The sequence below is a fragment of the Trachemys scripta genome, chromosome 2, assembly GCF_013100865.1.
Source record: "Trachemys scripta elegans isolate TJP31775 chromosome 2, CAS_Tse_1.0, whole genome shotgun sequence".
Lineage (NCBI taxonomy): Eukaryota > Metazoa > Chordata > Testudines > Emydidae > Trachemys > Trachemys scripta.
In genome coordinates, this window is record NC_048299.1 from 53390778 (window position 1) to 53534956 (window position 144179).

Genomic DNA, 144179 nt, shown 5'->3' on the forward strand with positions numbered 1-144179 from the left:
ATCCCTCAGCACCCATGGCTTAGTTTTTGCTTAGGCCTGGTCATCCTGGCCAGCGTCTTGAGCAGCGGTATGTATTGTTTCAGCTCTCACTTCACAAAAGGGCATTAAATTGCTCCTTCATTTAGCCTGAGTGAAGTGTGCTGAGTATACCCATTGACTGCACCCAAGTCTGTAATTGATGGAAGACATTAACACCTTCCAACATCATAATAGTTGTGATTTAAATTCATTTCCCCACCCCTCGTTTCCACTTCTGCTTAACAATTATGTTATGAGTGACAAAGGCTACACTGGACTTTTGTCGGCAAAACTTTTGTCATTCAGGGGTGTGAAAAAAAACACACACACTCACCCCCTGAACAACAAAAAGTTTTGCCGATGAAAAGTGCCAGTGGGAACAGTGCTTTGTTGGAGAGCTACCTCCGCTCATTCGGGGTGGAAGTTTTTTGTCGGTGGGAGAGCTCTACCGGCTACACTGCACGTCTTTTAGTGGCACGACTGTAGCAGCACAGCTGTTGTTAAAAGTGCGTAGTATAGATGTAGCCTAACTTTACTCATAAGAATTGCTCTATTGAGCACTATCAGCTAATTCACATGTTCAAGTGATTGCAGGATTAGGGCCTTCAATAGGTATAAAACTTGGACGCAGAGTGATGTTCCTGGACTTTTTTTTTTTTTTTTGGTTTGTTTAATGTAACATCACTGAGGTATTTCGATAAATTTTACCTTGAGAAGTCTGGTTTGAATTCTAGTAGATCCTGGCTCCAGCCTCATCAAGGTTGTCTTAGTGCAGTTGTTGGGTCTTTAATTCTTCTTTTGCTAGTCTTTCAAGATTCCACAGTAACATTTAACAGGAGTTTGGCTCAGCCAGAAAGGAAACCTATAATAACGCAGCATATCAGTGTACATCTCATTATCGCAAGATGCGAAGAAAGTCAGAGGCTAAAGCATGATATTGAAAACACCAGGGGCAGTCCTTTATCAAAGTAAAACTGCTCTTCAGTGTTGAAGGTTGATAATTCAAAATCCTCCAGATGGATTAGGACTAGGCAAACACGGAACAGTACTGTTTGTACAGTAGTTCACCATCACTGCTTCTTTACCATTCCACTGTACCAGGCTATTGTAATTATCATGTTGAGTGTTCCATATGAGATTGCGCAGAAAGTTAATCAAATTATTGAAGGAAGACAAAACAACCTGAAATCTCACTACCAAACATCAGGGTAAACATTTGGTGAATGGTCCCAAAACTCCACCTAGCTTAATTATTTTAAAATGTATACCATCACCATTAACTGTAAGCTCTGAGACTTTGTGCTTATGCTGGTAAACATTTAACCCTTGATATAACACTCATCCTCAGGGGAGGAGCAAGTGCTGCAACATCTGAGTAATGAGGCCTCATCTCCTATAGGAAGGGCTGATGCTAAGCGAGAGAGTTGGAGGAACCGGACTAGCTGTTGTAATGTCAAAGGCAGCAAGTGTGGTTGTGCTGGGTGTTGGGGCTCTTGTAGATCAGCTGAGTGGGGAAACAGCGAGCTTCATCTCCTCCCTGAAGCTAGTATGGGGTGTGTGTTGATTGTGGCCCACCAAAAATCTTATTCATCCTCAAAAATGCTTTAAAGTGTGGGTGTTTGCAGGGTGAGCATTTGTGAGGCTGAATTTGCAGAGGTCATTCACACAACGCAGCCATCTTCTCTTCCTTCTTCAACAAACAGTTTTCCCAGGCCATTAAAGCTCAGACAGAAATTCTCCCCACACCCCCATCTTTTGCCCTGTCTGAAAAATGTGAGAACATCAGGAATTTTCTTAAGGTTACAGTGTATACTTGACAGAACTGCAATCAAGGATATCAGAGCCACGGAGGACATTTGTTTTGGGAAATTTACATGTGATTCAACTCACATACTTTAACCTTATTAAAGTTTTTGAATATGTCACCACAGTGTATACTGTCATCTGAATCCCGTGAAAGCTCTATGCTGACCTACATTTAAATTCCTTTCAGTTTCTGGTATGCTGTATTTTCCCAACAGAATATGGTAATTTTAGACAATTCCAAGGTTATACCATGCTTGACACCTCACTTCACTTTGGTACCACCTGCCCAGAATATAATTAGCTGTCCACTTTTAAAGGAAGGACCTTCATACACCACAGATGGCATTTTTCATACCAGACAGGCAACGATGTATGTTGGAAGCCAGCCAAACTGTCTGCAAAAACTGTGAGAAATTCAAGACAGACATCTGAGTGGAAGGAACGTTTTTTTTCCTACCCATATATGAACATCTGTTAAAACTGCCCCTATATAATGTGCTTTACTATTTCTTATCTAATGATACAATAGATTATTGCTGAAGGAAACTCCAAGCACCATAGCAAATTTATTTTATTTTGATTTTGAAATCAATATTTCAATAATAAAGGATGACTTGCCAGCTATAGGAACCCAATATTATAAAACTCTCATCATAACCAAGAGCAATAAAATAGCTTCTGAGCAGGTTTTTCAAACATGACTAGTGATATTGGGTGCCCATTTTAAGGTACCATAAAGGGGCCCTGATTTTTCAGAGAATGGGTGCTCAGAACATTCTGAAAACCAGGACCCTCAATTAAGGCACTCAAAGGCAGGAGGCACTTCTGAAACTCTTTGTCTGTATTCTTAATTCTGTACTATTCACTGAGTAGAAACTGGTGTATGTATTTAGGGCCAGATCCAAAGCCCAATGAAGTCAATGTAAATCTTTCCATTGACTTCAATGGGCTTTGGATCAGGCCCACTGTTTTCTTAAAAGAAATAGTTCTTACTTGCTTATTGCAAAAGCATTACTTATAAAAGGAGTCTTTAATACTATTGTCAATATTCAACCATCGGAAATCAAACATTTTAAGCAAATATACTATATGGAGGAGCAACTCTAAATTGCAGTTGGCATGCTTTATGAATTAAAAGAGTGTGCAAACATTTTCTCTCCACCATGTTTATGTGCAAGCATGTATAAGAATCACAGAAATACACATACACAATTATTCTTTATGGGTCATGGTTATATTTGGCATTTTTTCCCCTTGATGGATTATATATTTCTATGGCAGTGATATGCAATTTTTTGTAAGGGTACTATTCAAGATAAACTTTTACCTTGGCAAGTACACATTTAGGTGTTTTTTCAGCTGCACGTGTGACTTGCTTGGCAAATAACTTGGTAAATGTTCAAAACAGGCACACTTTTAAAAAACTGCTATCCATAAGCAAACAAAAATAGTGTATACTGTAATAAATTGTGTCTGTATGTTCAACTATATTTTCTGGCTACCAAAAAAATATCAATATTGGACATGGGTAGGTATAAAAATATCCAGAGAAATTAAATGTCTACAGATATTAAAAGTTACCTACGGTTAATGGATATTTGTCCTGCATATTACTCAAAACATTTTTGGATCTGATAGCTACCATGTGAATGAGTTTATACAGTGAACACAAAAAAGACACAGAAACCAGGCAGGCAGTCACGAGGCAGGCAAAACTCCCATAGAAATCAATCATAGACCTGCTAGAGGACTGGAGAATTGAATTCATAGCATTTGAAATCAATTAGACAACTCACTGACAATATATCACACTAAAGTGTAAAAATAGCACTTAAATATCTTCTATTGGATCTGCAAATTTTGCTCTTGAAAAAACTATTATAAAAATACTTAGGGCCAAAGTCTAGCATTGTGCCTGCTTATATCATGGCTAAGAATGCCTTTTTATTTTGTTAGCCATAATAGTGTATACTTTTATATTTTAAAAAAAGCAAACCTATAATATACAATACATTATATATGAAAATAATTATGTTGCACGCTGTGCTACCATAATTGAACAAGATAAGCAGGTCTGGTGCAATATTATATCAAAATAGTCTCAATAATCAGCCTTCTTTTTTTTAAAGAAATACCATTTTCTACTGTTTAGCAGCAAAGGATATTAAAATACCATTTTATAATTCACTGCTACAACACAACATTTATATTAGTGAAACTTCTGTGGCTAATACATTTCTATATTGTTAGTAAAGCAAATATCTTATTTTTAACATAAGATAATGTATTTGTTTAAGAATAAGGAATAACATTGCTGGGTTGCTTAATCTCTAATATGATGACAAGCAATGAGTGATCATAAAACACTTTCTGACATGCCAACAGGCCAGTAATTTTTTCACCAGGTGGGATTTCCTCTAAATTAAGAAGGGCCTCATCACCTTCCTCCATGGGCAAACCTGCTGGAATGAGTTCCTCCATGAGGTTCTCCTTGTGGAGTTTTATCACTAATATTTTCATTGGATATGTGGTGTTTGTCCACAAACGCAGTGGATGCATATGGACTTGTCTACACGGGTGACGTTTCCAGTTATACAGGTATAGTTAAACCACTATTGATATGTCATTATAACTTTCCTGTGAGGACACTCCTATTCTTGGATAAGAGTGGCTTTTTTTTGGTTTAGCTTAAACTGTTTCCAAAGCACTGTAATCTGAACTGGCAAAAGGCCTTCTTATCCCAGAACAAGACTGTCTCCACAGTGAGCTATACTCGTATAACTACCACACTTTAAATTGACTCCCAATCTTAGACTGGTATAGTTTTCCTAGGTAGACAAGCCCTAAGAGCCATATGAATATTGAGGAATCAGTGGCAGGGTCGGCCATCCATGCGCAGGCTCCGGGTCCCAGAACACTCCTTCTCTCCCCCTCCCCATTTCTCCCTCACAGCTTGCTTCCCATTTGAATCTTGCTGTAAGGGCTCTATAGCCTGTGGCTAACCTGGGGACCTATCTTTACAGGATGAACCCCACCACTCAAGTTATCTGGTGGAAAGATCACACAGCTCAGCATTACTATCTTGCACCCTGAATCTGCAGGGCGATAGCGAGTATGTGAGTGGGGGTGATGTGCATCCTCCCACGCACTCTACTCATTTCCCTCACTCTCCTCCTGCGTGAATCCCAAGTGCTCTCCAAGGGAAGGATGGATGCTGCCCAGAAAGGTGTGACCTAAGCAGGCTATCATCAAGGTCCAAGGGTGTTTATGGGGGTATGAGAATGTTTAGAACCACTATTGATGGTAGCCAGTAGGACACATATAGTAAGGAAGTAAGCATCTGTGTAAATTAAAAAAAAAGAGTCTTGCATTCACCCCAGCCATGGTGTGCTAGGTCTCAATAATCTCTGCAAATGGTACATCAAAACCAAGTCAGTGTGGGTCAGTTAATAGGGCACTAGACAGAGAGCCAGGAGAGTACTATCTCTGTTGCCAGGTACTACCTCTGTTGCCTTTGGCAAATTAATTTACCTCTCTGACCCTCAATTCCCCATCTGTAAAAGGAGGATAATGATACTTACCATTCTTTTTAAAAGTACTTTGGGATCTGTAGAAGAAAAACACTGTACAAAAGGTAATGATTATTATTTCCCTGTGCCACATAAGTTGTTTACTTGGGTCATTCAACTGGACTTCCCATACATGTAGCTATTAAACAAAACGTGCTCAATATCATTTGAAAAAAAGCAACTGTTTCATAAAATTTCCAAAGATGAAAATTATGTTATGGTATTTCAGATATCAGGGCAGGGATGTCTTCTTACCGGTGTAGACAGTGCATAATGCATTGTGGGTGCTACTGGAATAGAAATAATAATTAGTAATTTATTCTATGACATTAGGAAAAATGCTCTGTGTTTTTCTATCACATCGGGGGAAGCTTTATAAAATTGTACACCTCCTAAAAATCTCCCACTGAGAATCAGCAGAGCTGATAGGTGTGTTTGAAAATCTGGATCTAAACTTTTAGACAGTGTTTTGGACCCTTCTGAGGAAAAACTGAATATGGTGTGTGTGTGTGTGTGTGTGTGTGTGTGTGTGTGTGAGACAGCATAGCCCTGCCAGCACACTTACATTCTCACTTGCAATACCCTTGATTAATTTAATACTGGGTCTCTCGACACAGACAGACAATTGTGTCAAAGTGGGTTGCAGATTTCTGGAATAAATGTGACCAGAGTGGATTGATTTATATCAAAATAATTTAAATCACTGATTTTAATCATGATTTAAATCAGCCAGCAGGAAACTTGATTTAAATCTTCAATTTTAATTGTGTTTTGAAATGTGTACTTTTTAGCTATTTTCTTAAAGAAAAGTTGATTGATTAGTAGCCATTAAAATGTGTTGAATTGCAACTAAATATAGTCTTCACTGTAAATTTGGTACTTCTTTTTGCTTACCAGGGGGGTATACTATATTTATTTAAACACACATGTAGTTTAATTTGCATTCATATTCTTAATTTTAACATTTTTTTACTATGTTAGAAAACCGTGACTGATGCATTTCTTATTTACTAGATGATTAATTCTTTACTTGTCATTTGTGTGATGCTCTATTTGGACAGAAATCCACAGTCAATTAAAATGCATAAAACCAGTGTTTTAATTGTTTAAAATTATTTTAAATATAACTACCTTAAATGTGCTGGATGCATAAGAGAAAAAAAGTTTCCAAAATATGTTTTGCATTTAAAACTAACTGATTTATTAAACAAAGGAAATGTTATCTATAGTTTCTGTTCACCGTGTCCTTCACGATTTTAGAATTAGTAGATCTTGTCCTCTCATACCTAGTCTTAATTCATAGATTGGAAGAGGAATACCAGGCTTTCCTGTTTTTTCAAATCCCAATTGTTTTTTAAACTTTGAATGAACTATCCATTGAACAGAACTAGTTGAATAAACTAAAATGAAGAAAAATTCTCCCTGCAACTGCTGAAGAGGCTACTGCTCAAAAGCTGGTTTAGCATGTCAATAAACACCAGTTCCAGATGCTTAGCAAGTGACTTCCTCCAGTTCAGTGGTCTGATTTTGTTTAAAACTTGGCAGCAAACATGTACCACTTAATATATTTTGCATTTAATGTAAGTGATTTTAATAACTAATAAATGTACACCTTAACATAACCTGTACATTTCAAATTTAATTTAAATTAAAAAAACTGTTTATAATTTTTTTTTTTTTTTGCTTAGAATAATCAATTTTCATCCATCCTGAATGTAGCACAGATTATTTCCGAATATTTTTGGGCATTTACCAATATTCTGAGAAGGAATAGTGAGTTAGTAGTGTGGTATAAATTTGATGGGAGAAGATACCATTTTTTCCTTAATACATTGATGTGGGGTTTTTTTAATAATGTAATAGGAGACTAACATTCCTTGAATATTTTTGTTGTACAGGTGGCGCTGATAAGCTCTGATTGTGCTGTCCAATAGCCCTGATTAACAGCCAGAAGATTCAAATTAATATTATATCTACCCCTCACTGTGCAGCCTTCACCAGTAAATGCCCTCAAAGCATGAAAAAACCCTGTGTGCCCTAAATACAAAGTGAATTTAAATAAATATACCATAAAGCAAATGAATGCTAAGCAAGATATTGAACAATCTCTTATTTCTCTGAGATAATAATATGCATCATCACTAAAGCCCTACACAAGCTAGTACAGTATATCATATATAGATATATAATATCTATCTATCTGTATATATATATATATATATAATTATACACACACACACACACTAGCACATACACCAAATGTGTACAAAATTCTTCCTTTCAAGCCATATACAATGTAACTGGTTAAATATCACTCTTAAAAATTTCCTGAATCTTATATCTTAAACACTGCATGTACTCTATTTGTGCCAGCTTAAATACATGTTCACTCAAGAGACACAAGTTGCCTAAAGCCAGGAAATTTGAAAGGAGGCTCAAGCTGACATTTTGTCCTTAACTCAAACCATGGCATCTCCCACAAACTATAAGAGTGTAATGTCTTCAGATGCAGGAAAGCTAATTAGTTAGTGGGTAGAGCCAGGGACAGAAAGCCAGTTCTGCTGGGTTCCATTCCTGATTCTGCTATCAAATGGCTGTGTGATCTTGGAAAAGTCACAATTTGTATGTGCTTCATCTTGTCCATCTGTAAAATAAACACTTACCTCTCACATACATAGGAGGTGAAAGTAAACCGGTCCGGTCCGGCATATCGGCAAGAGCCAGTGCTAGACCGACCGGCTTCCCCAGGCTGGTGATTTAAAGGGCCCGGGGCTCCCCAAAGCAGCTGGAGCCCAAGGCCCTTTAAATCTCCTCCTGAGTCCCGCTGCCTGAGCCCCGGGGTAGCGGCGACAGGGCTCCGTCGGCGATTTAAAGGGCCCAGAGCTCCACTGTGGTAAAGGTGGCCAGAGCCCTGGGCCCTTTAAATCACCCCTGAGCCCTGGGGCTCCCAGCCACCTCTGCAGCCGGTAGCTCTGGGGGTGATTTAAAGGCCCTGGGGATCCCAGCCACAGCCGCCTCTTCCGGTTGAGGCCACGCCCCTGCTCAGGACTCCAGCATACTGGTAAGTCCTTTAACTTACTTTCACCCCTGTACAAACATAGTATGGTTAAAATGCTAAATGTACTTAATTCCCCTCTGTAACCCAGTGGGCAGATACACCAGCTAGGGAAGGTAAAATAAAACCTCAAATTAAGTTGAAACCAAAGCCCTGGTCTCATTGCTGGCTTAATTAACACAAAAGAGCTCCATTCCTGCTAAGATTTACATACATAGTTAACTTTACGTACTGTGCGTAACCCCACTCACTTCAATGACCACATCTTTGGAAAACCAGGGGATTCAAAGAAAGAGCAAAGCAACTCAGTACACTTGTTCACAGCCAGCAGAGGCCTTGCCAACTTTCAACAACCCCTTTCCTGGGGGTTGCTACAATCACAAGCCTTGTGTTTTTACAGCCTCACTCCAGATCAATGTGATAGGCAGGGAAGTACATTCTCCTTGTAACCCCTTCTATGCTGGGGCTCAAAGAATACCTTAAACCTTGAATTGAAAGTACTGAGTAATGGTAGTGCATCTGTTCAATTGTTTTTAAAACATACAATGCAGGTTCTTTTGTTTGTTGCTCCCTATGATCATGGGGAAGTGTGCCTTTTAGTCTTCTCTTTTCCTAACCCTTCTCCTTCTGTTATCATTATTGGATCCTTGGATGCTCTTGTGAATCATTCACAAGAATTAATGATAGCTGGGATGGCGCAGTTTTAAAATGGCGACTATGACATTATAGTAATCTAAGCTGTATTGACAAATGTAGCATGGCTAGAAGTACATTTCTGTGGGTTTTCCAGTTGTTGCCAGTGATGTGCTTAACAGTCATTGTGGTGAACTCTATGAATTGAGAAATAGATTATTACAGAGGTTTTAGCCAGAATGTGCCTGCACCTTGGGCAGGTGTGACTGGAGGAGGGTGCAAGGAACCTTTCCTATCTTTTTGTACTTTCTGTGCAAGGGCCAGACACAGTATCAAGCTCTGCATTTGGTGAGGCCGAAGGACTGCTCCCTCCAATACCCTGATTGGTGCAAATTACTCCTCAGGCCTGAGTTTCTCCTGTAGCAATGGACCTCCAAACTTCTCTGAACGCTGGTCATGGTATTATTTATGCAATCTGGATCTTTGTGTTTAAAGGGTTACAGATTATTTTAAAATGCATGGCCCTATCTTGCAAACTCTGTGGCACATGCTTTACTGTACACATTTGTCCTACTGACATCATACTTTCATCATACAGAGGGACAGCATATTTCATGTTGGCTTAAAAAAAAACCAATATCTGAGTATCATTTCTCTCTCACTAGAAGTAATATGTCGTTAGTAGCCATCATCTTTTAGAATTTGGAGTAATAGGATGAAATTAAGGAAGAGAAAATGAATCTCCTTAATGTCAAGACAGTCTTCCTGGCAGTGAGATCACTATGAGTCAGAGTCTGCCCCCCTTAATCACATTGGATGCTGCAAGCGTCCCCACCCAAATTAGTGGAGCGTATCACAAAGTAAGGTACTATTCAGTGTGAAAGGGGTGGCAGAAACTGTTCCTACATTGCTAATTATTATTTTTGCACTGCCTATAATGTGCGGGGTATTTTACAGAGCAAACACAAAAATTGAATGGAGATATCCTATCTCCTAGAACTGGAAGGGACCTTGAAGGTTATTGAGTCCAGCCCCCTGTCCTCACTAGCAGGACCAAGTACTGATTTTACCCCGTTCCCTAAGTGGCCCCCTCAGGGATTGAACTCACAACCCTGGGTTTAGCAGGCTAATGCTCAAACCACTGAGCTATCCCTGTGTCTCAATCCTGAAAAATGTACAGTTTAATTTTAGACATATATGAATGACAGCAATGGAGAGTTGTGGGGAGATTATGCTTTTATTCTGGTTCATTATTTGCATGTAATAATGGAACTGATGTGTATTTTTTTTATTATTTCTTCCTTATCCAACTCCATCTAAACCATTTTGTGTGGCGAGGGCATTTGATAGATATAGGGTAATTTTATGATCTGTTAGGCTCCATAGGGTGATGCTAAAATGTGAAATAGTCTGCCAAAGTTGTGGATGCCCCATCACTTGGACATTTAAATTAGACTGATCACAAGACTAGTTAGTGTGTAATAGGGAACAAATCTGAGTTTGAAAAGAATTGGACTAGAAAAGTTCTTGATCATGTCTAACATTTAGGATGCTTTTGATTCACGTGACTGTTAATCATCAGTAAATGCTCATTGGTACTTAGTTTGAAGACTTCTCTTTGGATGCTCTGGCTTATTTTATTATTTTCATTCCAATTAATCTCCTACCTTTCTGGTGAATAGGAATGTTGGCCAATAACTTTATGTCTTGGACAACTTAATTTTATAAAGGCAAGGTAATGCAAGTTTACATCACCTTCCTGGGCAGTTACCATTTTTTCTCCATTTCCACAACACATGACAAAATATCCCTTTAATATTTGCCTTAGATCTTGGAAAATGGTTTAATTGCCCTTGTTGTTCTTGGCTGAAGCCATCATTAGCTGAGGGTTGCTTTTTCCTGCTAAAGGAAGGAGTTTCCCAAATGGATCAAGGTAGCAAGTTTATCCAAGCTCAAGTGTAAGTTTGAAATCATAGATTTATGCTGCCCAAAGCAAAACAAGGTTTAGAAGGATTCATGAAGGTAGAGCTGCTTAGGACTTTTAAAGGAACACTTTCAAGTTTCCCATTAAATCACTATAGGCAGACCAGAATTATTTAAAAAGGATCATTTATTAAACATTTTTTCTTTACAAAGTACAATCAGTGTTTTGTTAGATTTGATTTTTGGTGTTCGCCTGTATTTACACACAAGTCTGTAACAGAAAATGTGTCTTGAATTTACACTTGGGACATAGTATCAGAGTTATCATCATAATTTTGATTTCTACCAACATAAGCAGCCAACTCAACTTATCCGCTGGTTTTAAAATCAGAAGATGAAGAAACTTCTGCTGAGTGCTTCCCAATGTACTCAACTAGGATGTAGAAGTAACGTGTACATTTTTAGGGGTGGGGTGGTAGAAATAAATTCCTAACACAAGTGGAACATGATGTTATTTCTGGCAGGTCACTGGACTATCCTTATGATCCTAAAAATCATTCTGGCAGTTATAAGATAAGAAGAATTGAGGAGCAAGGTAAGTTTAATAATACCCTATTAGCAGCAGTTGAGAGTAAATGCAACATAAGGTTTGTTTTGTCTGTGGTACAAGGACGTGCCCTATCAGACACTACAGTATTGTTCTTTACTTGAACACAATTGTCTATATGTATTGTCTGGTTTTGGGACAACAAAACAAAAATAAAGAGACAAGAAGCCGTTTATCATCATGAGTGATTATTGCCATCAGCTAATATTAATGCATTACTAAAATTAGTGAAGACAGGAAAATGCTGTAAGATAAATATTTACAGAGTTAAAATACATTTCTTATCCACTAGACAGTGATTTTGTGGCACTGTAGTTTTTTCCGAATATAGCCTCTGTTGAAAGCAATGTAATTTTCAGTGCAAGCTAAAGCAAAAATACCTGCCCGCTGTCCATAAACATGATAAACAAATCTGGAATGTTCAAAGCAAATTCATCTTCCGCTTCCCACTCTTGAGGCACCTCTAAGACATGGCACTTACTGTAAACCATCTAAAAATCAAGAAAAGCAGACACAATAAGCTTGAATTTTTAATAACCATTTAAAAAAAAATCACTGCCAGAGTCACTTGCATACGTAAACGATGCCCGTGGAAGGCATGCCATCATAGCATTTCTTTCCTGAGAACGGAGCTGGGATCCTCTTTGTGTATCATAAGTGTGCGTGCTCAGAGCTGTGATCACTATCATGGCTGTCATCGTTCGCTAGTGAGTCCCCCGTGTGCTGGAGGCCAGCTGCACCAATTCCAGAAAGCTCTGAGGGAAGCAGTGTGCCCTTTTTCACATTCACCAGTTCCTTTTCCCGGGCTGCTGCCCCTTGCTGGCCCCCTTTTACCCGCTTCCATTTCATCCGTCTGTTCTGGAACCAAACTTTTACCTTAAAAATAAGAACAAAGACATGGTCACTGAGGGCTAATGATGTTATCTGTAACACTAATAAATAATAGCATCATGTGTTATTTGTGTAGCACCCAACAGGATGCTAGTTTCTTTACAGAACAAATACAAAGGCAACTTGCCTTCGCCAATGACCTGACAGTCTAATTTTAGACTTGAAGTAATACGTGAGGGTAAGGGACAATAGGGGAAGGAACAGGACAGCGGTTCTCAAACTGTGGGTCATGACCCCATTTTAATGGGGTCGCCAGGGCTTGCTTAGACTTGCTGTGGCTCAGATTGAAGCCCAAGCCCCGCCGCCTAGCCGAAGCCTGAGAGATTCAGCCCTGGGTGGCAGGGCTCAGGTTACAGGTCCCCTGGCTGGGGCTGAAGCCCTTGGGCTTCAGCTTTGACCCGTTCCCCACCCAGGGCAGTGGGGCTCGGGCTTTGGCTCCAGCTTCCCCCCCCACCCAGGGCAGTGAGAATCAGGAGGACTCAGGCTTCAGTCCCCCCTCTTGGAGTCATGTACTAAGTTTTGTTATCAGAAGGGGGTTGCAGTGCAATGAAGTTTGAGAACCCCTGGAATAAGATGATGAAATACAAGAGTTACAGTAATAAGTTAATATGGTTACATGAAATACTTAGTACTACTAAAATGCCTTCCAGTGGAGGATCTCAAAGTTCCTTAGAAACATTTATAAATTAACACTCTTGGGAGATAAGTATTACACCCATTTTGCAGATAAGGAAACTGAGGCATTTGGTCAGGGCAATGACATGCGCAAATTAATAGAGAACTCAGAAAAAAATCTTTTTCTTCTATCTAATTTACAGTCTTGTGCCTTAACGCTGAACCATGCTTCTCCTCCTATTTTTTTTAGTCTTTTTCTAAGTATTTTTTCTGAATATGCTAAGTACTTGGAAAATGTACAATGAAACAAGAAATTTTCATTCAAAAACAAGAATGGAAGAATAAGAAACAACTGTACATTTTTTTTTTTACAGGTCAATTCCAATTTAAATGCCCCCGCTCAACCCTTTTCCTGATATATGCAAGGCCATTTTAGAAAATTTTTTATAGTAAATATTTATAATGACTTCCCTTGTTGGCTCAAATATGTATTACTATAATTCCTGTTGTTGGTCTCCTTTTTGGTACGAGACAATTCTTGTCTCCTGTAAATTTGGTGTGCTATTAACCACTGCAAACTGCAGGCAAGCTACTTTTGCAATTGCCCAAATACTAAAAGAGACATGGGAACTCTTATGCATATACCAGATCCTCAGTTGATTCTAAATCAGCATATGCCATTGACATTGAAAGTAAATTTATTTTGTGAAAATGGAAGAAGAGAAAAAAATAGTTATTTTAACACCCTTAGAGTTACTGCTGTAATGGAGTGTCCCAAATGTATCTTTGTGTCTCTTTTAACATGAAAGTTCTACAGAAAATTCTACAGCATGAGGTAACTTCTCACTTGGAAAGGAAATGAGAGCTTGGAATGCTGATGTATCCTCTGCAGTGATAAGTGGAATATATTTTAGAGATTTAAAAGAAATGCCAAGGAGTTGTCACAGCAGGACTCATTGTACAACATCAGTAATAGAGCCACAAATGGATGTTTTGAGGAATTTATGTTGTATGTCCAGGAAATCTTACAGGCTTTAGCCTTTAATATTATTTTGAATGATACGTTAGAATTTTACAGCAACAGAACTGATGTTTAAAGTCACATTTTTTTGTATTTATTTACTGTACTCGCAGTGTTGCTGTTAAAACTAATCAGAGCTCTTAAAGCCAATCATTTGGGAATAGAGCAAAATGATTTTAGGTTGGTTAACAGCCTCAAATCCATGCACATCCTTTCCTTTAGACTACTCATCAAAGCCAAAAGAATCTGGCTAGTAAAGTCAAATGAGTGTAAAGGGAAGGTATTTATGACTGGCTGCTATGATGTTGGGAATTATCATACTTAGGCCCTATATCAGAGACTTCCATGAAAGCAGTGTCTTCATAAAAACACAATATTTGTACTGTACTTACAGCTCTTTATGGGAAGTTACAGATGTCATTTTTTTACAGTGAAGTTCCGCTTTTAAAAGACACTACAGCACTGGTGCCAAACACTGTAATAAACCTGTAGTGTTTGAGCTATGGAGCTGATCCAAAGCTCATTGAAGTCAATGAGAATCTTCCCATTGAGATATAAAAAAGATGCTCTCGGGATATTTTTGCAGCTCGGAGAGATCAAGGAATATGCTATAGTGTCAAAAGGGTATCACAGTAATCACTTGTCACCTTGTTTTGCAGAAACCACTCTTTGCATAATATCTTATCTGCTTTGGGCAAAATCATTTACTATCCTGCACAGTTCAGGGTGTATGTGTGTAAAAAATTGTTGCAAGTAGACCATTGCCCTTTCGAAAACCCTAGTGCTATTTGGGAGGCCCAAAGTTCTAGGGGGAAAATAATCGGTGAAGCTGAGGGTTCAACTAGACTCCCAGCTACTCTTGCAAGCATGCTGAGATCAGGAGCAGTCATTAAGTGAGTGGAGGGGGAAAATGTGTGTGGGCAGATTGTTCCTTTTCAATTGTTCCCCATTGAATGTGTGGAACATATTGCCACTAACTTTCCACCACCCATGATGTTCTTCTGCATGAAGCAGTTTTAGCAGTATGCATGGAACCAGGATTTGGTCCTTAGGACTGATGAAGACATTGTAAACATAGCTAGTGATAAAGAGCAGGTAAAGGAATACTTAGAATAACTTGATCCATACCAGATCATATGCACTTACAAAATTAACCAACTTCTGGAGCCACCGACAATTCTTTTTAAATGAAGAGTGATTGAAAACTTGGAAAGAACCAAAAGACTGAAGAAAAGCAAGTGAAGAACTAAACCTATCTTCAGAAAAGAAATGAGAGTGATCCTGGCAATTGCCACTCCACAAGTCTAACTTCCATTGCTAACATCCCAGCACATATATTAAGAGAAAACACCACTTAGCATTGTCAACTTAGAAGAAAATATACAAGAGAGATTTTGTATAATAAAATCAGTCTGTGAAAATTAATTCAAATAGATTTGGATATTAATACATGTGAACTTAAAATGAGTAGAAGCAGTATAAAATAAACTAAGGTATTAATAAACAGCAATATATCAAGCTGGGAGCAGGTGTCTAATAGGGTATCATAAAGTGTTAGATCCTGTCTTCTTTCATATTTTCAATAATGTTCTTGCAGAGCCAGAGAATGCCACATTAACAAGAATCAAAGAAGAGTGGGAGGTGTTGGGAAAACTATTAATAACAGAAAAATTCAAACAGATTTAGAGGTTGGAGATAAGTGCAGGATATAAATAAATGAAACTGAATTTGGAAAAACTCAAGCTAAAACTTCTGGGGAAAAACACTTCACAACATAGAAACATGGGAAGAAGTAATGCTGAAAGTGACCTAGGAGTGATAGTAGACAGCAAATTAGAGATAAGGTTGTCATAGGATGTAGCAGTTAAGAAAAAAAAAGCATAGATAGGCTACCATGTCACTAAGTAGAGAAATTATAGCTCTGTTCTGTCAGACTTTGGGATAATGCATTCATATTGGGGCACTTTGTTTTCAGAAAAACAAAGAAATTTGAAGCTGTTTACAGACGTTCACCAATCAGTGATAAGAAGGGTGGAGAGACTGATTTATGAAAACAGATTAAAAAAGAGCCAAATAGCTACTGCTTGGCTAAACAATGACTTGGAGTAGGCAAAGAGGGGAGCACATACACATAAAATTCTACAAACGTTTGAAGCCTATTCACACCAAGATATGAGAAGAATTATTTAGGAAAGTATGAGAACGTATAACTAGGAATAAGATGATGAAATTAAGAAAGTCTGAATAGCTGTGACATCTAAGCTAAGTGGTGGAAAGCCCTGTCTTGTGGGAAACGAAAACTTGACTGGACAAACCTTTAGTAAATGTACTGTAGGGAACAGTCAGGAAACAGACGGGGTAACCCTAATGGTTCTTTATTTTCTCTAATTTCTATGACTATGTTAGAATTTTATTCTGAAAGTGAAGGGCAAACAATGGAAAGACAAATACCTTCAAACATATTAGGACCAAATTCTGAGGTTGTGTTTATGTTGAGGTGTAAATTCGTAAGTGGCTGTAAGACTAAGAAAATAAATATTTTCTGAGGGCGTCTACATGGGTGTAACATACACATACAGAGGACTGGAAGAAAGTGCAAATTAAACCAATTGAAGCTGCCCTCTTTATCTGCCTTAGGGCAAAATTCAGAGTTGATGTATAAAGTCGTGTAAATTACCCCTACCCTGTCTATTCAGTTCATTTCCCTTATACCTACTTTATATCTGTTCCAGCAGTGAAAAGAAGCTAAGAAGCTGCAATTTAACACCAAGCAGCTGGAAGAAAGTGGAAGTTAAAGTACAATTGAGGCAATATAATTACACCTCTTCTTCAATCTTCTCAACTGGGTGAGATCTGGCCCAATTCTGATCTGGACTGTTGACTTTCATGGGAGAGCACTAGGCCCAATAACTAGTGAACACTAGCAAATGGGACAGCAAAAAGTCTATTCACCACTTATATCCTATGTAAGCCCTCAAAATTCAGTTTAAGTGGTGCTGGCCCTCTTTACAGAGGTGAATTTAATCCCCAATGCTCCTGTGAGTGAGTATGTATCACTTGCTCCACTTTACAGGAGAGTTTAACATCTGGTGCCAAATCTCTACTATTTAAGGCAGTCAGCTTAAAAAACACAGATTTGTAACTATTTAAAACTGCAATTACTGTGTAAATGTTTCATTAATGATGATAATAAATAATCTGCGTCTCTGAGGCAAATTTACCGTGTTAAATGATTAACCCAGATAACTTCAAATGTAGAAATATTTTTCTTATTTGGTAAAAAATAGTAAAATATATATGCTAAAAACAAAGTGTATTGAGATAGAGAACTAAAAAAAATTGCAATTCATTTTAATTTTAATTTTCTCAATCTACTTACTACATGAAGTGCCATTAATCTCACTTGCTTTGCTAAATGAGAGAACACTTTATAACTGAAGACATTCAGACACAGAAAATACATATACTGTTGAAAGGCCTTTAGGACTTGCTCCAAACCCCAGTGAGGGCAATGAGAGTCTTTCCATTGACTTCAAAAAATCATAGAATATCAGATTTGGAAGGGACCTCAGGTGGTCATCTAGTCCAATTCCCTGCTCAAAGCAGGACCAATCCCCAACTAAATCATCTCAGCCAGGGCTTTGTCAAGCCTGACCTTAAAAACCTCTAAGGAAGGAGATTCCACCACCTCCCTAGGTAACCCATTCCAGTGCTTCACCACCCTCCCAGTGAAAAAGTTTTTCCTAATATCCAACCTAAATCTCCTTGTTCTGTCATCTGCCACCACTGAGAACAGTCTAGATCCATCCTCTTTGGAACCCCCTTCCAGGTAGTTGAAAGCAGCTATCAAATCCCCATTCTTCTCTTCTGCAGACTAAACAATCCCAGTTCCCTCAGCCTCTCCTCATAAGTCATGTGCTCCAGCCCCCTAATCATTTTTGTTGCCCTCTGCTGGACTTTTTCTAATTTTTCCACATCCTTCTTGTAGTGTGGGGCCCAAAACTGGACACAGTACTCCAGATGAGACATCACCAATGTCGAATTGAGGGGAATGATCACGTCCCTCGATACCCCTAGGTCCTTTTCTGAAGAACTGTTGCCTAGCCATTCGGTCCCTAGTCTGTAGCAGTGCATGGCATTCTTCCGTCCTAAGTGCAGGACTCTGCACTTGGCCTTGTTGAACCTCATCAGATTTCTTTTGGCCCAATCCTCTAATTTGTCTAGGTCCCTCTGTATCCTATCCCTACCCTCCAGCATATCTACCACTCCTCCCAGTTTCGTGTCATCTGCAAACTTGCTGAGGGTGCAGTCCACACCATCCTCCAGATCATTAATGAAGATATTGAACAAAACTGGCCCCAGGACCGACCCTTGGGGCATTCTGCTTGATACTGGCTGACAACTAGACATGGAGCCATTGATCACTACCCATTCAGCCCGAGCCAGCTTTCTATCCACCTTATAATCCATTTATCCAGTCCATACTTCAACTTGCCGGCAAGAATACCGTGGGAGACCATATCAAAAACTTTGCTAAAGTCAAGGAATAACATGTCCACTTCTTTCCCCTCATCCACAAAGCCAGTTATCTCGTCATAGAAGGCAATTAGGTTAGTCAGGCATGACTTGCCCTTGGTAAATCCATGCTGACTGTTCCTTATCAAATTCCTTTCCTCTAAGTGCTTCAAAATTGATTCCTTGAGGACCTGCTCCATGATTTTTCCGGGGACTGAGGTGAGGCTGACTGGCCTGTAATTCCCCAGATCCTCCTTCTTCCCTTTTTAAAAGATGGGCACTACATTAGCCTTTTTCCAGTCATCCGGGACTTCCCCTGATCGCCATGAGTTTTCAAAGATAATGGCCAATGGCTTTGCAATCACATCCGCCAACTCCTTTAGCACCCTCGGACGCAGCGCATCCGGCCCCATGGACTTGTGCTCATCCAGCTTTTCTAAATAGTCCTTCAACAGGTTATAGATCAGGCCTTTAATGCTCATGTGCTAATAATAATATGAGACGGGGTTTTCACATGCTATTTCCTCTAGAGATCAAATTCGGATATCTGAAATCTGAACTTCCTTTGGATTTTGTGAACAATAAATAATGGGAGGAAAATAGGTACTGATACATGATCCAGCTGCATTTTAGTACTAGGCAGGAAGTGTGAAGAATTTTGAGTGTCATTTCATCATAATTCATGGAAGCCAATGCTTTTCAAACATACAGCACCTTTGAAAGTGTTAAGTGTCTTGCTTGAAATGTCATACTAGGTATACTGAAAAGGAAGGAGGAGGATGTGGGCAGTCAGAGCAACCTGAAGTAAACCTTGGCGGTGGGAGGGAAGGGGGAAACTGGATAGAACTACAGTAATTCAAAGCTACAGCATTCAGTCTGTATGTTTGAAATAGCCTATTAACTGCAGCGTGCCCAAATATAATTATTAATACCTATTATTGTGAAGCTTGATCCTATCGGTTGCTGAGTATTCCTGTGAGGTGCCCTCAACTCCTGGTGACTTTAGAGGGAGTTGAGGGTAATTAGTACCACCCGGGAACAGGTGCTTAAAAATATAAGAGAAGATATTTTGTGTGTACTTTTTCCCTCTCTATCTTTCTCTATATATAATATAACTGAAAATAACATATATAATATACAACACACACATTGTATATAGTGTATATAGCACAATTTAATGTGTAGTGTGTATATATATATAGGGAATGAAGGGAAATGAAGTCTATGTTACAGCAGCCATTACAGCATTAGTAACTATTTCTAAATCAGCAATTATGGGCCCGTCTATTAGGCACATCTGCTCATTGGCATGAAAGCCTTTCCATTAGTTGACAAGTTGTTTAGCATTTACGTCTCCCAGACTGATGATTAAGCTGTTGCTTAAATAGGTTGAGGACCATATGACCATGTATTGAGCATCTCCTTGGGAGCAGACACCAAAGAGAAATGTTTTGATATGGCTGATTTAGTTTAAGGAATACTCTACAGTAATCAGGAGGCAGGATGCAATATGAGGGGCTGGAAATTGATTTATTGTTTCAGTGGTGTAGGCACTATTTGTTAATAGCAAATACTTGTGACAGGCCAGAGTTTTACCTACTATAAGGGCCAAATTCTCTGCTGTCTTCCACCCACACAACTTCAATAGGATCACGTGATGTGAAATTGGCATGGCTTTTAGGCCCCAGTTCAGCAAAGCATTTGAACATATGCTTAAGACCACCCCAATTCAGCAAAGCATTTCAGTATATGCTTAACTTTAAGCAGGTGCCTAAGTTCTATTGACATCAATAGGTCTTAAGCACATGCTTAAATGCTTTGCTTAATCAGGATGGATGGCTGAACTGGGACTTGAGCAGTCTGTGTTGACACAGAAAAGTCTAACTGATGGTCTTTTCTTTAAAAAATGAACTTGGCAGAAAAATAGTATGTGACTCTGCCTGTGATTAAACTGTATGACTGCCTTACCTGCACTCAGCCCATCCATATGTCTCCAGCACATAGCAACTTTTTCTTTAAAAAAAAAAAGCTAGCTTCTCACTGGGATGCCCAACCCTGCTAGGTGCCACAATATTGGATTTTAAAGTTGGGGCATTTTTATGTATAGAAAAGCTATTCTGAATCTGTCTATATGTTAGTTAGGATTTTTCCTTTCCCTCAAAGTCTTGCACAGTTAGACTCATGGTAGCTAAGGCTTTACTGGTGCAGGGACATGGAAAGTAGTCACAATATAAAGAAGTTAAACATTTTAAAAACAGGTTTCTGCAAAATATGTGATGTATACACACTACATGATAAGTGAGGTTTTACTGGCATTTGTTTGAGATGACCTTCATAACTTGTGAATGGCTTTGAGAGTCATGAATAACGCACCCATCCCAAATGCATACCAATAAAACCATTATGCCACACTGCCTCATCATTTCTTGTACACATACAACACAAATGCACATCTCTCAGAGCCCCAAATTCTGTGTGAAGCATTATACCTAACTTACATAGCAAGAACCCCAGACTTACATAGTATAATCCTTTCTCCTGTCGTTAGCCCTCTCTGTATTCCTTCAATGTATTTATTTTGATGGTTAATTCAGTTTATTTTACACTTTAGATTTTTGTACTGAATATTCAGAAGTGCATAGCAGCAACTGTTGAGAAAAAGTTGGAGGTTTTGGTAGTTGGATAATGGACAGGTGGGACTTTTAGCTCCCAGGAAAGTGTGGGAGTTGGTTTTGGTTTTTATTACTCAAAGGCAGCTTTGGGTACTGGAAAGGTGATGCATTCTGATCCTTCCCTCCTACGTTTGGGCAGGGGTGGAGGGGACTTAACATTTCAGAGGTTGGCAGTGATTTGACTACTTCATTCCCAATGCCAGCAATCCTTGACAGCAACCATCTGCCCTGCTGCACTCCACCCTGATAAGTGCCACTTCATCCAGCAATGATCGTCAACAATTAATTTCATAGCTTTGCTAAAATGATCATCAGTGAAATAGTTAATCTTGACTTTTTAAAATGTCCTAGTTAGACTTCAGCATTACCCACACTGAACAGAATGGGGCAGTTCATGCGCTATTGTTTGCATTCACAGGCAGACGTTGTGGTGTGGGTTTTACATTGAGTTCCTTTTTTGTTGTTTGCAATCTTGGGGATGTTGGCTGTGGGTGTTGCCACAAAACAGCTCTCCCTGCCATCATGCATTTTCATCATGGCCTGTCACAATGCAGTTCGCATACTGTACTTCTGTCTGTACAGTACAGTCACTACACTATATCAGGATTTGTTACATTAGTTGAAGTTGCAAGTTTGGCTTTCTGAAGTTACTATTGTTCATACTAAGTCAAAATTGCTTACACATAATATGGAAAATCTGTTGGTGGGACAGAGTCATTTTAGACAACATGGCACTGATTTGTCTTGTGCAGACAGTTACACCTGTATGGAGTAAGTGTACAATAAAGCACTCCTACAGGTGTAAGTGGAGAATTCCGGTTTGCTAGTATTTCACAGCCAGTTAGCACAGGTGCAAATGACTCATAAATCCAAGGCAATGGGGAATCAGAACTCATGGTTCTTGGAGGAATATGCTCACTTTGCTCTATGACTACAGTTTAGTATTAAAGGAGGAAAACTCCAAGAAACTTGACAACTTTGCAGACCTCTTAGGCTCCATAGCTTCGGAAGCCTTCGCGTAGGCCACGAAGGAAGAAGTCTAATTTCCATTCAGTTTAACCATCTCCACAGCTCATTCCTTCAAAACTGGAGGAATTTTCTTGACTTCCAAAGCAGGCCAATCTTATATCTTTGATAGTAAATTGTCCGCAGAGCCAACATCCGGTCTTTTACAGCTGGCGTGGCTCAGAAAGCTGCAGCTATTTTCAACTGGACCAGGCCCAAAGAATACAAATGACCATCTAAATGGATGCTACATTTTATAAGTACGTAGCATAACAAATAGCCCTTTTCCTCCATATATAGCCACAAGAATCCATGAGTGAATCTCCAAAGATACTTAAAACAAAGTTTCAGAAATGTGTTGTTTCAGTTTTTGTTCTGATTTTTAGACTGACAAAATGTGTCACTTTTCTTAGAACTCAACTGTAATGTTAAGTCATCACTTTCCAAAGGTGCAGTACAGAGCAATCACCTCTCCAGCTGGAACTCCTACGGAATGTAGCTTCTATGCCAACCTCAAAAAAAAAAAAAAGTACAGTTTGTGCTTCCTTTTGGTCCTGGCCAACTCTACTGAGAGACATGGGATTAGGTGGGAGGACTCCCATGGTCCTACCTCTTCCCCAACATGTTTGCACGATTTTGTTAAAGCTAGCTTTAACAGAAACATTGGCTGAACAATCCTTGAACTTTGGGCCAAATCCCATCATAAGCTGATTGGCACACGCAGACCACTCTGCCTTTCCAGAACCCCACTGAAGTCAATTGGTTGCCGCACATATGTAAAAATCTGTCCATGGCTAGCAGTTGGAACCTTTGAGCTCCACTGAAGCACTGGAATTTTTTAACACAAGATCTCCCATTGTGAATGAATTATAACCAGTAACTCCACTCCCAATTTCTATAGCAAAAGTAAATTCGTCATTTGAAGATTTACCATAAACTTTTGTTTAAGAGGTAAATAATTACTCAAGTCAAAATTATGTATTAAATTACCCATTAGATATATTTTAGGTTTCCAGGAGCATTTCCTTCTACAGAAAAAAGAAACTATGGAATTACTGTAGCAATGGTCTTCTGTAATTATTTTACTCTAGACAAACATAAAAGTATCACTAGATTTTATTTTATTTTAAGGTATTATTTTAAATAAAATGAACAATCCAGAGGAATGCAGGCCAACCCCGTCCCTAAGCTTCAGAGCCCAGGCTCCATCCCAAGTCGTAATTCAGCTATTTGTAGTGCCATAGCATGATCCCCACAAGCCCTGGGCTCGGAGACTCGCTGACATGGGCTGCTGCTCACCACACAGACTTACCCATAGACTCAAATTTTATAGCATATGTGAACATTGCTAAATAAGTGGAAGTTTGGAATGAGCAGTTGACTTCCAGACAAGATTCGACAATACGGTATATCAGACTGATATTGATTAACTATGTTAAGGTGGTCCATACTCCAGCAAATCAACCACTGACTTTGTTTGGAAAGGTTGTTTGGCCTGAGCAAGGACTGCAGGATCCCCCACTCAGATGCTGAAAACAATTTTAACCAAGAATAAATAGCCATTTTTGACTATGGAGTGAGGTGACCTTTGTTTGGAGGGCACCTCTGTAATGGGGATTTTCTATTATTGTTTATTATTTGTATTGCAGTAACACCAAAAAAAGCACGAATCAGGATGACAGCCCCACTGTGCTAGATACTGTACATATACTGCCCCCATTTATATAATAATGCATTGTTCGCCTACCTTTCCTGTAGAATTAAACATTAAAAAGGCACCTCTTTTGACATTCCTATTTATCTACTCATGGAACTACTGGCACCACTTCATAAACTGACAGACTAGAGACTTTCATTATGTAGAACTCAGACAAGGGAGCATAAAGCCCTTCTTTATTCAACAAACTGTTTTCCTCATCACCTACCAAGAAACACTGATTCTGGGTATTTTGTAAGTGATTGATGGATTTTGGGCAGATATTGGGACTTAAGGTTAACTAGCAAAAAATAAGCCCTCCTCAGTGGAATTTAATCTGACTAGGTGGGATTTTCCGTTTACATTGGCAAATAGAAGCATTACAGATTTGAACTGTTTATTCCGGTAACCTTAGCTAGCTTGAAGAATTGCAACGTTGCTCCTTTGATTAGCTCTGTGCAAAAAAGATCTTGTGAGGTGGAAAGATCTCCCACTCTTTCTATATTTGGCAGGATCGACCCTATAAAAATGTCCATTTTGCCACACCTCTTATACCCCACTGCAGCTGCTTCCTCTCCTCATCCCACAGTGAGATATTAAAAGTTTGGATGGCGCCTTCTCCAAGTTTATCTGGATGGACAAAAAAGCCAAGAATGCGCTTGTCAAGGTTACAAATATCTAGGGACCTAAGAGATTTTTATACTAACTGGCTCTTCAGAATACATAGAGGCCTGCCAGCTGAAAATTATTAACTGCTGGCTGAGTAGGGGTTGGGAGTGCACTCTATAGGCGATGGAGCAGGAATTATAGGCACCTATATTGTTAGAATTTTTACAGTGTGATGATAGAGCCACCATATGTATTTGAAATGTTCTTGAAGTGCATTCTTAATATCTGGGACTTTGAGATGTCTAAGTAATTTTCTTTGATACTCCTCTTGTAACCCCTCAATGATATATTTTTTTGTTAGGGTGCCATATAAATCATGCTCACTCCTGTTCCATGTTGACATTCTGAATAACGTAGCCTAACATGCAAACAACAAAAAATCAGGACTTGGCTCCTTCACACATTTTTTTTCTGAACATGTCCTTCCACCAGGAATTTATATTTGTGCTGACCTTAGAAGTTGTTTGGAAATTCAATTTGAGCCTTGCTTTGATGCTAGTAGGAAACTTGGCCACTCTTACATGGGCTCTTAAATACGGTAAAACATATGTTTTTCTATTGTTTGTTTTAAGTGCCAGAAAGGTAATTACGAAGTGTTGGGTGGTGATGTCCTGTTTAAGCTGTAACGTATGGTAGAAATTATCATCATGGTCAAGAGGAAGATTGAGCTTTCCTAAGATAATGGGTCCCATAATTTATCTCACATCTGTCACATCTTGGGAACTAACTGAAAGAGGTAACTTTAGGCTGACTGACAATATCTTTCCGCTGTTTATTTTCGCCTCTCTGATGCTGTACAATAATTTGATGTTTGCTTTTTTACAGAATCTTAGTAAAAACAACATATGTAAAGTAATTAATTCCATCAGTGGTTAATTCTGTTCACAAACATAATTTCTTGGTGGAGATGTTTAATACAGCTAATACCTTCTGCTTTTTTTTCTTCGCTGCATTCTCCAACATTAACATTTGATTCTCTATTTGCACAAAGAATGTCATTCCTCCAAGGTCTGAAGACCTTTCAGATATAGATGGGTCTACAGCTGGGGTTGGCATAGGTATTATAACCCACATCTTAACCTAGTCAGGGAGAGTGACCATTCTTGGTAAAACAGCCTTTGGCAGAAGTTTTGGGAAATGACAGTATGTGCCACAAATGCCAATGCTCCAGCATGGTCACATCATTCTCAGAAGTACTGCTCTATGCCAAGATTACTTCTGGAAACCAGGCCAAATGAGCTGGGCTACATGAGAATGTCTAGCTTTTTACTTAGATTGTAGCCCTTTCTCTGAAGAGCTTATTTCCTAGTGTGTGTGTGTAATGCACCCAGCACAATAGGCCCCGGATCTCAGTTGGGACTACTAGGTGCTACTGAGGTAATAATAATAACAATAATATGCTAGTGTGTGGATGCTAGTATGGTGTTAACATTCATTCAGTTAACAATGGAATGGAATGTATTTAAGAAATATTCTGATTCTGCACTGAAGAAATGAATATTGATCTCACAGCAGTGTAATCCTGGAGTACATTCACTGAAGTCAGTATGAGGGGAAAATCAGGTCTGTTGACTCCCTGAATTCCACTCTTGGAGGCTTTCATACAATTTGGAAGTAGAAGGCCTGATTCTGGTCTTATTCACACCAGTTTTACACCAGGGTAATTCATCTGATTTCCATGAAGATGTTCCCAATTTACAACAGGGGCAGTGACAGCAAAATTTGCCCCAATATATGCAATTTTCAGAAAGCAAATGGATATAGGAGTGTGCTGCTAGGTTTTCATCCACTTGCCAGTCATCTTTTTGTTGTGGACAACAGAGGACATCTTCAGTGCAGTATGTGGCCCCCTCTTTCTTTCTGACTGAAAGGCATAAAGCTATAAGTCACGGTGCTGCTGTGTATTTCCTTCGTGCTCCTTCATGCAGAACCTTTAAAAGCTTTCCCTTCCTGATTGAAACTATCCAGGCCTTTGTGCTAAAATGCTAGGGAAGCACCAGCATTCCCAGCAGCCCAGATGCCACATGTGATTAACAAGAAGGGTTATGCTCAGATGTTATGTGGATGGGTTCATTATAATTACCTAGAGGTGATCACAAGTATCAATGCCTAGCACTGACATTACACATCTGCTACAAAGTATCCCCTCACATTCCCCTCCATGCTTTGTGTAGCAAAGGAAGTCTGAGGTTTTTCTCTGACCTAGCTGTCTCGGAAGACTGCTTTTTCTCCCAATGAACTTCCAAAGACATATGTTCAGATCTAGCTGTCCCTGTACAGTATGTTGAAATAAAAACTTAATTTCCTTTGGAACACAGAATCATCTTATCATATGGTTGTGTCACACCACCCTATAATGCTGGACTAATTCCACTGCAGTCGTAGGCACAACTTAATTTAAGTCAGTTGGTTTACCCCGCCAGTGGTGCACCAGTTAAAGGTCATCATGAATTATTATTCAATATTTTATTTGTTGTTACTTACGAGGAAAAATCCACTGTAACTGTCGACACTAAAAAGTTAGGTTGACCCAACTATGTCATTCATGGGTGTAGAAAATCCAAGCCTGACCCTGAAAAGGAATAGGTGGAGGCTCCCAACATCAGGACATTTACCCACACCTGTGTCCAGCACAGAGCAAGAGCGAGGGGAGTTGGCACAGTATTTTATTCTGTAAACAAAATGGAATGTTGAGCTTATTGGAGCAATCTGACTTGCTAGTGTACAGGTGGCTAAATGTCTAGACATGCTCTGCACATACCACTTTAAACTGTATTAACCATTAAGAAAAAACATACACCTATTTTTGTATTTACTTGTTTCCATTTTCCAGCTGATAATGAATTATGAACTCAGCTCAGGCTACTTCCTGGGGATTAGTTACTAGCTGAGATTTCTCCCATCTGATATTAATCCTCAGGAAACACCCTGCATCTCCTTCATCCAGACCTCCAAACTATGGTGTGAATACAAAAAAAAAAGGATTAAATACAAAGGGAAGTGTCATGGGGAAGTAGTAAACATGTACTTGGTACTGTATCAGTCTAACAAAAATAAATACACTGACATTTGTTTCATACTATTCTATGGAATCCAGCCATGATTTTTAATTTTAAGACATTCAAGTAGAATTCAGATTTAGATTCCACTGATTCTTTCTGTGCAATCAACTCAGTATTCCTAGTCTCAATTAGTCCAGTCCCTGGCCAGATGAAAGGCCATTTCTTGTAAAGTATATTCTTTTAAATTCCTAAGAGATAAGGAATTAAGGAAAGTGGATAATGCTGGATCTTTGGATGATCGCTTTACATAACAAACACAAATTATGGATCTGTCAAAAGACAAATAGGGAACACTTTGCTACAGTTCTTACTAAAGACTATAATTGAAATCAAGTCTATTGAGTCCAATGGGTCTTTTGCTTGAGAAAGGATGGTAAGATTGAGCCTTTAGAGATCAATATTCCTATTTATTTTTCCCCACCATAATAAATCTCCCTTTGCATTTGATACTAAAGGGCACAAGTTATAAATCTAACAAACATATTTAAATAACAGAAAGTAACTCCACTGTCATGACAAGGGTTTTTTAAGTGTATGCTATTATATTTAGCAAAATTAATGCTATGTGGCATTATCATCTTCATGTTATAAACAAATTACTGACTTCTAGCTGATGTGATGAAATAATAGGTATGCATAATAAAGACAGAGAGGTAAACTTCGAATACCATTTTATGTACATGTCTTTGAAGTGCCCAAAGAAAATCCTGTTTCACTTGCATGTGTGCACATGCATGTATAAAATGGGTCTAGTTTAAGTGGAGAGGTACTATTTATAGAAAATGTAAATTAAGTTTTGAATAACTGACCAGTCTTTATAAGCCTCTCATGTTTAGAGTTTCATGAAGCACAGTCTTATTTCTGGGCAGACCACCAAAATTAGTTAGCATGAATGTTACTGCATATTGTAAAATGTCTCTCTCATATATATAACATCCCTGTACCCACTGTCTAATGCATTCCAGCTAGTGATCAGACATTTTGCATAGGATCAGGTCAGCCTGCTAATACCTTATACTGCACACATCAGCATGCTATCTGAGTACCTATTGATTTTAATTTCAGATATAATTTAAGTTATTCCTCAGGGGAGGAAGGTTACAACAAACTCGGGTATGTAATCAGGCCAGGACAAAAGGCTTTCAACTAACAATATTATTGTATGGAAGATTAGATTTAGTGTGTCAAGACTTCTGGATGTTCCTGAAAATGTACACATTTAAACATTAATGTGTTGGGCCTGGATTCTGCAAACACTTCAGTGCATGCTTAACTAAAACACATGACTAATTCCACTGAAGTCAATGTGACTACGGACAAAAAAAAGTTAAGTATGTGCTTAGGTGTTTGCAGCATGAGGGCTTGGAGAGCAGGAAACTGAGAACGGTGATGAGAAATTCCATTGTCTCCTCCTACTTCACAGAACAGGGTAAGATGTCAGGATGGTAAAGGTTTGTACTCTGTCCATTCTGGTGCTCCCACGGGTGCTGTCACATTTGGAACTGCACTACTGGTAATGTGAGAATGGAAAATTTTCCCCCAAAAGATTAGCATAGATACTGCCAGAATATGGTAAATAGTTGGGTAAACTTCCAGTTGAGTTGATGGAGTTGAGCTTTTAAGCAAAAAGAGAATAACTAAATGAAGCTTTGTGTTTCAGAAGTATCAAAGCACCTTTTCTGGGAGTTCAGATGCAATTCCCACTGATTCTGTTTCCTTCTCAACCATCTCATCCCTGCCTCAGAGACTGACAATAAGGGGGGTTTGCTCTCTTTTAAACCATTTTTAAAGGTTTTTTTTTTTTAAATGTCATTTTTTCTTTCCATGAATAACTGGGTTAAAAGTGTATAGCTTGAAGAGAACAGAGTTGTCATCAAAACATTGCAGGTGTGAAAAGTCACACACTGCTTACTATGCTTCAAATGGAAACTTTAGTTATGATTTGGCCATTCTGTGATGTCTTCCTTCCCACTCTAGTAGATTTTTCTGTGATTTTTCACGATTCAGAGAGCAGATAGGTGGTAGACAGCTGTCACAATGCCTGTAAATATTTAGCCACAAACCATTGCACAGAAGACTGGATGTATTTTAAGTAGAGATGCATTGGGCAACCTGAAAACCCATTTATTCCATTCTGGCAGATACACTCAGGGCCGGCTGCAGGCAGCAGCCTGGCAAGCAGGTGCTTGGGGCGGCCACTCCGGAGAGGGGCGGCAGGTCCAGCTGTTCAGCGGCAATTCGGCGGATGGTCCCTCACTCCCGCTCGGAGCGAAGGACCTCCCGCCGAATTGCTGCCGCAGATCGCGATCGCGGCTTTTTTTTTTTTTTTTTTTTTTTGGCTGCTTGGGGAGGCCAAAACCCTGGAGCTGGCCCTGGATACACTTCTTGACTCATTGACGTTAAACATCTGTTTCAATGGGTTAACTGAATTTATAAATATCTGTTCACAGCAACACTGTCATGCAGTATAAATGGGTGTCATTTTAGCATTACATGTAATTTTTTTTCATTTTACACATTAGCATATCTATGGGCAAATCAGCTGGGGAGAGTGCCTGCTGCTGGTAGTTTTAAATATTAAACAAACACTTTAAAATCCATTACTTTCCATCAGTACCTGTCTTTCAGTGAGGTCCAGATTTACAGCTATCTCATATCTCCTCAGCCTGGTCAGGTAGTTGTGATGGGCAAATTCTGCTTCTAGCTCTCTGATTTGCTCCTTGGTAAAGGCTGTCCTTTCCTTCCTAGGCTTACTGTTGACCTCTGATTTGTAATTTCCTTCCTGGGAATCTGAAACAAAGGAGAGATACAAGTGAAAGTTATGACAAGGGTGTGATTTATTAGGAACTAAACCTCACAGATTAAGGCTGTGCTCATCCTCTACATGAGCACCTCAAAAACTGCCCTGCCCTGGAATAGCGGAAGCACACTGGCTTTGGTACTAATGGACCCTCCACTGCCACAGAGCAGAGTAGCAGGTGTTTTCCCAAGAATCCTGAATGTAACTAAAGAGCTAGCACTGAATAGGATGAATCTTCTGGCTAGTGACCTACTAGATGGCATGTCAAGGATTGGCTCTATTCTATTATTTCACTAACATGTTAAACAAAGCTATCCCTATCAGAGAGGACATTTTCAATTTTATCCAATTACAGCAATAAAATAAATAAGAGAAGAACATATGAAATCCAGTCAACAGCATGATGATGAAATGGATGTGGACTGACTGCAGAATCAAAGGGTGCTGCCCCCTAGCATGCCCAGAAGTAGACATTCCATGAACCCCTAAACTTTTAGATATGCAATAGAAAGTAGTGCTGCCACCATTGCCCATACCCTAAACTATTCTTGCTGCAGATGCAGGTAAATTATCATTTCTGCCATTATCACAACAGTGAAAATCCTCTCACAACCACTTCAGTTACTCTCACAGCAAAGTATCAGGGGTCTGATGCAAAGCTACTAAGTCAATGAGTCTTTCCATTCTCATCAATGGGCTTTGGACCAGGCCCCATTTGAATAAATACTATGATCTGATTGTCGAAGTTCCTAAAGTTTTGTCCCATAAAATGTCTTTTGCTCTATCTTTTTCAAATCTGGGCATGTCACAATACCTGCAAGTTCAATTTTAGTAGGCATGCAGCATGAGAATCATTGGTCAACTCCTGGCCTCCTGAACCATCTCAAAAATGTCACAGATACATTCACACTTCAGCTGCTGATTTAAATAGAAACCTGCATCAATTTCCAAATGGACAGACGCATAAGCAGTCTCTCTATGACGTTCTATGTCAGATGACTCATCGGCATGCTTGAAATAGCCTACTGGACCACTGAGCCCAATAACAAAACTACTAACAATTATGCAGGTTTATAAGAGTAGAAGGAGGTGAGTTTGGGGTCATTATTACCCTGTTGCTTGAAAAAAGTGGCTTTTATGCAAATTAGTAAGAAATTTTAATGAATGATTCAATGCTACAGTCACAGGTTTATGCTGCCAAAGGCGATAGGTTCAAATCCCAATGGAGTAATTTAAAGAACAAAACAAAACCCAAAATCAGTGATACCATGGTGGTGGCCAGGATATAAGAATGTAAACTGAATAGGGGGAAATGTTTTTATTTGATGCAAAACATAAATTTCCAGTTATGGATGAGATTGTGTCCTGTCCCTGTGCAGTTGAGAAGGTGAGAGTAGAGTGGAGAGAGGTAAAAAACAGCCTTCTCCCATGGCTTCACTGCAAGCAAAAGAGCTGGACAAAACTTAAGTCCCTGTTCTCAGAGGAGCACAGCTGCTTCCTAATAACCCAGGGTGCAAATTACCTCAAAGATGGCAGGAAGGAACCTGAGTCATGTTCCCCTCTTCCTTCTGTACTAGCCCACAGAGTGTGTTGCATCAGCCAATTGGGGGCATCACCAGGAAGCATAATTCTCTCAAAAATTTTCAGCATGCTGGCATGCACACTGCATTTCCTTCCTGGAGTTGCTCCTCAACTGCTGCAGCTCTGCCACACCCCAATTCAGGTCCATGTGTAATTTACAAATCTCATTCCATGTGTTTGAATCCTACGAGTACACTCTATGTATCAGTTTAGATGGAAGTCTAAACCATCTTTTTAGGATTATAAGTGATAGTTACACTTAGAATCAAAGAAATGTAGGACTGGAAGGGACCTCGAGAGGTCATCTAGTACAGTCCCCTGCACTCATGGCAGGACTAAGTATTGTCAAGACAATCCCTGACAGGTGTTTGCCGATCCTGCTCTTAAAGATCTCCAATAATGGAGATTCCACAACCTCCCTGGGCAATTTATTCCAGGGCTTAACCACCCTGACAGTTAGGAAGTTTTTCCTAATATCCAACCTAAACCACTCTTGCTGCAGTTTTAGCCCATTGTTTCTTGTCCTATCCTCAGAGGTTAAGGAGAACAATTTTTCTCCCTCCTCCTTGTAACTACCTTTTATGTACTTGAAAACTGTTATGTCCTTCTCAGTCTTCTCTTCTTCAGGCTAAACAAACCTAATTTTTTCAATCTTCCTTCATAGGTCATGTTTTCTAGACCTTTAATCATTTTTGTTGCTCTTCTCGTGACTTTCTCCAATTTTCTGAAATGTGGCGCTCAGAACTGGACACAATACTCCAGTTGAGGTCTAATCAGCGCAGAGTAGAGTGGAAGGATACTTCTCATATCTTGCTTACAACACTTCTGCTAATACATCCCAGAATGATGTTTGCTTTTTTTTGCTACAGTGTTACATTGCTGACTAATATTTAGCTTGTGATCACTATGACCTCCAGATGCCTTTCTGCAGTACACCTTCCTGGGCAGTCATTTCCCATTTTGTACGTGTGCAGTTGATTGTTCCTTCCTAAGTGGAGTACTTTGCATTTGTCCTTATTGAATTTCAGACCATTTCTCCAGTTTGTCCAGACCACTTTGAATTTGAATCCTATCCTCCAAAGCACTTGCAACCCCTCCCAGCTTGATATTGTCCACAAACTTTATAAGTGTATTCTCTGTGCCATTATCTAAATCATTGATGAAGATATTGAACAGAACCGGACTCAGAACTGATCCCTGAGGGACCCCACTTGATATGGCCTTCCAGCCTGATTCTGAACCAATGATAACTACTCTCTGGGAATAGTTTTACAACCAGTTATGCACCTACCTTATAGTAGCTCCATCAAGGTTGTATTTCCCTAGTTTGTTTATGAGAAAGTCATGAGAGGCACTATCAAAAGCCTTACTGAAGTTAAGATATGCAACATCTACCACTTCCCCTCTATCCAGAAGGCTTGTTACCCTGTCAAAGAAAGCTATTGGGTTGGTTTGACATGATTTGTTCTTGACAAATCCATGCTGATTGTTACTTATCACCTTATTATCTTCTAGGTATTTGCAAATTGATTGCTTAATTATTTCCTCCATTATCTTTGCAGGTACATAAGTTAAGCTGACTGGTCTGTAATTCACCGGGTTGTCCTTATTTCCCTTTTTATAGATTGGCACTGTATTTGCTCTTTTCCAGTCCTCTGGAATCTCTCCCATCTTCCATGACTTTTAGAAGATAATCGCTAATAGCGCAGATGCTTTCTCAGTCAGTTCCTTGAGTATTCTAGGATGAATTTCATCAGGCCTTGGTGACTTGTTGCACAAGCATGAACTCTTTCCTTATATATCTCTTAACATACATTGATCCTACATGAACAGCAGCAATGTTGTTCATAATGTTGATAACCACAATGGTAGTTTGATTGTGGAGTGTTTAAGCACTGCTTCATGCTTTAATATTAAACACTGAAGCTTTGTCTACACTAGAAAATTTATACTGATACAACTATATCAGTGGCGGGGTGTCATGTTTTTACTGATGCAGTTATAAGGCACTTTTATATTCATATAACTCTGGCGATACTAGGGCTTATGCCAGTATAGCTTATTTCAGTCCTGAACCAGAATAAGTTATACTGGTATATGCACTTTTACACTGGTGTGACTATGTCCACAGTAGGTGGGTTTTGGCACTTTAACTCTACCAGTATAGTTTAAATGGCAAAATTTCCAATGTAGAGAAGCCCTAATTCAAGGCAGTTAATAGTGACCTCCTGCAGAAGGGGTAATGCTCAGGACGTAAAGGCCATAAACGAGGTGTCTTTTCATCTTGATACATGCAGTATGTCTTCCAATTATGGTAAAAGGAATATTATGAGGAGAGAGAGAGAGGAGGCAATTCTAAGAGCACCCCCTAGTGTGCACACATATTAATCAGTAGGAAGAATCATTTTGATTAAAATCCTTTGAATAACACTGAGTTCCTGTGAAAAAATATCCCTCCCCTTTTGCAGGGCATGAGCTCTAAGATTGACAGCATGAAGAATGTGTCCAAAGTCTCTAAGACTTTTTTGATCTGAGAAGAATGCTTCGTAGTACCACCTATAGTTAAGCAGAAAGTAACTCTTGGTGCCATGGCAATTGGGAAAGACACTGATGGCAATTGTTTACTGCAAGCATATGGATCATCACAGAGAACAGTAAATGAACTAAGAATGCAGAACAACCTTAATGATAAAAAATACATCTCAGTGAGACAAGTCATCCTTTGGATAATGATATTTGTAGGTCAAAGTCAAAGCTTTAGGTTTTAAACTTGTGAAGGTCAGGAATTCAGAATCTAAATCCCAAGCCCCTGGGATACTGGGGCACAAAGAGACAAATGTAACTGTCACACAAGCACGTAAGAAGTGTTTGTCCTAATCATGCTTGCCAGCATGAAGCCTGAATGGATGGATTTAGGACAGCCAGTAACATTAGCCCACGCAGATCCTGTGTGAAACTAAAGTTGCTGGAGCAACTTGTTATTTAGACGTTCCTACCATTACTGGATACTAGTAAATGTCACACTGTACATTTTTGGCAGCAGTAATTCTGTCAGCAGTATGTTTTCATTGGCAGATTGGCACACTGGTAAAGTCTGCATTTTTGTGAGGTTTTTTTGTTTTGTTTTTTGGCACCTCACTGAGTGCTGATGTCATTGAGGGTTCAGTGTTTGGCAAAGTATGCTTTAACTGGCCTTCACACTGGAAGCATCCAACATGGCGTGCAAATCAATGAATATGTTTCACGGCTTGTCATGCACCCCTTTCTTTGGCTGGGCCCAGCACTCTAGAGTCTGGACTGTCTTGTTTGGTGATCCTTCATACACACACTCATTGAAAGAGCACAGCCTAGGCCTGTTTACATTTCATATAATGACAGTTATAGTTATCTACCAATAGGGCACCTTAAATTAAATTTGTTTGGCTGCAGTACCAGCAGCAAAACCATTGCATCTTAAGGGAGAATTCAAATCATTTTTTCCACAGCTACTACAGCTACTAAGAGTTTTGGCTGCTTGGGGTTTTCTATGGTGCTTATCACAGTAATCTTTAGCTGCTAGAGTCATACATTCTAGAGATGAGAGATTAATTTTTCTTTGTACTCATTGCTAGTAGCCATAAGAATGTTCAGTGAACACAAGGAAGGACCTGATCACGAACTTCTAGTTGCTAGTCTTTTCATTGTGCCAACATTTACCCTCTTCATGTCACTGGAAATGCTGAGAGAACTCAGACTAAATTATAATTTGTTATTAATAATCTGACTGAAGTAGTTCATCTTTTGTATATTTCCTGATTAATCTGATTTCATAAACATAGGGATGAGAAAAATGTTAAATTGTGTTTAATTTATTTTGAACATTTATATCTTCTATAGCACCATGTGATGTTCAAATAACCTTGAGAAAAAACACATGATAAATACAAATACAACTAAATGCTAAAATTGGAAAAGTACATAGAAACGTTAGACACCAAGCATGCGCCTCTTAGTAACTACATTTACACAACAGAATGATTAAACTTCTAGGGACTGTGTTGAAACAAAGGTTTGGATGTCACTTAAGTTTCAAACTGTATTGCTTGATTCTGAAATTTAGTTAGTTAAATGCCCACAAGGTGTATATCAGTCTGTTTATTTACGAGTAGTTTCAGATAATTACACAGCATAATAATTATGCTGGCAAAGAGTCAGTCAATGGGGTTTTGCGTAGCATTTTAAAGCATCCAAAAAAAATAAATACTCAAAAATTCAGGCATTGAAAATGTGGTGGATTTAGTAGGTGTCATGTCAATTATAAAGTCCTACAGACATTTGATTTTCTTTCTGCTTCAGTGCTTTTTATTGTGGTTTCTGCACAAATCTCTCTTTTTGTCCCCATTAATTCCAGGCTACTCAGAATAATGTTTTTTGGACTTGTTACTAATATAAACTTTGGTTGTTTTAATTTCCATAGTAGTAAATCTAGGGGTGTTTTTTTTCTAGAATGCTTCTTTTTAACAGTCTCTAAAAAGGAAAGATTGGGAGATTCCATCTTTTTTGTTACCTTAAGGACTATGTTCATATCACCTGACTGGTTTCTCTTTGGTGGAAAATGGGTGGGAAACTTGGAAGAGACTTTTGGCAGATTTCATGTCAGCTTACATCTGTTTTGCAGCTGCTGCAATTGAGGCAAAAAACAACAACAAAAAAAAACACCCTCAGTTTTATTTTACTGGCTAGAGCCTATGCCAAATGGTAGGTATAGAGGCAGAGAACAAAGTCTAGTGGGAACCTAAATCCAACCCCCCCCCCCCCCCAAAAAAAACCCACAAAATATTTACATCTGGTTCATAACACGTTACGTAAAATACAGTAATCTATATTGTGTGTCGACCCCACCCTCAGACTCAGGCATACTTTCAGAAAATGTAGGCCAGTATTCAGATACTGGTTAGTTGACAGTCTTTCTTTTGTAAACCTTTGCTCTTTGGGACTATGCTAATACAAATAGTCTGACACTATTGTGAAACATACAAATCACCTGCTAAGGATTGTTCCTGTCTGGTTTTTAGAACACCAAGTCTATAACAGTAGGATGTGTTGGTTCACGTGCTATCTGGAAAAATATCATTAAGGCATGACTGATTGTATGGTGGCTTGCTTGAGGGTAGGGACATTACCAGGGTTAAATTATTGGTATATTGTTTAACAAAGACTGGGAAAAAAATTATGAAAGACCATCTCTATCTGTGCTACTCTGACACAAAAGTTAGCTTCCTATTTTACTCTAAAGAAACATTGTTGTCAACCTCATTCATGTTGTACTACCAAAATTCCGGTATCTCTTCCCAGCAGCATTACATCAGTGAAATAAATACACATACCACATATGCTTTAGACCCTGGTAAAAATGGAGTAATGCAGTGGTAAATCTGCCCCACAGTATGAAGAAAGCATATGAATTCCCTGTTGGCAATTTCTTCTCCATGAATAGCACCCACCTTGATACCCTGGCTTTTGAGGCGTAACTGAAAGAAGGCTACTAACACAAGAACAAATATTTACTTTGTGCCACATTATTTATTTACTGCACTCCACCAGCATGCTCAACCCAGCAGTAATGTAAAAAGATCCTGCTCTAAAGAGGACCAAGTCAAAATCATATGTAAAAACTTAAAAAGTGTGCACTCTTTGCTTAGCTTCTTTCAACAACAGGCCAAACCCTGGCTTTATGGATGGAAGTGGACTTTCAGTTAGTATTTGCAATACAAAGAATTCTGCATGCAAGAATAATCAAAAATAAATAAAACTGCTGGTTTTTCATTAGAGGTTTCACAGATAGTTGCCTGGTTAGCTAGGGTCAGATTGTGATACCGATACTCATACTGAGTAGTATGTTATTTCACTGGGACAACTCAAGGAGAAGTGTACTTACTGTTCAACAGGAAAAAGGCCCCTCAGAATTTGGCCCCTAAAATTTTCTTTTTTAAGGGCTGGATTGTGTAACTCTTATTCATATTGATAAACATCTACTCCTCCAACTAGTCTCATTGAAATTTGTGGGCTCTCTAATGTGACAAAGCACTTCCCAACACAAAAATTGCACAATCTATTCCCACATGTATATTTCATTGTAACTTTACTGTGATGTTGTATAAACCAAATACTTACTCTTAATTGCATACTTTCTTATAATAGTCTTCAAGTGCTTGTAGAGTGCAACTACTACACACTGTTTACTTTAAAATGGAGCAATCTATACAAATATCTTATAATGACAATCTTGTTACTTCATCGTGACTTAACATTGCATGAAGGAGTGTTTCTTTCTAGCTTAATTCCTCCACAGTCACTTAAACCACTATGTTGTAAACAAAAGCTTAATAGATTCTAAATATCAACAGGACTCTACAGTGGTATGTTATTCAGTGCCAAATACCTATTACTTTTTTCTAAGATATTAACCACATAAAACTTAATGAAAATTTAGTTTATTTCCTGGATAAGTATCTTCAAAAATTATAAAATTGAAATACATTCTTCTTCCCCTAACAAATGTAAAGAACTGCACATTTTAGTGGCAGGTTTTTTTTTTACTCTGCATGGCCTGGCCACTTCTGATATTTTAGCTTTGCATAGTCCCTGTCTACATGATAATATATGAAATGCTCTATTTTTTCAGTTTACAAGCAAAACATTGGCATATAGTCCCAGTTTAGACCCTATTGTTTTGCCAGGAGCAAAACTGGGCCCACAGTTTGAAACTGACTGTTGCTGGTTGCATTATTTACACCATATGGGATGCCACACAAAAGGTTTATGGAAAGTGTAGGAGGCAGACTGAGTTCTTGTATGAGTTTTAAATAAAGGGCTAAACTATGCAAAAGCTGATGGGTAAACCATTAGCTGCCCAGCAAACTTTCCCACTTTCCTCTTGCAAAGCAGGTTTACCAAACCCTGCTAGATCTCTGAATCTTGAGATACTAATTTAAAAACGAGCAAGCAACTTGCATTCATTTTGAATACATCCACTCTATAGAAATAATAACTCATACTCTCACCTGGTGTAAATCAGGGTGGCTTCACTGAAGTTAATGGAGTTGCACTGATTTATATTGCTGTGTACAGGCAGTACAGACTAGCTGATCCGAGAGCATCACAAAAAGTATAAAGTCTCAAACTGGTCAATAATACTGAAGACGTTGCTAGAGCAGCAATTTACCCCATACGTTCACAGAATTCTTCTTTGAAATATTTGAATAAACAACTTCTCTTCCATTACCATAATTCACAACCCTGCATGTGAAAATGGGCAGATCTGCACAGTAGCATTTGTAGGATGTCAAAATTACAAGAAATCTTCTTTTCATACTAATTAAAGCAAACACTTATTGGCTTATTGAGCTAATGCTTTCTAAACCAGCCTGTTACAATTTACAATTTAAAAGACAGCCTCATATCCCCTCTCCATAAAACCATAAATCGACTCAGCAAACTGTGGATATGTGGATGCATACTATAAGCTTTCCTATGCCATTACCTACCTTCCAAGACAGCCAACATTTTTCATTATCACTGCCTCCTGAAAGTGGCAGTCCAGGAATTACATTACAGTGTTGGAAACACTGATTCACTACCGTTGTGATGTCTAGGCTTTTAGGAGTACCTGCAGGACCTATGTGGAATGGGTGTATTTCTGTCAGTTCAAGTTATCATCCAACTACATCTGTATATCACATATATCAAGTGTGGCCAAACTGTGGCTTGGGAGCTACAGGCGGCTCTTTTACAGTTATAATGCGGCTCGTGGAGCCTCCCACGCCTCCCCCCATTCTCCACCTACCAGACTTGTTGGGGGAACTCGGGGTTTCTACCCCGCGACAGAATGGTGGAGTTAGAGGTTTCTGCCATGCAGGGAGGGGGGGAAGTCTTGGGGTTTTAGCCCTGTGCCCCGGCAGGGGCCACCCCACGGGGCAGATTGTGCATGTCTTTTGGCTCTCGAACTTCTGAAGATTATCGTATGTGGCTCAGAGGGTTAGTAAATTTGGCCACCCCGACATATATGTTTTATCTATTGCTTCAATCCTGCAAACACTTAAGCCTGTGCCTGCTTGATGTGGTGCTCTGTCCCCCTCCAGTGGCATCTAGCCCAGCTGGTGATTGATGAGTCTGCTACAGCCTTGGCTAAGAGCCATGTGGCTCATGCATTTAGCTCCAGAGGTCCCAGATTCAATCCAGCCCACTGAAGACCAGGGTCTGTCGGCATTACACATGACTTAACTCATGTGAGGAGCTCCACTGAAGTCAATTGGATTACTCACATGAGTAACATTACACACAAGCTTAACTGTTTGCAGGACCGGCGCTGATATTTGAAAAGTCTTGTAAATTAATGGAAACACATGTAGTTTGATTATAAAGGTTCTCTTTGCTCTCTCCCTCTCTTTTACACACAGTGTGGACTGCATCTTAATAGGGAGATTGTATAGTGGGAACCTCTAACCGCCATTTGGGATTGTGGGGACAACATTCCTCCCATTGACAATTGTATAATGTCTGAGTCTCTCTGGAGATTGTTGATATTAAGATCATATTTATTTTTATTGTTAGTTGTCTTTAAAGTCATTTTAGCAGCTGGAAATAAGGAAACCTAGTCCTATGTGACCAACCATCTCTCCACCATCAACCAGCAAGTCCTAATGAGTAAAGATTGGTCTAGCACTGTATGTGAAATAAGAAAGGTTTGCTTAGGTGCATATGGAAGACTTCCACAAGACAGACACATGACATAACATAACCTAGTTCTACAAAACGTACAGTATGAAGTAGAAAGATTTAAAAAATAATTCTAAGTATACAAACCCTTTACCGTTTTCTATTAGGAACAGCTTCCTACTTAAAAACAAAATTATGGTGTATTTTACTGATGCTTCCTCTGAATAAACAAAAAAATTTCTAAAGGGAGAAAATGGTAGTTAAAATAGTATTTTCGATTATTTAAAGAACCAAAACATAAGGGAATAAAGGAAGATGTAAACTGTACAAACACGATAACTGTATCCTGTTTTATACTTCTTTGTACCCACACTTGCCTTTTTCGGTTATGTTTATAGAGAATCTAAGTTTACATTATGCCACGTATGAAGGTTAAAACTGATTTTCCCTTATGGTGAATTTCTGGAACCAGTTCAAATCTTGCATTTCTTATTGTTTTTATTTATTTTACACACACACACACACACACACACCCTGCAAAGGCATCTGTGTGAGCAAATCCTTATGCCCCTCCATCAAGTCCCACTGAAATCAGTGAGACTCCAGGGGAGCATAAGGAAATTCACTATCTGCAGGATCAGAGGCATCTAGTGTGTGCATTGCTTTGACAACTGGTATCTAGTAAATGGGCTTGAGGCAGGATACAGGTTACCCATGCAGCTACCCTACTGCTGCAGCTAATAGGTATAGCAGTGGCTGCAACCTGCTGCACCCATCTACTCAGGGTTTGTGGCCAGTTTATGGTCCTACTGACTAGTTTCCAGGCCTGTCCACACCCTAAGCTCCTGCAGAGTTTTGACGAGAAGCTAAACTTCATGGCATGCAGGAGGGTGTGGAGCACCCCTGAGTCCCATCACCAGACAGCAGAAACAGTGAGTACACAAGAGACTGGTTCCTATCCAAAGGGATAGGATCTCTTGAAAGGAGATCGGAAATGAATAGGGGTACAATGACCCCAAAGATTATCCATACCTCACTAGACAAATGCAGCAGGTGCAGAAATGGAGATGGATGAAAGAGTGTTCTCCTTTAGTCTTCAGAGCAAAAAAATCTGATGAGATCTCTTTTGCAGGAGCCATACCAGCACTTTAAGGATCCTGCCTCACTCTGTACATTGAGGGAGTCAGACTTTTCTCCAGCATGGCTTGTGGAGAATCTAGGGTACTATGACCCACAGGGAGAGGTCTGGTCCCAGTTTAGAAAGAGAACAAAGTGTACACTGCATAGAACTTGTTTACATGATCACTCCTTCCTCTCAGCAATTCCACATCTCCCTGATGGAAAGCTGGGTTTTATTTTTTTCCATTTTGGGCTCACACAGCAGACAGACCTTTGTCCTGATAAAAATCCTACTGAGCAGCCAACATATGCTGTGCTCTGGGACTTGTGTTTGACAAAACACCACATATTTTTCTTTTCATAGGGAAGGGACCTAACTGTTCATATAATAGAAAGTATATTGTATAAATTTTATAACTTCAGTCAGTGAGCTATATGATAATGTACTTTTTTTCCACAAGAGTAGGTAGATTAGCCAAAAACACAGTTCAGATAATTTCATTTTATATAAACTCTAGCAATCTAAATGTCTCTTGTAGCTTCAATTAGTTAATATATTGCCAGCAACAATTACAGCGCTTAAGACAGGGAGTAGAAAAAAATGCTGCACAGACTTCCACCTGATGGAATGACATTAGGTATAGACAGCATACATAGCAGTGCAGTGAAAAGAAAAGGTTTTATCAGCATGCACTTTGGATGAGCATTTTATGCTCACAAATGGTGAAACCAGAAGTGAATTATGTAGGTCATTCAAAATGAGTGCCAGTAAAAATTTATACACTGCCATGCCATCGCTTATTCCATATATTTTACATTAAAAAATCTGACATTTTAAAAGTTTTATGGGAATTATTTTTCATATTCTTTTATCTGTCAAGTCAGGTTGCCTTACTATTAAGAGTCCAAAGTATAGCTGGAAAAAGGGAGAAGTTATAACCAATCCATTTTAGAATCCTCTAAAAATTACCTAACCTATCCTCTTGCTGTACATAAGTGGCCAAGAGTTTAAACTCCGGTATCTTGGAAAATAAAGGGGCTTTAAGCAAGTGTTGTGTAATTCATTAAAAATCCACTTTCCAATGGCATAAAGCTCTCATGCTGAACCCTGTTAGTTGGGAAATATCAGATCTTATGGGTGGGATTTTCATGATGCAAAGCACATGCATCTACAGTGCCATTGTGTGTGCAAATTGTGTAACTGTGCATGTAACCTATCCTTTATATATGTATTCACCCCAGTATTCAGTTTCCAAATGCCAAAGTGGCTAATTTACCCATAGTTGCAGTTTTCCACGTACAATTGGACTTCTATCTTTTGGAAGTTGGGGGGAAGTTTGGTCTCTAACAACCTGATTCTAAGCTTACTAATGTCAATAGCTTTAGAACAAGACTGAAAGTGTAGTGTCCTCTCTTTCTTATTGTAAGATGCTGTATATAAATGTATGGTGTTGTTCTATAACAAGATAGTAAGAAAGCAAATACCTAGTGTAATAATTTTAGATCACATTCATACGCCAGATTGTAATACACAATGCATATATACCATAATAAGCAGACATGAAACAATATCATTTTTGCTAATTCCAGCAAATGGACCAAATTCTGCTCTCAGTTGCACTGATATAAATCTGGAGCATCTCCAATAACTTCAGTGAAACTATTCCTGAATTGCATCAGTGTAAGAGGTAAAATTTGGTCCTCTGTTTGTTACAAACCCTGCTTTACTTTCTGTAGGACTATTAGTGTGGTCTTGAGTTGATTAAAATAGGTATTTTCTTAGACTCTTATTATACAGTGTTTTCCTCAAAAATGCATATTTCTAACAGGCGTAGATCTTGTTGACTTTCAAGTTTGCCTTTTTATTATTATTTTTTATTGTAAATGCATTAGCTCCCGTTTGATCAAAAAATAAATAACTTGTACTTAAGCCAAGGAATCCAGGCTTTAATTTTTCTACTCTTAGCAATAAAATTTGAAACACTTACAAAGTTTAACATGGTTAGAGTTTCTTTAGGGCTCCATGTTGCCTAACTTGCTGTCTTGCAAAAGCCTGTCCTTGAGATATCATTACACAAAGGACAACAGAAATTTGTATCAACAATTCTACTTTGTTTAACTCTTTCCAAGAATTACTTTGCAGCCACAGGACACTGGAAACCATTTCACGGTGAGATTTTTAAATATAATTTTTCCCCATGTGTGAAACTGGCTAAAAAGAAATTTTCCACTTATCATTGAATAGATTTTTGTTGGAACTTCTTAATGATGTAATGAAAATTTTATATACGCCGAGCATATGACAGAATAAAATGGCTGTTGTAGTGAATCTAGAATCCAACCTTTCTATTTGACATGAGCCTGCCCATTCCCCTTTCTTGTTGTAAGCAGTTTGCCTGAAATGATTTTTTTTTTTTAAGCATTTTTTAAAAGGCTCATAACTTGCCTCAGAAGTATATAGGGTATCTAACTTAATCCTACAATCACAAATCATATTCTGTTTCATCGTCTAGACTCGAGTCTCTTGTTTCTCCCTTTGTGAATAGCACACGTTAATCTTCTGCCTTGCTGATTTCATTTGTTAGATTTGGGCTACCTATTGGAATAGCATATTTTGGCATTAGACAAAAATGAACCCCCTCTCTGGTTTATCATGGAATGTCCTAGATTTGTATGCATATGTGTCTGTGCATGTATGTGTTTTATTCACGTGTTTTGTAAATCTTACTACCTCTCAGAAGGCATAAAATGTAGCCAAATAGGCCAGCTGTGGTCATAAATGTACTTCAGTAAATGCCCAGACGTTATCTGTTTTTCTTATCCAAAATCAATGGGGGTTGCCCATATGTGTGTATTCTACTATTTCATTCACAGTTTACTTTTACAGCATCATGCTGAAGTGTAACACTAACCATAAAAATAATTTAAAAAAAAGGAACAGTGAAAAGTACTTTCCCACATGTAAATAAATGGAATTACCCATCTTTTAGGGGAACCTAAAATAAAAAGGGTTATAAAATATCAATAGTTTAAACATCTGAAAAATATTTTACTATTAAGTATTAAGGTATTTGTTTTTCACTTAAAGCTACTAAAAATAGCTGTTAGTATTTGATGGATATCAAATGAATACTTCAGGGTGTCCTGATTATCAGTTGTTTGATGCTAAGTTGCATGTCTTGATACTTTAAGACTGGAAAAAAATGCTTATGACATTTTAAAAAATGGAGTTCTCTTAAAGAACTTTGGGTAAAAGAAATTCTGAAGAAGATAAGAACTCAAACTAATAGTCCTCATTCAAAAGAAACTTTAAATTTTCTATTTTCCTAAAATAAGCCTATTTTATTACCTTCACAATCAGAAGTTCATTTTTATATGACTTTTTCTCCTTGACTAGTAATACAAGGAATGCTCATAATTTGTCATAACTGAAATCACCGGCAGGGTGCAATAAAAAAAACCTTTCAACTCTGATCTGAGTAAAAGCCACAGTTTAATTGTTCAGAGTACTTCCTATTGTTTTAAGAATATAACACAATAAATGTTCACAATACATCTCAAAGAGGGAAGGCTCATGCTAACTAAAAATTCAAGTATATCTAGTGATAATTTGATAATTATTTCACCTTCTCTGTGCAGTATTTATACCATATATATTTGCATTTACACAGTATCAGTCATCTAACAGATGAACTGACTCAGGGTCTGAGATTGGCTTCAGTGATCTAAAATAGGTCACTAGGCAGAAAGACCGACTTCCACCTTTATTACTATTTAATATGTGTTCCTAATTTTAAATATTTATAAAAGAGAAAGTACAATAATAAGGACCTGATTCTTTATACACAAAGGCACTTGTGTAACAGTTTTGCAGGATCAGTCCTCAAAAGGACACTTTGATATCGAACATATTTGGGAACCAAAAACCTCAGAATGTGTAACAATTAGACTACATCTGAAATCTTAAAATCAAATAGAAAGGCTGTTTCAGCCACAGCTTTATTTCCAGCTTTTTTTCAGTAACAGAAAGTCTTTCCATGGTCTCAGTATTAATATGAAAGTAAAATCTAATTCTCTTTTCCCAAAGATATTTATTTATCCATTAGATTCCATTTGGCATGTGAATGTTAAGTAATATAGTCTGACACTTCCTCTGTACCCTTCTAACAGCATACAGTATCTAGGCTGTAGTAGGAAGGCCAATCTTCCTGGTAATATAATGTGTTAGTGATGTATCCTGACAGCACATGTCAAATATAGTAAATCCTATATAATTTAACAATCCTGGACAGCATTTGCTATTCTTCCTTTAAATGCGTTCACTTTAAATTCAGAAGTCTAGTAGAAGTAAATTGTTAAGTTAGTATAAGAAAACTGTTCCTGCCTATAATGTTCTGTACATATCCTGCTACCACTGAAATGAAAGGTTTCATTATGTAAGACGAATTGTGAAGGCATTCTTTGATTTCTCTCCATATTAGACTTTAATATAATATTGGAAACAAAAGCACAAGGGGAATTTAATTCTTCACTAAAAACAATCCAATTCAACCCCCAAAATTCTCATTTCTGAGGGGCTCCCTGCAGGGATGGCTGGCCAGTTAGGAACAAGTCTGCATTCAAATTTGACTCTGAAGTTCAGCACCTTTTGTGACTTTCTGTGAGAGAAAATAATAACAGTATTTTATTTCTTTGCTCTTTCTTCCATATGGAAAAAAAATCTTATATTTATTTTTTTAAAAATCTGGGTCCCCCCTGCTCTGCAAAAAAAGGAAGACTTTTTACCTTAGTACATAGAATCCCAGAAGTTAGAGACAAAAGACCTGTAAGATCATCCAGCCCATCTGCTGACAATGTAGGATATTGTTCCCTAAAGGACATAAAACTGAGGGTGCTGTGAAAACTTACTAAATATTATCAGCAACTCTATGGCCCTTTAGCTTTTAAATTGCACTCTGCTTTGAAATAGAGTATACAATTGTTCCAAAACGAAAGATTCAAAGTCAAAAGCATGAAGATTCAGCAGTATGGGAAAATACTACCACAGCATGGTAGTTGGTGAGGTAAGAGTATACAACTTACCATCTTGGAAACACAATGAATCATACATGTTAAAGATGAAAAATCTAATAGGATTGTTTCTTACAATATAGAGCTTTGTCCAGCCCACTTTTAAATCACCACAGCAAAGAAGCTTCCACCCAATTAAAACAGTTGATTATATAATATTTTCCTGTTTATGTATGTCTTATTTATTTTTAAGCTTTGCGGCTTTGATTTATCTTAGTGGTAATTTAGGAACTGTTTAAGATCTTCACCCCAAAATTTTCATCTACAGAAGAACAAAGCTAACATGAAAGAATAATACAGTTCATTGGCCTAGTACTTTCTACTTCCTAATCAACAGTACCTTCATGCTGAAGTAAGGGATAAACCTGTGAATGGTGCACTCTCTCTCCTAGTCATCCAGCCTTATGACATTTGCATATTGCACTGGTATAGGATGAAACAGTCATAAGTCCAAACCAAATCTGAGACTAGCTGGTGGTATCACATTAGGCTACTGCTGGAAATGGTCCTCATTAATGTTATTGGTGCACCTTGAGATGGACATAAAGATAAGTGGGGAAGTGATGATGAATTACTGCTAGTGCTCAGTATTAATGATCAAAATTAGGAATGTTAGTTAAGAACAATATAGAATTCTCCTTAGATTCAGCTACTTGATGCTAGAAGCTTGACATTATATTATTTGTACAACTAGCAAAACCTGTGTCTATTTCTTTCATTTGTTCAGTCCCCAGAGACACCCAAGGAAGTAAAACAAAAGTAACTGGGGTTTAGGTTTCTTTTAGACCTTGGATTGAACATAGCTTAACTCTGATATAGCTTTCTCTTTCTACAAAAATGGTACTTGTTGAAAGATCGTACTGGGTTGTTTTACATTGTTACAGTGTTTTTCACAGGAATTATAGGCCTCTGGGGGACTGAAAATATGTAGCAACATCTCTTTTTCAGATATAAACATGCGTCTGAGTAAACAGTTAATCTATTCTGGTATTATAGCATTTATGACTGAGAACATCAGTTAAAGGAAGTGTTCCCCATTTTTTAAAAAAAGAACATTAGATTTTTCCATAGCCTCAAATCTCCAATTTAAAACAAATATTGAACTCTATTTCTCATCATTGACAAAAAAAGTAAGAGAGAGAGAGAGAGAGAGTGTGTGTTCAAACATTAACTTGTGTCTCTTTTCAAGGTAGATGCATGTCTACCAATGCTGAGAATGAGGTCATTGGTCAAGTCAGTGGGCAGAACTGTTTTGGGATTAAAATTAGTTGCAACACCAATACTCTCTGAGCCCGCTGGTTGTCTAGCTCTGGAGTGAAAGAGTACAATTATTGTAGGGTTATGCAATGATAACTGCAAATGTTCTAATCTTATTATGTTTTACATGAAAATAATAAAAAAATCAATTGATTCTTATTAACTTTGATGATGCAAGATCAGTCCCTTAAAAAGCTAAGTGAACAATTTGTGGGTGTAATCAGTTATCTAAAGCTCTAAGCAATCTACATGTAACAACTACAGGTGCAAAATTTGCAAAATAGGAAGGTGAGGCTGAAAAGTAGGCCCAAAGACTTGACTGGGCATTGTATCCTAGATGTTAATATAACAGGACTATTTGTGTGAATAACTGCTCACCAACAAGAGCATACAGGTCAATCAGAATAGGTGACTGAGTAACTGAAAAGGTCACATTTGTTATTGTACATTTAATTACCATATTTTAAACAAAATGACATTAAATTAGTACATTTATTTGGGCATAAGCTTTCGTGGGTAAAAAACCTCACTTCTTCAGATACATACATCAGATACCAAATAAATCTGTTAGTCTTTAAGGTGCCACCAGACTCCTTGTTGTTTTTGTGGATACAGACTAACACAGCTACCCCCTGATATTTACATTAGTATGGAGCTAATTCTGTCATATCTGGTTTTACGTCCAATACTGTTTGTTTCATCATGATGCAACTGGTGAACATAACATAAATTTTACATTGTAATTTTTTTTTCTTAACAAACATGTCATATGAAGTGAAACAAATCCTTCTCGTTCTGGAAGCTCCACCCAGTTTGTCACTATTCTTTATGTAGGATGCAGATTTCCCAACACCCCGCATCCACTCATATCTGCAAAGATTTTTTACTTTATGGTGTTTCACCACATTGCTTAGGGAAATAAAAAACTATCATGGATTTGGCAGTGTTTTTGTGTGAGGGAGCGGGTTTGTTTGTTTATTTTAAAGACATCTGGTGCTAACCCACTTCGGGATAGAATGGTTCATTTAGATTAGTGGACTAATGGTTGGGTTTTGTAGAGTGCCCTTTTACAAATGCTGGGATAAGCATTTGATTTGATAAAGATTAGAAGACACTATATCAAGGGATATGAAAGGACTGAGTCTAAAATATAAAATAATACAGCATACAATTTATAGCTCAAGTTCTGATCATCCTTCTCAGGCAAACAGGCCCATCAAACTCAATGGCAGTGCTCCTGTGAGTAAGGCAAGCATGATTGGGCCTTATACTCTTTTTATCCTAAATAGGAATAATAATTATATTATGATATTAACTAGAGATAGGCTGGGACTAAAATATCTACATTGACTGAGTATTGACAAGCAGCCTTGCGTAGCTAAGTAGATTGACTTCTTGGGTATAAAAATATATAGTTAGGCAACGTTTAGTGCCTGTACCCAATAATAAAAAATAAAAGCTTCCATTGAAATGCCTCAGCTATTCTTAAATGGAATGTGGCTGAGCTACTTAGTAATACATTATTATTTATTTGTATAGCAATATTGCCTAGAGGCCCCAGCCCATTATACTAGGCACATATACACATACAACAAAAGATGGTCCCTGCCTCAGAGAGCTTACACTCTAAGAATAAAATGAGAGGCAAGAGCTGGAGACAGACAGGGGGTGCAAAAGATAACAATCGGAGGATTATAATAAGTGAAATGTGCTGGGTTCACTGCTTACCATTTGCCTTGTCACTGTTGTGTGCAGTATATTGCAGAAGTCGGTTTTAAGGAAAAATTTGAAGGAATGCAAAGTGTCCAGTCCTTCAAACCCTCACTCATGGGAGTAGTCATACTCTTGTAATTTATCCCATTGGAGACCATGGGAATTCTCATCTTAAGTAAGGGCTGTTCACGTAAGTGAGGTTTGCAGGAATGGGCCAAAGACTCTAAATACAACCCAATTGTATATGTTGTTTTTCATACAAACTGTATCTCAAAATGCTTTTCATATTTAAATAATGAAGTGACAGAAATAATGACTGAAGGCCACATTGTGCATAACCCATCTGTGGATGTGCAAAGAGGAGATGACAGGGGGTGCTAGGAACTTTCTTCACTTATACAAAGAAGGAAGTAGATGGGAGGCCGAAGTAGTGACATGACCGTCATACCTGCTCTGCACTGGCCCATGGACCGGGCCTGCAGCAAGCTGCACATTACTTGAAGCAGCAGCTGCAGTCATTCTATATGCTGGGGAAGCATTCTGTCTCTCTGAGGCAAAATGTTTCTGGGTGTTTCTCCTGGCGTGCTGAGACGCTGAAATCCCCTAGGCAGGGTTATGCCTTAGAAGTACAATTTAGCCCATAATTCTTCTTTTAGAAGAAAAGAAGAGTGATAAGCAGGGGAGAGAAGATGTGTTTTCATTTGTAGGCTGGAACGAGATGGGGAAGAAAAAGGCAAGAAAGACCAAAAAAAAAACAAACCACACATTGGGCTAAATCCTCAACTGGTGTAAATCAGTGACACTACATTGATTTTAGAAGTGCAACACCAATTTACACCAATTGAGCATCAGGCCCATTAAGCTTAAAAATCATCCAAAATTTCTTACATGTCTTTCAAAATCTGAAAACTGTGGTCCAGACTTTCAGTTGGCACAAATTAGCATAGATCTATTAAAGTCAATGGTGATGAACTGATTTAGAGCAGCTCATTTTAATAAAGATAACTCAAAAATGGTGGGAAAAAATTTTCCTACTTCGAAATTTGATTCACCAAAAAAAAGTGTATATACTGGGGGAAGGGACAGAAGTGCCAAGTCATCAAAAATTGGGGCTTGGACTGAAAACACTTTCTCAAATCATATAAGCATAATTGAAAGTGCAGGTCTATAACTGATCATTAATATAATTGCTATTATTAGGCATTTATTTTTAGACAAATAATGTTTCTTTTTTTACTAATACAATTGTTTATCAATGTTTAGGTTACTCTTTTTCTCGGAGCAGATACAAAAAATGGCCCTTTTTGAAGCCTCCAGTGTGGACAGGAGATATTTAGCAAGTAAACCATTTTAAAAACTGAGGTGGAAAAGAAACTGTAGTGAGTATTTTCTAAAACATGTTCTTATTTTTCTGTTTTTGGTGGGATTTTATATATTTTAACCATATTTCTAAAACCTAGTTACAATGAGTAATACTTTCCACGTATATAGGCTAGTTTGTGTCTAGCCCTTGCACAGCCATGCAGCGCTCGCTCGCTCTGTGTAGGGGGAGGGGGAAGAGAACAGAGGGACAAGGAGAGCTCAGAGAACTCCCACACAGTGCATAACCTCCCTTTTCCAATAAGAAGCAATCTCCAGTCGCCAGTTATCTGCCAGTATTCTGGATCCGTCTCAGTCTGGATTCAGTTCTGGGCAAACTGAGCGTGCACTTGTTATTCTGATGAACAATCTCTTTTCCATTGACAAGGAAAAAAATATCCACATTCATCCTGCTGGACCTCTCTGTAACATTTGATACCCTTGATCAAATTTACCTGACCTGTCTCCAAGAAGCTGCTGGGTAAATGGAAACACTCTGAAATGGCTCAGGTCCTCCCCTGCTCAGACCAAACCTTGTTGGTCATTTAAAATAAGTGTTTTTCCACCTCCAAAGCCCTCAGTTGTTGATTCCCACAAGACCTACCCCATCCCCCACATATCATTTAACATTTCTGTGAAGCCATTGGGATAGCTGGTGAGACCACACAGGCTGGAGCTCCACAAATAATACTTAGCTCTTCGTCTGCTTTCATCAACATGAAACAAGCAATGCCATCTTCCAGCTTTTTCTGCCAAGCAGAAATCAGCACCTGGAGAAAGAGCAGCTGGTGAAAGTTGAACCTAGGCACAAGAGAATGTTGCTGGCAGGAAGAAGGAAGCACTTTAAAAAAACTTGCCTCCCCTATAACTTTCCCCACTATCAAAGGCATCTGCCCTCAGATAGTTAAGTCAGAGTACAGCCCTTGGGCTCCTTTAAGACTCCTTGGTATTATTGGTTGCCCAAATACCCATGGTAGTAAACTCTCACTCTGATGTATGACTGATGTATGGCCAGAATATTGTTCCCCATTTTATTGGGCACAGACTTGGCATTGGTAGTCCACACATTCATGACATCTAGGTTTGACTTACTGCAACTCGTAGCTAGGAAAGAAGCCACAAAAAAACTATCTAGAACAAAGCACAGAAGTAGTCAATCTAGCAACAAAGATCACGATGAACATATCACCATTCTGCTCTCTGTCCTGGTATCTTAAAACTCTCCACAGACCTAGCCCTATCTACCTGACAAATAGTCTCTCCCTCCAAGATGATACCCTCCCACAACAACACTGTTCCATTATAACGATTAAACTCTTGAATAACACCTGAGGCTCGTGAACATAGAAGACAGAATTTTCACAAGCTGCATTTAGACCACCACAGAGTTCCCCAGTTTCCAAAACTAAATGTAAAACTAATTTCTCCAACTTAACTTGCCCTCAGTAAGTTTTATACACACACCACAAACAAGAAAAAAAGAATTTATAAACTAGTCAAACCTTTTGACTTATTCCAAGTGTAATCCACACACCTCCTGGGTCCCATCTAGTGGCACCGAGACCACTTAGAGAGAGAGAAATTAATGAGTTTGCTCTAGAGCCTTAGCTAACAGGTATATGACTTTAGCTCATGCGGTAGAGGCTCATGCACTAAGCTCCAGAGATCGCAGGTTTATCCTGCCTGCTGACGACTGGGGTCTGTCAGTGGTTCAAACCCTGCTTACACAAGATAACTTTGAAGTTACATTGTCACCACCATGTGCATGGCATTTCAGTTCAGTTCTATTAATAGAAACAATGAATCAAACTCAAAAAAATCTGGATATCAGGTTTGCTTTAAACAGCATCTGAAAAGCTTTAGATGCTTCAGGTAAGATGCTTACCTGAAGTTTATCTAACTCACCCAGGCCTGTTAAGTCTGCATTGCTGGTCTAGTCCTCACCCAAAAAACATCTTTTTTATAAGATTTCCGGCATTTATGCTGTTTGTTGGATATATGGTTAGATCAGCCTCTCTCTCACAGTATTTTCAGACTCCAGTTCCAGACCTGGCTGGACATTTTCAACCTGTGTAAACAGAATGGTTCTAAATACGGTTCAAGGTACAAGGATGGAAGTTCTTGTATTATTTGAACTGGTTTGCTGATCCCTCCTCAGCACTAGTCCACCACACTACATAGATGTTTGATTTGAAAATTAAGTGAATTTTCCCCTGGTGCACTGTTTATAACTTCAAAAATTTTACAGAGACAAGGTGGATGAGGTAATAGCTTTTATTGGACCAACTTTGGTTGGTGATAAAGACAAACTTCCAAGCTTACAGAAAGCTCTCCTTCAGTGTAAGCTGGAAAGCTTTTCTCTCTCACCAACCAAAGTTGATCCAATAAAAGATAGTTCTTTACCCACCCTGTCTCTCTAATATCCGGGGACCAACACAACTACAACAACACCGCATACAACTTTAGAGCTACTCAGCTAAGTCGATCGATGGTTAAAACGAACCCTTGGATGTTCAGTGTTATGCAAGATTTAAAATTGTGAAAATTTCTTAATAGTCATTGTTAGAGGGCTTTCCCTTCACCTCCTCCTCTGGTTCTTGTCACGCAAGCAGAAAGCAGAAGACCAGAAGTCCCAAGTGTAGGTAGTGCAATATTTATTGGGGTTAGTTCCAAACAAACATATCCATAGCTCTACACGCCGGCAGAGTCTGTTTCCCAGTGTTCCATTCCCAGTTCTGAAGCTGCGGAGTGTTTACCCCGTGTCTCCCTTCCCAGCTCTGACGCCGCAGAGCCTTGTCTATGTCCCTCTTCCCCTATTTTTATTTCCCATTCCCCCCTCCTCCTTCTTAGCAGACCCAGATATACCTGCAATGCATGTCCCTAATCACACACCTTACAACTTACAGTCATGTTCCATTTGGGAAGGTCATGAGTTGGGATCTTCATCCCACCTCTTTTATATCCCCTGGGAGGGGTAAGGAGTGAGGTTGTGCTGTGGTCAGGGACAGGCATTTCTTTAGTCTTTTAGTGTTTTATACCTTCCCCGCCCCCTTTGCCCCTCCCAACTGGTTGATTGATCTTGCCTTGAGATAGGGGTTGAGGCAATCTTACCAAGTAACACTTTAACCGCTCTTATCTGTTCCCATTGTATTAACAAATCCATCTGACTAGGCAGAAGCAACATACATAGTCTTTGTCCTTTGTTTACACATATTAGTATAAGATATAAGAGTATCAAAAAGTCAAACCCAAAATTCTATCCCAGGCTAACAAACAGACCTATATACTAACAGTCATCATATGGCTAAAACCCCACAAAGTTCATAAAATGTAGGGCTAAGTGTTTAATAGCCTTCAAATTTTCTTCCTTCCTGTAATGAGGTATTTTGGCAGTTACACAAATAAATCATCTAAGAACATACCTCAAGATCCCTGAAGAGATTTTTGTCATACTTCCTGAAAGGTACACCTGTGCTTATTCAGATTTCTTTGTTCCTTCCACATTTATTTTTAGCACATTTAAAAGTAGTCAAAATAGCTTCTGAAAACCCTACTGATTGATTCGGAAGGCCACACAGATGCCAAGTAATGAGATGGTGGAAAAATTCACATGAGTGAGCAAAGATACTTGCTCATAGGTATACTACTCAGCAATCATTTATTAATTGCTGGCTAAAGTTTTACATGGAAAGAGCTGGTTTAGGCAGTGGATAGTGCAAATATGATAGAAAAGAGCTGAATCATTTGACCTCAGGTAGGAAAAAAAGAAAAGATTAAAAAATAAATGTCAAACAGAAAGCAGCAAGAGAAAGGCATCATGTGTAGGGTGACCAGACGTCCCGATTTTATCGGGACTGTCCCAATATTTACTTGTTTGTCCTGCGTCCCAACCGATGTTCGGTGGGGACGTGAATTGTCCCGATATTTTGCGCTCCGATGCACAGGCAGGGGGGCTCGCGCCCCCCCGCCCCAACTCCGCCACCTCCCTCCCCCATTGGATCCTTCCCCAAATTTCTGCCCTTGCCCTGCCCCCAGCCCCGCCCCCTCACTGCCCCATTGGATCCCTCCCCAAATCCCCGCCCTGGCCCTGCCTCTTCCCCAAGCACGCCGCATTCCTCCTCCTCACCGCTCCCTCCCAGGCTTGCACTAATCAGCTGCATGGCGGTGCAAGTGCTGGAGAAGCGGGGGAGAAGCAGGATGTGGCAGCCAGCTCAGGGGAGGTAGAGGCGGAGCGGAGGTGAGCTGGTGTGGGGGGGCAGGGCTTGGAGCTGCCAGTGGGTGCCCACCAATTTTTCCTATGCTCCGGCTTTTCTTTCTTTTTTTTTTCCCCCCCTCCGCCACCGGCTCTTGGTTTTTTGTTTTTTTTTTCTCTGCTGGCACCCCTCACCACCACCCCTGCGTCCCAATATTTCACATCTCTCATCTGGTCACCCTAATCATGTATTACCAGATTTTCCCAGTTGTCATTCATTTCCTCAAGTCTTCCTACTTACATTCCAACCACCTGGATTTCAGCTTCGTATCTTCATCTCTTCTTCTCTCTCCTTACTCCCACCATTTCATTCTGTATAAACTGAATTTTTAGTCCCTCTCAATGCCCAGGTTATGGCTCTGGATCCATTAGGGCCCACGCAAGCCTGAACCTCCATCCAAATGTCACTCCTCACTGTCCTTTTAAAAATATTTCAGCAGGTGGGCTTGGAGCCACTGCACTTCCAAAATTACCTCGACACCACTGGGAGCTTATTCAAAGCATGTGAGTATTCATTTTGAGAAAGGATTCTTGGGTGAATATTACAACTGGGAAGTAGTCCAAATGTTCTGATTGGTCAGTGGGCAAATGGTATATTCTATAGGTACTAAAATGCCATGCATCTGGGTAGAGGCATGTTTTGCTTTTTCTCATTTTTGTTCTCTTATTGAAAAACATTATTAAAGATGGTTAAATGAAAGCCAAGCAATAGATATTGTTGACTGGAGCCTCACGTTATTTCAAGCTTTTACATAAGTTTTCCGAGCTTGGTCTGAGCACTGTAGAACATTCCTCAGCTTTTGCAGCACTCTTATGAGTTGGTTTTATGTCATCTTACCCTGGATCTATTTTTACTTCTAATGTGTTTTTTCCCCTTCACTAGTACATCAATTTTATACCTAGAGAACATAGAATTCACTACTATGAAACGTGGTGCCGCATTCTAGTTTATCCATAAAGAAGGAAAGAAAATCTAGTTTCTTTTTATTATAAAGCACAAAATTATTCTTTTATTTGCTGTCTGGAGAATCATCAGGGCCTTATTAACAGGTACATAAGGCCAACACCTAAAGGACAAACAATTTGGGGTGACATTTGGGAAGAAAATAGCCACACAGTCAAAGAATCCCTGAGTCACTGCTAGTCTGCCAGCACACGTTTAGCATCCATACCCATACCAACTGGCCCAGGGCAGTAGCAGCAGATATGCATCTCCTATATACAGTTGAGGAGCACTGAACTGGTTACTCGGGATGGGAAATGGGCACATTTAATAGGCAAGTGTGTGTAGGGACTGAAGCATGGAAGTCCAACCTAATATTTAGAGTCAGGAGCCTGGAACCAGAGTCAGGTGCCAAGCCAGGGGTGAAAGGTGGAGTCAGCAGCGGGGCATAAGAACAGGGACCTGGAGTGAGGCAAGAAAACAGGAACTGGAAACAGATTGGAAGACAAGGCTCAGGAATCATGCAAGTAGGCAGGATACATAGTAGCAAACAACCAAAAATTCCTCTAGCTCCTCAGACAACTTCCTGTGCTTCTTTCTGGTTTAAGAAGAAGCTTCCCAGCCAATAGGTGGGGGCTGGTCATCTCCCCCAGTCAGGAGCTTCCTGGGAGAGGCCCTTTACAAGCTAGAACTTCATTGGGCCTCATTGCGACTCATAAGTTATTTGCAATGAAAGCCTAGTTTTCTTTTATTATTATTACTGATTTTTACATGTAAGTGTTTTTTAAATTCTCCTTTACTAGGAGAAATTTCTAGTCATTTTTCATGTTCACAGATACTTGTACAAATCAAACATCAGCTTTCACTAATAAAAAACTCTAGCTATCATGTATGTAAAAATCTTATGAAACGTCAACACAGACGATCATTCGCTTTTATGCAAAACCAGGAAAAAGATGAAGTTCACTTAATCTGCAAAATGCATCATACAGTTCTAGCAATAAGAATCTTTCTGAGAACACTGTGAAAGGGTCTGATTAGCTTATTTTCAAAAGGATATTATAAGAAATGGAGAAGGTACAGCAGAGAGAAACCAGACGTAAGGACTTAAGGTATTCAAACATCAATATTCTTTACTAGAGAAGAGATAAAGAGGAAACCTTAGTTAGTTGCACAAAATTTTTGATGAACAGAGAATGCAAATAAAATACAGCTATCTTAGTTAGTTTCAAAAAGCTTGTACAAACTTACATGTGAAAGTGCCTGCTACTAACGGAAATTATTATTACACAGAGAAATATTATTTGGAGGGAAATACCAAGAGAAGAAATAGGAGCAACTATTTGGTTTAAAATGGGAATCATAGAAATATTTGGAAGACAGAAATACGGTGACTCAATAGATGAGACAGACCTAGATGAGCTCCCTGGATTCCTTCCATTTTCAAATTTCCTATGTTCCTATGAAATTAGCTCTTTAAAGTAGTTTCCAAGAGCCCTGCAATTCATTTTTTTGGCTGGGCAAACTCACTTTCACTGAATGCAATGATCCGAGGTTTGTTTGAATTCCTGCTGTGTGGAAACCCACTGTACATTCTAGCAGGTGTGAGCACACTGAGGCTACTTCAGTTGCAGCTCATTTCCACTTACTAACTACTTTATCTCACTGGATGAAGCAGAAGTGACTTTTGGGTTTCCTGGTAGTCTACGACTTCAAAGAACCTAAAAGTGATTTGTTTATTTCAGAGGAAATGGAGACCAGTCAGTGATGACAGATTTATTGGTTAAATGGACATCACACAAAAAAATGTCATGCTATACAGGCTGGGCTCTAACCACAGTACAGGAGCTCACAGTACGAGGTGATGCTGTGCATTCCAGAAATGCAATCCCATTTAATCCACTCCCCTCTAATCTGTACATTTATACAGCCCAGGGGTGGCCACATACCGACCCTCTGAGCCACATATGACAATCTCCAGAAGTTCCAGAGTTGGGGCACACCTCCTACCCCAAAGGGCTTAAGCTCTGGCAGGTGCCTCCCGACCCACAGGGCTGAAGCCAAAGGCGATGTGTGAGGGGGACACATGGGGTCACATGCCCCCCCCCCCCAGATTTTTGCCAGGGTTTGCTGGCCCCACTCAGTCACATGATGCTGTTGGGCCCCCTCCCTGCACATCAGCTGCTGGAGTTGGCAAGATGGGGGCTGTGCCTTGGGTAGAGGCAGCTACAAACAGCTGGGAGCTGCAGGGAGAGCTGCTACTTTTTATGCTGCCTCTCCCCAAGGAGCTAAAGCTACCTCTCCATGCAGAGCTAACACCTGGAAGCTGAAGGGAGGGGCAGCGAAGGGAAAGAGGAGGGGTGTGATCAGGGAGGCATGACTCAAGCTATTGGGGAGGCAAACCTTTAAATTGTTCCCCCCCACTCTCAGCAGGCACCAGTCATTTCTTGCAAAAGCCCCAAGCTCCCTGCCTCTCAGTCTGATAGGCTAAGAATGAGATTATGGGAGGGGCTTGGGGAGCCACACTTTAAATATATGGAGATATACCTATCTCACAGAACTGGAAGGGACCCTGAAAGGTCATTGAGTTCAGCCCCCTGCCTTCACTAGCAGACCCAAGTACTGATTTTTGCCCCAGATCCCTAGGTAGCCCCCTCAAGAACTGAACTCACAACGCTGGGTTTAGCAGGCCAATGCTCAAACCACTGAGCTATTCCCACCCCCCTTTAACTGTAAAAGAGCTCCATGCAGCTCATGAGCCATAGTTTGGCCACCCCTGATATAGCCTCTTCACACATTTTCCCAATGTGCTATGCAGAAATGCAATAACCACTGTACCAAGCTACATTAATACATCTAGACTTGAAATCACAGCAAGAGAAATCAGTTGCTGAATATCTCCTGGCAAAGGGTCAGTCAGTGATAAAGACAAAAGACACCTAGGTCTCTGATCCCTTCCAATTAAATCTCAGGATACAAGAGAGGTTCTTAGTTCCTGGAGAGCAGGGCTGGCTCCAGGCACCAGCTTACCAAGCAGGTGCTTGGGGCGGCCACTTCGGAGAGGGGCGGCACGTCCAGCTGTTCGGCGGCAATTCGGCAGACGGTCCCTCACTCCTGCTTGGAGCGAAGGACCTCCCACCGCATTGAAATTGCGATCGCGGCTTTTTTTGTTTTTGTTTTTTGTTTTTTTTGTTTGGCTGCTTAGGGCGGCCAAAACCCTGGAGCCAGGGCTTGCTCCAGGCACCAGCTTAACAAGCAGGTGCTTGGGGCGGCCAAGGGAGGGGGTGGCACCTGCAGCAATTCGGGGGCAGCAGGTCCCTCACTCCCTCTAGGAGCGAAGGACCTGCCGCTGAACTGCCGATCACGGCTTTTTTTTTTTTTCCAATTGTTGCCGCCGATCGCGATTGCGGGTTTTTTTTTGTTTTTTTTTTTTTGCTTGGGGCGGTAGAAATGCTGGAGCCAGCCCTGCCTGGAGCCGGTCCTGCTGGAGAGAGATTTCACAATATGGCATAAGCATCAATAGTTCCCATAGCTAGGAAACTAGACAGTGGAGAATTTTACATAGGAGCAATAAAACATGAATATTAATATTAAACTTCAGTGGGAGCCAATGTAAATTGTACAATATGGCTGATCAAACTTAGTCCAATGAGAAGGCAAGCAGAGTTTTCAACAGTTGGAAGGCTCAGAATGTACTAAGACCCATTGAAACAGAACTGCACATTCTAAATCAGAAAAAAAAATCAGACAAAGAAAGTCCACAGTTCTAAATCCAGATACTACTGATATCGTTTTGCTATAATCTTCTAATGACCATAGATCAGTCATGTTTACATCACTTGAAAAAGGCAATGAAGAGCTAAGGATAACATCAGCGATTTTCAAAACAGGCTCCTGTGCAAACTGGCAACTGCCCACTTTCAACATGAGTGAAAAATGTTGATCAAGCCAGGCAATGAGATCCGATCAATGGGGAATGCTACTTGATCTGGATTCAATTTTAGAAAAAAATGTGTGGCTGGGACTGTACACCAGCCAAACAAACTGATCATTTGGAAAGAAACTGTAATATTTGTAGAGGCAGAGAAATATAGCTCTGCATCACCTCTATACATATGGTTGGTTAGACCAAGCCTGCCAATAATGGGCTCAAAATTATCAAAAGGATAATATGTAGTTAATTATAGGCCTATTTTATAATAAAAGGAAAGAGTTTATTTCTTACAGTCACACCCCCACAAAACTACTATGGCTAACAATTCAAAAATTGAAACTATCTTTCATTATTACTATCATTTATATTATGGCCTCACCTAACTGAGCAAACCCAGATCGGAGTCTTATTGTGCTTGGTGCTGTATCTACATACAGTAAGAGATGTAAGTGAGTATTATCCCCTTGTACAGATAGGGAAGGCACAGAGTGACTAAATACCTCAGCTAAGGTCACACAAGAAGTCTGTGTCAGAGCTGGGAATTGAACTCACATTTTCTGAATCCTAGGCCCCAGCCTTAAACTCGGGAGCATCTAATTTTGTCTTTAATACCAATACGGCTTATTCATTTAAGTATTTCTCTTTTCAATCCACCTATTAAACCTTTGATTAACTTGACTTGAAAATTTGCCCATACTATTAGAATTTCTTTTAAAAAGTGGTTTAACAATGAAGCCCTAAGGAAAATACAATCTTATAAGCAAACTTTTTGGCCCAAGCACCATGCTTTCCTATGTGTTTGTACAACATTTTAGCACAATGGAACACCAATCGCAATCGCTACTGTCACATAAATGTTTGCAATGCTAACACATCTAACAGTATATGTGAAAACTAAGAGTCAGATGTCATCTGAGCGTGTACTATATTTTTATGTGATCTTGATTTAACCCCAATCTTACAAACACTAACATATGCTAAGGTTTATGCACTATGTGTAGTCCCATTGAGTTCAATGTATTGATGTCAGTAAGAACAGAACGTAAAGTTAAGCATGTGCTTAGTCTTTGGAGGACAGGGGCCTTAGTATAACCATTAATGACATTTGATTTATAAATCAAAGAAGAAAAAAAATCAGCAACACCAGAGATCACATAAATAGGCATGGTTTTCTTTAATGTGTTTTGGTCTGGTACTTAGTGCAAAATATGTTCTATGTCAAATCTTTTGACCACACTGCACTCTTAAGGGAACTTCTTGAAGGCACATTAGAGGATAGAATTGTTGGTCCTCATTAACCAGGACTGGCATTAAACTGGAGTGTTTTTAAACTGCCTAAGGGGTGTTCTTGCTTTACATTCAAAGGCAAGCTGGTGGGATTGCACTGAATGTCTATTAAAAATTTCAGGCCATTACAAGAGCAAATGCATAAAGGATATAGGAGTGAGGCAACCAGGAAAGAAGTCTGTGACAATGAGAAAGTACTTATGGATCATAAACCTATAATCATGAACAGAAAGGCTGGAGTCTGAAAGCTGCCTTAACACAAGAGAACTCAACACCCAGAAGTGCCCATTTAGGCACCTGCAATGAAGAACAACTGTAGCTGCAAATTCGTGTTTTTTTTGATCATCTGCCCAAATTCTTTCCTTCCATATGAATCTAAATGATATTTCAGCTACCAACTTTCCATTGCTCTTTCAGTTTACTGCCAGCTCTTTCTAGCTTTTCAAATCCTTAATAAAAATACTAATAACAATACTACTACTACTACTACTACTACTACTAATGCTAAGGTGAATAAAGTACTAATTAAACAAAATGTCCATTCAGGGACTATTTACAACATTTTCTATAACTTGATTATTAGCAGACATAAAGACAAATTAGTCATTATAAAAAGAAAAACAATAACTAATTTTTCAGATTATGTTTGGCCTAACATATAAAGAAGGATGAATCCACCTTATTTGGCACTGAAGAAGTCATATACTCACAGATTAGAGGATCAAGAGAGTAGACTGAAAACCAACATGCAGTGAAAATGCAGAGAAACCAGAAGACTGCATATCAAATGAATAAATGAAACCAAGAACATGCAAACCTTTAGGACCAGATCCTGCCATTAGGACACAAACCAGTGTTGAGTGTGGTGTGAAGCCACACCACCCTAATAGGAGTTTTTTGAGGCATTGTGCTCCAGAGAAACACAGCGCTGTCCAGAGTTCCTGGGTGCATAGAATATCACTGTGTGTTTACTTCTCCTGGAAGGCTGCAGAAGGTCCCTTCTGGCTGTGTCTGGTTGCAGGACTATGACACCTGCGGGCAGTAACAGGGCTCAGTTCCTGAGCTCAAGAGAACACATGAACTGTAACTGTGCCTAGACCCTGCATGGGGCTGCAGAGAAGAATAGAGGTTTCTTGTGCTATCCACCCCTTTGTGTAGTTATGCAAGGGCCATGCACAATTTGTCCTAAAGTGGATAGAGGACAAGTAGTGAAAGAGAAACAAGTTCAAAATTGTTAAGAATTCCTGCAGGGGAAAATATGCAAGATTACCATAGTGAATATTAAAGTCTCCTAGGATAAGCACCTTCTAGCAGGTTAGCGACAAATCAAACTAATTTGGAGAAACCTGTAAGAAAACAACTTAACTTTCATTTCAGAAAGCTTAAAGACCAATTAAGCTGCAGATGATTTATAGTTCAGTAATCAGCGAAAATCAAGAACCTAGATAACTGGTGGAAGTCTGATTTTCAGATTGGAATGAAAGCAAGCTGCTTTGAGAAATGTATAAATATTACTGGCAGAAAATTCTTTAACTAATTCACATATGGTAATTTAGCAACATTTTGGGGATGGAAAGAGGCAGATAGCCAACCTAGAGCTCTTCATATATTCTTTTAGCATTTGTACCATACAGTACTTTTCCCTTTTAGTTGCAGGTCTATTTTTTTTAAATAGTCACAGTTTCAGCTTCTATTGGTCTTTGTTCCACATATAAATTAACCTATTTAAAGGATTTTTTTTTCTGAATTGCCTGTGCGCCAAGTCCTTTCTTAGCTTCATCCTCTGACAAATTGGATAGTGTTAGGTTAAAAAGGAACAAAAATTATTAGACAGCTGGATGACTGATGCAGTAGGAAAAACTAAAAAGGTAGAAATCAATAGCCCATCGCTTAACTAAGTGAGGTTAGGGGAAGGAGCACATATCAACTGTCTGCAAATATCTAGAGGGTGCACACAGAGGAGTAATTATTTAGGATAGTCCTAGAGCATAAAACTAGCAGCAATGGGATAAAATCAGGAACACTTTAAGATTAACATGAGGAAAAAATTCCTGAAGGCGAGATCTATTACACCGTGGAACAGTTTCCAATGGATATTCATCAACGCAAGCTATTTTTAAAAATCAAAACGAATATTTCATAATCACAACCATACTGCTTAACCTGATACATTAGCCTTTCCTTGATCAGTGACACTTGAATCAAGCCTACTACGAAAACCAGACCTTCATATTTATACAGTAGCTAGAGTTCTTCTCCTGTTCTATTTTCACTTACCTATCTTAGGTTTTGTCCTGTTGCCCGCTATCACATTAATATCTGAGTACTTTCCATGTTAATTAGACTGGAAATAATGAAATCCCTAGTGGACCTCATGGAGGCTCTGGCTCTTCTCCCTTTTTGGTTTATAGAAAGCTTTGCTTGGACTACAGTGGGTTTTTTTTTTTTTTTTGGTTAAAGAATGGGGAAGAAGGTTGGTGTTCCGATGTCATTCTGGTATGGCTAGATGGGGGAGAGGATGCTGATTGGCTAGCATTCCTCAGCTCCCAGAATTTAGCCCAACTCAGGGGCTGTGTGGAGCCTCATTTGGCTCCATTCTAGCAGCCCACACTAGCCACCTGAACTAGGAATAAGAACCTGACCTAGCAGATGCTACAGGTCTAGCCAATCACCTGTTTAGCGAGTCAGGAAGGATTTTTTCCCCCCCATAAGCCAATTGGTAGAGGATCAGGGAGGTTTTTTGCCTTCCTCACAGAACCTTCAGGTGGGTTAAGTAGGAATGCACTTAGTACCCAACAGAGGTACTGGGGTTGAGTTGTTTATTTGTTGCAACTTGCGGATGGTTTGCAATGTGGTTAAGAGAATAAAATGAACAGTTCCAGAGGTAAAAGACCTGGGATTTTGGTATCGGGCCTTAAGCATATAGGATTGTGGCCTTCATGGGCTGAGGTCAGACCTTGTGGCCCTCGCAGGCCAAGATCCCCGCCCTGCTGCACCCTCTATCTCCCCCCCCCCCCCCACAGTGGGGAGGGTGCTAGGACTCAGAGAGAGCTGAGTCCAGGGGGGTAACTGAGGAGATCATACCATACCTGATGAGTTATATGGTAAGGAGCCCTGTAACTGCCATACTGGAACCAATTAAATGCCTGGTATGAGTGATGGGCAGGTAGCGCCCCTCCCTTGTGTTAAGGTTTAATAAATCTTGCAACCTGCTGCTTAATTCCATCCTAATTTTGCAGCTGTGACTACATCATATTAGGCAATGATGTTCATTTCTATGCTTTTTAAATGGATGAAATTACTACTCATCAAAATTAAGAGATGCATCATTAGCCAGAGGCAGATAAAGTTCAGACAAAAGCTGTAAATGTGTCTTCACACTGCTCTGCAAATACACCTCAATCCTGGCATGCAGCACACTGGCTATTTCAGTCCTGGAACAGAATCCTCTTGACTGAGCCTGAAAGTTGTACCAAATTGTGTGGTGGTTTTGTGACTTGGAAAAAAGCCCGCTGGGGACTAGCTGGACCACAGCCAATTTTGTGTTCTTGTGATCTACTCCCCTGTGAATTTAGGTCTCCAGAGTTTCAAGTCTAATACATTTTTTCTATAATCCCACCTTACAGCCAGTTCAGTGATAATGCAATGAAACTTTCTGAACCTTTAATGCAATTGCTGAATTGTCAACCTTAAGCATTCAAATATCATGAGGCAGTTTCCCCAAAACTGAATTGCTCTGCATGCATACGAAAATGGAATACTATAGTGGAATCTGATTATTGCCCAATTAGATACAGTGGACAGACTGACCAAAATTGCCCGTGCATTTGTAATGTGCCTATCCCCACAGTACATAAGTGGAGCTGTGAAATTATTTACTTTATTCAAGTTGTGAAACTCCACCTATGGAATAATGGAATAGAAGACCATTAATTAAACAAATTCTCATTCCACCTATAGTGAAGCTTCATTCTTCTCCATGCAGGTTCCCCCTTCCTACTCCTAGAATGCAGGAATTATCACCTAACAGGCTGGAGTTAAAGGCTGAATTTCAGGGAGATTATAACTCCCACGTTTGCACCACTGGCTCCATAAAGAATGAAAAAAGAAGCTGCAAACACTTTTCTTCTGCACATTGTAGATCTCTAAGCACATTAACAGCACTAAATATTAATCATCATCATTGTCTCTGGCTCATAGTCCTACTGTAGCTACTTCCACAAACACCACCTTGCTTAGTGCTATACAAGATAAACTGTCTCTACCCTGAAGAGCTTGAAATATAGAAGAGAGACGAGATAACACAAATGGCAGATGTACACGTGTTGACTCTTTTTTTTGTTACTTTCTCTTTCTTATACAATGTTGAAGTGCAGGAGGCATTTGACTAATCTGGGATTGTAAGATCCCATGAAAGATATGAGGATTTAGGAAGGACTGAATGAGAGAGGATGGTATACTGGAATTCAGAGTTCATTTCAGGCATATGGACAGTACAGAAGAAGGCATAAGAATGGGAGTGGGAAAAGGAAGTGAGCATACAAGATGGAGCAAAGAAGGTAAGGTAGGATTAGATGAGAAACAATATCAGAGATGTAGGCTGAGATGCCGTTGTGCAGACTCCTACAGGTGAGGATGTGACATTTACCATTGATTAGATAAGCAAGTGGGAGACAGTAGAAGAATTCTAAGGGGGAAGTAATCTGGTCTGATCAACGGATAGGATCATTTTAGCAGGAACAATATGGAATTCAGTGCTGTGTTGACAACTTAGCGATTTTGTCATTAGATTTAGTGACTTTTTGGTTTACCTAGTGAGCAAATAAGCATCAAAGCGACCAGCGACTTTCACTGACAATTATAGTGATATTCAGAGAAAGAAGTCGCCAATTTGTATGGTCACAAAATCATTCACAAGCAGCTCAATAGTGTTAATAAAATCCATTCAACGCTCTTCTTACCACATTCTTTTGTACACCAAGTCAATGTCATTACATCTACGCAACCTTAACCAGACCCGACGTGAATGGCACCTGTCTGATGATGACAGTGTACTGTTGTAGTTGCTTGTAGGCAGCAGTGGCAATTATGGAAAGTTATGTGCAAAAAGCAAAGGGAAGCTTGGAGGGGCAGCCAAATGCCAGGTTAAGAAGTAGGGGGGACCCAGCCCTGCCCCATGTAACCAGGAAAACCATGAAACCCCTTGCCAGCCCCCTACCAACTGAGAGACACCAATGGAGCTGGTAAATGATAACAAAATAAACAAAAGACTATCCACTGGAGAGAGAGCACCCAGCATTGCTGCTGCTGCTTTCTGTTCAGCAGCTGGGAGTGTCCTCTCACCCAGGCAGGGTGAGCGCAGAAGCTAGTCATGGGGGCAGGTTCGGCAGAGTCACAAGGAATCGCCCAGATAGACAAGCCGGCTCCCTACTTCTTGGAGGAGATTTTAATCAGTTAACATTTCAGTGGCCAAAGGTTCAAAGATCTGTCATTTTTTTCCTGCATCACCCTCCCCCAGGGAGTGGCGCCCACCCTGGTCACTAACTGTTTTTACTAAGCAGAAAATCATAACTTTTCCCCTTAGGGGCAGTTGTATCCTCCCCTTTTCCACCTCCCCTCCCCATTAGATCTGACTTTTTTACCCCCTCCCCACCAGCAAGGAATTGAAGCTGAGCCCCAGTTACTTGCTAAGCATTTATTCTGCCACCAGGAGATTGAGTCAAACCATTCACAGCCTCTCAGTCCAAGCCCTGGAATGCGCTTCCTTCCAAGCACATGCCCAATTATGCACTTAAAAACTCTATGACAAACTCCTATTAGAATATGACTTACAGTCTAAAAACATTTTCAGGGATTAGTGTGTATAAAAATTCTATAATGCATTATTTCAGTATTGTGTTTGTAATGAAAATTTACCATCCCGTGTATATACCTATAATTTGCTGTTGAATTTTGTGGAAATTGGTTAGTAACATTTTTGACACATTTTGAAAGCTTAAATAGCAACTTTTCAGGGTTTCTCGGATGACTTCCTACTATGTGGAGTTGGCAACACTGGAGTCAGGGAGGAAATTACAGTAATCAAGATAGAGATGCCCAGAGCATGGACGTGGGGACAGAAAAGAAGGGTTGGGTTTTTGATATCACATGAAGGAAGCAGCAGCAAAACAGCCTGGATGTGTGTGGGAGAAGGAGAGAAGTCAAAGATGACCCCACATTGCACACTTGAGTGGCAGATAATATCTTCCAATCCACAGCTTCAACCATGCTCAAAGTTAGAGGTATTACATAGCCTTGGACTAGGGAACCAATGGTATCGGTCTGCAGGTATCGGCAAAGATCCTCTAACTATGAAGTCATGCCCTCGCCATATAGTTAATTCCTCCTTCCCCTGTAAGGAGAATGCTTTAGGTTTCCCCACATATCCATTTTGTATTGTTTTGTGAGTACTTCTTCCTCCTTCTGTAAGTTTTTCCACAGGAAGGGATGAAATGCTGTATTCATTTCATATTCCACTCTACCCACATAAAGCCTGACTATTTGAGCTCTGTAGAGGATGGAAAAATTGGGCAGGTTAAATTCAACACTCTACTACTCAAGGCCAAAGGCAGACTAGTGGCAGCATTCCCCCATGACAGTTACACAAGATACTGCAGCTTCTCCCCTGGCCTGTCCCAGTGTGGTCATCCATGGAGGCCTATGCAGATTTTGCACAGAGATCTTTCCTGTAGAACATAGGAAATGCACAAGTGCCCCAGGACGCTACTCATCCAGCAGACTCCCATACAGTCCTGCATAGCGTCTGTGCCTTTTGGACCCAGATGAATTTCACCTCAATCCATTTTAGGTGCTTATTGGTATATAGGTGCTATTGTCAGATATGGGCACAGGGCAGGCATGATGGGCAGCATTAAAACTACCACCCTTGCTACATCCCATTACATGTTTAGCGGCATGCTTTTCACTTCTCTGTATATAATAAAGTCAATCATGTTTCAGTGGTAACATGAATGCAGCTTCCATATTTATATATTTTGTGAATTAAGACTACAAATTAGTTTTTGAGGCAGACTTGAAAAACACAAAATGAAATAAGGTCCTGCATAAAGAATATTTTTATCTGAGATCCACCCATAGGCAGTATAATTGGAAAAGTTTCTTAGCCAAAAAGTTAAAGTCAACAACAGAACAGCCATAGATATAGGATCAAATCCTGCAATCGCTTATGCATTTGCTTAACTTTATTACTGTGAGTAGTCCCATTGGGACTATGTGTAACCCCCTGATCTCTTTTTTCTCCACCCTTTTTCTGGTGTTCAGTCAAAAGCCTTATTGCTGTAATTACAGCTGCTGTTTCTACTTGTTCTGAGTGGAGATGGAAACATTCCCAGGCAAGATGGCAGTATAGAGGCTTGAGTCATTTCAAACATAAAGTTGCTATTTCAGCACACTAGAGGGAGTGCAGGAAGCTAATCATGCTCTGAAACTGGAGTGGAAGTTTTCAATAAGGGCAGATGTTCAAGTACACATGTTAAACCCTTAGTTAGAAGCCGGAAGCTCCTGTCCAGTCAGAAGTGAGTTCTGTCAGGGGTACATAACTGGCAGCCATTTTGATTTGCGCACCAGTCAGATACAGCCCAGCCCCGCATGGAAAAGATAGAGCTGCGGGGGTAACCCAGACTGAATCTGTAGGTTGGATCTCAATATAGTTTCCAGTAATTTTACAGAAGTCATTGGGATTGAGACTGGGAAAACACCACAAAGTAGAAATCATAGACTGGAGGCTTAATGTCTTTGAGAGTCATATCACACCATTGAACCTAACAGCTGCAGCAATCGGTGTGTGTGTGTGTGTGTGTGTGTATATTTGACGTTGTGTTTGTGCTTAGTATCATGCATGCTGAAAAAATTGGTTCTGTGATACAAGTGAATGTCTATACCTAGTTGTCATGACCTACGTGAAAGCAGAAGATCTCCGATTGGCAAAAGTCCTAATCCATTTACTTATTTTGTGAGGTTTAAATATATATATTTTAGGGTTTGGCTCTAATTCAGATTCTTCATTTTAAAGGAAAATAGCAAATCTCTAGTTAACGTTAGTCAGTCTAGCAGTCTGCGAGTAATGATTTATCTTTGGAGAGTCATTCAATTAAAAAAAAGGAAAAACGTTGACTGCTAATTGTGTGTGTTTGTGTGAGAGACTGTCTTATGATAAAGACTGGTATTGGATTCCTAAGAAGAAGAAAAAAGTGAATCCCATTATAATTTCCACTTTTTAGATTGTTCCTATAGAAAAAACAACTGCAGTCTCTCGCAAGGATATGAATTCATGGTCTCTGCAAGTCAGAGAGAGGATTTCTGTAGCACAGAATTGGTAAGTAAATCGCATCGAATACGAGCTTAGACTTACCTCCTTTCTATGTAGGTTACATATGCATGACATTAAAGCTAAGTGCAATGTTAAATGTTTTCAGGATTAGGGCTTTACAGGAACAGGTATGCAGTTCAGTTTACAAAAGGCCCAATCCAGCAAGGGGCTGAGTGATTTCAGTAGGACTTGAAGGCCCCATCAACTCCGAATGTAGGATCAGGCCCCTGTCTATAAATGCTATTTCACTAAACACAGTCAAGCTGTTGAACACATTTAGCCACTGTACTTGAAACATATTAGCTCCATCCAAAAAAACGTGTTTGTTTGGGTGTCATGGCTGGCAAAGCCCTTGTGATATGTTTGCAAAAAACAAAAATGTGAAATTCCTGCAAAGTCTGTTGGCATGGAAAATATCTATCTCAAATGAGACCTTCCTTACGTCTAAATTTCAGTTTGGAACCCATGAAATATGAGGTTTCATAGTATTAGATTTCTCTGCATTCCCTCATATTAAAGCAATAAAGATGTTTGTTCTTATAAAACTGTAGTAACATATTAAAATATAAAAAGAGTTGGGGGTGGAGGAACAAGGGAAGTAAAATTCAGAACACAAAACATACAGGGAAGTTTGGCAGATTAGTCCTTCATAATTTAAACCAAATCTGAACATTTAGGGATTGATCTCCAGCTTTTCTTCTGTGTTTTTTTCACATCAATATTTTAATTACATTTAAAGATATTTGATCTACTAACATTTTAAAATAATAATTCCATAAATGTGGATGACTTAATATATTCTTTTTAAAGACCAGTTATAGAAGTGATTACTTAATTCCACTTTACCAATAGCATACAAAATGCTAACTTTAAGAAGAGATAATACTTTGTATTTATAGAGTTCAAGGAACTTTGCGTGCACTAATTAATCCTCCTATTTTCCTCACTTATGCTGTCTATACATAGCTAATTTTGTTTCATCTTGCATTCATTGACACACATTTACATAGTCCTACATAGGCTTTGGTCTCTCCATTTCTTTATTTATTTTAGGTCAGTATCACATAAACATTACCCTTTAAGACAAACTGTAATGTAAAGGCACTGTTCCCTCTCTGAGTGGATGAAAAAGGTGCTAAGTTCTCTAAGGCATAAGAACCAAACAAGCTCCCCCAAACATTAAAAAAAAAAAAAAAAACAGTAAGGGCCTGAGTCCCAAAGTCCTTGAGAAGGCTAAATTAACTTCCCGCAGGATTAGGCCTTAGCTGCAGCACAAATCCAAAACTTTTTCTGAAACAAGAATACAGTCAATAATATAACTGCATCAGCATGTTACTTTAAACTTTGTAATAGTAGCAAGACATTACTACTAATTATAGACTAGAGCTTGCAGTGCTCTTGGTTCCCACTAACTTCAGCAAGAGGGGAGTGCTCGGAGCACCTTGCAGAATTTCAATTGTATTTTTTTGAAGATTGATTTTCAGAGACATACGTTTCAATGGATTAAGAGCAAAAGGTCCTTTGCTCATATTAACATATTTTAATTATAAGTTGTGGTACTGCTATTTTCTTTCAATGGAAAACATTTTGTACAGTTCATCACTAAGAAATTGTCACACGGCCAGGGTAAGTCAGTGTAGCAATACTGAGTCCAATGGAGGTGTGCCAATTTACACCAGCTGAGAATCGAGCCCAGTATAGTTGTTCTCAAACTCTTATTTAACAGTTACTTTGAGCTTTATATATTTTACCTAAAGAAATATAATCAGCTTGTCCTAAATTTTATTTTTAAAAAGTCTGTTCATTAGGAAGGAAAAAGACAAGAGAAAAAATTCTTTATTTGTAATTTGATTTTAGCAGTATGCACTATATGTTAGCTGAGAAAGAAAAAAATGCATATATGTTTAATATGTGTGTAAGGAATGATGTGTACATTCTCAGTCAGTAGCGTCATGGGGACAAATAGTTATGTAGACAGATAGGAGAAATTTTTCAAAGCTTACAGAAGAATTAGGAATCAACACAAGGAGTTATTCAGACTGGATCAGGCCAAAACACATCTAAATATCTGCTTAAGGGTTTTGCTAGGTCAGAAGCATAGATAATTATTTATCCATCTTGGATATTTTGCCTGCACAAAATGGGCCCAATAGTTCCCCCGATCTGTATGGAAAGAGGGTACCACCATGACTGAAACTCTCCTAGCCCACAGGGAAGTGGCCGGAGCAGTGACGTCGGCCACCTCCTCAATAGTGTCCCCTCTCCCAACGCCTTATGCAGAGATCTCTGAGAGATCTGGGATCCACGTGTGGGCAGGGCATGGGATTGGAGCTTGTCAGGGTGGGGAATATGCTTCATTCCATACAAACACCCCAAAGAATGCATAAAAATGTTTTAGAGCCCCAAGCTATGTTATCTTCCGCATGGAGCCCCGCTGTGCTAGGGAACTGGAATCCCCTTTAAGGGCAGAGACAACTGGTTGTACAGGATTCCCTGACCGCATCCATTAGAGTTCCCATCCTCAAAAGAAACATTTGTGGGAATCTACATTAAGGAAACCTCATGGAATTTTCCTGTCTCTAGGGATCCTTTCCAGAGTTGTTGTTTTGGATTGGTTTGGTTTTGGTTCCCACTTGAAAGGCAGGACAAAAATCCCACCACTTTTTCTTCAACTTTCTTTAGGTTTTCAGCTGTATAGTCAGATGACACGTCCAACTTTATTTTCAGGGCCAAAGAATAAAACAGTTTCTTTTTGGAAATTTAAGACAGAGACTAAAGCCCCAATTCACCAAAACATTTAAGCACATGCTTAATTCCAGGCATGTAAGTAGAGCTATCAAAGTCAGTGCAGCTGCTAACAGGAAGAAACCCTGGTCCCATTGAAGTCAATAGCTAAACTTCCATTTAATTCAAAGGGGCCAGGATTTCACTTGCAATGTGTGAAGTTAAGCATCTACTTAAATCTTTGTAGGATGAAGGCCTTCAGCACTAAAAATATTAGATACAGTGGTGATGGATAAATTTCCAAGTGTGTGTTACCGAGCTGCTGTGTGGCAGTATTTATTAAAGCTCAGTTGCTAAAATTAAAAATAGCTATTGTAGATCAGAGAGAGTGGGGACAGAAAAAAAGAACACCGCACCTAGATTGCAGCACAACCTGCAGTAATCTGTTTCAAATCTAATTTTTCATACTTTACTTGCCATAAATAATATTAGTGAATCAATTTTTTCTCCAGTCCAAGAAGCGGCTTTTCAAAAAAAAGTTTCTTTGGCTGTCCTTTGGAGTTTCATAATCCACTGAATTTTATTGGTTTAGTAAAATGATGCTCTTCCATAGTAATTGAATGATTTGAATCATTCCTCTGAGACTTATTTCGTCCTCTGTTGGGCCAACTATTTTGTTTCATCAGTTAAAGAGAAATGTAAACGGTAATGTAGGTTCAATCTACAAAAGAACTTTTCTTTCAACTGAGTTTAAATATGCTTAGTGTCTTGTTATTTTTCATATACTTAAGGGTCCCATTTTCCAATACCCCAAGGCTTATGTATATGTAGTTATCAATAAGATATCGAAGCTGGACTTACTCCCAGTGAATTGAAGTGCAAGTCCCAGTGACTTCAATGCATATAAGATTGGATCATTAAGTTTACTCAGTTGCTAAGAACTAAAACATTTAGCTTCTGATTTTCAGAAGCAGCCTGTTTTTTGCACCTGCACATAATTGCAGGCATATTATATAACACTTGCACCTTTAAATCAGGTTGTATAAGTGCTATAAAATGCACCCAAAATTATTTTCTGGCAGAAAGTCTAAGGCCCTTCCAAAACTCAGAGCAAAATCCTGACTATTAAAGTCAATGAGGGTTTTGCTGTTGACTGTAATGAGGCCAACATTTTACCCTCAGGTCCTATTCTTTGATCTATAATGAGTATTATGTTAATGTACTGGCTTTAAAATTAAGAGGACTTTTTGACATTTGTACATGGACATAATGGTCAAAGTTATTTAGAAACAATGTACATTCATAAAAGTAAAGGATAAACAGCACGGTAATTTACACCATTATTATAAAGTATGTATTATGAATTGTTTTTCACTCTACTGTATCACTCTGTGAATCTTAATATACTATTATGCAGCTGTCTACACAATACCAGTGACATTTTAGATAAGTTTTGTAAAAAAAAACCCAGCAATGAATGAAAAATATCTATATGATTGACATCTTGGCCATGAAAGCAATATTTTTAAAGGGATATGATCATGTCAAATTTATCCCAAAATGTAGATTATGTAATATGGATTTATAAATTCTAAGTATATAAATGTTTCTACAAAATTAAAACAGTCCAGTTTTTCTTTTGTGAAATAAACATTCCTCCGTAACATTTGTCAAAGGTGTCTATTGCTAGCATGCAAGAATCAGAAAATGACCATAGCTATAATTGTAAGAGAGAATAATCAGTCTATTTTCCTTGCCTGACCTTAGTCATGTGTATAAAGTAAACACATAGGGTGAAATCTTGCCCCTACTGAAGTCAATGAGAGTTTTGTCATTGACTTTAGTGGAGACAGGATTTCACCCACAATATATAAAGAGACACATAAATTAGATTTTTAAAATTCATTCAGTTTGAATAATCAGAAATGTTGGTCCCCAATACTACAAACATGCACAACAATAACTTTATGGTAAAGAACAGTCCCACTGATTTCCATAAATAGAGGAGTAGAACAAAGATGCAGGCCTGTGGAGAACTCTTTCCGCAAAAAAACCCCTCATTGATGAATTTTTAGCTTTGCTCACTCTAGAAAACTAAGGCATACTGTTAATGCGCCACATTTGGACATGGAAAACTGCTTGTACAGGACATCTTACCAAAGGAGAAAAAACAATATAGGAAACACTCACACTGCACACAAAACCAGTGATTCTCAAGTGAGACCATCGTGAACTTGATGTCTGGCCACCATGACTTTTGAGCCACAGCAAAAATTTGTTTGAGATCCACTTCTAAGTTTATAAGAGATATAATGGAGGAATGCTCCATGATTCTTAAAGGGCAGTATAAAATACATGATTCTTAAGGGCTATATTAAAGTGTATGTAATCACCTTGCCTTGAATTTCAAGATGAAGGGCCTGATCCCACTTCCATTGATTTCAAAAAGGCATAATCAAGTGCATGAAGACCAATGAATTATAAAAATGTAAAAAATGAAGATTCCAAAATGGCTAATTGAATTCAGATGAACGAGTGCACTTAAAACACTCTGGAGATTACAAACTAGTTGCTATTTTATGGTTATAAGGATAACTGTATGAAAGAAAAAATCCTAAGGCATATGTTCGCTTCTCAGTTGCTATTGTAAGTACTATGAACATTAGAATTACACTCTAAATAGGATCTGTTAGTTTGGGTCTTATTTTCTAGTGCTAAAAACCACAACATGAAATACAATTTTAGGTAATTTCAGATTAGCATCTGTTCTAACCATTAGGTGATACCTAAATTGATATCCAGTCTATTGCTATTGCTGGAATTTGTGTTTCAGTTACGCAACTGGCACTCTTCCCTTCCCCCCCTCCCCCACTTTCCAATAAATTTAAAATCCTAAAAATAATGTATTGTTGTGATTTTTAAATGGAATTTTCAGTGGTTTGGTTTTTGTAAAATTTCCAGTTCTTTATATATTTTCACACTTCCTGTATCTCTTTGTGTGTAAGTGTATCTCTCTCTGCCTCTACAATGGATCCTAATATTGCACTCCTTATGTAGACAAAATTTTCAGTGACTTTACTTGTAAGTCTGGGTACTGGCTAATATAAAGTAAGACACAATTGCATAGTTATGTTGGTGTATTATAGAAAAACTGGGTCTGATCCAGCAATGCATTTAAATATGTGCTTAACTATAAGCAATGGAACAACTCAAAAAGTTAAGCACATGCTTAAATGTTTTTCTGGACTGAGGCCTTGATATCTTTGTTTGTTTTTTTAATAGGGGAATGAGGAGGGCTTAAATGTTTGTAGCTACAAATTAATCTCATTACATCTAAACAGATAGCAATTCAAATTAGATGGTATGACTATGCTATTTTCCATCCATAGTTAACGCAAAGAGATGTGATAAAATATATTAAATCTGTCATTTTGCTAAGAGCAAGGAGTTTTAGATTGTACAAATTAAAATATAATTTAGTATCTATGAAAGATACAGTTCTGTTTTTGTTAATTATAGTTGCTGTGAGCAAAGTGTAAATTTTGTCCAATAAAACAATCCACTAAGTAATGCAATATGCAACACTGGTCTCTGATAAGGAATCATCTGTATTGTATTTCTCTTTAAAATAGCATGATCATTCAATTTGACTTCAACACATTTGGTACATACCTCTCTGATTTGTATAACCTACATATTTTGACATTTTCCGTTCATGATAAGTGATGTTTTGATATTACATCCCAAACATAATTAACAAATTAACTCTTTCCAGAGAAAGTTTTTAGCCAATAGCATGTATTTCTCTTGCTTCCATTACAGCCACGCTGAAAAGTATAGACATATTGATGAATCAGTTACACAGTCCTTTTGATTATGCGGGTGCAGCTCATTTTTCTTACTGAAATGTTTTAGAGAGCAATCAGAAGTCATTGAAACCAATGAATTCACACTATTTATAGTCATTTATCAAAATGACTTGCTTTGAAGTGATCATTTTAGACACTACATTTATAGTATTTAGGTTTTAAAAGCAGTTTCTTTGAAGGCACATCGTAGACTACGTTTGCATGATGGCATTTTATATTCATTTAAAAAAATATAAATGGATATATAGCTATATTTACATACATCAATCTCTCTGTATATCTCTGCACTCTATACAGTCTTTATGTGCCAGATGTAAAAATATTTTTCATACTTAATAGTATTTTTAAATGGCATTGGGATTCAATTCACAGTAGCATATCTTCATGTATTCACTCTTAATGTTGAGGGGAAGGCTAGCTCAGTGGTTTGAGCATTGGCCTACTAAACCCAGAGTTGTGAGTTCAAGCCTTGAGGGGGCCATTTAGGGATCTGGGGCAAAAATCAGTACTTGGTCCTACTAGTGAAGGCAGGGGTCTGGACTCAATGACCTTTCCAGCTCTATGAGCTAGGTATATCTCCATATATCTTAATATATATTCATCTAGCCTAATAGATATCCCAATCCATTTAGATTGTTGCATATCTAATAGTTATGCTGTGAAGTTCTCCCCCAAATAGTAGGAGCTTTTCAGATTTTTCCCATTGAAATTCAGACTTCCTAAAATATTCAGAAAGTTAATTGCTTTCACATGAAATCCAGATTACACTTTGTGTCTCCAAGGTGTGTCTGGGCTCACATCTTTCCTAGAATAATGGATGTTTTAAGAAAATTTAGACACAAATATGTTGACTTAGACAACCACTATAATAGTTTTGCATTTGTTACTTGTTTTATATCCTCTGTAAACAACACCTGTTATTTTACAATGGTGAAATTAAATGGCTTCAGAAGTCACAGGCAATTTATGAGAGGGAAAATATCCAAATTATACCTCATGAAAGAAGTCATACCATATAAAGCAACAACACATTTTAGGGATATTTTTCTTATTCATTGAATATTGTTTCATCTACCTCTCATTAGCACTCAAATATCTTGGCTGTTACTGCATTGTAAAATAAATAAATTTGTTTGCAGCATACATCATAATGTTGTGGCATCTTATTATTATTATTATTATTTTTTGCTGTTGTTGACATCAAAAATGTTTATTTGAAAGAAATGAACTCACAATGTTTAAAGGGCTGTGTGTATATCCCTGCATGCTGGTTTACGGTCCCACATTTGGACCCAGGCAGGTTGGCCTGCTGCATCCAGGAAGAGATGAATAAGAGGTATTTCCCACTATCATATAATTCACAAATCTTGTATACAGAGTTGACAGTTTCTCCATGTTTATGCAGCAGTTTATTGAACATTATCTTCAGAAGTTATTTCCCAGCCTGCTCAGGCCCCAGTATGGGATCCAAAATCAGTCATTCGACCTAAATAATTTCTAAGGCACATTTAACCTTGTTTTCTAAGCAAGGAACAAAATTATGACAAAGTATACACACACACAAAAAAAGTGATTCCCCCTCTCCATTCACCTGTGTACAAGAGTATGAGACTTTAAAGAGTAATTTTTTTGATGGACAAATAAAATAGCATTAGTGTTCTTTGCCCCATTATCATCATGGTAAAGATAAACATGAAAAAATGCACGTCTTCACTGGGAAATTTTCATGACAATTTTAAGGGGTGAATAAATATAGCATTTTTGGGAAATAAAAATAATGCATGTAGCTTTAATTGATGTTGTGCTGGTTTCTTTAGAATAGACAACTGTCAAAACTCAACATTATGAGTTAACATTTCTGATGTCAACAGTTTATATTAATGAAAGCCGGATACCGCAAAACTGGGATGGCCCCAAGGCTAATTTAGTTCAAAAACCGGGGACATGTTCAGAGCATAGGAATATCCTCAAAATATTCTGTTGTCTTTAGTGGTAAATAGAGGTAAGAAAGTATCTCTCTAAATATGCACCAGTGCTTAATTAGCTAGATTCTGAAACTGCTGATGCTATACCTGAACAGCCTCTTTGTTTACCTATTAGCTATTTATTCTAAATTTATAATTAATTGTAAACATTTACTCAAGAAGTTTATAAGTGGGGAAGGTGGCTAAAAGTTCTCTAAATGATCAGCATTAAATAAAAAATTCAGTTATGTTTTAAAAACATATGGCAATTTGATTCAGGAAACAAAAAGAATGATCCATCACATACATTCCTTGTTAAATATAGTAAAACGAACAGCAATTGCCGCCGGTAACTGCAAAAATACACTGACTGCCCTAAAAAATGAGATTTGCTGCCATAAATCACACTGATATCAAATATTCAGCACAGAAGTTTAGATTAAAACAAAAGAATGGCGTGGTAAAATATTGTGATCTGAAAACAATATTCTTCAAAAATTATGAAATATTGTGACTATTGCATCATTGTCTAAAGAGACTTGTTAGATCAAGACATTCAGAATACATTAACATAGTTGATATTTTTCAGGGGCAGGAAGGGGGAGTTGTATGCTGTACTATGATTTTGGGGTTGTATACAGACATTGTCTTAGAAAGTTAACTCCAGACTATGTTGTTATATCAGCATGATCATTATTAAGGGCGCAATCTACTGCACATTAAAGTCAATGGAAAGATTCCATTGACTTCAACAAAGTCCCACCTAATGCCCATGGATTTGTGTGTTTGCATTGCAAAATACAGAAAGCAACATCAACATTTCCTAGTATTGTGAAGCACAGATGTGTTTTCTTCTAATTTTCTACATTTGTAAATGACTGACAAATTTACTGATCCCCCCGACAACCCAGCATAAAATTACTTCCCTTCAAAAACTCAGGTTAAAAAAAATCTAATATTCCTCAGACCTCACATGATCAATGATGCAAGTTTGCTTAAAAACACAGTGAAGGTATAATTGCAGATAACACTGCAAGTGTCTGTGAATGACAGATTTTTCTATTTTGGACAACTTTTTTCAGCCTATATAGTAACAGTAAGTAAAATGCTACAAACCTATCCTGATTTACACTAGTAAAACTTTCCTAGTGTAATTGACATGGAGAATTGCAAAGAAGAAAATATAATGTAACTGCAAAAAGAGGTTTTAAAATGAGCAAACTTTCCATAACTTCTAAAAACCTGATTAATGACATTTCAAGTGAATCAGGGTCATGCTTCCAATTGTGAACTTTAGTAAATATCAGGAAAATCCTTTCATTTTCTCTTCATTATTAGAAAACAGCTTTGTTGGTATGTCTGCTCTTGCATTTTCAATATTTTGAATGTACAATAAAAATGTCATCAATTGCAACTATTGTATTGCCCCTTGATCATTGTCTTTTGTTAGTATGGGATTTTGTGAGTTTCTTTCCCCACTTTGAAAACCCAAATCTGTTCAGTTGTGGGATATAAAACTCAAAGTATAATAAAGCTTCACCTTTCTGTATAGGCTGCATATACGCATATCCCAGCTCACCTTCTTAAAAAAACAAAAACAGTGTATCAAAAGTCCAGCAAAATCTTCCTGAAAGCCCAAGCACATGAAATGAAATACTAAGCGTTGTAAAAATGGGATTCACTGCATGGTGATTTATAAATTCCAACTCCTGCCCCGTAATGAATTATATTCTATATTATACACACGCTCTATACAGACACGCACCCTAGAATGCAACACATACTTAGCATTCATGAGAAAAGTTCCAGTTCTAAGAAAAAGTTTCCAAGGATTGTGCAAGCGTTCAGAAATATGTTTCACTGGCTCAAAAGGGGAATGGGGGTGGGAAAGAGCAGAGCTATCTTGAAACAGAGGGGAAGGAGGGAGGAACCACAATACCAGATGCGAAATACTAATCAAACCTACAAACATTTCCCCTCCTGACCGTAGGCAACTGCTGGCAATTGATTTCACGGTCTATCACGTGCTCACTCTTTTCCATGCTCCCGATAAACTTGCTTTATGATGGAGACATCGAGCGCGGCTTTAGTGACTCGCTGAAGCCTGCTGTCCTCAGAGAAAGGCTTGGAAGAAAGGGAGCCTTAAGGCTGGGACGTGCAGTCCCTCCATCAAGCCCATGGTTTCTCTCTAGACCCCTCTCCCCGGGAGGATCCACACACGCGCGCGCGCCCCGCACCCGCAAGAATAGCAAAGGACGAGCCTTTACCTGAGCTGTCGCTTTTCCTTTTGCCGGACCTCTTCTCTGTTTCCACTGGGGACAGCGCCTGCCTGCCATAGTCCCCGGGAGCACATGCAGCCCCCGTCGGGGTATTCGTACCCAGGCTGGAGGAGTTTGAACACAGGACTGGGGGGCTACTGCCCAGCTCCGGGGGACCTCCTGAGTCGGGCTGCAGGCAGAGGCTGTGCCTGGCAGCGGCGGGGGGAGAAGACATCTGAGGAATGTGCCAGTTCGTCTGCAAAGCCTGGTGGTGCTGCTGCTGCTGCTGGTGGTGATGGTGGTGGTGGTGGTGGTGATGGTGGTGCCCTCTGTGATGCTGGCTGGCAAACATGCCCTCTTCATTGGGGTATCCCGCTATGATGCACGAGGAGGAAGAAGTAGACAGCTCGGGGTAGGACATGTGGTCAGATCTTCCATGCAGGGCGAGAGAAGACTGTGAGAACGGGTGCAAGCCCTGTGCGGTGGCATGAGGGCTGCGCAGGCAGCCAAAGAGTGTGTGATCCATGGCATGCAAGTCTCAGGTTCCAGGCAGGAGAGTTTAGGAAGGATCCAACTCCACCACCCTTTGTCAACTTGCACTGTAAACAGATAGGGCTTGGTTGGGGATTTTTTCCCCCCCCAAAACGGCAACGACACACTTTTCAGCAGCAGAGCTCAGATAATCCAGGTCTTTAGCCCTAGTGGCCAGTCTCCGTTGCATTAAAACACACACACATACATACACACACACACACACACACACTCGACCTCGATGAGCTTTCTCAGAGCTACTCAGATGTCAAGAAGTGGGAGAGGTTAACGCCAATAGAAGGTGGTCCCAGAGAACTGCTTGCAGGGGGAAGCGGCTCGGAGAGGTTATAAATACAGTCGTGTGTAATGTGAGCTGGGGGCTGGCTTAGCAACACAGCGACTGACCACATGCAAAAACTCCCTCCACAACTCCAGCACAGTCAGCGAGCCGAGCCCTTTGCATCAACACACTACAGCCCTGACGGGCCGCTCATCCTGTCTGACACAGGCGGCGGGATAAGATTTTCCCCGGGGGGCCCAGGGGCGTGCAGCACATGAAACGCTGCAACTCCGGAGAAGTAAAAGTGACACTTTATTGCACGGCACAGTCCCCACCCCCACTGTTTTCTACAGACATCTGTGAACACGCGGCCCAGTTTCAGACGGGCAGGGGGTCGCCCTCTGATGTAGGCTCCAGGCAGGTCTGGCCGATGCTTTCTCAGCTCCTCCTCCCCATCAATTGCACTTCGCAGCCGGATTTGGCCCCCTCTGGTCCTGATCACGGACAGTCGCTCTCTTTAATAAGTGTTTCCCGACGAGCCGTGGTGTTTATGGGAAAGGGCAGGTGGAGTTCAGGACCTGCAGAGGATTGTCCTCCAGAATAAAGCGGCCCCTTTCCGCAGGGGGAAGTGGGTGTTTGAGGGGAGAGGGGGAGCTTCAAATCCAAACGTCCAGGCATCCTCACCTGCAGTCCCAGGTGTATTGTCAACAAACGTCCCCCTTGATTTCCTTTGGCCGTTCATCTGTAAACAGGAATGTTTTCCCCTAAAACGATCAGAAAGACTCTTGTCTCGGCACTAGAGCAATGATCAGTCCCCCGCAAGGAACTAAGCGCAGATGGGAATAGCAGCCGGGTTATCATTGATAAATTGAAACTGCTGCCAATAACCACACTGGCTCCTGCCACTTCAATTCCCTCTGGTTAATAAATTACAGCAAGAGACGTGTCACTCACTTGTTCCGCTCACATGGCGCGTCTTCGGCTGCAAAGATGATGTCTTAAAATATTAAAAGTATTAAGCACAGATACTTCTGCACTTGTGCTTGGTGCAACTAGAGCTGAGATGTTAGGGCGTTTGTTTTAAAATGAAATGACCGGCAGTTAATGAGCTGCAGAAACAGGTCAATGAAAGACAACAGTTCCCTGCTTTCTGCCATTTCAAAACAGGATCTCAAACCACTTTCTAGTCTCTGCATCTGGAAGTTTGTTTTGTTTCACTTGGTTGTTGTTTTCATTGTCTCAGGTGTCTGGAAAATTTTAAATATGCTTTTGAAATGGCTCCTGGAATTAATGGTGACAGCGAACATGACAGTCAGTTGGTTTAAATTAAAGTGCTATTGATCAAAAATCAAGTGATGATCAGTACCATAACTATTTTCCCTTTCTTAAACCCTCGTTCTTCCCCGCTAAATTCCGATACCATTTGGTTCCTGCAATTTAAGTCTAAATTCTTAGGTCCATGTGTGAAAGATAAAATGAATGTCCATTGCTATTGGAAAAAATCAGGAATTGAATGAGATTTGCAAGACCTAGTTTCTTAAACGGAAATTGAGCCCTATTTTGTGGGAAATTAGTTTTGCAGACTTTCTAAAAAAAAAAAAAAAAAACTAAAACTTTTGTTCAGCAGCTGCTCCACTTTCCCCTGCAGTTTCAGAGTGAGCTGGAACCTGCAGCAGTCTTTAAACGGTAAGATTTCTCTCCCTCCCCCTTTTTAAAAATCTGATGTTTTAAAAAATTGTTAAGTCAGTTTTCTCTGTAACAAAGCTGTTTTAAACGTATGGTGTCCAGAACGTGAGCGTTGCTGCGGCTGTGACCATCCAAAACTTGATATTTCTTCAGGAAAAAAAAGGAAATATACAGTTACCACACCGATGAAGCATTTTGTGCTCTTCATTGTGCTTATCGTTTCAATGTGTGCTCTAATATTAAAGGAAGAGTACAAAGAAAATGCAATGACTGCACTATTATTTGTTTTGTTAGCTCCCAGTGCTGGGAAAACAGACGCGTTGTCCATAAGGAATATCCTCAGACTCATTAAACAATAACTGAGATATTTACAAAGTATTGTGCTTTGAGTTTCAGATTGTTTTGCGAGATAAATCCAAGTTACGATAGAATAGTCACTTTATTGATAAAAACAGTTTTTGTTGAAATAAACAGCTGAGGATAGATGAGTTTTGTTTCAGGTAACTTGTAAATAACGATTAAGCACAGTTCCTTTCATCTCTAATAGGTGCAACTTCCCTTTACGTGCCCAGTGATTGGGCTGAGTTCTCTTCCACAGTGTCAGATGTTAACAACATGTCCTGAAGTTTCTTACCAACCTGTTCCTGTCAATCAGTCTCTGGAAATGTGGAACAAGGAGTCTTGAAGGGGAAAAAATAGAAATGCAGAGGGAGACCGACACAGTTTGAGCCATAAAATATCTAAGCAGTTGAAAAGGGGTTAGAAAAATTATTGTTCCAGATCAAATACAATATGAAAGATGGGTTTTTAATTCTAGACGTTTGAGGGACACTGGTACAATTTCTCTACAATAAAAAGCAAAGAAGTGAAGCACAATGAGAGGAAGTGGAAAAAAGGAAGATAAAATTTCCAAAAGAAACAGAAGTCAGAGACAAATAGCATTTGGGGGGGGGGGGGGGGGGGGGGGTAAAAGAAGAGGCGGATCCAAAAGGTGAAAAGAAGAGAGGGAATAACTGAAAACTCTTTAGTTGTCATACAATTACTCCTGCTGTATTTCAGAATCAATTATGATGACTGGTGACTAAATTTTAGTTGGTTCTACCTCTCATAATAAAAACATGAGTTCTAAAAAAGCATTATAATTTTTCAAGTTCTTAATGGAAGCAAAGAAGAATGTGCTTGCTCCATATGAAAATATCAAATATTTTCGAGGCCATTATGCTTCACTTTTAAACAATGAAAGAAAACAGAAATATATATAATCAGTAATTTACAACATTTACTGAAATTTACCAGAAGTAAGGCATTACCAGATATGATAAATAATGTATAGATTTATTACAGTCACTCGCACAATCTTCCAGTTTCAGTTAATTAAGAAAAAATAGTTTTAAATCAAGAGAATTCTAATACAAAACTTTTTATTGAAGTAATTCTGCGAAGAAAAATGTGCATGGTCATTGGAGTTCGACATTATTGGTTGGATCCATGTTATAGTTTCTATAATACCTAGCTGATCTACATATCTGAGAAAATCACGAGTTAAGTCAGTGCCACCAAATTTGCCCAAAGCTTCTAATGCCAAGGGAAACAAATAGAATGTTTTAGGTGTATGAAAACTGCAAACCATCTAGTTCATAAAACAGTTGGACCAACACCGTTTTAGATGTCATTTATGCTCTTCTAAAGTAGGTTAATGCTTGCATCTGGTTTTTTAATTTTAGTTTGATTTATTGTAAAAAAAAAAAAAAAAAAAAAAAGAGATGATCTGAAAAATGACCCAAATGAGTAAATGTAAAATTTCTTTTGCATCAACTTCTGAACTGCAGTTCAGTCTCTCATATCTGAGATTATATCCATTATCTCCCTGAATATTTAGGCTACACTGATCACTTTTTTAATGATGATAGCTCTGCGGTTAAATGGGAAAGTTTCACATTTGTGTGGGGCTGCAGTCTATTCAGACATCTGTATTACAGTAAAATCAGATAAATGGAAACATTATAGGGCCAGATCCTCACTTGGTGTAACTTGTCTTGGCTTCATTAAAGTCAGTGGAGCTACGACAATTTTCACCGGCTGAGGATCTGACCCTTAATGTCTAAATGTAAAGCTTAACAATTATTTGTTTATTTTAGTAATAGATTTCATTGTACCCAAGGGTTATCAAAGTGAAATGACTTTTTATTGTGCTGTATATGTTTAATTATCATCAATGTATTTTTTCACAGCAGCTTGGTCAAACCAGGCACCATTATTTTAACATTTCAGCTAATACAGATGTTTCACAACAGATGTTTATTTTCAGGGGGGTTTTCTGCCTAACTCCCCCAGAAGCAACATTTATTTACTTATATTGATCCCTGTCCTGCAACAAAGAGCAACAAATATAATGGATGAAGTAATATTGCCATTGATTAATACATAAAGATGTTGTGTTGCCTATAACTGAATCTTTGCCCATAAAATGAATAATTTGTTGACTTGAAAACCAATGAATCCCTGTATAGAGTTAAAAGGGGATCAAGATCACATTTAGCATTCATAAATCTAGAATATGCTTTAAAATTTTCATTGTATCTAATTGTAAAAGCAATTTTTGGTAAGAAAATGCCATCTCCATAAACCATAGCACACAACCTGAACGTTGTATTTTTTTGGGGAGTAGTATTGGGATGTATTACCATTAATGTTTGCATGTGCCATAGTATAATGCTTGTCAGACATAATTTTTTGGGGGGAAAGCAAACAAAAACTCCCTACAGAATACCTATAAAAACATGGAGCATGTATCTGTATTTACTGCTCTATCTCCCATATAAACTTGAATTTTGTTCTAATTTTCATGATCTCCAAGCATTAAAATTGTTAAACTATGACAGTACTTTAGTATTTTTCATAAAAGCTGTGCTAAACTGTAAGGCCCTCACTGAAAGTGATTTACAAGTTTGTATTAAATCATTAAAGTTTATTACCAGTACAATCCATTCAGTAAAGCAAAATGTCTTATTTTTTATTTAAAATAAATTTCCTATTTTTTAAAAAAATGTTCATGATATATGAGGCTTCACATCTTCACTTTGAAGTTTTTAATTTCTTTGGCGTTTAAATTGTCACCTTTTGTCACATATAGGATGCTCAAAAACCTCAAAACTAGTTCTTTTAAAAAACAGGGATGGGGAGTTTTATTTTATTTTTATTTTTTTGCTTTTTAAGTGAATAATTTATTGGTGCCAACATTACTGTCTTGTACAATATCCTCTTATTTCCAGATCTATACATTATATTGCAATTTACTGCTTCATTTTCTCTTTAGCATCATCTCTGGTCTGTAAATTTTGCGTATTTTAGTTTGTATACTACTATACAGCCCTTGTTAATATTTAGACATTTATTCAATATGCATGTATAGGCAAGTGAATGATTCATTAAAACAATATTTTTGATAATTGCATAGTTTGACACAGTATATACACATTTAATGCTTTTGCTGAAACTATATTACTGAGGAACTCAAAGTAATTTTGCATATTATGCAGTTTTTTTATTTGTCTGCTTGGGTTTTGGATTTCAGTTTTTACAGCTTTTGAAAAAGACATTTTATTGGAGCCCTCGTTTAAAAAAAATTATTGAATCATGGTGGCTAACTCCATGTATTTTGAACACACTGTATGTGAAACAGTACTTATTGCAATGTGCATTTAGTGTATATTTTGTATCATGAAAAATTATCAACAAAAAGCTAAATTACAGATGGCTGTTATGATAAATATTTGTACGTCAAATATTTTGACATAAGATGTATATCTCTTTAATGGATAAAATATGTAGTTTACCCAAGTTACATATATAAGCTTAACTACAGAGGAACATTATCAGTATCTAAAATTTTCTGGTGCTGTTGTTCAGCTGATTTTTTCAGGCGTTGTGGGACCAAGGATGGGGCACATTTCATAATTTGCTTCTCTCAGTTAGGGGAATTTAGCAGGCCAATGTGTGAGTGACCTTATGCCACTAATCTCATACATTGTTTACAGGCTAAAGACAAGTACTATAGCCCCTGCTTTGTGTCCTCCTGCCCATTCACACTGTTAATTACAGGAGTTTGAGAAAGGAGAAATACGGACCAAGAATAAATAAGTAAAATACCTAAATGTTACCGGCTATTGGTAGATTGTGAACTCTTCAAATACAATTATCACTAGCTCCACAGGGGTATTTTATTATTCGTAGCACTGTAGCATCTAAGAGCCCTAGTCATGGACCAGTACCCCACTGTGCAAGGTGCTGTACAAGCACAGGACAAAGACTGGTTTTGCCCATCAGAGCTTAGGCTCTGATCCTGCAATCTGCTCTGCATGGGCAGATACCTGGGGCCTCCTGGAGCTCCACTTATGTCCACTGGAGTTTTTACTAAGTGGAGTCAATTGTGGGATTGGAACCTAATTAACAATCACTACAGGGAATAAAGTCCTAACAAGGGTATGTATGTTTTTACACATACCTGCCTCATCTATTCCAAACACCAATGTCTCTATGTTAGCAGCAGACCTTGGATGGGGGAAATACATTATGAAGGAATAGTTTGTTTAAACATATAGCATATACATTAACTTTTGAAGAAGATGCAGCCTATGCCCAAGTGCGTGCAAGATTCTTATTGCTGTGAGCACTAATTGTTCATCGTCTCATTAACTTGGGAGCCAGTAACATGAGCTTAATTACATTAGATTACTATTTTTGAATGTTATTTTTAGATGCTCTAGTGGTGGTTTGCTAAGGTAAAAAGGTAGAGCTGGATGCCATTTCCCTAAGAAATGCATGGCAGAACTTTCTTCTGTTTCTAGGACATCTAGTATGAGGTGTGCAAAAAGAGCTCAATCTACAAATGCCAGAATACTAAATCATCTCTGCATTTTGGAGGTTCTGATTCAGCAAAGCTCTTTAAGCACATGAGGTGTCCCATTGGAACCAAAGAGACTGCTACTATGTTTAAGTTCTGACTTCAGTACTGGGCAAACTGGTTGAAACTATAGTAAAGAACAAAATTGTCAGACACATGGATGAACGTAATTTGTTGGAGAAGAGTCAACATGGTTTTTGTAAAGGGAAATCATGCCCCACCAATCTACTAGAATTCTTTGAGGGGGTCGACAAGCATGTGGACACAAGGGATCCAGTGGACATAGCGTATTTAGATTTTCAGAAAGCCTTTGACAAGATCCCTCACCAAAGGCTCTTAAGCAAAGTAATCTGTCATGGGATAAGAGCGAAGGTCTTTGCATGGATTGGTAACTGGTTAAAAGATAGGAAACAAAGGGTAGGAATAAGTGGTCTGTTTTCAAAATGGAGAGAGGTAAATAGTGGTGTCCCCCGGGGTCTGTACTGGAACCAGTACTGTTAAACATATTCATAAATGATCTGTAAAAAGGGGTAAAGAGTGAGGTGGCAAAATTTGCAGAGGATACAAAACTACTCAAGATAGTTAAGTCCCAGGCAGACTGCAAAGATCTACAAAAGGATGTCTCAAAACTGGGTGACTGGGCAACAAAATGGCAGATGAAATTCAGTGTTGATAAATGTAAAGGAATGCGTATTGGAAAACATAATCCCAACTATACATATAAAATGATGGGGTCTAAATTAGCTATTACCACTCAAGAAAGAGATCTTGGAGTCATTGTGGATAGTTCTCTGAAAACATCCAGTCAATGTGCAGAACAGTCAAAAAAGCAAACAGAATGTTGGGAATCATTAAGAAAGAAATAGATAAAAAGAAAATATCATATTGTCTCTATATAAATCCATGGTATGCCCACATCTTGAACATTGTGTGCAGATGTGGTCGCCCCATCTCAAAAAAGATATATTGGAATTGGAAAAGGTTCAGAAAAAGGCAACAAAAATGATTAGTGGTATGGAACGGCTGCCATATTAGGAGAGATTAATAATACTGGGCCTTTTGAGCTTGGAAAAGAGATGACTAAGGGGGGATATGATTGAGGTCTAAAAAATCATGACTGGTGTGGAGAAAGTAAATAAGGAAGTGTTATTCACTCCTTCTCATAACACAAGAACTAGGGGTCACCAAATGAAATTAATAGGCAGCAGTTTTAAAACAAACAAAAGGAAGTATTTTTTCACACATCGCACAGTCAACCTGTGGAACTCCTTGCCAGAGGATATTGTGAAGGCCAAGACTATAAAATGGTTCAAAAAAAGAACCAGATAAATTAGTGCCCAGGATGGGCAGGGATGGTGTCCCTAGCCTCTGTTTGCCAGAAGCTGGGAATGGGTAACAAGGAATGGATCACTTGATGATTACCTGTTCTGTTCATTCCCTCTGGGGCACCTGGCATTGGCCACAGTCAGAAGATAGGATACTGGGCTAGATGGACCTTTGGTGTGACCCAGTATGGCTGTTCTTATGTTCAAGTTAGGCATGTGCTTTTGTGTCTTGACTTGAGTCCTAAAATTGTTGATCCTTTGGAGGAGTACCTATATCCTCCAGAAATGTATCTTTTAGATTATTACCACGTGGTCCCTAATAGACTATTGTTCACTCAAAACTTTGAATAGATAGTTATGCATATACTCTACTAGCACCTGAAATGGACACACTATGGTATCTGTGTCACTTCTTTTGCTTTAATAGGCAATGCACTTTGACATCCTCAGAGGGAATATTAACAGGCATGACTCTGGTTTATGTAAGCTATTTTGGTCAGGCACTGTTTATTACTATATATACGTACAGTGCCAACACCCGGGCATAATGATCCTATCTGGGGCCTTTAAGGCACAACTCTAATACAAATAACATGATTCTATACAAATTTCAGATACTTCGGGACTCAAATGCAAAACCCAACACTTAGGGACATTGTCCAGATTTGTGCAATTCCCTCGAGCGCTGTGTGTCCATGGGATCATTCATACATTTTGTTGTTGCACATATATAACAGATTTAATTTTTCATTAATAAGTAATCCAAGGATATTTCAATACAAGCTACTAAAATACAGCAAACTAAAAATATTTTCCATGTATTTAACTGTTTCAAAATTCCATGTGCAAGAGAGAACAACAAAAAGGAATTAACTCATAACATATGCAACTCCTGTTTGTGCAAGATTAGTATATGCCCCTAAATCTAGATTGCAGCATCTGGTGGTGCAGAACATGCCTCTAATGAAAGGAAAAGGCATGAGAAACATCAGTGTTTTGGCTATGTTATACTGAATGCTGTGGCATTTGCTTCATGTCACCAAATACTGCAGCTCTTTCTAAAGTAATATAGCACACTGGTCAAGTAAATTGCTTTGGGGGCATTTAGGATTTCCCCACCACCAAACTTGTTATCGGCAGCAGGAACTGGCTGCGATTTGGTGGTAAATCATTATTTACAGTAAAATCTTGTTTATCTAACCTCTTTTAATTTGAAACAAAAATTTGAATTAAAATGTCCAATAAGAATAATGCATCCAATTATACAAACTCCCAGATCTACAAATAATTTTTGCTGTCACCAAAACTTTTCCGATAAAATTTGCGCTGTATATTTGCTAATCCGTCATTGGGTAAAGTTCTTTGAATCCTACAGAGTCCTAGAATTACTTAGTCTCAAAATTCTACTAAATCTCCATTACTAGCCTACTGTATACTATTAATAAAATCTAAAATAATTCATCCCCCAAATGTCTTCTATTATAAAATGTCTTAAACTTGACCCTGTAAAGGGCTGAGCCCTTTCTACTCTCATTCACTTCACAGGAGACCCTCAGCCCTTTACAGGGTCAGCCCCATAGTTAAAGTGTAATAGAAATTTAAAAATAATCAATTAAACATAATTACTATTTCAGAGTGATTTGAGGAGACACACTGAAAACTGCATTTTAACATAAAAATGTTAATAAAAAGTCCAGCAGCTAAGCTGATTTATTAATACATTAAAAAAGTGATCCTGAATTTCCTGCACACCTCAAAATCCCAGTGACGTCTTATTGCGGATATCAGATTTGTGGACGTGCAAAGGTTTGCAGGATCAAACCTCTAATTTTGGCATTTTCTTTAAATTTACCTTTATAAATCAACTCAATTCTATAAGCCTATAGAGCAAAGCATTATGGAAAGGGAGTATCCATGTATGCTACTGATTTCTATTTATAGAAAATGCAAATGCCTAATTAATCTTTGAAAATCACATTGTTAAATTGTATATATAAAATCACACACACACGCACACACACACACGCAAAAAATATGCCAGCATCTCACGCTCTTCAAAACCTATTGTATGATTAAAACAAACTATGTTAGGTCTATTCTCTTCTTAATAGTAATGAGGGTTGTTACATAGGCACACTGTGCAGAAGAAAACAAACCCTCTGACATTAAAACTGTTACTCTGTACCTTTATGTACCCATATGTACTCACTTACTCTGCGAAGCATTATCCAAAGTATCTAATGTAACATATCCTGTAAAACTGTACACTTGTCCCTAGCATAGCATTGAACTGTCGAAGATAAAAGATTACAGATAAGGTGCAACAAACTTCCAAGATTCCAAACTCTAACAAAGAGAAGTCCAAAACTGTTTGACATTTTAACCTGCTAAATGTGGAGTTTTGCACTCGTTTTCGGGGGTTTATATCTAGCCTTCTCTTATGCATGTAGAGTTCTTCATTGTATATGACACACTGCGGCTATGGTAACAAGATTCTTTTTTTAAAATATACCTTGATGATGAGAGTATTTGGCTCTAAAAATAAAGTCATACATCTCATTTCTGATATGTCAGGCATGGCATGAATCCAGAGGTGAGTGCAATAAATTTACCCTGTACAATCTGTAGTCAACCCAACCTTTCCAAACTAGGTCCCATAAATATGAAAATGCATTGTTTGTTTGTTTTATATTTTTTAAAAAGTTTCCTTTATTGGTATTCATAATACTTTGTACCAAATGTAAGGAAATAGGCATATCACATTAAACTCAGGGATATGCTTTCACAGTCATTTATTGTGTAAAGCTAGTAAACATTTCCTGGCAAACAATTTAGAGTTCATAAATTCCACCCTAACACTACTTCCGTAGCTAGATGCAATGCACCATACACGAGGGTATTAGCTCAGTCTCTCTCATCCGGAATGGGTGGATTAGAATTGAAAAGTCCTCATCCCCCATTATAGCACCATGTATCTTGAAAGTCTATCCTCTCTTAGAGCAATATACTTCTCTCAGATCTGTTTGGTGGATCACAACTCAAATTCTGCTGTCCCTGGCTATTTAATCTAGCAACATTTCTGAAGTGTCTACCAAGAGAGCATGATGTGCCAATATCTCTTTGGTATCAAAGCGAGTTCCACACACATACAGAAGGGAGAATGGAATATCAGAAACAAGGTCTACCATGCAAGGCAGATTTGTGGGGGAAAATTTACTCTTATGTTAAGGGTGGGGAAGGAAGGAAAAGGTAAAATTTCAACTTTAGAGGAACTAACTCTATTCATGATTCCCAGGTTTCCTATATAACTAGTTAACCATTGTTATTAAACTAGCTCAGTAACATCTTCAAAGGTATTGAGTCTGTTACTATTTCCAGTAATTTTTCTCTAGTTCTCTTGTTTAGGTGTTTATAGAATGAGGGATTATTAAGGGAACAGTTGACCTATAAAGATTATTGGAGAGCTGAATTTTCTCTCTAGTTCTCGCAATGTGTGTATGTTGATGTATATTGGGGGCGGAATCTTAGACTAAATAAAAATCATATAAACTATTTGAGTTTGAAGAATTCTCATCAAATGGCCACATTCAAAACACAAATAGCTTGCATGAAAGGGTTAGTATATCATATGGTGAGCTAGTAGTATCCCCATTACAGGTACTGTAAATATTAATATTATTCACATTAAAGCAACATTTTCCAGACTTTCTGATTGAAAACAAAGGGTTAGCAAAAAGCGTGGATTGTTGCCAAGGTTTCAAAGAGTGACTTGAAAGGGTTCAGTCACCATTAGCTTTACCGTTTTCAGAGATTTGGGGTTTTTAACTTGTTTGTTTCCACCATTCCCCAAGAATGCCCTGTCCTAGAAGCTATCTTCTGGTGCAGGATCTTTATTTTTTTTTCTGGTTAGATACTGCAGCTTTGGTGAGAATTATCAAAATATTTTTTTCCGGAAACACTAGATCTCTTTTCTTGGCTTGCATGAGCGGGGAGAGGCTCGAAAAAAGGATTTTATTCTCCTGATACTGAGTATCTTGCTTTTTCCTTGCTGCTTTTAGAAATCTGTCACCCCTCTTATATGAGGCATGGCTTCTATAAACGTGCACTAGCTTTGTTCACTGCTCTCCATATAGACATTCCACAGCCTCTTTCCATAAATAAACAAAGCTCCTTTTTTTTTTTAGGTTGATTATTAGATGATCAGCAAGGGTTCTAGTAACAAAAGCAACTATGTCCACCTTTCAGTGCTAGGAGATGATCAGGTTAGTTTTTAGGATTGCATCTGATTTTTCTCTCCAAATTCTCCATTGTCATAGTGCTTATCAACACACATCACAAGAGATCTTCATCTCGTATACCTAGAGACGCCACTCCACAACCTCATTCTGCACCGCTCCTGCATCTGTCAGCCATTGAACCTGGCCAAGAGTCTTTCTATATTATTCTCAAGAGAGGTAATTTGTGGCCTGTGATTTGTTCTACTTAATGTGTAGTGATAAAGGCCTAGAGCCAGAAAAAGACTTAAGCACATTTTTAACTAATGTACTTCAGGCCTTTGCTGGCTCTGGGTCCTAGTCAGTTTCCCTTCAGTTTGCTCATGAGGAAAGAAAGAACAAAGATTTACACCCAAATTGTTCAGCACAGATCCAATATGTCTCAGGCAATGTCTCAAGGACCGTCTTCACTGGTGAGAGGGCATTTTACTATCTATGGCCCTGAACCACAAAGGGACTTAGGCACGGTAGTGCTAAATTTTAGGCCCCTAGAGATCATTGGAACAATATTGGGATCACCAAATCCTGAATTAGGCACCTACGTTCCCTATACAATGGAGAGAGAGAGATGCCTGTGAATAGGCTCCACAAAAGACAGCATGCTAGGTGGCTGCCTACCTATGCTAACCGATGGCAGATAACAACAGGGATGGGTCCTAAGCCTCGCCCCTCTCATGGAGTTAGGCACCTCTTTCGTGGATTCAGGCAGCTTAGACGCTTAAGCCGTTTCTTGCAATAATGTGTTGTGTGCCTGCCTCACCTCATCTCACATCACAAAAAATGGGGGGGGGACTGGTGGCGGTGCCTACCTTATAAGGGTTAAGACCAGTGGCTAGAGCACTTGGATATGGGAGACCTGGGTTCAGTTCCTGACGCTGCCTGATAGAAGACCTCTGTTCAAATCCCTTCTTCCCATCTCTCAGGAGATATTGGGATATTCTGATATGGGTTTCCTTCAGTCTTTCTTGTTTAAGCTGTTTCACTCTGTATAAATACTTAATTAAATCATTGCACAAGAGAGAGAATGATTCTATAGCATGGGAGTTAGGGCCCACACCTGGGAGGTAGGAGACCACTGTTCAAATCTTTTCTCCCCATCATGCAATCTCCTACCTCCCAGATTGCACAGGCTCTTAACACTACCTCGCACCTGCACACTAACCTAACAACCCAAATGAGACCAAAGCATTCCCATCTACAGGAGACTAGACTATTATGTGCCACAGGCACAGAAGAGGAGGGACCGAGGTGTACCAGTGCCCCAGGTCCCTGCAATGGCAGGGAATTGATTAAGTGAGATACACCCAGATAATCCTGGCAAGTGACTCAAACCCACACCTTATAAAGGAAGGCAAAAAACCCTCCCAAGATTACTGCCAATCTGACCCGGGGGGGAAAAGTCCTGCCTGACTCCACATAGGGCAATCAGTTAGATACTAAACATGTTGGCAAGAACTAGCCAGCCAAGAGAATACTCAATGCCACTTCTGAGCTGTGGCCCACTCCACCCCCAATGTCCCATCTCCAACCGTGGTCATCTCCTGATGCGTCAGAGGAAAGAGATATAAAACCCTGCCTGAATACATTGGGTGAAAAAAATCCCTCCTGGTGCCTGGCTGAACCTCTGAAGCATGAGCTTTAGGAACACAGGATGTAGGCCAGAAATGAGCCCCAGGGCTGCTGAGCCCTCCCGTCACAAACAACCGTTATACAATTGCACTCCACATTTTTTCCAGCTCTCTCTCAAAACTAATTAAGTTGTTTACCCCCACAGCTCCCACTGGGAGGCTATTCCAGAACCTCACCTCTCTGATGATTAGAAACCTTCTAATTTCCAGCCTGTATTTGTTCATGGCCAGTTGATATTCATTTGTTCTTGGGTCAACATTATTCTTTAACTTAAATAACTCTTCACCATCCCTGGTATTCATCCCCCAAATGTATTTATAGAGAGAAATCATATCCCCTCTCAGCTAGACTAAACAGACCAAGCTCTTCCAGTCTCCTCTCATAAGACCCTCCATTCCCCATATCATCCCAGAGAGGCACCAGTGCACATGCCCAGAGGCAGAAAGTTAGGCGCTTTGGGAACCTTTCCTGTCAAAATTTGAACACTGAGTGAGTTTAGGCACCTACAGGGTTAGGTGGTAGCTTAGTGGGGGTTTTGTGGATCACAGTGGTTCCTATAACTGGAATATAGGCACCTAAATTTCAGATTTAGGTGCATAAATCCCTCTGGATGTGGGCCCGTGTCCATTCAATCCTGGGTTTCTCAGTGTTCTAGTAGTATGAATGTTCTCTGTAAGTGTTTTTGTTGTTTACATTTAGGCATCATTATGCTGATTTTTCCATCTCTCTTTTAGTTTGAGTAATCCCAGGACCCGATAAGAAATGCAACCAATGTGTTTCATGCACATTAAACGGTAGGAAACGTGTTTGCTTACAAAATGCAACTAGTTCCTGTCCACTCAGGCTCCCTTTATCATTTTAAAGCAAAATATATTGTTAATTCATTAATGTTGATTGGAGTGTCCCAACATGTCTTTACTCCCTTTCAAAAGTGTCACGCATACCTATGCCTTTATACACAATTGATTATTACCCAAAAAATAATAAGGTACTTGGCATAGGATCTGTATAAGTGGGCAATATACCATACACTGGCAGATTAACACCTGTATTCTTATTAATTTATTTTAGTGTTAGAGATTTAATATTTATTATTTGTAGTATTTCAGTCGAATTGAAATTGTGCTATATGTGTGTACAGTAAGACAGTTCCCATCACAATGAGCTTTCAGTCAAAATATATTTTTACCCTCTGTCCTGTAAAATCCTCTCTCTTTCATTATGCATTTTATAATGTGACTGTATATAAAGATGATAAACATACTCACATACCCCAAAACGTTCAATTCAGATTATATTAATAGGTCTGTCGATTAATCGCAGTTAACTCACGCGATTAACTGAAAAAAATTACTAGTGATTAAAAATTTAATCGCAATTAATCAGTTTTAATCACAATGTTAAACAATATAATACCAACTGAAATTTAGTAAATATTTTGAATGTTTTTCTACATTTTCTAATATATTGTTTCAATTACAACACAGAACACAAAGTGTACAGTGCTCACTTTATATTATTATTTTTATTACAAATATTTGCACTGTAAAAATGATAAACAAAAGAAATCGTATTTTTCAATTCACCTCATACAAGTACCGTAATGCAATCTCTTTATCGTGAAAATGCAACTTACAAATGTAGATTTACATTGTTTTGTTTTTGAGTGTAGTTATGTAACAAAAAATCTTTAGAGCCTACAAGTCCACTAAGTCCTACTTCTTATTCAGCCAATCGCTCAGACAAACAAGCTTGTTAACATTTGCAGGAGATACTGCTGCCTGCTTCTTATTTACGTCACCTGAAAGTGAGAACAGGCATCGCATGGCACTTTTGTAGCAGGCATTGCAAGGTATTTATGTGCCAGATATGCTAAACATTTGTATGCCCCTTCATGCTTCGGTCACAATTCCAGAGGACATGCTTCCATGCTGCTGACACTCGTTAAAAAAAATAACGCATTAATTAAATTTTGACTGAACTCCTTGGTGGAGAATTGTATGTCCCCTGCTCTATTTTACCTACATTCTGCCATGTATTTCATATTATACCAGTCTCGGATGATGACCCAGCACATGTTTTTCAGTTTAAGAACACTTTCACTGCAGATTTGACAAAACGCAAAGAAGGTACCAATGTGAGATTTCTAAAGATAACTACAGCACTTGACCCAAGGTTTAAGAATCTGAAGTGTCTTCCAAAATCTGAGAGGAATGAGGTGTAGAGCATGCTTTCAGAAGTCTTAAAAAAGCAACACTGATGCGGAAACTACAGAACCCGAACCACCAAAAAAGAAAACCAATCTTCTACTGGTGGCATGTGACTCAGATGATGAAAGTGAACATGCATTGGTCTGCACTGCTTTGGATCATTATCAAGCAGACCCCATCATGAGCACGTATATGTGTCCTCTGGAATGGTGGTTGACGCATGAAGGGACATATGACTCCTTAGCACATCTGTCATGTAAATATATTGCAACACTGACTACAACAGTGCCATGTGAATGCCTGTTCTCACACTCAGGTGACATTGTAAACAAGAAGCAGGCAACATTATCTCCTGCAAATGTAAACAAACTTGTTTGTCTAAGTGACTGGCTGAACAAGAAGTAGGACTGAATGGACTTGTAGGCTCTAAAGTTTTACTTTTTTATTTTTGAATGCAGTTATTTTTTGTACATAATTCTACATTTATAAATTCAACTTTCATGATAAAGAAATTGCATTACAGTACTTGTATGAGTTGAATTGAAAAATACTATTTTGTTTTTTACAGCACAAATATTTGTAATAAAACAAATGTGAGCACTGTACACTTTGTGTGCTGTGTTGTAATTGAAATCAATATATTTGAAAATATAGAAAACATCCTAAAATATTTAAATAGTATTCTATTATTAACAGTGTGATTAATTGCGATTAATTATTTTAATCATGTGATTAATCATGATATTTTTTAATCGCTTGACAGCCCTAATTATCAATGATTTGGTATGCGAATAAAATTTTGTTCAATATTTTTCTGTTTCAAACCATATTTAGGGATTATTTTCTGTTAAGTATTGTAACAAAAGTTGATAGAAAAATAATACACTAAGTGAAATACCTCTGTTCAAGTCAGTTTTTTCAGTTGTTCACTATCTCTCCAAAGACATGATTAAATGCAGGGGGAGAAAACTTGGAGTTATGGCCCAGGAACTGAATTTTGTAATGAGTCTGGTGTGGAGTAAAGTCACTATATTGGACTAGCCTTTGTCAGAGAAGCTGCTGGATGGCTGAAGATTTGAACATACTTGAGGTCAAATCCTGTCCCTAATGATTTTACTGGGAGTTTTGCTGTGAAATATTTTACTACTGTAAATGCAAATGCATTAATGTATTACAGTAAATCTGAATACTGTTTATATATTTAATATTCTCATGCTGTACATATGATTCCAAGGATCTATACATTTTACTTTAAAGGTCAATAGGAAGACGTACTTGCGCGTCTAGGGCCTAATCCAGCTCCTATTAAAATCAAGAGAAAGATGCCAAGGCTGATCCTGAGCTGATGTAAATTGTCCAAGCTTCACTGACTTAAAATCAACAAAAAATGAGAGGATGAAAGGGGGAACAAATGATCACTCATTGACAACAAAGTCAAGGTAAAGGACAAAATTAACCAAAGCACCAAGGAGCATAAAAAGAAATTATCTAACTGTCTTTACACCCATGCTAGGAATGTTAGTAATAAATAAGAGGCAATGGAATCAACCATTTATTAGCACAAATTCTACGTAGATGATATTACTGAAACCCGTTGGGAAGATTTGCATAACTGGAATATAACCTATTTAGGAAGGATCACGGAGGCAAAAGGGAAAGAAGGACACTCTAAAATGGCCTTAGTAGTTTCTGGGTCACTGACAGCTCAAAAGCAAATGATCTAGGTCCTTGCCCTGCTCTATTTAACATTTTCATCAATGGTCTGGAAGAAAATAAAATAATTACAGATAACACAAACATCGAGGAAAGTGGTAAAGAATTAACAGGACAGGTCACTGATACAAAGCAACCTGGTTCGCTTGGTAAGCTCATCACATGCAAAACCATATGTATTTCAATATGGCTAAATGTAAAGTCATGCCTCTAGTAACAAAAAATGTAGGCCATACATCCTTACAGGACGGGGACACTATCCTGGAAAGCAGGGACTCAGGAAATTAAAAAAAAAATTAAATGATCATGGTGGATGGTGAGCTGAACATGAGCACCCAGTGCGACACTATAGCCAAAAGGGCTAATGTGATCCTTGGATGTATAAATGGGAATATCAAGTAGTAGGCAGATTGTATAACCTCTCTACTTGGCATTGGCATAACTGCTACTGGAACAATATGTCCAGTTCAGGTGTCCAGAATTGAAGTAAATTGGAGAGGGTTCAGAGAAGAGTGATGACATGACTAAAGGATTAGAAAACATGCTTTATAGTGATAAATTTAATGGATTGAGCTCCTTGAGTCTATCAAAGAGAAGATTAAGGGGTGGTTTGATCATTGTTTAGAAGTACCTACATGGGGAATAGAGGTGTGATAGTAGAAGGCACTTCAGTGTGGCAGACCAAAGTATAACAAGATGCAATGGCTGGAAGTTGAAGCTAGATGAATTCAGACTAGAAAAGAAATAAGGTGCTTTTTTTTTTTTTTTTTTTTTTTTTTAAGTGAGGGTAATTAATCTTTGGAATGTCTCACTAAGAGCTGTGGTGGAGTCTTCATCACTGGAACATTTTATATCGAGATTAAATGCTTTCTCTGAGATATTCTCTAGTTCAGAGAGAAATTAATTCAGGGAAGTCCTCTGGCCTGTGTTACACAGGAGGACAGACTAGAGGATCACAATGGTCCCTTCTGGCCTTCTAATCCATGATGACTTCAATTCCAGACCTCCTTTTTTGCCTTCTAGGGCAGACTCAACCAGTTCAAGATTAATCAACTGCATGAGGGCCCTGGTTTTGCTGCATAAAGGGTGTCTCTCTTTAATGTCATCTTGCATTTGACCAGGATTTTTCCCACACTATGGGAACTAATACAGTCTGAACGTATGTCTATCATAATGCCATCTAGCATTAGTATTACAGACTAGTGATATGCGAGTGAATTTAAAAGACTTGTCTTGCGAAGTGAAATATTATAAATTTTACGGCTAAGTAAATTTAAAACACCCTCTGGACTCCAGAGAAATGAAAGGAAATAGAAAATTATGCACTAATACACACTGTACTGTTCAACTGAAAGAGAGAATTATAGGGATAGGTAACTTATTTTGCCCAATTTTTGTACCTTCAGGAAAGTCTTGAGTCTGAAAGCTTGACTGCAACCATGAAAGTTTCTGAATTCACATTTTGGATAGGAAAGACTGAAAAAAATGGTACAACAAGGGAAGGAGAAAAATTCTAAAGAAAGAATGTATCTCATCTAAACATACCATACATACAGCAGTAACTATGTCAGTCTACCTTTTCTGAGGGTAGCAGTTTTCTGCTATCCCTATTATAGTCCAATAATTCCAATCTGCTAGTAAAACAAGGATTGTTTAAAAGCTGAATCTCCAAGAAAAAAAATGTATGTTTAAATCACAGAGAGAAAAAAGGTTTACAAATGCAAAGCCAGATCCTCAGCTGGTATAAATCAGCATAGCACCATTGAAGTGAATGGGGCTATGCCCAGTTACACTAGCTGAAGATCTGGCCCTCATACTAATTTTGCAAACCCAATAGCCCTGCTGTGCACAGAGCACACATTTTCATAACATTCAGAAAGTGAGATTTTTCAGCTGAAGTTCGTACAAAAACTCAAGGGCCGGGGGAGGAAAGGGGAAGAGAGTAAAAAAAGGGCAGAAGAGCACCAGAAAATAAAAACAGATTAGGACAGATTTTGTTCTCAGTTACACTGTACATAAACCCAGAGTAACTCCTATAGAATCAGTGGAATTAAACTTGTGAATAGTTGATATGAGAGTAGAATGAGACCCAACAAACAACTGAGAATAATTTGACTTGTAGAGGAAGTCTCTCACTTCTAGTCCTACAGTCCTCCACAAATAGATATTTCATTACAAAAATTCTAAATACTATGGCTACCACATCAGCTGCTAAGGATCACTAGAAATTTATCATATGCTAATGCAGCACTCTGAGCTAAGCAAAGCACATGAACCTAACTATGGTACAAGCTAGGTAGTTTCACTACAACACTAACACTATTTGCGTAAATATTGTTGAAAGACAGAGAAGAGAGAGAAGGAAACTCTGCATCTTAAATATAGGGTCTTTAATGCTGACATACATCAAAATGCGGTGTATACTTCTGGAACCCTTCTATAAAAATGTCTCTAACTCTAGGGACTCATTGTATAAGTTAGTTATGCACCATTTAAATGTGAAAAATGCACACTTTACTTGGAAAAAGATGTGTGATGTGAAGTGTTTTTAAGAATAATTGAATGATTTTGTGATTCATTAAATGCTTTTTCCTCCACACACAAGTAATGACTTTTCCACTGTGTACCCAAAGGGGGAAAAGTCAAAAGCGTGAGAGGAGGGTGAAGAGTCCATAGGAAAAGGATCATTTTCAGAGTTTTTTCTTTCATTCTTTATCTCTTTCTCATCCAAGAGAAACAGAACAATGAGCAAAAACGTAAGTGGCAGCATTTAGAAAATAAAATAAAAACAACATTCCTCAACACCAGAAACTGAAGTGTTGTTACAAGTTGTCTATTTTTTGTTTTAAGGTGGAATACAAAAAATTGTGGCACCTAAAGTTGATTGAATATGGCTTCTCCCGCATATCCCTGCTGTGACCAAGGGATCATATACCCAATATGTCTTTATGCCAAAGTGTAAATCTTCAGTTTCCTCCTCACTCTCTCTTTTTTAAACTAGGGAAACAATACACACCTTGACTCCTGCAAAAAAGATCTCTGGCAAAATCACAAAACGCCTGCTTAAATAATACCCAAAAGGTAACTCTGTACATTCCACTGGCCAGAAATAACTCTCAGCTAGGCGAATCCATGAGAAAGTTAAAAGGATATTGTAACACTCTTAGGGGAGCTGTAGCACCATAAGAGCAATATGAGGCAATGTCCTAACATGAGCTATCACTTTATGTATGTGCTATATACACTAGCATGAATTATATTACAACATTTGGCACACTATAGCTTTTGATCTGTTTTGACTTATGACCTATGTCCTATTGTGACCTTTATGGCTGAACCTGTAGAGAATAGTTCAAACAATAGATATACATGATAGATGACAGATAGGATAGAAAGATATAAGGGATATAAACACATAGTGCATTAGCCAGCCAAAAAACTGCATGAAACTAAGATGAAACTTCCCCTACCAGCAGGATATTATGAGTTTTCTTACACCTTCCTCTGAAGTATCTGGAGCCAGGATACCCAGCCTAGATGGACTACTGGTCTGATCAGGTATGGCAGTTCTCATATTCCTGGGAATATGGCAAGAAATCTTCTAACAAAGTTAAAATCACTGCAGACCATTCCAGCTGCAAAGGTGGCTGAACTAGATGGAATTACTATAAGTTCATCTCTCTTAGAGCTATTGTATCTGGCTTTCTGCAAACTCAGGCAGACATTCCTGCATTGATTTGAACTCAGGTCACATTTTCAAGGTTATTTTCACAACCATAAAAGCTAGAAACATTTTTTTCTAAATGAAAACTGTGGGCTTGTTTACAAAACAAGCAAAATATCTCTGATGCAAAAGGCTGTCTGGACACTCTTATTTGGGTTCAAACTAGGCTTATTCCAGTATAAGCCAAGTCAAACAGCAATAGATTAAGCTAAACCAAAATAAGCCACTGAAACTGAAATAACTGTCTACCCAGGCTAGGTCTACACTACCCTCCTGAATCGGTGGGTAGAGATTGATCTTTCGGGGATTGAATTATCGCGTCTCGTCGGGACGTGACAATCGATCCCCAAATCGACGCTCTTACTCCACCAGCGGAGGTGGGAGTAAGCGCCGTCGACGGGGAGCCACGGAGGTCGATTTTGCCGCCGTCCTCACAGTGTGGTAAGTTGGCTCCGATACGTCGAATTCAGCTATGCGAATTTGTGTATCTTAAATCGACCACCCCCCTGTAGTGAAGACCTGCCCCAAGACAAGGGGGTTTATACTGGTTTAACCAAAAGCAGTTTAAAAACCAATTATAGCTAAACCAGTGCAACTCCTCTATGCAGACAAGGCCTAAGATTCTGGAGCACTATCCCTGTTTTCTTTTACATTGTAAAATTATTCTACATCAGCAGAATACACAGAACCCCATCCACAGCTGGGAATTAGCATGACGCAAATAGGGTCTGAGTCTTCTTTTATTTACATTGCTGTAAATCAGGAGGTGCTCCATTGAATTTAATGGAGTTACACAGGTGAAAGAGGTGTAGGAGAGAAGGGAATCAACAGTCTTCAAACAGGTGTCAGCAAAATGGGTGCTTTAATACCTGATGGTGAGTTTACACACACTCAAATTATTAGCTTAGTCCATATTTGCAGCAAGACACCTGGCACCAGCCAAAAGGGGGTGGTCTCCAACTTCAGTTGACCCCTAGAATACATGAACATATAGAAATTCTTAATGTGCTGGGAACATGGTTAAATTCTGGATTGCTGGAGCAATAGTTCAACTGACTTTTGCCATATTCCAGGTGTGCTGGCTGCCATTTGTGGATGCACAGATCCAAAGTTCAAAGGTATATTTTGCAGAAACTGTACATAATGTGAATAAAGGTTGCCTGGGATCATCGATTACATTATTTCATTAACCATTATTCTTGTAAAGTATAAATAGGGGCCAAAATGTTCTTCTTGACTTAGTAGTAGTGCCATTGAAACCAGCATACATGGAAAGAGGGTTAAGAATCTTTCTATCTGACTACATTCCTGACTTTTATGTATTATCTTCTTTAAATGGAGTCTGTATCCTTACCACCTGTTTGTCAACCCCACCCTTTCTTGTTTATCCAAAATCCCTCTACACAGGTGCCATTCTTCTGTCCCAGGGCTCTACGTTGTCCCAATCTGCCCCCGGTTCCCTGGAGTCCCGTTATTGGCTTAGTCTTTCTCTTACTGCATCACTTTGAAGTTTCTTCTCCTCACCTTTGAAACACTACAATAATTCATCCTCCCTTACCTCTCTGCTCTCATTTCTTACCATGTGTGTTGCTCTGCAACTCCTTCTCCCAGTCCTGACTTTACATCTTTGGGGAAAAACAAAGGGTTTAGGGTGTTACAAAAAGTGGAAGAGAGGAAATGAGATCGATTCCACAGTACAGTAAGCCTCCACATCCTAATGCCATGCCATGCCAAATAACAATTGGCTTCAGATGCAACCAATGGCCCAGGTGGTGCCAAGTTAAATCCAATTCACTATTTAATATGCCGTCAGGGTTAAGGGCCACATGATGGTCATAAAAGTTGGATCAAAATAGTATCCAACTCAGTGAAAATTGTGCCTCTGCATTCTAAACAAGCTGCAAGCAAGAGACCCTACTAAAAGCTATTGGAGGGCATTGCAATAATTTTAACTTAAATGGTTAGGTTAGATTGTGAAAAATGTGATAATTTAACTGAAAAGTAAGTGTCACGTGCAACCTGTTTAGGTTGCTAAGAGACATAGTCTTGACTGTCCCAACTAGTGCCTAGGGACAGAAAAGTGGTTGAAGAGGGAGTTCCCATCCATCCTGCTCTAGGAGTCCCACTTTCATTAGGGACTCCCAGAAGACAAAATCCCTTCTCTCCCTGTAACAAGTGTGTAAAATAATCAGACCACAAGTTAATACTTAAATGCCCCTTACTCTCTTCTACCTCCTTCCTAGGCAATGGAAATAGACCCTTTCTACTACTATATAACCATATGCAATACTAGAACATCTGCAGGACATGCCAGTCTATTTCAGGTAGTGTGGGAGGGTACTCTGTTGTCTATAGAAAGTTGACACCAGTACAATTTGTACTTCATATTGGGTGAATCTAACCCCATGGCTTTATCTTTTTTTCTTGCAACTTCTTTCACATTGCCCTTCTATCTGTGTTTCAAACATCCCTCTCCTTTTCCAAATTCCTCCTCAAAATCCTAGCTTTTTGGACTGGGAAATAACACTACTCTAACCCGTTATTTTTTATCACTGTTTTCCTCCTTTCCTATGCAGGAATGCAGATGGTAAGTTCCTCAAGGATTGGATCTGACTTCTCACATGTTTCTTCTGATTCCTTCTCACTGCTCTCCTTTTCTTTTCTCCACATCTGAGTTTCCATGCCAATGGCTCTAGCCAGGGGCGGCTCTATGTTTTTTGCCACCCCAAGCACGGCAGTCAGGTGGCCTTCGGCGGCATGACTGTGGGCGGTCCGCTGGTCACGCAGATTCAGCGGCGTTTCTGCGAGTGATCTGCCGGTCCTGCGCCTTCGGCGTACCCGCTGCCGAATTGCTGCCGAAGCCGCAGGACCGGCAGGCCTCCCTCAGGCATGCCACTGAAGGCTGCCTGAATACCGCCTTCACAGAGACTGGCGCACCGCCCCCCGTGGCTTGCCACCCCAGGCACGTGCTTGCTGCATGGTGCCTGGAGCTGCCCCTGGCTCTGGCTGCTGCTAAGTTAGTACTTGATAAACATCATTTTATGTATGGAAGGGAGAGCGCAAACATTTTGAGGCAAACTTTTTGGATAGCTGTTGAGTTAAGTTTCCTAAATAAGTGTGACATTACCCAGCATACAATCTGGACTGTTGAACAGCTTTGTCCTCTGAATTCTCCAGTCTGGATTGCCTTTTACACTGCTTTGCTGTGAGATCGACCACTCCTGGTCTGCTCACACAACCTCCAGCATGTAAATCACTCCCAGCTATACTGTCTGAGTGCTATAGCTAGCCACTCATGAAATACACTGAAGAACACCACCAGCAAATTCCCATTCCCAGACTTTCCTCAAAAAATGCGTGTCTTGTACTGCCCAGCCCTTTCCTGGACAACACAACCTCATATAAAGTCTGACATTTTATTAATAGAAAATGATATGCACAAATCCTGTTATCTTAAATGTAGTTTCCCAAACATTTCAATCCAAGCACACTGGTTTAGGTAAAGCAATAAAACAAGTTGATTAACTACAGAAAGATAGATTTTAAGTGATTACAGGTAATGAGGCTTAAAAGTCAGAATTGGTTACAACGAAATAAAAGGTGAAATGCAAACTAATACCTAACTTAACAAGCTAAGTGAATTCAAAGCGAATTCTCTCTCACCACATGTTCTAGAAGTCTAACTGGCTGAATTTCTTTCTTCCAGGATCAAGTGTCTGTTTCCCTTTCTTATAGTTCTCTTTTTATTTGAAAATCATCTCCAGCTAATTTTCAGGAGACAGCAAGTCTGTGGGGATGGGACCCTCCTGCTGTTTCTTTGCCAAAATGTAGCTCTTGTTCACACCCTTTTTCCTGCCAAAGAATGGCCACTTCACCAGGAGATAGTCCATTTTATTTCATTGACACCTGCCTGAGGTGGCTTTGTGGCTGCTTCCCAGGCTTTGGAATATGTTTTAGTAACATCATATAGTATAATCTTATAACTGTGCATACAATGTTGCCACACATATTTTACCATGACAATAAAGATCTGCAAATCATGAGTTTTTAAATGATACCTCACAAGGCATACTTTGTAAAAAGTTTATCATAGTCTTGTAAAAGGGAATACAAATTGTCACAAACTGTAAATGTTTTTCTAATGCCCAGCAATGCTCCATTCTTAACTCACACCACTGTACCCATTTTGAGTACAGCAGGAACATACCAGCATGATATTTTAAATTTTATGCTCTATAGTACCCAGGTACAGTAGCCTTCGTAATTAATAGATTGGGAAGATTTAACAATGTGTTTTCTGGGTTTTGACGATTAAAGTTGGGCTAAATTATGTCTCTTGAGAGTCAGATGCATGCTGGAGAGGGAGAGAGGAGTTGCACTGGGAGGTGTTTTAAAACATGCAGCATGCCCATCCCTGAGTTTTGCTCTGCTCACTCCACTCAGATACACCCCTTGGGTTATTTCCCTTATGCAGCAGCAGCCCAACAATCACAGAAATGTGGAGCTGGAAGGGACCTTGAGAAGTCATCAAGTCCAGCCCCCGGTGCTGCAGCAGGACCAAATAAACTGTGGCTGCCCTTGCAGTTGGGTTTTGCAGCAGGGTAAAAAGACTCCTATCCCACCCTTTCCAACTACCCTATCTTCACTGGAGTGGGCATATTTTGGCCCTGAAAGTATTTTAGTGTACTCTGAGGGTCTTGCAGTTGATATACTTGGATTTATAGCATCGTAATATACTAAACTACCAAGCATGCTGGGTTGTTTTTTGAATTCCAGTGATATGTTTTAAAGCATTGCACAAACAGAAAAAGTATAGACCTTTCTAGAAATTCAACAAGCTGGTGTTTGCTGAAAATGACTTTCAAATGATTTACTTTTTTTTTTTTTTTTTTTTTTTACAAAGAAAGGTGAAGGGTGGGAGGAGAACAGATTTTTTAAATTATATTAACACTCACTACCGGCAAAAGCATTTGCAGAGTTATCTAAATCTCTTGTGGGCATTTTAGCAAAAGTCCAATACAGAAATACACCGGAAAGAAATGACTAGTTGATTGGGCTACAAGCCAACCTTAGCTGCAACTGCATGGTATCATGAAACACCTTGGCCCCTTCCACAAGAAGAAATAATCAAGTCTCTGTGGCACTGTGTTCCTGAGGCATTTGCTTTAGTCTTATGTGTATATGTCACTCTGGTTACTCACAAAAGATAAAAGAGCTGGAAGGTCAGGAAGAGAGAGAAGTGGAATCTTAAAAACAATCATTTTCTGAAAAAGATCTCATGGTGCATTAAGATTTACAATTGCTCAGCTGTTCTTAAGCATAAAGAGCTAAATCCAACCCACTAGATCAGGAGATGCCAAGTTCTATGTTTCCACACCACACTCTTCTGTGGTTCCTCTTCAGGAGGGATGCTTTGGCTTCCACTGAGATGTCAAGAGCAGTTAATTGGCAGACAGTACTGCGAGCATAATAATAAATAAATGGAGATATCCTATCTCCTAGAACTGGAAAGGATCTTGAAAGGTCATCAAGTCCAGCCTCCTGCCTTCACTAGTAGGACCAAGTACTGATTTTACCCCAGATCCTTAAGTGGCCCCCTCAAGGATTGAACTCACAGTCATGGGTTTAATAGGCCAATGCTCAAACCACTGAGCTATCCCTCCCTCTGAATCAGTGCATCCCTTGGTCTCCCTTTTGGGGCAGTGCTTGTTGCTTATAGACCTCCCTCTGTGGAAAGGACACTGCAAGTGACTTGTGCCACAACCTCCTTCCAAGCAGACCTGGGCCTCCTCCAGGGTCTGCACCAGTGGTAATGAACGTGGCACTGCGTCACTAAAGTTATTGCCTTACAAGTTACAGCCAGGGCTACTGCAAATGTTTCCTCTAAACCGCCTGTCCTAACACACAAAGCTGCCATGAAAAAAAAGGACCCAATACATATTGCTATATAGTATATAATGGAGAGTAATTTCATCACAATAAAATTATGAATGAGACCTGTATTCATTTTTAATTACATGAGTTACTACAAACGTGAGCAGAATTATCTTCACTACATTATAATAAGCAGTAGTCCAGTGTTTAACAACATTTACAGTGTGTTAGAATGATGTTCATGATTTGGGGGTTAGAAGCCACACTCCTCTGTGCCTTGACACAGTGGGCCAAATAAAGCGCAGTCATTTAAACAAGGGACTTCTGTGTTAGAGACCTCGAACAACATGACATAACAGATTGCTAACAGAATCTCAGAGGTTTCTCCAGCTATGACTTGTTATGGATTTACTTTGGACTGGACCAATGGGCTGAGGTATGTCATTAAAATGAAGGAATACAACTTGAAAGATTTATATGCCTGCGTTCGCTAGCCATGTTCATTTATGAGCTCACTCCTTCATTCACTAAGCTATGCATGAACCTGCCACACACATGAATTATTCAGCATAGATGGTTATCTACCATATGAAAGTAGGTGAGAATAAGATACTTCTTACCTTCCTGACCCCCTTGCTGGTGAGGCAAGGGTGCAGGTTCCTCCTAGTTGATAGGTAACAGCCATAAAGGGAGCCATGTCCCTTGAACTGCACAGGTGACTGACAGCTCTGAAACAGAACCAGTTGCCAGGAGAAATTAAGGGCTGTAATAGGCAAAAGAATCCTCCAGTGTAGAACAGGAGAAGCAGGAACACTCTCCACAATCCCCTTTCAGATCCCCAAAAGGTACTACATTTGTCCTATGGGGGAAAAGAGAAGTCAGTTCAGCATTCAGATCCAGCAAAATGCTCCCTCATGGCAACTCCATAACATCCACAGACCTCCCTTGGGAGGAGGGGAGCAGTACTACAGAGAGCTGCCTGGATGATTTATTGTCAAGACTGCAATGCCCTCAAAACTGTGGTATACAGGTCATGGAGTCCCTTCTGCGCCAGGCCCAGTCTGTTCAGAAATAGTCAAGGCTGGTGTGGAGCAGTTTACTTGGAAGTAAGTACCCAAATTCTCTCAATTAAATTAGCAGTTTATATGCCCCATATTCCCAATTAACCAAGCACTAGAATGACCAAACAGTTTCCAAGCTAATAAAACTAACATAGCAGAAAAAGGTAGTTCAACCCATGATCACAGAAAGTCATTGTTTCCTGAAAAGTTCCAAGCTCCAGAAGTATCCTAAATCCAGCAAAAATTTGACAGGCGTTGGCAAGAGAGGACTGGGATAAAGCATAGAGGAGATCAAGAGATGTAAATAATAAAAGTTTTCAGGAACAGCCCTGAGAGATGGGATGCCTAGTTGAAGAAATAGCCTTAAGGACATAAAAAATAGATGGCATTAAGTATCTGTAACCAGAGAGCTGAAGAGTTCAGTTTCTTGGTAAAAACCTCTAGGAGGGTGAGGATGTGTTAATAAGAAGGGTTGAAATATAAAGAGGCATACTCTTATAATAAAGATGAGCATAAAACTAAATGTATTTATCTATCTATTATAACTAAAAAGGCAGAGGCCTGCCTGTGGCTGCAATAATGAGAAAACAGTGTTTTAGATTACATAGATAGACATGAGTCCTGCACCATATTGCAGGTAGATCAAATCTATGCGTTTTTGCATCTGTTTCTAGTTTTTCCACTGACATTCTGGTAATGGGGTCTGGGTTCAAGTTTGCATTTTTGACCCCTTTCTACAGAACATAAAATACTATTAACACTAAGTTTCATAACAGAGATATCCCCAAATATTATTACATGATACCGAGAACCTAACGCAACGTCTACACTTGGAACTGGGGGTGATTCCCAACTCGAGTAGACATACTTGTGCTAGCGCTCATCAAACTACTGTGCTAAAAATAGTGTAGCTGTGGTACCATGGATGGTGGCATGAGCCGATGGGTAAGTACTCAGGCTGACTAGCCTGTGCCACCACTCTCCTCTGCCCTTACTGCCATGGCTAAGCTACTATTTTTAGGACACTAGCTCAATGAGTGCTAGCACGAGTATGTCGACTTGAGCTGGGAACCACATGCCTAGTTCCCAGTGTAGACATAGCCTTAGTTTTCTTAATGAATAAATATGTTCTTTGCACTTACATAGTATTTTCTGTCACTCTTCTCAGCTGGGTTCATTCATGAATTTGTTTCTATAGTGGGTCCAGGACATTTTAGGATTCTTGAAAAATTACAATAATTTATGTGCCTAATTTGCACATACAATTAATCCAATTGCACATGCAAATCCTGTATTTGAGTACACAATTGGCCAGTTTGACCTTTGTGCAAACATGTCTGATTTTTGCAGTACCATATAGCAGAGTAGACTCAACTATGCACAGACCTAAGCAACGTCACTAAGATAACATAAGAAGTCTGTAGCAGATGAGATCTTCTCATTGTCAGTCCTGTTTCTTAACCACAGTGCCATCCTTCCTTCTGTCGTTCATTTAAACAAATTCTAGTCCTTCTGATTGTGTTATTTTATACTGTAAAGGCCACCATTACAATGTCTTTCATATATTTATCAGTTTTAAAGATAAAAGGGGTCATTATGATCATCTGATCTGATCACCTGTACAATATAGGCTACAGAACCTCATCCAATAACTTCTACATCAGCATATAACTTCTCTTTGGGCTATAGCACCCAGTTACAGACTGTTAGTATGGAGAATCCACCACATCTCTAGGTAAGTTGTCTCACTTAAAAATTGTGTTTTATTTCTAGTCTGAATATGTCCAGGTTTAGCTTCCAACCACTAGATCTTGCTATGCTTTTTCTGCTAGATTAAGAGGTGTATACTATCAGAATTCTTTCACATTTAGCTACTTGTAGACCATAATCAAGTCACCTTTTAACCTGAACAAAACAGTCTGAACTTTTTTAGTCTCTAAGTATATGGCAAGTGTTCCAGATCTCAAATCATTCTTCTAGTTCTTTTCTAACCCCGCCCCCCAATTTGGCAACCAGAACTGGACATGAACAGTACTCCAGTAATAGTCTGGCTAATTATGTATACAGAGGTAATACCACTTCCCTAATCCCACTTGATAGTCCCCTGCTTATACAACCAAGCTACATTTGCCCTCTTAGCTACAGCAATGCATTGACAATTCATGTTCAGTTGGTTATCTGCCATGCCCGTTAAATCCTTTTCAGAGTCACTGCTTTCCAGAATAGAGTCCCTCTCCTAATAAATGTGATCTACACTTTGTTCCTAGATGTATAGCCTTGCATTTGGCTGTATTAAAATGCATGTTTTTCAAATAAGCCCATCTTTTAGCCCAAGCCCAGGTCAGCCTATATAATGGACCTGCCCTCATCATTATTTACCATTCCACCAATGTTTGTGTCATCTGAAAATTTTACTAGCAATAATTTTATATTTTCTTCCAGATCATTATAGCATTGGGCAGAGAACAGATACCTGCAGAACCCCACTAGAAACACCCCTATTGGATGACAATTCCACATCTACAATTTAATGTTGCAATCTGCCAGTTAACTAGTTTTTAACCCATTGATAGACTGCATTGATTTTGTATAGTGCTGATTGTTTTTTTAATCAGAGTGACATGTTAGAATAAGTAAGTCTAAATATATCTAAACAATGATCTTTATCAACCAAACTTGTGATCTTATCAAAAAACAACAAGTTTATTTGACACAACCTGTTTTCCATAAAACCATGTTAATTGGCATTAATTATGACATCACCCTTTAATTTTTTACTAGCTGCATCCCACTGCAGTCTTTCCCTGATTTTGCCTGAGATGGATGGCAGGCTAATCCTCCTATAATTTCCTTTGCCATCCCATATACCCTATTTAAATATCAGTACATTGGCTTTTTTCCTCCAGTCCTTTAGAATTTCCCCAGGGTTCCTCTGGAACGTCTTCAGTGTTCCAAGATTTAAAAAAATCAACATTAATGGTTCAGGGGAACTCCCCAGACAATTCTCTTAACATGCTTGGATGCAAGTTATCTGGTCCTGCTGATTTGAAAGTGTTTAACTTTAGGAGTTGCAGTTTAGTATCCTTCCAAGTTAGTGATGAAAAGGAATTATTTTATTATCACTATAGGATATGAATACATCCTCCCCCTTCTCCTTCTTTCTGAATGCAGAAGAGAAATATTTATTGAATATTTACCTTTTCTGCATCATGACTAATAATTTCACCATCCTTGTCTAGTATCAGACTCATACATTGATAGGATTTTGATTGTTCCCAGTATATTTAGGGAATTCCTTCTTATTGTCCATAACCCTACTGACCACAGATTTTTTCATTGATCCTTTTAGCTTCCCTTATCAATTGTCTGCATTTCCTAACTGCTGCTTCCCCATTTTTCCTTTTGTTATTTATTATTGCTACCTTCATTTTCTTAGTCAGGATATATTTTTTAATCAAAGACAACTTCTTTTGTGGAATTGTTTCTTTTTGGGCATCTAATAAAGCATAATTAAACAATTCTCAATTATAATTCAAATTTTTATGTTATATGTTTCCTCTTCCTCAATTTTATACAGTTGTTTACAGTTTTGGGAAACTGTCCTTTTTTAAAGCACCACATACAGTAAAACCTGTGTTACCTGGCACTTTACTAACCGTAAAGCTCTAGAAACCGACATTTCTAATATCTCCATAAAAAGTCCAGTTGGCGCAGGGCCGGCAGGCTTCCTCTCTGGCTCCACATAGCTCTCCAGAAGTGATGACATGTCCTGCTGCTCCTAGGTGGAGAAACGGTCATGGGGGCTTTGTGTGCTGCCCTGGCCCTGTGACAAGCACTGGTTCCGCAGCTCCCATTGGTCGGGAACTGTGGCCAATGGGAGCTGCAGGGGTGGCACCTGCAGGCGGAGGCAGCGCAAAGAGCTGCCAGGTCGCACTTCCGCCTAGGAGCAGTAGGGACATGTCGTTGCTTGCAGGGAGCCACCCAATCTGAGCACTGCCTGGCACCCTGAAATCCCTCCCATGCCCCAACACCCTGCCCCGAACCCCCGCCCGCACCTAAACTCCCTCCCTCCATTGGTAAGTATAACTCTTACTTAACCAGAATTTTTGATTAACCAGCACCGCCATTCCCCCAACATGCCGCTTAACAAAGCTTCTCCTGTTTTTTATATATATTTTACTGGTTTGGACAATATTCTGTTTGTACATAGCAAGTGAAATTAGACCATGATCAGTTTCACCTAGGCAATTAACAGTTTTTAGTTTATAAATTTAGAGCAGTTCATTGTGAGGAAGTTTAGGGCAATGGTCAGGGAATCAGCCTGGGACTCATACTCTGCTACAGACATTCTGTGTGACTTTGGTTAAAGTCCCTTACTCTCCATGTATCTCAGCTCCCTATCTGTAAATTAGGAATCAAAGTTTCCTACTTTACAGGGCTGTTGTAAAGATAAATATATTAAAAACTGAGCTGCTCAGAAACAGTAATGGGAACCTTGGATAAAAATTTGCAGTTGTGGAGACCTGTGAAATGTGAAAACAATGAGGAGTCCTTGTGGCACCTTAGAGACTAACAAATTTATTTGGGCATAAGCTTTCGTGGGCTAGAAGTGGACGAAAGCTTATGCCCAAATAAATGTTAGTCTCTAAGGTGCCACAAGGACTCCTCATTATTTTTGCTGATACAGACTAACACAGCTACCACTGAAATCTGAAATGTGAGTGTTTCAGTTTTGAAAGGGAAGATTTTTACTGGTGATGGATCTGACCCAGTACCACTGATGCAGGCACAGGTCAGGGATGCTGCTCAAACCTCTCTCTCTACAGTGCACAGAATTCAAAACATCAAATCCAAACATCCCTGACTGTAAAGTCAGACCCAGATTTTGATTGAAAAATCTCTCTGAATTCTGGCTCGCTAAAACCTTACCCAACTGTAATTTGACCTAGTTTGAGTAGCTCTACTTAAACCGGTGTTATGTTTTCAGTACTAAAGTCTGATGACTTGATAGCTCCCCAGGGTTTTTTGGTTACAGTTTAAGTACAGAGCTGACACTGCATGCTATTTTTCTGAAATCCCAGAGGTAATATTACAGATGAGATACAGGTAAGTGGAGATGTATACGATGATTAAGATAGAGTGTGGATATCTTCAAAGATACAGTGACATAGCCACTATCCTGCAGGTTCATTCATTCTCAGATCACTTTAGTCTGGTTAAAAAAGTAAAGCTAGAAATTTAGGAATTTGTTTACTTTTGTTTCTTGCTGACCCCAAAATCATACTAAAGGCTTGATTCTGCCACCCTTATGTTGAAGAGTACCTCATTCTGCAAGCAGTCCGATTGAGCTCAATGGGACAACTTGGGGAATACAGTACAATTCAGTGTGGGTAAAGGCAGGGCCGGCTCCAGGCACCAGCTTGCCAAGCAGGTGCTTAGGGCAGCGTCTCTGGAGAGGGGCGGCACATCCAGCTATTTGGTGGCAATTCGGCGGACGGTCCCTCACTGCCGCTCGCAGCGAAGGACCTCCCGCCGAATTGCCTCTGCAGATCGCGACTTTTTTTTTTTTTTTTTTTTGCCGCTTGGGGCGGCAAAAACCCTGGAGCCGGTCCTGGGTAAAGGTACCGGAATTTGGCCCTTAGTTAGCAATTACAATTCTTCATGCCTAGCTCTCAGAACACTTGACAAAAAGTGGGTGAGCCTCATCCTCCTCATTTTCAGGGGCCAAACTGAGGCACAGTTAGATAAAGTGATTTATCCTATGTTACATAGCAAGTAAGAGGCAGATCCAAAAACAGAAGCAAAGCCCTCTACTTCTATCCTGTGCCAACTTCACTGGACCAGGATAACATGCAATAAAAACACCGTTACTAATAATAACCACTGCTACATTTTTCTGAAGATTACACTTAGAAAGAAAAATGCCTACTTTCTTTTTCTTTTCTTTTCTTTTTTTCCTTAGGAGGATATGTGATGTCTTTATCAGCCAATCAGTGGAAATCATGCTGTGGTCTGGTCACAATATCTCAGAACCTGGGAAATTGAAAAACTGCAGGGGTAGCAAATTCATGAATCCCAAAGATTTAGGATCTTCATGCGGAATAGTCAAGGGTTCTATTCTATTTCCCAGAATTTATGCCTTTGTTTTCTTATAATAAAGGAAGTTTCTAGCTTCTGGTTGGGAAGATAACCTTGACAATATAAACCAACGTACTTTCATCTTGCGGAGTCCTCATCCTTACCGGCTAAAAACAATAGCATCAAGAGATATTAACTTCCTCCATTCATCTTAAAAGCGTGTCAGCTTTGAAGCATAAAATATGAACAATTAAGTGCCAACACAGTTAACCAATTCACTGCTCATTGTCAAATTAGAAACATCCAGTAAACATGATTATCCTGTGGCTGGATGTTCCTGGTGTGTCTTGACATGCTTATTCAGTTGAAAGGATGTTATGTGAGAATAAGACTGCACATTATGAATATGCAAAGAGAGTGAAACCTGCTTGGTGTGTGTGGTTTTTTTAAGTGCCAGCAAAGGGCCTGCTGTTTTCTGGCCACTATAATAGGCGGCTGCATAATGCAGTGTGTTTAATGCAAGGTCTGAAAAACTTTCCAATCACCTCGTGCCTCACTGCAGGCAACAACTGTGAGATCTCTCACCTGCTCTCCACCTCTAACTTCTCTACAAAACCCCTCACCCCATCCTGTCTTGGCTGTTAGCCTCCTTTCCCCCGACACACATTCCCTCATTTGTAATCTGTCTCTTTTCTTGCGCTGTCCGCTGCAAGTACAAGCACACTCCTAGTCCCATTATGCCAAAACAACTCTTGAACTTCTTCACAGGCCCCACTACTGTAGCATAGTTTCCATCTGGTGATTTTTAGGGGCACATAGGATACCAGACTCCTCTTGGTGAATTTATTGAGGGAATTGTTTGTCTTATGAAGTGTTAAGGGAACATTAAGGGGAGGGGAGTACTCCATATGGGCCCAGGAACACACAACCAGGTCTAACCTGGCCGCAGCTTGTGTTTGGTTGGCAGCATGACCATGTGAGCGATACCTTCATGCACTCTCTTTCAGAACAACATCGCAAAGCATAATAAATATCTACTAAGCAGCACTTTTCACTATAGACCTCACAGAACATTACAAAGGAGGGTAAGTATCATTATCTCCATTGTACCAGTAAGGAAATGGAGGCACGGGAAGTGTTGACTTGCCTACGGTCACCCAGCAGGCTAGTGGCAGAGACAGAAATAGAACCTAGCTCTCCTGAGTCCTAGGCCAGTGCCCTGTCCATACTATCTCCCTCTAACACAGGGGTGGGCAAACTTTTTGGCCTGAAGGGCCACATCTGGATATGGAAATTGTATGGTGGGTCATAAATGCTCATGAAATTGGGGTCGCAGTGTGGAATGGGGTGAGGGCTCTGGGTAGGTGTGCAGGCTCCGGGGTGGGACCAGAAATGAGGAGGGACCTCCGGGCTGTGGTTGGGGCAGGGAAGGTGAGGTGTGGAAGGTGGGGTTGAGGGCTCCAGCTGTGGAGCGCTGGCGGCATGGTGAGCTGAGGCTGCGGGGGAGGAGGGACAGCAGGGGAAGGGCTGGGGGCTAGCCTCCCCGGACGGTAGCTCAAGGGCCGGGCAGGATGGGCCCTCAGGCCGGATGTGGCCCGCGGGCCGTAGTTTGCCCACCTCTGCTTTATGGACATTGTCAGGCAACTTAATTTAAATAACCCTCTGTCCTCATCACTCACGCCCACACCACCGTAGACACTAGTGTTTGGAATGACACTTTCCTCCAGAATCTACCACCACCACAAATTGTTTGTTGAATCTACAACTTACTTGTTGCATCAACCCCCCTAATGATTAGCCCATGACCCACCCCGGCACCATTGTTTCCCACCTTTAATCCTTACACTGAATCTCCAGATCCTATCCTGAACCTAGACCATCCTATAGTCACAGCCTCAAGCACAACCAGCATAGAAGAGCAATGTCCTGCCTTCAGCAGGAGAAAGTGAGCTTCTCTGAACTTAATAATGCCAACGTGCTTATGCACAGTACCAGGACAGGAAACCCACAAGGAAAGCAACTGCTTTTGTAAGTGGTTGATAAGATCCAAATGACAAGGGACAGACCTTAACAGGAACTAATCCCTCACTCATTCCCCTTTCTCTGTGACATCATTCAATCAGTCTGTCTATTTTTGTTTTGATCAGAGGCCAGTTATAATTAATATGCCCAGTAACTGCCCTCATCATGGAAGTTTTACTATGTCTAATATTAGGGATTCTTTATTTTCTATTCACCTGCAAAGTTGTTTGCAATCAGTTGGTCACTAATTGTCTTGTGGTGTGTTGGCTGCTTGCCTCAATGGTTTCTTCCATCAGCAATTTTCTGGTCCTGCTTCTTCCTCCACACCAACTCTTACTAATCTTTCTAAGTTGTAATAATTTAAAATCAGTTTTTAAAAATTAAAAACAATCTGCTGTGCTCTGAGGAGGTATGTTCTTGACATAGGACAGTTAAGACCCCTTAAAGTCATGTTTTTCTTTTCTGACACTCTCTGTGAAGAACACCTGTGCTGCTCTATACCATATATATTCATTCAGCAGTCGTCACTGCAGCATTTAATTACTTCCACTGTGGCTTTAAATCAAGGGAGGCTTCAAAACAAGGCCAGTTTCTAGTAAATGTAATTACTTTCCTCTGGCAAACAATGGCTATTATTTCAGGATGGCTTCTCTACAAATATCTAGCATTGAGAGGGCACTTTTCACTTTCAAAGGAGTTTACAAACATTCAACTAAATATAATACATACAAGTTGCATGGTTTATTTGTTTATGAATTTATATTTAGCTTAGCACAGAATAGTGCTCAGAAGGGATGCCATCTATGCTTTGAAAGAAAACTTCATAGGAAGGGGAAGAAGATAAAAGATTAGCTATGGTCTGGGTGTCTCCTGCATTGACATTGAAGGCACCACAAGAACAGATGAAAGTATGAGTCTACATGTGTGGAGAGATGGTTGACAATTCCACATTCCGTCACATGCAATTGTTTATCATGCTAGGAGAGCACTGCATCTCAGCTGGATTTTTAGGCTTGAGGCCCAAGACTGAATGCCGCAGTAACTCAGAAAGAGGCCACATTACAACTGTAATTGTAGATTTTTTGCAGCGTCTCTGGAGTGCTGAGGTACCAAATCTTGTCTCAACACAGTCCTTTGCACCACTCTAGGTGCGTCACAGCTAAGGGTGCTTCAGATGCTAAGGCTCTAAGATGGGGTTCTCAAACTGGGGGGTCGCGACCCCTCAGGGGATCGCAAGGTTATTATGTGGGGGCGGGGGGGGTAGCAAGCCATCAGCCTCCATTCCCAAAACCCTGCTTCATCTCCAGCATTTATAACAGTGTTAAATATAAAAAAAATAATTTATGGGGGGGGGCACACACTCTGAGGCTTGCTGTATGAAAGGGGTCACCAATGCAAATGTTTGAGAACCACTGCTCTAAGACTTCAGCAGCTGGTACATTCCAATGTGAAGTTGCTGACTGCCTTCAAATCCCATGTTTCTCCCAGGGCCCTAGGCACATGGCCACTTTGAGCCACTCCTTCCAATTGCCCCAGAATCCCCTTCTGCTGACAACTCACCATGTTACCCAACTAAAGGAAAAGAGCACTAGCAGATTGTCTGCTTACTGATTGCTGCTCAAACAATTTTCTATTTAAACTATAAGTTCTTCTGGACAGGGACTATCTCTATCTATGTACAGTGTCTAGCACAATGGAATCAGATCTTGGATGAGCCTCTAGGCACTATAGTAATACAAATGATCACTAAATAAATAAATAATAATCATATAAGTATATCAGCTAGTATTCAGCTATTGTCTCCTGTTGACTACAGAGCCAGCTTCAAGGGTTTAGCCATGATATTTAAAGCTGTCCGTAGCTACCTATTAAAGCATGTTTCTTTTTTGAACTATCCTATCGATTTCTACAGCAGGAACTCCCTACTATGTTCTATAGGATGTTTAAAATGTTTACGTTAACATTTCCTATCAAAATCTGTACAGGTTACCCATAGGTCAGGGGTAAGCAACCTCTGGCGTGCGGCTCACCAGGGTAAGCACCCTGGCGGGCCGGGCCAGTTTGTTTACCTGCTGTGTCCGCAGGTTCGGCCAATCGCGGGTCCCACTGGCTGTGGTTTGATGCTCCAGGCCAATGGGGGCTGTCGGAAGTGGCGCAGGCCGAGGGATGTGCTGGCCGCAGCTTCCCGCCACCCCCATTGGCCTGGAACAGTGAACCGTGGCCAGTGGGAGCTGTGATCGGCCGAACCTGTGGACGCGGCAGGTAAACAAACCGGCCCAGCCCGCCAGGGTGCTTACCATGGTGAGCCACATGCCAGAGGTTGCCGACCCCTGCCATAAGGGATACTCACCCTAACTTGATCATCATAATGAAGAGACAGTTTGTCATCTCAGTTTATTAAATATTAATCTGTAACAATACAGAAGAGTTTGGTAGCATTAGGCCATAGATTTTTAACATTTTTTAAAGTCAGTTTATTGAAAAACAGTTGCTTTCTGTAATATCACAGCTTTCTCCAAAGTTTACAATACAATCAGTGCTGCTTGCTAGTGCTGCTTGCTAGTGAGGAATGATTTATTTGGCCAAATTTGGCCTTCGTTCCAAAAGGCTGAATGCCAAGTCATTACAGTATATCTGGTGTTCTGTTGTCAAAAATATGATCTAGCATTAGGATACTATTCAGAGACTCTAAGAACTAGAGAGAATAATTGTGGTAAATTAAAATCTCATAAAGTTGTTTTTAATATCTGTCTTGATGTATGGCAAAAAAGTAGCAATGAGAACACTTTGATTTTGAGCTTCCTTCCCATCTACATTTAAAACAATATTAAATTTTATTCCTTGTAGGGCTTGAAAAAAATCACATTAAGGATTTGTTGTCACATTATACTTTCTGGTACTACCTTATCTTTAATAAGTCAGAAGAACAACTCAAACCTTGTGTACAAACCTTTTTTCAAGTATTGATTTAAAACTATGAAACTTTAAACAAAAAAAAAAGAAAAGAAAAGAAAAAGGCAGCAGCAAACTGAAGTGCTGGGAGACGCACATGGGGATCTGAAACTAAGGCTACAATCCTGCAAAGACACACACATTGGGCATAACTTTATACACTTAAAGAAAATACATGCTTCAGTCTTTGCAGCAGCTGGGCCTATACTTTGGCCTTGATACTGTGTGTAAAGTTGATCATGTATGTGTAGAATGGAAGGGACTCTGGTCAACACTTCTGGAACATGGCAGTATTTCACTGAGGAAAAAACTACTTGTGCCTTTCAAAACTACTTGGCCAATAACTTCAAGTCATTTCCCAGAACCCTGCCTGCAACTAAACGTAAGTTCCTGAGCATCACATCACTGTCAAACAACAGTGATTGCCAGAAGCAATGAGTTACTTTCTGGAAGTAGTATTTCTGGTACTGATAGTAAGGCTAGTACACCCATGAGTATGGCAAGACTGATGTGGAGATTGGAAGTGAGGTTTATACAAATACCATATCCATGTCCTACTCTTTAAATATTCCCCACTTATTTTTATAGCACCAGAAATCATTCACCTTTTACAAATTGAAAACTTAATAAACAGGGGACCTACGTAGCTGCTACCTCAGATGATAGAGGTGCGCACTATCTACAAGTAAGTTCACAATAGCAACAGTACTATGCACTAGTGCTTTTGCAAAAAGGAAACCACAGGAGCCAGTAGGGAGCATTCAATTGAGAATAAGGGATGCGCTCAGAGGTACAGCTCAGCCTGGTCTGAATCAGCTGACAATGAACAGTTAAAATCATGTCTATGTTCCCAAGCAAGAGGGAATTGAGATGGTTTTAATCACTAGCATGCACCTCAATGTATGTGCACGCATGTGTGCATATGCCCAATGAAGGTGGGGGAATACACCAATTTGCCAAATCCCAAGGCTCCATCTAGTAAACCATAGGAGTGACAGCAATACTGTACAGCACTCCTTCAATCAGGTCTTGTCTACACAGCGAGTTAGTGTGCAGCAAGCCAGAGTATGAATCTTCAGCACACCAGCTTGCCATGCATTAATTTGCTGTGTGGACAGGCCCTTACTATGAGAGGAGACAAACCGATCTGAATTTTCAGAACTGATGAGTAACTTGGGGTGCCATCTCAGAAGGGCCTGATTTTCAGAGGGTGGACACTGAGAACTTTCTGGAAGCCAGGCCTCTGTATGCCATTTCAAATTGGCACCCAAAAGTTATGTACTCAAAATCACTATTCAGTTTTGAAAAATGTGGTCGCTATCTATGTTCTGGTGAGAGAAAGAGGTTTGGGGAGCCCATGATGGAGGCATATGACACATCCAGCAGAGCTTCTGGTCATATCCCAATCAATACTCAATCATTTGTCATTTTAAAATAATTCAGCTCCTCCCCTGAAATTACTGGCTCTGCAGCATTCATGTCCTTTTTTGAATCCCCAAAATGTAGTAACTAGCAGGTTTGATATCAAAACTAATGCTCTGACACAGCTGGATCTGGACCAAAGAAATCCCAATGCAACACACCTGCACCGTGCAGTGCAACAGAAGAAACTGACAGTGAAATTATGTAAAGGATTACTCAAGATTTTACCAGGATTATAGATTCCAAAATTTCTGCAATGGAATATTCTCTCCAACAGGCCTTAAATGCTCCCTTCACCCATCCCTGAATATAACCATCCCTGAATGGGTATTTCTCATTTAATCATTTCCCAGCCATTGCAGGGGCCTCAAGCACTGGTGCACCTCAGTCCCTCCTAGTCTCTGCCTGTGGCACATAATAGTTTAGTCTCCTGTGGGTCTCATTCACTTTGGTCTCATTTCCATTGCTGGGTTTAGTGTGCGGGTGCTGGGTGATGTTGGTGAACTGTGATGTACAGCAGTTCAGACTGGATGATCTAGTGGTCCTTTCTGGCCTTAAAGTCTACTAGGAACCCTACCTGAGGTGGATGGCACAGTGCACAGCTTTACTATGCAAAGCTTTCTTCACTTTCTGTCCTGGGCCATCCAAAGGGCAATTTTGGGTGGGCAGGATAAGTACTAGGGCTGGCTGAAAATTTTCCATCAGAACTGTTTTTCCAAGGGGAAATTGATTTCTGACAAGTGTCTGCTTCCTATGGAAAATTTCAGCTTTTGTCAAAGTATTTCAGATGAAAGCTGAAAGATTTCAACCAAAATATGGGAGTTTTGGTGTTTCATGTTGTAGTTTGCTCCTTGTGTTCCCATTTTCCTCTATGGGCTGCGATTTGGACTACATCTCCCAAAATACATCATGGCTGTGGACCCCCGTACTGTACAACTTGTCTTATCAAAGGGGAACCCATAATGCTTCATGGGAGATGTAGTCCAATGAGGGATCTGGCCCATAGGAGATCGGGAACGTAAGGAGCAAACTGCAACTCTCATGTTTGGCCAAAATTGTTTGTTTTCTGGCCAGAATCTTTCAGTTTCGAGTTTACACCAAAAACTCAAGATGAAAGTTTTGGTTGAAAATTTGAGTTGGAAACAAAATCTTTCAGACCGCCTCTAATAAGTACCTGATTACAGTTTGACCAGAAAACTAGGGTTCCCACCTCACTTTTTGTGCCAAGTGCCATAGAATTTTTTTTAATGACCCTGTGTAGTCAGGATCTTGACTTTAAATATCACAATAAGAGTAAGATCCGCCCCCCTCCAAAATAGTCATGATAACACTTTATGGAACATTGTGTCAATGAATTTTCAGGAAAATTCTTCAGTTTACATACTATTTGCCTGGGAAAAGTCCCCTGTCCAGGTCCTAGAAAGTAAGATGGCACGTTTGTTGGAAAAAAACATGACAAAAGAGTATGCTTACTGCACATGGATTATGTTTCAGAACTATATTATCTGTTCAGTTTTATTTTAATTTTCCTCCAAAATATCCAAAGGCATTATTTAAATTATAGAATAGTTGCCTACAACAATCCAGTTTAAAAACAGAACTGAATTGATGGAGGAATGAAATATTATGTCCACAATCACAAACTTTTTAATTATTGTATGCAGTGTTGTTGAAGCCATGTCAGTCCCAGGATATTAGACAAGGTGGGTGAGGTAATATCATGTATTGGACCAACTTTTGTTGGTGAAAGAGACAAGCTTTTGACAAGCTGTAACACTCAGAGTAACTTTCCCAGACCTAAGGAAGAGCTCTTTATAGCTCAAAAGCATTTCTCTCTGACCAACAGAAGAAAAGATATTACCTCACCCACCTTGTCTCTCTAACTTTTTGTTTTTTAATTTTTTCTCCTAGAAGTATTGGTACAAAATTTAAGAAAAAAATTGCTATGATCCTTTAAAATTACATCCAACAAGAACAGGGCATATTTAGAACTCTGAAATAATACTACTACAACCTTAAAAGAATGTGTTCCACAAGCAACAACCTCTGTGTAGGCTCATGGTAATCCTTAGGGCAGAAGATCAGCAGGCTTTTCACATCAACAAACAAGCTGAATAGCAGTCTCAATAGTCCATGCACTATATACTCAGAGCAAAACTGGTAAAATGTCAGTTCCCCATGAGTAATTTATTCTCAGCATTTGAAAATTAGAAAGATGCCATGGAAGGTCAAATTCAGAGCAAGATTTAATAACAATTCAGCTAAATTACAAATAGCTGATGCTTTGACTTCTCACTTATTTATGATTTTCCACAGCAAAAGTTATCCTTTCCATCCTTTTATAGTTCGTAACTAGGATACTTTTCCAAAGAGGTGTTTCTCTACCTCAAACCATATTATCCATCAGCTGCTCCTCTTGCTAAATTTCTTGTTCATCTTAACACCCATTTTATTAGGAAACAAACAAAAATGAGCACATATACCCACAGTCAATTTTAATTGCCAATACGAAAATGGAAGGAAGAGGTAAAGGTGGGACCTAGTATACAGCGGTAATGGTGACTCTGTGTGAAACAGGTGAAAGTGAATCGAGAGAATTTTCTTTTAATTTTCCCTTGAAGTGAGAAATGCATCTGAGCTGGACACTAGCCATATTGGGCCAGATTCACAGCGTAAATCAGTGTAGCTCTTCTAGGCCAATGAAACTACAGTAATTTCTGCTTACACCACCTGGGCATCTGGCCCATTGTTGAGTTTGTGTATATCACATTTGTTCCTGTTAATGTGATCTAACCTGGTATCATTTGAGAAATTCTCAAAATGTTGCAAGGAAAACAGTGTTTATCATGTATGGCAAAATCTAGCTATAATCTACTTTTTCGAAGTTTGATTTTTAAAGGTTAAATATAACAAAGCTTAGATACTGTACTAAGACAACTTGTAGTATTTATAATAGAGGCTATTAACTTCTATTCTCCCTGACAAGAAAAATACAGCAGAAGAGAAAATAAAACAACTCTTTGCTGTAGGTGAAAGCTTGCAAGACAGAACAGAATTATCATAATCATCACTTCATTTTGTCTACTGACAGAAGACATCACCAGACGTGGAATCACTAGTTTTTGGTGTTCGGAGCCAAACATAGCCACAAAGATCCTGAAATGGCTGCCAACTCCTCTCTCTGTTTCTGATGCTGCAGCCCACTATCTGAATATTGGTTTTCCGGACATGCTTATAGTCTTACCTATTTATTTTTTCAGCCCTTATTCCTCCATATTTTTCCAGGTGTACTGCCTATCTCTGCACCTTCTGATCAGGTAATTAGATATTTACAGTCACATTTTCCAGTGTCCACTAATTTTGGTTGCCCAATTTGACATTCCTAAGGCTTGATTATCACAGATGCTGGGCATACTTGATTTCAGCTGAAGGCATTGAGACCTGGAGTGCTCAGCATGTGTGAACAAAGTAAGATTCAAGGTGTTTCAAGTGGGCAGCCAAAAACAGAGGTACCTATAAGTAGCAGATACCTTTGAAAATTTTGGTTCTAACTGCCAGCCTTTGCACAAACAACGCTGAAGAGTGATTGAGGTTCCTTTAAAAAGTGGCCCAAGAGAATCAATTTATGTTTAAAAAAAAAAAAACAATTTGAAGCACCTTTAGTACTACAATTCACTGTGTTTTAGACTATTCCTCTAAACCATAATGTGCACCAACATCAATGTTTAAAATATATTTTTTCTAACTTTTACACTGTACAAAAGGAAAGAAGATAAGAATTCTAAGGGAAGTTGCCCTATTCTCATGTTCCCTATTTATTAATACTCCCTGAGCTAGACAGCAGAGTTCTACCTTTATCACAATTATTTATTTGATCTAAGAGGTAAAGGATAAATTCTGTCCTCATGCCCAGTTCCCAATGAACTCAATGAGAATTGCACACATGTAACTAAGGACAGAAATTTGGCCATATGACAGGCATTAGACATTTCTGGGAATGAGTCTGAGCAGGAAGGTGGTACTCTCTAACCCAGAATGCAAAGTGACTTCATGCTGTTTCTTCTTTTTTATATTTGGTTATGCAGCAAGCTAGGGAAGGAATCAGTGTTTTCACCACAAATCAAATGCAACTACTATCACTAGAATCTTAGCAGTGCATTACATGTCATACTTGTCTATATGTTATATAGAGTTCAGGGTGCAAATATCTTTTCCTTTCTCCTATATTAGGTCCTCAACTGTTACTGACATATGGTTTGCAGAATGCTTGCAACTGCTCCAGCTTGGACACTTCAAATGCAGGAAGTAATATGTTCTTTGTCTACTCTCTTAGGGCCCAACGCAAAGCCCACTGAAGTCAATTGGCTTTGGGTCAGGATCTTAAACTCTCTCCTGATTGGTCTACCTTGTCTCCAGATCTGCAATAGTACTTCATCTAGAAAGTTTTCAAAAGACAGCTTTAGCACTGCTATACTATTGAACTCTTATGTTAATGCTTCTTCTGGATCCTCTGTTTTTGCCCTGCTATTTTGTTAACTCATTTTTTTGTTAAACCCAAGCCAGGCCTGTGCTCACTGCAGTCAATAGGAATCTTTCCATTGGTTTTAATGGAAGCCCTTAGAGTACATCAAGATTATTCCCTTTTAGACAACAAAATATAGAGAATATTTTTTTCCTTAGGTCCATGAAGCAAATTGTATCATCTGATGCCTTATAGGTTCAAATCCACGTGAGTGCATTTTACTACCTACCACACTCTACTTGCTGAGTGTTCGGAAAGAAAGCTACCGATGTGCTGCATCAGCACATCATGCAGCAATGCTTTTAACAAGACATAACATGAAAACATGCAACTTCGTTGTATTTTCCCAGACTTAGAGCATCAACACTATAACCTGTCACATCCAGTTACATTTTGTATTTATATTGTTTAAATTAGTGCACTTCCCCCACAACTTCATTTCTAATATGATAGCCTAAGAATGCTGGCAAAGGTGATCCCTTGTAATCTAACTAATCACAAAGAGTTCAAAGTATTACATTGTCTAATCTTTCTACACAGTGAGCATTTGTTTGGTCATTTTTTCCTTTGCCAAAGAACACTTTTTTCTGCTGTCTTCCAAGATCTACAGTAAGGTCTTTTTCTAGGAAGAAAACAGGTTAATAAATAATATCAAGTCTGAGGTTTATTGGCCTTTTTTGTCATTCACCTCCAGTGGGAATTCTAGCAAGGAACAGTTGCCCTTGTTAACCTGCAAACATTTTTCACTCAGTTAGGTCATTGACTCTGGCTCAAGGGTCCAATTTTCCTTTCATTCATTAAGCACATTGGGAAGCGGAGTTCCTAACCCTTTCCAGTCTAAATGTGGAACAATCACATCCCCTCACAATCAAATTCCAATGTGCTGGGACTTTACGTTTCACTGTGATCTCTCAGTGACGCAAGTTTTTAACAATTGAAGGATATTAAGTCAAAAAGTTGTTTTCTAATTGGCGGAGCTCAGGGGATTTCTTATAAACTGGAAGCTGGTACATGTGCCTTTCCAATTATTTTTGTTTAAATCAGGGGAGAGGGCACTGCTAATCTCAGAAAGCAGATTCCAGAAGCTCTGTTTGGGAATTTGGGCTGCTAAGCATAATAGATCAGGATATACGCAAACATTATCACTTTGCAGAGATGAAATGACAGTCTCATATGTCATTTTACCAGATGGTATAATATTTACAAAACAATATTATTGCAATTAAAAAAAACCCCAGTTAGTATAGCTAATACATTATTAGCCCTTTAGGAACCTTCAAAGTAAAAGGAGTGAGAGCTATTGTTTCCTATTCAGTAAGGGCTTATGTTGTATGACTCTCTGTTGAATTACTTTGACGGATATGATTTGAAATTTTTAAAACTACACATTTTATTTATTTATTTATTTAAAATGTGTATGTGGCAGAGATAGGATTGGCTGTGCAAAACACAGTTCAAACCTTTCACCTTGAAGATCTAACAGCCTTCGGGTTTGAGTTAGAATAGTACCATACCATGCAGGATAAACAACAACAAGTGCTCTTTTCAGGTTGACTACATGGGTGAATCTTTCGAATATTTGTGAAAAGGAAGGAGAGGATGCCTGATGTATGTTGATTGGGAGGTGGATCTGTGAATATAGTATGATGTGGAAGAATGAAAAACACTGAAATGAAACAAAGTACCAAAAAGAGGTACTCAGCAGAAGCTTTAGTGGAAAAAAGGCACTGGGATATAGTTAGGGAGAAGAAAAAATAGCAAAACTGTAGGGGAAAAAGAAAAACTTGAACTTCACTTGAACTCAGTAGACGCCAGCATAGAAATGTGGTCAAGAGAAAGGACAAGATAATTTTTGCAGCAGATGGACTTGAGAGGAGGACTGGAAAGAAGATTACAAATAGTCAAGGCAGAAGAACCAGAATTTTGGCAGTGGAGGACAGGGGTCATTTTGGATATGGATCAGTGAGAGAAATGATAGTATTTATTGGATGTGTGGAGAGAAGTCATTATAAATGATGACTCAGTTGCAAACTTGAGAGATGGGAAGGCTGCTGGTGCTGCTGCCAGTAACAGAAAATGGGGAAGAGGTGAGAGTGCGGGGGAGTGCAGCAAAGGGAGACGAATTTTATTTTGGAAATGTTGAGTTTGTGATGGTGCATAAGAACGGCCATACGGGGTGAGAGCAATGGTCCATCTATCCCAGTATCCTGTCTTCTGACAGTGGTCAATGGTGCCCCAGAGGGAATGAACAGAACAGGTAATCATCAAGTGATCCATCCCCTGTCACCCATTCTCTGTTTCTGGGAAACAGAGGACAGGGACACTTCAGAGCATGGTTTTGCATCCCTGCCCATCCTGGCTAATAGCCTATCCTCCATGAACTTATCTAGTTTTTTTTGAACCCTGTTATAGTCTTGGCTTTCACAACATCCTCTGGCAAAGAGTTCCACAGGTTGACTGTGCGTTGTGTGAAAAAATACTTCATTTGTTTTCAACCTCATGACTATTCATTTCATTTGGTGACCCCCTAGTTCTTGTGTTATGAGGAGTAAATAACACTTCTTTATTTACTTTCTCTACACCAGTCAGGATTTTATAGACCTCTATCATATTATACCTTAGTCATCTCTTTTCTAAGATGAAAAGTCCCAGTCTTATTACTCTCTCCTCATATGGAAGCTGTTCCATACCCCTAATCATTTTTGTTGCCCTTTTCTTCACCTTTTCAATTTCCAATATATCTTTTTTTGAGAGGGGGTGCCCACATCTGCATGCAGTATTCAAGATGGGGGTTTACCATGGATTTATATAGAGGCAATATGATATTTTCTGTCTTATTAGCTATACCTTGCCTAATAATTCCCAACGTGGTTTGCTTTTTTGACTGCCGCTGCAGATTGAGTGGATGCTTTCAGAGAACTATCCACAATGACTCCAAGATCTTTCTTGAGTGGTAACAGCTAATTCAGACCCTATCATTTTATATGTATAGTTGGGATTATGTATTCCAATGTACATTACTTTGCATTTATCAACATTGAATTTCATCTGCTATTTTGTTCCCAGTTACCCATCTTTTGCGAGATCCCTTTGTAACTCTTTGCAGTCTGCTTTGGACTTAACTATCTTGAGTAGCTTTGTATCGTCTGCAAATTTTGCCACTGTTTCCTTCTTTTCCAGATCATTTATGAAAATGTTGAACAGCAGTGGTCCCAGTACAGACCCCTGGGGGACACCACTATTTACCTCTCTCCATTCTGAAAACTGACCATTTATCCTACCCTTTGTTTCCTATCTTTTAACCAGTTACTGAGCCCAGAAAGGACCTTGTCTCTTAACCAAAGTAAGCTGTTATGGGGTAAGAGCCTTTGGTGAGGGACCTTGTCAAAGGCTTTCTGAAAATTTAAGTACACTGGATCACCCTGGCCCACATGCTTTTTGACTACTTCAAAGAATGCTGGTAGATTGGTGAGGCATGATTTCCCTTTACAAAAACCATGTGGATTCTTCCCCAACAAATCATGTTAATTTATGTGTCTGATATTCTGTTCTTTACTATAGTTTCAATTTGCCTGGTATTGAAGTTAGGCTTACCAGACTGTAATAGCAGCGATTGCCTCTGGAGCCTTTTTATAAAATTGGCGTCACCTTAGCTATCTTCCGGTCATCTGGTGGAGAAGCTCATTTAAGTGATGGGTTACATACCACACTTAGAAGTTCTGCAATTTCACATTTGAGTTTCTTCAGAATTCTTGGGTGAATACCATCTGGTCCTGGTGACTTATTACGGCTTAATTTATCAATTTGTTCCAAAACCTCCTCAAATGACACCTCAATCTGGGACATTTCCTCAGATTTGTCACCGAAAAAGAATGGCTCAGGTTTGGGAATTTCCCTCACATCCTCAGCTATGAAGATCATTGCAAAGAATTCATTTACTTTCTCCACAATGGTGTGATCATCCTTGAGTGCTCCTTTAGCATCTCGATCGTCAAGTGGCCCCACTGGGTTTTTCTTAGCAGACTTCCTGCTTCTGATTAACTTAAAATATTTTTTGCTGTTACTTTTTGAGTATTTGGCTAGCTGTTCTTCAAATTCATTTTTGGCCTTCCTAATTATATTTTTACACTTCACTTGACAGAGTTTGTGCTCCTTTCTATTGTCCTAAATAGGATTTAACTTTCACTTTTTAAAGGATGCCTTGTTGCCTCTAACTGCTTCTTTTACTGTGTTGTTTAGCCATGGTGGAACTTTTCTGGTCCTCTTACTATGTTTTTGTTAATTTGCGGGTATACATTTCAATTGAGCCTCTATTATGGTGTCTTTAAAAAGTTTCCATGCAGCTTGGAGGGATTTCACTTTTGGCACTGTACCTTTTAATTTCTGTTTAATTTCCTCATATTTGTGTAGTTCCCCTTTCTGTAATTAAATGCTACTGGGGTGAATTACTTTGGCACCGTCCCCCCGACAGGGTGTTACGTTTTATTATGTTAGGGTCAGTATTACTAAGCAGTTCAGCTATATTCACCTCTTGGACCTAATCCTGTGCTCCACTTAGGACTAAATCAAGAATTGCCTCTCCCCTTGTGGGTTCCAGGACTAGCTGCTCCAAGAAGCAGTCATTGAAGGTGTTAAGAAACTATCTCTGCATCTCATCCTGAGGTGACATCCCCCCGTCAATATGGGGATAGTTGAAATCCCTCATTATTATTGATTTTTGTTTTTGTTTTAATAGCCTCTTTACTCTCCCTGAACATTTCACAGTCACTATCACCATCCTGGTCAGGTGGTTGGTAATATATCCCTACTGCTATATTCTTATTTTTCAAGCATGGAATTACTATCCATAGATGGTAAGGCATCCATGAAGAGATATCAGAGAGACCAATGGAGCTAGAGTATTGTACCGAGGAGATGAAGAGGTAGATTTGGGAATTATATCATAGGGGCAATTGCTGAAGCCAATGGAATATGTGAAATTTTCCAGAGAGGTCAGAGCTGTAGGGGACTCCACCAGAAAAGTGAAAAACCAAGATGGAGTTTTTGAAATATCCACATTAGAAAATGTTTGACTCATTGCTGCTACTGTAGCCCAAAGCCTGATAATGCAGCATCATATTATTTTTAAATCCAAAGAAAAGGAGGAGCAGCAGCGGGCCAGAGACATTGTTTGAATCATGTGTCTTTGCACATGTGCAGATAGCAGAACTCAACTAGAAGGGCCCAGAAACATCTAGGAGAAGGGTGTGGTGATTAGTAGGTATGCTCATTAGTGTTTCTTGAGTCTCCATATAGAAAGCCCTCATTTTGTAATGTCTGGCATAGTCACAGCCTAATAGCTGAGACAATCACAGCTCACGTACGGAAGAGGTTATAAAGGCAGCTGGTTTGAAAAATTTCAATTAAACTTTTTTTTTCTAATCAAAATTTGCCAATTCTTTGAAATTGAAACATTCGTGGACCTGTGTTGATTTTAACAACATTCTGATGGACCCCTGCCTGCTAGGCAGGTACTGAAACTTTCCTGGGTTTCCTACCAGCTTGCTCACCTCACTCCTCAGCAGATGATTTGGAGGGCTGATGGGGAGCTGACAGTTCTGAAGTCCTAGGAGTCCCTGCTCCCAGGCTCCCAGCTCTTTGGTGGCCAAGGCTCCCCAGCTCTGGGACAACCTGCCAGGCTAAAATCAGTCTCACCTACCATTCCCGCCGCAAAATCCCTCCTCATGAAATTTTTGGGGAAACTGCTACATCTCCATGAAAGGTTTTGGCTTTGACAGAACAGCATATTGCACAGAAATTCCATTTAGGCAAAAATGTTTTGCCCAGGTCTACATTCCAGGAAGCCTGGAGCCTAGGCAGCTGCCTTGGAGCCAGGGCTCCCAACAGAGCTGGAAGGATCACAATAATTCCATTTCATGGAGAATTTCCTAATTTTTTTATTTTTGTTCCGAATCGGAACTAAGCCATATTTTGAAATCTCAAAATCCTCTGTGAAACAGTATTACTGTACTCTCCTCAGCTGTAGTCACAAATACAGGAGTTATCGTGGGCTCAATGGACTTGACAGAAGAATAAGACCTAACTCATGAAAGGTGTTAGTGTCGCTGGGTCTCAAAAGCTGTAACCTTTGGCTATAGGCTACGTATTTTTCAATATTACCAACTCATGCCATTTTATTTTGAGTCCTGGGAGTTTAGTGGTCCTGTTAAAGCTCCAGCCTATTGGAGTCCTAAGCAGACATGAGAATCTCAGCTTTCATTTTTTTCTAAAGTTTTAAGTCCTCATGCTTGCAGAGGAAAAGGTTAAAAATATGAACCCTAAAGTTGCATACACCAGGTGGTAAATCAAAAGAACTCCTTATTTATTTCCCTTAACTCATGAGATTTAAAAACTATTTCATTAATTTCTGGGGGCCTTACATGATTTTTGAATAGTCACTGTTGCCAATATAGGGTTTTATACACAAGCTGACAAAAGCCAGTCACTTATTAACTGAAGGACTGAATGCTGTTAGCAATAAGGAGCCACTGGACTTTTGTTTGCACCTTTTTCATGGTTTAATGCTTTCCAAAAATTTCAGAAAAGACAGAAAGACAGCAAAAAGTTAAGCTTGAGGTGCAGGAAAGCAGCATGTGATAACTGGCCTGCTGGCCACACTTCGCCTCCAGCCCCCGTTCATGCCCCAGGTCTGTGCAGGGGAAAGCCATAGATTCATAGAGTCTGTCCTCCTGCCCACCCCACAATGAGAGGTTGGAGAAAAACTGCAGAAGAAGCAGGCAGAGACTGAGGGAGGGACCAGTGAACATGGATGATGTAATCAGATTATTTTCTACAGCTTTGATAGGACATTCTCTCCCCAGAGCTGATTGGCTATTTCCGCCAACCCCTCTCTCCATCCTCTTCACCTCAGTCTCACTTCATATCTGCCTGTGCCTTTACTCCCCTTTTATCTCCCCTCAAAATCCCGCCCTTCAATAGCCCTCTACCTTCCCTTCCCATTTAGCTATAACCCCATCCAACTAACTCCCCTGCCCCCATCCCAAACTCACCAAACGTAAGTGATGGTTGCTACAATCACATCAATCACTTTTGCTTGTATGTTATACCCATTTCCCCTACCCTTCGTCTATCCTATTAGATTATAAACTCTTTATGGCAAAGACTGTACTACTATGTGGTTGTGGGGCACAACTGGACCTTGATCATGGCTAGTCCCTAAGCTAAGTGTAATAAACATTATAAGAAGTGTACAAAACTTGCACCCATCACCTGTTACACTTGCACAAGCTGGGTCTCCCTGGCATTCAAGTTGCTACAGTAAAATCCTTTAATCCTATTAATGTTGCTTGCCACACAAGAAACAAAAATGTTTGGGGACAAGGTCGTAAAAAACTTTATTCTCAAATTGGGTTCAATCCTGAAGTCTTTAGTCAGGCAAATGTCCCATGGAAGTCTGAACTGGGGACTTCAGGATTTGACTCACTATATTTGGCTACTGATATAAAGACCTATCAACATATCATTTTTAAAGGATATCAAATAGATCTTAGATACTACATTACCAAGTGGGAGACAGATGGTGTGTCTGACACTTTGCATGGCAGTGTATATAAATCAGATTGGGGAAGGATATGCATGCTGGAAACTCTTTTATATAATAATGGTATTGTTAAAATTAGTTTCATAGTTAGAGAGATTTAGAAGTAGTTTGTGGTACCTTCACATAAAATATAAATACTTTTGGTCACATGACTCCTTTAAAAATATAGAACTAAAATATGCAACTACTGCTATGCATACAACATGTGCTAGTTACAGAGCCACTAAGCTGCACTAGCTGAACCTTTTTAGTAGTCCTCAATTGCAACATGTTACTGTAGTCCAACCTAAACGATGTAGTGAGGGCCTCATCAGCAAGGAAAGGCCACAAACACATCACTAACTGCAGGTTGGGGGGGGAGGGGAGAGTGGGACAAGTGACCCCTTCTCTAAGTGCTGTCAAGTCCAAAAGCATCCTGAGACTGCAGCTCTTATTGAGAAGGTTCATCATAAGATCTCAATAGATGGAGCATTCACAAACCATGTCAGTGTAATTAGTTCTGTCCTCTTCCAACTAGAATCAACTCCATTTTATCTAGAATGAGTTCCAGCTAACTTGTTCCTGTCAAGGTTCCTCACCTTGGTTATTGACAGGTAGGGCCAGTCAAAACACATTAGTGGTTCCTTACGTGCCTTACGTAACGTGAGCCCAGAAAAGTTCCCTGCTGGACACCACCACCTACAGGATGTGGGAAGTCTCAGAAAGCCCACCCACTTCCCATCATCACCCAAGAGTGGCTCTGAAACTCTCCTTGGGTCATGCACTATCTGAAGGGAAGCCCATCAGAAGTGTCCCCTTTGGGAGCACCATCATCCAAGTGAGTGGGAAGCCACCTGGAATCCTGCTTCAGGTACACCATCACACATGGAGCTCCCAGGAAGCCCCTCTAAAGAGTGCTAATACCCCAATAAATCCTATTCTCCTCACAGTCCACCAAGAGAGAGAGGGTATTCACAGTGCTGACTCTCCTGCTAAGGACAAATGCTGCATGCTTCATGGTCCTAGTAGGCTTTTTTGGCTCCACCTCAAGACTCAGCAGCTCACCCTTATATATGGGATGAAGAGCTGAGCATATTCAGACCAGTTTCTCTTCCTCCCTGTCTGCAGAGGCCTGTAGATAGTGAGAAAGAAAAGAAGCTGTATCCCAAGATCCGACAAAAAGGAGATACAGAGCTGAATGTCAACATACTGCAGCCCAAAATCCTCAGTCTCCCCTATTGGCCTGTACAGTACATTGGGCAGGAGGGGTGACAGAATGGAATGCTGAAGAGTCCATGCTGGGCTCTGAGAGTGGATAAGAGCTTTCACGACGATAATCTAAGACCTCTCAGAAAAAGGAAGCCAAGTTCCAACGATGAACCACTTTGTCCACCTCTGCCAGTATGGTTTTATAATGTTTTAATAACATGGTTCCCTGGGTGGTGGAGTGGAGGGAAGTGCTGTCCAAAATGTTCAGGAGAAACGTGTTAGAACCAAAATAGTAATGTATTTTTGCTCGCATGGAGTGAAGGTGGGACCATAGAGTTAAAAAATTTTCAGGAAACATTTTGAAGCTTCTAAAAGCTTCGAGTGAGTGGGAAACTACTCAACATATTCTTCAGTTTCAAATGTGAAAGTTACCATGAAAATTTGCCAGCCTAAAACCTACTCTCCCAGACTTAAGCATGATGCTTGATGAAAATGAAGAGCGAGCTTTCCTGGTCATCAAAATTAATTGCACTTGCCTGAGAAAATTGAGAGCAGAATTTTGCACAGCTGATTTCTTTCCTGTGGCATTTGAAGGAGGGAAAAAAAATCAAATTCCACAACCCTATGCCTGGAGATGTAGCCAATTTTTTGATATACATGTAGTGACTTTCAGATTGGCTCTGGGGCCTTGTCTTCACTTAAAAAAAAAAAAAAAAAAAAAAAAAAAAGTTGCATTCCTAACTCAAAGGCTCCACCACTAATTTAACTTGACTTGTTAAGTCATATGAAAAGTACAATCTACTTTGTCTTCATTAGGATTTTACCTTGAGTTAGTTAAAGTGTATTAGCTAACTTGAGTTAGGGACATACCTGTTTTTGTAGTGACAAGGCCTCAGATGCCATGCTGTAAAGGATGCAAAATTGATTATAGGTTTTAAGCTCAAACAAACTATTTGCTTTATCAGGTTTTCCAGTCTCACACAGGCTTGGAAGAAACTTCAGGTTTACTATCAGGGAAACTACTTTTTGTTTTGGCTTATATTATTCAAAAGATCTCTCTTTTGTCCTTATTTCATTTCCATTTCTAGCAACTGATAGCTCTCTCTGAACTGTGGACATGCCTTGAGAGACTAGGTTTCTGTGTTCTAACTAAGCTAGGACTGTATAATGGTTGCTTTCTTCCCAGTACAAGAGGAGTGAACAGTCTACTACACACAGCACATTCTCAAAGAGCCCACAGATAAATACTCATGGATCATTACGATATCTCTGTTTATGTGGTCCCAACATCATTCCCACTCTTCTAGAGTCAGAGTTTTGATTTTCCATTTTGGTTCCAGACCTATGTAAACATATAAAAAGAGCAAAAAGAGATGTTAGGGTCAAATTCTGTAACAACTTCCATGTTTATAATTGCTATTTTGTACTTTGAGTTAGTTGTGAGCACAGATTTACAGTTGCAAAGGAGAGTATTTGCATGTCTAACTGCAAACAAGGTAGATGGGCTTCCAAATGCCATCATTTGTACCAGTTATTAATTGTACCTGCAAACTTGAAGACTCTTTTACAAATTTAGCCCTTATAACTAGCTTCTGGCACTACAGCTACTCTTTGGAAGCTTCCCACCCACCCTATCCACTTACATTTTTTGTTAAACTAAATTAAGATTAGTCTCCTTTTTCCTGTATAATATTTGTCTCCTGTATAATATTTGTTTTCTCTGTCTTTCATGTTTGCATAAAAATCCTGTAGCACTCAAGTATGCAGATAGAAAAATAAAAAGATTAATAATGTAAACTGAAAACTCAAAAGGAAAACAACTGTGCTGAAAACTTTGAGAGCCCTGCAAGGGTTTAAAAGGTTACAAACTGAAAGGACAAGGGTTTCTGGAAGCAGACTTATGAGTAAACAACTTCATCATGACCTCATGCTCATATAAGGAGTGAAGAGGAGGAGATGGACCTGTTAGTCAGGCAGGAAGTTACAAGAACTCTGAGCTAAAAAACAGCAAAGAAAGGCAATATTTGAATGTCTGCACTTGAAGCTGAAGAGGAGGAATCTCCAAGGACTAACGGGAGGGAAGAAACTGCATTACAACATTTTCCTGGCCTGTATGCCTGAGAGGGGAAGTAAGCAGAACTCAGACCAGTGCCAAATCACCAGGACTCACTGAAGCTGACTGCCTGCCAGAACATCCTCCAAATTGAACAAGAGGGAACAGAGGCAACAATGACCCTCTTTTTGTAATCTTTGTTAACTGGAGGCTGAAAAGCAGCAAGACCTAGGGACTGACCTGGAGATGATCCATGTGAAATTGCTGAGTTGTCAACAGGAAAAAAAAAACACTCTGAACATTGCATGAGAAGACTGAACTGTAAGGGATCTGAACAATTAACTGACACCTAAAAGTAGAAACAGGTATGGAAGTCTCCCACCAGGCAGGATAATTAGCAATGTTAGAAAGGAACTGCTGCTAACTGACTTCAGGGGGAGTCACATTATTATTATTGTTCAAGCACCCAGAAATGCATTAAGCACCTAATAAATGAATAAAGACACAATTCCTGTCCCAGAGGCTATCGGGACTAAGTCTAACATGACACAACACAGGAAGGTTGTAAACAGGTCAGAAGAGAAAGGTAATCCACACCAATCAGTACTGAACCAGCGTGAAAGAGGGTCCAAGAAGCTACCTAGAACACATTAACTGAAAAAGTATTATGGCAAAGTCAAAAGGCCATAGAGTCAGGTTCAGAAAGAATAGGAGCTATGAGTCAGTAAAAAAAAAGCCTTCAGGGAAAAAGTGTTGTTGCAAGCAGCAAAGGGTGTTTATTCTAGAGAACAAACTAGGGGCCAAAGACAGGAGATTCAATAACAGATCCAGTGACTGTTTCAGGATGCCATAAATCCCATGGCATATGACCCTATACATAATTAAAATTATTGAATAAACTCACCCTCCTCAGAGTAATGGATTGCTTTCACATGGCAACCAAAACACTTACTAGTAGTTATACTGTGGAGCCCACTAAGAAATCTATACTTGCAAGTGGCAATGTTTTTGGGAATGAAATAAAGAAATTATGACCTCTTCCTCCCTCCATCCAAAAAGGCAGAGTTGGGGTTCAGGAGCAAGCCATGAATATTGGGTATTATTTATATATTAACTTGCCTCCATTGGAAGTCCTGTCTTTCAATAGAAGTTCAAAGTGGGGCCCTGTGCTTAGAGAATATATAAGAACAGCATTTCTGTCCTGCAAAAACCCCAGAAAAGGTTCTTCTGACCTTATATTGGTTTGTAGAAATAATTGCTCCACGTGAACATTTGCCTCAGACACTTGTCCTAGCTTATCACATGTTTTTGCTCAAAGGCTTCATTTCTCATTTCATGCTATTAATAAACATTTTTTCCTTTAATATAAAATATAAATATAAAAACCTAAAAGGCATTTGCGTATATGATCATACAGAATTGCTTTTCCATTCTTGAGCTGTCAAGTGTTACCCCCATCATGGCACCTATATAGAAAGAAGACAGAGAGAGAAAGAAAGCATATTCCTGGGACACTAAACACCATCAGAGCTAGTGAGTAGGAATGGACAATAGCAGATCGAAGTGGAACCAATAACCTTCCTCTTATAGATTGAGCACATTGTAATGGGGTTACAGAGGATTAAAAGAAACATTGCAGTGAAGCTAAACAGGGTGTTAAAAGCGTAGCAGGTGGGGTTATACAGTAAATAGGGAGTGCAGAGCTTTATGTTTATTTATTGTGGATGAAGAAAGAGATTGAATTCCAAGTTCTGCATCCCAAACTAAAGAAAAGCTGATCTCATAATAGTTATCTGTGGAGCAGTCTTTGCTGCATATGTGATATCAATGATTTGGGTTCTAAATGGCTGAAAAATGAGAGCCCAAAAGCCTGTTCTGGCTTCCAAGTCATGCCAACCCAAAGACCTGCTTTTATGCCAGTAGGCACAGAAAAGCTCAGTGTGCACATTTGTTTGTTTGCAACAAGTCTAACCTAAGTAAAATAATGCATTGAGGGAAGACAGCAATGCAATGCCAAAGCCATCGCAGAGACCTCAGATTTCTTGGGGATGCACTTGTAAGAGTCTTCATCTTAAAAAGGACATTATGATGAGAGCATTGTATAAGAATATGTAACTGTTAGGCTAATACAATTGTAATGATATGGCTTTAAAATATAATTACACTAAAAAAATCATTTGGTGCTTATTCTGCATTTTTGGTAGGTGAATGCACAGCAATCAAACCTATTGTGAGGAACCATAAAAAATACTGAATTTTGTGTCATTACTGTGCATTACTCTACCCCATTAATTCTTTTCAAATGTGTTATCAGGCAATTGGCTCTACTACCAGAATACTATGAGCTATGGAAAGACATGTGAACTCAAGCCTGAAATAGCATTTAAAGGGAAACAGACTATAGAAAAGACCAAGGCTTGTGGTGGGCTGGAAGAACACATACAAATTTAGGGGCAATTGGCTAATCACAGAGAAAGGATTTTCTGTAGCTGAAATAGACTCCAATCATATAATTAATGTTATGATTTCGTTCTGTTGCATCCTTTGTGTCAACTGTCCCTAGCATTCTCACTTCATGGGCAGGTCAATTAAAAAGACTAACAACTGCCAGCTTTAAAATGCTAAGGGAAAACAGTTGTTATTAAAATAGAGAATAGCAGCAATCCATATCAGACCACCATAATGTTGCACAGCTCTTAAAATCTTTGCTCTACTGAGACCCAGTCCAGCCCACACACAGAGCTTGAATTAGAGAACAAATCATTAAAAAATTAAAAGTAATAACGATAAAAAAGATGGTATGTCTAAATGTGGCCTGGAGACCTTTCAACGTAATTGGTTGCTCTGCCATTTGTATAGGACAGAGCTGATTGAAAAAAAAATGGAATTTCCATCTTATAGGAAATGCTGCTATTTCAACATTTGTTTTCATCAGGAATTGGAACCAAAAAAGTTGTTTAAAAATTAGAACAAACATTTCCAAATGATACATTTCAGAATTCCTGAATCAAGAGGTTGTGTCATGTTTGTCAACTTGAAATGAAATAAGAAAACATATTCTATTGGAGACCTGCCAGGAAGCAAGGCCATCTCCTAAAATGCACCATGAGGACTACATCTTTCAGGGACAGACTATGATGCGTCTTGGGAGATACAGTTCAGACAGGGAGCAGAACCCATAGGAGAGAACAGAGGCATGAAGGATCCAGAACTGCATCTCCCAGGAGGCAATGTGGTGGCTCAGAGAGATGCAAAGATTAATGCAACATACAACATGAAATAAAATGTTCTTTTTATTTCCTCCCCTTCCCTACACCAAAAGATTTATTTTGGTGGCGTTTCCCCTCCCCTCCTCCCATGGAAAACTTCTATTTCAACAAAACCAAAAAATGGGGGGAAAAGTTTTGTCTGAAGTTAGACTATCCCTGCCAACCCATCAATTAAAAAGCACTGTTTACCCTATGTCAATATAAATAATAAGCACCCGAAATGTATGTTTTTTATTTATATATATATAAATTTATGCAGATCTTAAAGAATTGAAATAAAGTTTGTACCACTGCTGTTATGAAGATATATATATATACACACACACACACACATACACACACACACACAGCATACAATAAAATGTATGTACATTAAAAATATTAAGGATTCAAAGTCAAGCACTCAAAATTTAGGAAATGCCAGTATTAAGGTCAACCTTATTTTAACCCCACTGTGCATGTGTTATGATATCATATTTAATTCCTTGATCACCTATGATTTTTTCCACAGGATGCTTAGCTTTATTCAGTACTCAGGATGGAAGGTGCTCTGGAAATGGAACAGTGTTCCATAATGAATAACCTCACCCTCACTCATTGCAGAAGTTGCAAGTGGTTTAGTGAATTAGACTGGGGACTGCTGGAAGAGAAAGAGTGGTCACATAGTTTAGGCAGTTAAATGGTACTTAGAGCACTGGATTCTATCCTTGCCTCTTCCACAGAATTCCTATGTGATTCTAGGCAAGTTACTTAAAACAACATTTTTACATGTGGCTCCTAACTATGTTCCTCATTTTCTGGGTGCCCAACTTGAGACCTCTGGGTCTCATTTTCAATGTTCTGAAAAATCAAGCCACAAGTGTCTCAAGTTGGGCACCCAAAATTAGTGGTGACTTTTGTAAATTCTGGCTTTAATCTCTTGGGGCCTCAGCTCCTCATCCATACAAATCCCTGCCTGCCTCAGAGGTGTTGAAAAGATAAATTCATTCATTCATGTTTATGAGGCACATAGAGTATGCTAACAAGTGCTGTAGAAGAGCCTGTAATGAAGTTAATAATTCCATATTCAGTGCAGGGTTTGAATGGTGTGCAGTAAATAAAGTAGGGGACCACACACTGAATGATGAAGAGAAATATTCAATAGCTGCCTCATTCCCTGAGAACTGTTCCTCCTGCGTTCCTATGGAAAAAGCAATATGTGATATTGTAATTAAAGACTGTGTCACAATGTGTACACAGAACAAGGCTGCATGGGCAATTTAAATTCTAGAATTTCCTAACTTTTGAGTGGTTGCCTATTCAATCTTAATGTTCTTTTAAAAGAACATTGTGTGTACACATGTGATACAGTTTTAAATTACACAATACATAAACTGTGGTGTATATGCTGTAGTAAGCTCAAAGGGAGCTCTGGAATTGATCACACACTTAAATTGACATGCATTCTCTCCTGTGTGACATACTATACCATACATTGACATACCATATACAGGTCAGTCCAATTCTCAAAAAAAAAAAAAAAAGTAGAATAATTCCTTAAAATATTCAGAAGGAAATTTATGCAGATCTTAAAGAATTGAAATAAAGTTTGTACCACTGCTGTTATGAAGATCACTATTAATTTTAGTTTCAGAAGGCTTGTTATATTGTGTCAAACTTACTTTGAAGACTACTGCAGTGTTGATATGTGAATCTAATTCAGAGGATTTGCAAGCTGTGGGACTAGCAAGATCACAGGTAACAGAGGGGTGAATCTATTACATGATCTCTCTGGTTTCATCGTGACATAATGCTTAAAAAAATTGAAAAATAAAATGCAGAGAGTTGGCACCAATCCAGGCATACCAGGGTGTCAAGGAGAAAAAGTCAGCTAAACAGATGTGGAATCAAACCAGATTCTTTTTTTAATTATTTAGTATTCAAAGTGAATTTAATGACTATGAATGTAGCTCAATCAAACAAGACAGAAGGTTAAAATCATCTAATTTTCCATACAGCAAGTAGGGTTGCCAGACGTCTGGTTTTCACCTGGAATGCCCAGTCAAAAAGGGACTCTGGCAGCTCCGGTCAGCACAAAGCCGTTAAAAGTCCAGTTAGCGGCGCAGCGGGGCTAAGGCAGGCTCCCTGCCTGCCCTGGCTCTGTGCAGCTCCTGGAAATAGCTGGCACGTCTGACCCCTAGGCAGAGGGGCTGCCAGGGAAGCTTCGCGTGCTGCCCCCCGGGGCCAGCGCCTCTGAGGGCGGGCAGTGCGCACTGTGCAGAGCCGCCTGGCCATGCTTCTGCCTAGAGGCTGAACATGCTGGCTATTTCTGGGAGCAGTGTGGAGCCAGGGAGTCTGCCTTAGCCCTGCTGCGCTGCTGATTGGGAGCTGCCTGAGGTAAGCACCCCAAATCCCCTGCCCCAGGTTGGAACCCCCTCCTGCACCCTAACTCCCCCCCAGAGCCTGCACCCCAACCCCCTGCCCCAGCCCTTAGCCGCCTCCTGCAACCAAACTCCCTCCTGGAGCCCGCACCCCAGCCCCCTGCCCAAGCCCCCATCCCAGAGTCCGCACTCCCTCTCATACCCCAATCCCCAAACTCCCTCCTGGAGCCCACACCCCCTCCCAAACTCCTGCCCCAGCCCTGAGCCCCTTCCCGCATTCCAAACATCTTAGCCCTAGCCCCGTCCTGCACCCCATACCCCTCATCCCTGGCCCCATCCCAGAGCCCACACCCCCAGCCGGAGCCCGCATCCCTCCCACACCCTAACCCCTTGTCCCAGCCCTCAGCCTGCTCCTGCACTCCAAACCCCTTGGCTCCAGTCTGGAGCCCCCTTCCGCACCCTGAACCTCTCATTTCTGGCCCCACCCTGGAGCCTGCACCCCCAGCTGGAGTGAGGGTAGGGGAGAGTGAGCAACAGGGGGTTGGGAGCTG

The 144179-nt window shown here is 39.4% G+C and overlaps 1 protein-coding gene and 1 long non-coding RNA gene across 3 annotated transcripts; one reads left to right on the forward strand and one right to left on the reverse strand.

Annotated features, from left to right (window-relative positions):
• Positions 1-11167: 11167 nt before the first annotated feature.
• On the reverse strand, positions 11168-81793 carry MEOX2 (mesenchyme homeobox 2). Of its 2 annotated transcripts, XM_034760553.1 has the most exons (4): positions 80962-81793; positions 30375-30547; positions 27512-27651; positions 12403-12487 (listed from the first exon to the last, which is right to left on the reverse strand). In XM_034760553.1, the coding sequence occupies exons 1-3, from the start codon at positions 81476-81478 to the stop codon at positions 27553-27555; spliced, it is 789 nt and encodes a 262-aa protein (XP_034616444.1). In that variant the 5' UTR covers positions 81479-81793; the 3' UTR covers positions 12403-12487; positions 27512-27552. The 2 variants fall into 2 exon arrangements, with proteins under 2 accessions (XP_034616443.1, XP_034616444.1); XM_034760552.1 differs by lacking the exon at positions 27512-27651 and having other exon boundaries at positions 11168-12487.
• A 1623-nt stretch (positions 81794-83416) lies between these two features.
• On the forward strand, positions 83417-116631 carry LOC117872270. The gene is made up of 5 exons (XR_004644442.1): positions 83417-83449; positions 93994-94131; positions 96315-96374; positions 99048-99229; positions 116125-116631. It is a non-coding gene; the product is annotated as an uncharacterized LOC117872270 (long non-coding RNA).
• Positions 116632-144179: the final 27548 nt, after the last annotated feature.

What these genes read in the sequence shown, in the direction of transcription:
- MEOX2 (XM_034760552.1), bottom strand. Translation starts at nt 81,478, where the DNA reads ATGGATCACACACTCTTTGGCTGCCTGCGCAGCCCTCATGCCACCGCA. An exon ending in AAGGAAAAGCGACAGCTCAG is followed by an intron (nt 30,548 to 80,961) that starts GTAAAGGCTCGT and finishes CCTTTGTTTCAG; the next exon opens with ATTCCCAGGAAGGAAATTAC. An exon ending in TGGACCTCACTGAAAGACAG is followed by an intron (nt 12,488 to 30,374) that starts GTACTGATGGAA and finishes CTTATTTTTAAG; the next exon opens with GTAAAAGTTTGGTTCCAGAA.